This window comes from Ylistrum balloti, unplaced genomic scaffold (assembly GCF_031769215.1).
Source record: "Ylistrum balloti isolate Yb309-2 unplaced genomic scaffold, AGI_CSIRO_Ybal_v1 Utg369810, whole genome shotgun sequence".
In the NCBI taxonomy this organism is placed as follows: domain Eukaryota; kingdom Metazoa; phylum Mollusca; class Bivalvia; order Pectinida; family Pectinidae; genus Ylistrum; species Ylistrum balloti.
In genome coordinates, this window is record NW_026781983.1 from 432045 (window position 1) to 576223 (window position 144179).

General features: G+C 34.6%; 8 protein-coding genes and 1 non-coding gene across 10 annotated transcripts in view; 5 read left to right on the forward strand and 4 right to left on the reverse strand.

Moving 5' to 3' along the window:
• Nucleotides 1-12225: 12225 nt before the first annotated feature.
• Nucleotides 12226-18765, reverse strand: LOC132544821 (uncharacterized). Its single transcript, XM_060208467.1, has 4 exons — nucleotides 18694-18765; nucleotides 15327-16512; nucleotides 13637-13752; nucleotides 12226-12454 (listed from the first exon to the last, which is right to left on the reverse strand). Exons 1-4 carry the CDS (start codon nucleotides 18763-18765, stop codon nucleotides 12407-12409), a joined length of 1422 nt encoding a protein of 473 aa, XP_060064450.1. The 3' UTR covers nucleotides 12226-12406.
• On the forward strand, nucleotides 15940-39848 carry LOC132544822 (protein archease-like). Of its 2 annotated transcripts, none has more exons than XM_060208469.1 (8): nucleotides 15940-16017; nucleotides 22589-22613; nucleotides 22853-22863; nucleotides 24066-24179; nucleotides 26225-26307; nucleotides 26863-26915; nucleotides 34550-34586; nucleotides 39640-39848. In XM_060208469.1, exons 1-8 carry the CDS (start codon nucleotides 15993-15995, stop codon nucleotides 39721-39723), a joined length of 432 nt encoding a protein of 143 aa, XP_060064452.1. In that variant the 5' UTR covers nucleotides 15940-15992; the 3' UTR covers nucleotides 39724-39848. The 2 variants fall into 2 exon arrangements, with proteins under 2 accessions (XP_060064452.1, XP_060064451.1); XM_060208468.1 differs by lacking the exon at nucleotides 15940-16017 and adding an exon at nucleotides 18913-18982.
• An 8035-nt stretch (nucleotides 39849-47883) lies between these two features.
• Nucleotides 47884-51055, forward strand: LOC132544828 (uncharacterized). Its single transcript, XM_060208476.1, has 4 exons — nucleotides 47884-47910; nucleotides 49022-49150; nucleotides 49719-49845; nucleotides 50839-51055. The coding sequence occupies exons 2-4, from the start codon at nucleotides 49051-49053 to the stop codon at nucleotides 50984-50986; spliced, it is 375 nt and encodes a 124-aa protein (XP_060064459.1). The 5' UTR covers nucleotides 47884-47910; nucleotides 49022-49050; the 3' UTR covers nucleotides 50987-51055.
• A 3606-nt stretch (nucleotides 51056-54661) lies between these two features.
• On the reverse strand, nucleotides 54662-78128 carry LOC132544808 (endoplasmic reticulum-Golgi intermediate compartment protein 3-like). The gene is made up of 13 exons (XM_060208454.1): nucleotides 77973-78128; nucleotides 76603-76761; nucleotides 75460-75579; nucleotides 74490-74521; nucleotides 72592-72659; nucleotides 71075-71213; nucleotides 70477-70561; nucleotides 68366-68397; nucleotides 66597-66693; nucleotides 60447-60511; nucleotides 60029-60165; nucleotides 57204-57259; nucleotides 54662-56543 (listed from the first exon to the last, which is right to left on the reverse strand). Exons 1-13 carry the CDS (start codon nucleotides 78067-78069, stop codon nucleotides 56464-56466), a joined length of 1167 nt encoding a protein of 388 aa, XP_060064437.1. The 5' UTR covers nucleotides 78070-78128; the 3' UTR covers nucleotides 54662-56463.
• Trnap-cgg (transfer RNA proline (anticodon CGG)) lies at nucleotides 60581-60652 on the reverse strand. The gene has a single exon. It is a non-coding gene; the product is annotated as a tRNA-Pro (tRNA).
• A 7869-nt stretch (nucleotides 78129-85997) lies between the features above and the next one.
• On the forward strand, nucleotides 85998-89266 carry LOC132544841 (serine protease inhibitor Cvsi-1-like). The gene is made up of 4 exons (XM_060208491.1): nucleotides 85998-86103; nucleotides 87341-87466; nucleotides 87696-87802; nucleotides 89212-89266. The coding sequence occupies exons 1-3, from the start codon at nucleotides 85998-86000 to the stop codon at nucleotides 87794-87796; spliced, it is 333 nt and encodes a 110-aa protein (XP_060064474.1). The 3' UTR covers nucleotides 87797-87802; nucleotides 89212-89266.
• A 5330-nt stretch (nucleotides 89267-94596) lies between these two features.
• On the reverse strand, nucleotides 94597-114005 carry LOC132544819 (von Willebrand factor A domain-containing protein 5A-like). The gene is made up of 16 exons (XM_060208465.1): nucleotides 113849-114005; nucleotides 110798-111000; nucleotides 109724-109955; nucleotides 109032-109189; nucleotides 106725-106839; nucleotides 106199-106306; nucleotides 104964-105093; nucleotides 104517-104670; nucleotides 103023-103102; nucleotides 102424-102538; nucleotides 101743-101910; nucleotides 101194-101368; nucleotides 100439-100554; nucleotides 98789-99107; nucleotides 96719-96864; nucleotides 94597-96443 (listed from the first exon to the last, which is right to left on the reverse strand). The coding sequence occupies exons 1-16, from the start codon at nucleotides 113886-113888 to the stop codon at nucleotides 96261-96263; spliced, it is 2442 nt and encodes an 813-aa protein (XP_060064448.1). The 5' UTR covers nucleotides 113889-114005; the 3' UTR covers nucleotides 94597-96260.
• Nucleotides 114006-128136: 14131 nt separating this feature from the next.
• Nucleotides 128137-139031, forward strand: LOC132544820 (zinc finger protein 239-like). Its single transcript, XM_060208466.1, has 2 exons — nucleotides 128137-128245; nucleotides 135606-139031. Exon 2 carries the CDS (start codon nucleotides 135662-135664, stop codon nucleotides 136820-136822), a length of 1161 nt encoding a protein of 386 aa, XP_060064449.1. The 5' UTR covers nucleotides 128137-128245; nucleotides 135606-135661; the 3' UTR covers nucleotides 136823-139031.
• Nucleotides 139032-143005: 3974 nt separating this feature from the next.
• LOC132544855 (uncharacterized) overlaps nucleotides 143006-144179 on the forward strand; it is a 7090-nt gene continuing 5916 nt past the window's right edge. Inside the window, exon 1 of the mRNA XM_060208504.1 lies at nucleotides 143006-143884. Within this exon, the coding sequence (XP_060064487.1) occupies nucleotides 143006-143884 (879 nt within the window). The remainder of the gene's footprint in view (nucleotides 143885-144179) is intronic.

Here is a 144179-nt window from a genome sequence, read left to right on the forward strand (position 1 = left end):
TTGATATTCAGTGATATTGGTAACCAGCTACTAAGAGTGCGAGATCTGTCTCAAAATGATCCTGGTTGACAGTGTGATTAATCGCAGGACAAATTACATGGATGATTGCACAACATGGTAGGAAATGAGAAAACTAATGACATGTAATCTTAAACTGATGTATCTCTGACACAGCAAGCTATGTTTTCCTACTGATAATATACAAGAGAAGTACAGCAACATATTACACCTGGAAGGTGTTATACCTGGCATGTCATTCCCCTTGTATAATAGCAGGGAAAATACTTGTATAATTCCTCAAGACCTTAATCCATCAGGAAAAATAATCAGAGGTTCAGAGTTCAATGTTTTGTTGTGTTGATAACCTCCTGAAAAGTCAGAGTCTCTTTGATGTGAGGTCTCCTTCAGAAACTGGTGGCTATCTCATTGAACAACATATGGGAGGCAGGTAGCATGCTATCCAGAGCAAAAATAGTAAAGTTCCCTGCTAAATGTCACAATCATGACAGCCAATACCAGTCCAGGGTTCAAACAGCACTAGAGGACGGGGGATAGTAAAGATATGACATTTTTTATAAAGATTATGGATTGATTCATAGCTCATGTTAATCAAGTTTGATTGCTGACTGGTCATTTCATCTGAATTACTGTCTATGGGTCACCCAAGGTTTTCTTCCTATAATATCTGTACATTTAAAATATCTTTGGTTTCGAAATCAAACTTTTAAGACTAGTTCCTTATGCTTTTTGTCCTGAAAAGTGAAAGTTAAACTGCGGAGACTGAACAATACCGATACTATTCTGATCTTTATTTAATTACTGTAAGTATTGCAAATGTATACATAAACCTTTCATGTCTTTTTTCTCTATGAATCATCAACTGACCAATGGAAACAAAACTGTCTAACTGTTTACAGCCTAAAGGTGGAACTGTTCAGGGCAGGATACCTAGACTTAATGTGTGACTACAATTAGGGATTCATCACACAGGACAAGTGGGCTGAGATATGGGCTTCTGTGGACTTGCTTTTTTTTGATGCATGAAGTCTGCCTGCTGGGTACATAATCTGCTGCATGTGACCTGCATGCCAGGCACATGGAATGGATGATGCAGGAGAGCATTCAGACAGGTCTGTGTTGCCTCCAGACCACATATGAGTATTGCCATCCTACATTCCACCTGTGTGGTACCTGCATGGGAGCCCAGTTGATACTGAATGCATGTGCCCTGTCAGCCATCCTGTATAAAGGTCTACTCTCTTCAAAACCAGGCTGACAACTGATGAAATTCATCTAATTACATATGACAGAGGTCCTCACAGAACACCAGCAACTTTGTCACAGCCCACCCATTTAAGTCCACAGTCAAACTACTTTCTTCAAGTGGAAAAGTGAATTGCTGTGTCGCCTGACCTCCTGCTGGTGATCTAGTTGGAGCTCTGCGAGCAAACTCGCACAATTTACCCAAAACAAGTTTTGAGCACGTTCAACTTAGCCATGGCTATTTAAGACTTCCATGCACACCAGCAAGTGTGGATTAGTCTGGGAAGGATGGGGATTTCTGCAAGATATGACTAGATCTTGTCCCCACCAGTTAGCAAAAATTACTCCCTGCAAGCGCTCACACAAGGAATATCTCCCCTAGGTGTGACTGGGTCTCTACAGAGCAATCATATTACGCTATTGGAGATTGAACTGCAGTGCAGATGGTGTGTGGATCACGCACAAACATTGCTGGCACACTCTCTCACATTCTCTCTATCAGCCAATTATGCAATTCCCACAAAAAACTATTTAAGTTATTAAAACCTATGTATTGTTTCATTGTTTAGTAGCAATTACCTCTATTTAACAGTATTATATTTAGATAAAGCTATATCATGGTGATATCAGAGACTTCTCCCATTTTGCTTACCATATATAGATTTTTTTTACCCTTGTAAATTCAACTGATCTGTAATAAAAAAAATGTTCAACAATTAGAAATTTCTAAACCTACATCTGCTACAATCCATTCATGAAATTGTGTCATAAATGACTCACTCTCAGATTTCACTAAATGAAGTTGTCATGGTTACAATTCCCATCCATATACATACCTCTTATTCAAATAGAGACACATGTTATGCCAAACCGCCCACGATCAGCCTACAGCTTCCGCCGACCGCATCTCCCACGTGATTCTTCATGGACGGGGTTCAAAGCTTCATCAATATTGACGATTACGCTTGTTTATTATTATTATACACTGTTTTTGTTTATTCTTTCCCTTCGAAAGAGACAGCGTCGACCGACGTTCTTATCTTTATTATAAATTATTTCTTATGAATAATGTTACTTGGAAAATCGTATGAACTCATCTGTATTTTCGACGTCACAAAGTAAGGGAGGTAACTGCGTCAGCCTTAATCTTTAGTTTAAGCGTAGTGTAACCGTATTATCCGGGTAAATTATGAGCATGCAGTGAGAATAGATCATTGACCACATCTGCTGAATAGACGCTACCTCTATCAGTCTTTTTAAAGTATAAAACCTCACGGACTTCAGGAAACCTGTTCTGGGTAGAACCCAAGTTCCGGTTAAAAATAATTGACCTTGACCCACTTTCTATGCCTTGGACGAAGAGGCTACAAAATCATATTTAAGTGCATTTCTTTTGTACACTTTCAAGATCCTATGTATCCTATCAATATTCTATAGCTCAGGATACAGATATATTGGGCGTGTAGCACGATAGGATGAAGGACTACCAACTAATTACTTTTGCTCGCTTTCAAGTTCACAAGAGTCAAAAGTGTTAGAAATTGGAAATTGTTTCTTGGCATTACCGTATATCGCGTTTGGGGAATACCTGTCAAATTTACATGAGAAACTTACATAACGAAATGACAAAGCCTTCTATATACGCTGCAGAACTAGTGAGCGATTCAGGCCCGTAGGACCTCTTCCATGAATTAGTGCCATTAAACGTCCTGGTTCCAGTTTCATGAATCCTCCTTAACTTCAGGGAATATTGTATAAGTATCTACCATAGGAAAGCATTACAGAAGTTAAGGGGAAAATTCAATCAGCCATATAATGTGCAGAGAGCGAAAGTGACCGTAACACCTAGGATATCGAGGGCCAGGGTACAGAGAGAGAAAGTGACCGTAACACCTGGGGTATCGAGGGCCAGGGTACAGAGAGAGAAAGTAACCGTAACACCTAGGGTATCGAGGGCCAGGGTACAGAGAGCGAAAGTAACCGTAACACCTGGGAATCGAGGGCCAGGGTACAGAGAGAGAAAGTAACCGTAACACCTAGGGTATTGAGGGCCAGGGTACAGAGAGCGAAAGTAACCGTAACACCTGGGGTATCGAGGGTCAGGGTACAGAGAGAGAAAGTGACCGTAGTCCCTGGGTATCGAGGGCCAGGGTGCAGAGAGAGAAAGTGAAAGGTTTGAAAACATTTATGGATGTTTTTTGCGGGTTTTTTTTCGGAGCCAGTAGATGAATATATATTTTCGTGTTTCTATGGTTTTTGAACGATATCGGAAACTACTTGTCTCTTGATACATGCAAGCTCGTGCAGATTCAATGAACGATTCAAGCCCCAGCGTCTCAAGATTTTCAGATTTTCGGAGTGTGGTTCTTTAATTGAAATGACCGATACGTTTGGAATTTGTCTTTACGAAGATTTTAATCATCCAGACTAGTTCGACACCATGATATTTAACAGAATGTCGAGGAACATTTTGTTACTGCCGTATCGGCACGGGATTAGGTCTGACTGTTTTCACTGTCATCTTTCTACTCATAACAGTTGTTATAATAACAGTCAATTATTCACGACTTCTCAGACACAGCGACAGAGGTAAAATACTTCATAACACATACATTACGTAAACAATACAACGGTGTTTAGAAATTAGGTTACCGGTATCAAGGACGAGTCCAGGAATGGTGAAAAAGCTGTGTTATACATATTAATTAATTAATTAGTTTATCTTAAAAATATTTATTGATACAATCTAAACATAAGTACAAGTAGCCTCGTCTATAAATCACAATACTCTTCCGATACCTTTGATCTGAATGTCTCCTGTAGCACGAGGTTTGTAAAAGTAGGGCGTATGTGAGAGAAGGCGATAGAGAGAGGTTCTTTAGCTCTTTAAATTTACCTCCGTGTTTCCTACTGTTGAGAAGTCGGATTGAGGGAAATTTATGATTTTACTGAAACCAGGCATTCGTAGCAGTTGCTTTGATTGTGATATTTCTTGGAACAGTTTTATTAACCTCAATTTTTACATTTTATGATATTTTTTTCTTCATTTTTTATTACTTTCGAACCTAAGCAACGCCTTCTAAGAGAACACGCGTTTATAGGTAGTATTCTATGCTATGAATCATGAACAATTTCTTTTGTAGAGAATTAAAATTGCGTTATTGGCATGCTAGAATCTTGTCTCAGAACTATATCGTACGACAGCTTGGGGCGCGCATTAATACGAAAATACTTTGCGGAAACGTTTTCCTCACACGAGCACTGTATGAACAAGACTTCTTTCGGTGACGTCACGTCAGCAAGACACGTTTATATACGACTGTCGTATTTGGTTAATCGGTCCCAATCCTCTTCATTGACTACTAGAAGCATTCCAGGAGTACGGACCAGTTCTATAATCGGTCCCAGTCCTGTTCATTGACTATTAGAAACATTCACGGACTACGGATCAGTTCTATAATCGGTCTCAGTCCTGTTCAGTGACTACTAGAAACATTCCAGGAGTATGTACCAGTTCTATAACCGGTCCCAGCCTTGTTCATCGACTACTAGAAACATTTACGGACGTAGACGGATTATTTTCAGAACGAAACATTACGGTAGACCGACGTCTGTCCGCGATGTCTCGCTGTCCAGTTTTGCGTCTACTCTATAGACTTGCACACTTAACGTGGTGCAGGCGGTATTTGCGATCCACCAACGGAGACTGATCTGAAATGCTTTACCCAGATTGGTGCTGTTTTCAATGTCTTACCCAAGATTGTCCGCTATTAATATGATTGACAAGAGGTCATACATTGTTTAAGTACATGGATTAGTCACATCAAATATTGGTAATATAATGATGATATAATTGTAAGACATCATTACTATTTTATAGAATATACAGTAGTAGTAAAAAATTCATTACTTTAAAGCATACACGACAGGTTTTATATCATTAGGCTTATATTCGTATGTAGATTCTTTATTAGAAGTAGTGAGCATTCCCTTCAGTTTGTGTTAGTTTGGATATTTGTAGTAATATACTGAATAACTTTTCACATGGACATGATAACTTGTCACATGGACAATATAACTTGTCACATGGACATGATAACTTGTCACATGGACATGATAACTTGTCACATGGACGTTAGAACTTGACACATGGACATGATAACTTGTCACGTGGACATTAGAACTTGTCACATGGACATGATAATTTGTCACATGGACATGATAACTTGTCACATGGATATTATAACTTGTCACATGGACATTAGAACTTGTCACATGGACATAATAACTTGTCACATGGACATGATAACTTGTCACATGGACATGATAACTTGTCACATGGACGTTAGAACTTGACACATGGACATGATAACTTGTCACATGGACATTAGAACTTGTCACATGGACATGATAACTTGTCACATGGACATGATAACTTGTCACATGGACATTATAACTTGTCACATGGACATGATAACTTGTCACATGGACATTATAACTTGTCACATGACATTAGAACTTGTCACATGGAATTGTAACTTTTCACATGGACATTAGAACTTGTCACATGGACATGATAACTTGTCACGTGGACATTAGAACTTGTCACATGGACATTATAACTTGTCACATGACATTAGAGCTTGTCACATGGAATTGTAACTTTTCACATGGACATTAGAACTTGTCACATGGACATGATAACTTGTCACGTGGACATTAGAACTTGTCACATGGACATTATAACTTGTCACATGGACATTAGAACTTGTCACATGGACATTATAACTTGTCACATGGACATGATAACTTGTCATATGGACATTAGAGCTTGTCACATGGACATGATAACTTGTCACATGGACATGATAACTTGTCACATGGACATTATAACTTTTCACATGGACATTAGAACTTGTCACATGGACATAACTTGTCACGTGGACATTATAACTTTTCACATGGACATTAGAACTTGTCACATGGACATTAGAACTTGTCACATGGACATTATAACTTGTCACATGGACATGATAACTTGTCACATGGACATGATAACTTGTCATATGGACATTAGAACTTGTCACATGGACATTATAACTTGTCACATGGACATGATAACTTGTCACATGGACATTAGAACTTGTCACATGGACATTATAACTTGACTCGACGTGTTCTTTACATTTATAATGTTACCAAAATATAAATAAAACCTTCGGGATAGGTCCACATTCACAACAACTGGAGTTCAATAACCCAAGCTGCAGAGATCAAAAGGGGAAATAATAACCTCAATGATATCTGATTTTAGAAATTAAGCCCGAGAAATGAAAAGTAAAAATAAAAAATATAAAAAGGTCGAAATTCTGAAAGTAAAATTATCGCATCCGCTCTTTCTGTATAACATTTTAGGCAGACGGACGTCAGAAAAGCGATCAGTAGTCACGAAAAATACGGCTTGTTCAATTTTACTTCACAAACACAAGAAGATTGTTTACACAAACAACGGCAAAGACCTATTTTAAAGATAATAACATTTAATTTAATAATATCGCATCTACATTTGAATAAACATGCGGGTATACATTTATACATGTAAAGTACGGTTGTGTGTACGTTGATCTATCACCACTGAAATTGTTTCCAGACATTTGAGGGACCATCTACTCAGACGGAAGACGTCATATATCATGTTGGACATCCGTATATTTCCGGTGGAATTAAATTAAAAATCTTCGTTCATTTTCGAATTGACCATCTGTTGATGATTCAATTTACGTCCGTGAAAGTCACGTATCTTTCGGCGACAAGGGTTTCGTCAATCTCGGCGGCACACTTTTCCAGATTCACCGTCAATGGTCAAATGTCTAATAGGTGGAAATGTGGCCGCTTATGTTGAAGAACCAGATTCAGCAGGGGACGGAAGAGGTGGCAGCTTAGGGTTCGCTTTAGCTGGAATAGGACTTGGAGGTGGCGGTGGTGGACACGCATAGATTGGGTCATTGTCCCTGACCCAACAAGTGCCTCTCACGTCTCTAGTGCAGATGGGGAAGGTGAATAAGATCTTCAGTCCACGTGGAGGTGGAGCAAGTTTCAGTCGGTAATACTTCTTCCCATAAGGTACTTGTGGTGGTAAACCTTCCATTTCTTCTTCGGTCATGTAAGGATGGATTTTTGGTTTCCTACGACGTTTAAGACATTTCAGGAAGGCGAAACAGCCCATTATTGAAGTCTTTGAGAAATCGTGCGTGTGATTGTTGATGTTCAGGATATCAATTATGACGTCATGCGTAGATACATCATTCATTATGACGTCACAAGCTACCGTCTTTTAATCTCGTCTTGGCGTGGTTTGAGAAAGTTACAGAGTACAAATACAGATCTTTGCATTTTTTAATGGAATTTCTTTCAGAGTTTTAAAAGGTTAATTTTTAATAAGTTTCATCTCATTTCAGACCCAGTCAGCCAATAAAACTTGACATAGTTGATTACCAATGTTTGGTTGAAGGTATTAATTTCGTATGAGAGAATATGCTCAAGAAATAAAAAAAAAACTGAATTTTAAAATTTGTACAATAATTTCATACGATTTTCCTGTTACAAGAAAGCACCATCAAGAGCTCGTTTCTGAAGTTAAATCGTCACTGGAGTCTGGTCTATTTGCTCGTAGCAACTGAGTTGTTGCGGAATTTATAAAGGCGGTTTTGATATCGAAGTGACAAAGACATATGATATCAATTTTTTGTAAGTTTCACGGGGACTTAGCAAGGGTTCTCAGCCCAATAGCCATATCTATGCATTATGGTCACTAAAGATACATACATGTTGGCCGTGGGTTGGAAATTCGTGCCAAGTCCCTGTCGTAAATTCCGCTCTACAAATAATAGATGTATTCGGTTGAAACCGAAAGACAGAAATATGTGGAATGTTGTAAAACGAAATGTCAGTATAGACTGGCGATAATTTTCCTCACGTGCTCGACTGTAAATAATTTTCTGATTTACAATACTGTATTTACGTAGATTTTCCGAACAAAGTATGGTATGTTCAGAAAATAAAAATTTGTCAATCTATTATGTTTGTGATATAATCTGCTAATACCAGAGTCCCTCAAGGTTCGGTACCGAATCATTTATTTTCTGTATCAAAGATATATCTTATGTTACCTTGGAATTCTTTATAAACCATTTGTAGAGGAAACCCCCGTATTATGCTAGGATATACTATCGAAAGTAAGATATATATCGACCTTTAACAATAAGGGAAATGGGGGAAATGGCAGCTTAATTGTTACATTCAATTCTGAAAAAAAAATCATTGCTCAAACTTGGAATTTGACTATGTGGTAGATTTCAGTTTTAAGTTTGCATTGTGGAGTGAAATTGAACTGAAAATGAAGTACCCATGTCGAAAATATATACGATCATGTATCGAAACAGTGAAATGTTCTTCAAAAAGCTAAATACTTGTTAATAGAAATAGACGACCATCAGACCATCATATTCCTCAGTATTGATGTGCGGTGTGTGATGGTCTGGACGACACTAACAACCTAGATAAAATCAGGAGACTACCCTTTAATACAACAAGAGAGTCGTTGTATTTATTAAGCAATATTACAAGGATAATCCCATTGACGAAATTAGAGAAAATTATAATTTTTCTACAAATCTCACAAAACATTGCACAAAACTCTCCTATCTCTCAATTACCCAGTCTATTTCCAATACATTCTCAATATAATCACCATAATCAGGAGTCCGGCGTACTTGGTGTGCATACTTAACTTGGTTTGTACAGTACATATATAATCTCCAGAAATTAATGAACAAGCACCTACCAAATCCTTAACAGTATATAGTCAAGACTATGTTTACATTCAGTACCCCCGTATTTAGATAGAAATACATCCCTCTAATAGCAGAAGTTGTTAGAGATTAATAGATACAGGTATGTCAAATGCATTCCTCAGTTAGCATATTATGGGGTACCATTTTGTTATAAATGTATTAATTTGAACAATCAACACCATTAAATTTTGAGAAAAATGACTGTTCCCTGACAGAAATACCCAAAATGGAGATTCTCTGGCTGGTTTGTAATCCTGGAATCATCTAACATCCATTTCAGTAGTTTCAAGTGCAATCCTACATGAAACAGAGATGAATTATTATCAACTTGGGTTCCACACACGATTTAATGATATCAGTTATTCCAAACATTTAATCATAACAATAAACATATTTTATTGATATCAATAATTTGACTGATGTAAATTATTCCGACAATAAGTGAGATCAATAATTTATTTAATCAATAAAGGAAATAATTTGAATTAATGACATCAATGAGATTAGATATTCCAGATGGCTGCTTTCTGCCATTTTGGATTTGATATTTCAGGATAGTTGCTTTGTCTTTGTCTGAAGATCCCTGTATCGGGACTGTTTGAAACTTTATTGATAAGCTCATCAATACTGGTTTTAATTGTGCAAGCAACATCTTAAGATTCATCTGGTTTTCAAGATAAGGTATTTTTAGATTGATGCATACTCAAGATGGCAATACATTGTTAAGTGGTTACATAGAATTTTGAAGATAGATTGTTACTCTTTGTCTATGCATTACTTTTGCTGTGACCTGCATGCTACATCCTAATTCATTCAGTCACAGTATCAATATGAAATATAGCAGAAACACTTGGTCAAAACAAGTCTCTTGCATTGTAACAACTGAAAGAGACCAACCAACCTCATTTACTTAACCAATGATGCTTTAGAAATACTTTAATTGAAATCTGTCCAGACATTAAGGAGGAGTATCATTTTAAAGCAAATTTTCAGTTACCTTCCCTTTCAGGGCCCTGTCTCTTTCCCAAAGGGTTTATCAACTTAATTTATTTAAGAAATGATTGCAGCTCACTGTGATGTTTCAGACCAAATAAGGTATAAATCCCCTCAGACATTAAGGAAGAGTAGTATTTTAAAACAACTGTTTCTGGAAGGTGCACAATGGACAAAAGCATCATGTGAATACTGTAGTCTGTTATATATTTTTGTTATTTCACATTTCCTGATCCATGAAATAATATTATCTGCAATATAATAAAACTGAAATGAATGACTGTTCTCTCATCAGTAATGTCACTAATTAAATCTCTAATAATAACAGGACCCTGACAACTACAACTGATTGAATGGATCAGATGTATTGTACAATACATATATATACAATACATGATATTCATTACCTGGTAGGAATATATGTGTTACCATGAATAAAGCTTATTCGATAAATCAATAACTCGACATTATGGGCAATTTTCATGATAACATCTTATATACAGGTGATGAAATTTTAATTATTTAAAATTTTATTCTCTCATTTTGAAAACAAACCTTGAAAATTTTGATCTGAGAAAGTCACCATCTTGACCTTACAAAAAGTACACAGAATCATTGAAGATCAGTGTTGGGTGCCAACATCCCTTAATATCTCTCTAAGATCCCCCTCAGATACCCTTAATATCTCTCTAGGATCCCTCTATGATCTCCCTAAGATATCTCTAGGGTCCCTTTAAGATCCCGCTAAGACCTCTCTAGGATCCCTCTAAGATCCCCCTATGATCTCTCTAGGATCCCTCTATGATCCCCCTAAGACCTCTCTAGGATCCCTCTATGATCCCCCTAAGACCTCTCTAGGATCCCTCTAGGATCCCTCTAAGATCTCAATAGGGTCCCTCTAAGATCTCAATAGGGTCCCTCTAAGATCCCCCTAAGATCTCTCTAGGATCCCTCTAAGATCCCCCTATGATCTCTCTAGGGTCCCTCTATGATCCCCCTAAGATCTCTCTAGGATCCCTCTAAGATCCCCCTATGATCTCTCTAGGATCCCTCTAAGATCTCAATAGGGTCCCTCTAAGATCCCCCCTAAGATATCTCTAAGATCCTTAAGATCTCTCTAGGATCCCTCTAAGATCCCCCTATGATCCCTCTAAGATCCCCCTATGATCCCTCTAAGATCCCCCTAAGATCTCTCTAGGATCCCTCTAAGATCCTTAAGATCTCAATAGGATCCCTCTAAGATCCACCGAGGATCTCCCAGGGTCCCTCTTTGATCCTCTTCGGATCCCTTGTTTTAGATGTTTTACTTTGTAAGAACCTATGGAATGCTAATGACCTTAATATATGTTGCATGGTCCTCCAGCACACAGTATGACACACCATGTTATGCTTAGTCCTCCAGCATACAGTATGACACACCATGTTATGCTTAGTCCTCCAGCATACAGTATGACACACCATGTTATGCTTAGTCCTCCAGCATACAGTATGACACACCATGTTATGCTTAGTCCTCCAGCATACAGTATGAAAAACCATGTTATGCTTAGTCCTCCAGCATACAGTATGACACACCATGTTATGCTTAGTCCTCCAGCATACAGTATGACACACCATGTTATGCTTAGTCCTCCAGCATACAGTATGACACAGCATATTATGCTTAAGTATGAACAATATATTTACCTTTTCTTTTGTTATAGATATATGTAAGAAATCAAAACAGACTTACTTAAAGTTGCATCAGCATACAATTTCACAGAAAAAAAAGTTTGTACTATAAATAACATATTTTTATTTGATAAATAAATAACATTCAAATTATTAACACATATTCATTTCTATAGCTCTGTATCAGCTTCTAACATGTTGTGAATAATTTGTTATAAAACATCTGCATTATTATTCAAAGTAAGTTTACTAAGAGCTGTTGTCATTTTTCATATGTACATTCACATAAAACCATTTTGATATATGTATACTAGATCTTAAGGTAAACATACAGAATATATGAACCAATTAATTATACAAAAGTTGGTTAACTACATGTACATGAATGATCGAAGAATGCAGTGGTAATTCTGACATTACCTACAAATTAATTTTTACCCTAGTAACTACTTAAATAAATTTCAACATTTAATTCACACCTCTCAATCTATCATCCTTATGATCTACTTTCATACGTGCCCCCGCCCTACTCCCCAATATAACTACCTCACACTAAAATAGCCCTAGAACTAGTAGTATCTGTTTCATTTTTCACACCATGTAGTTAAATTATCCTGAGTAAGCAATCATGTACTGCACACAGGTGTCTTCATTTGGTCCTTCAACTTCAGGTACTGTAATGGAATAAAGACAGTTCAAAAGTTACTTATTCTTAGGCAAAAACATAGCAAGGTATAAATGCATCACAGGGAAAAGACAGTTGTAATATACCGCTTGGCTAGAGGAACTTCTCTTTTGCTTAATAGGTTGGGAATAAGATTTGTAAGCCAGAGGTTCCACGATCAAATCCTCGCAGAGGCATTGAAACAGCTAATGACCTCTGTAGCATTGATGGCTAGTTATCAATACTGGAGTAATACTTAGCATTACTATCACAAGTATTCCTGTAACCCATGAAAACTGAAGATCAGAAGGATCAATGCTGTTTTTTGTCCCTTTTACTTTATCATACTGGTGTCTCTTCTGATCAGCGTACCTACTAATATATCTGTTGAAATGTGGAGAGGCACCAAGGACCAGCTATTTCCTGGAGAAGGAGTTTTGTAAACCTGGTAAAATACTGGCTGCAGAATACCACTTTGCTAGAGAAAACTTCTCTTTAGCTTGATTAGTTCAGCATAAACATAGTAAGCCATAGGTCACAGTTTTGATTCCACATGGAGGTTATAAAATAACAAGCTCTGTTATACATAAACATGAAGAGAGATGCAAATGTATGGTCCTTGTGACTACCAAGAACTGTACAGTCTCCAGAGTATACTAAGCTAGGGTTGCAACACACCACAATGAGAGATTGCTTGTACAGTGGATGTCAGTGTACTGAACAAGAAATCTTATCTAAGTACATGTAATAAGGATATCAGTATTTTTTTGATGAATTTGCAAAAATTGTCAAAAGTGAAGAATATGAAACTATAATTCTAAGGGGTATAATATTAACCAGATCTGTTGAGAAGCTCTCAAGATATGACACTGATTCAAAGTGAGAAGGAGTGCGACAGGAAATGACAGGATGAATCGGTAACACTACACATGTATATACCCCCAAATAAAATAGAGGGGACAAAATAAATGTGACAGATGCTTGACAAGCTTCGTTCATCAAAGTAAAGGAATTCAAAAGAGCTACATTTAGTATCAAGTCAACTTTGGACAGTACCACTAAATTAAATTAAAGTAGTGTGGGATTAAAGAACAAGTCTTTCATTAGCATTATATGTTGTTATATTAGTTGGTATTTAATATGTAAAACAACATCTGAACAATAACAGTCAAAACAATCAATTTCCACATACATTTTTCCGACTATTAATGGCTTGCTGAACCCATAGTAACTCCATAGCAATATTTTTCCTCATTTCCATCAGAGATTGTGGATCATCTGTGATGGTCCCTGGAGAGGGAATATAACCTGAAACGCAAAAAAAAATATGTAAAATATTATCATATCACTCACAATTGTAAATTACAATTATCATTCTTTCTATCTATGTCTTACAGTACTATTCTGATTACACAGTGAACTCTTCAATAACTATAATCTACATTCTACCTGTGGCATGATGTCATGAGAAGCATGCACCACATGCAACATTGTACCTCTCCTGTGCCTACCACACCTGCAGATTTCATTACGAGTTTGTTGATAAGTATGACTTAAGAGTATTTAAGACTGGTTACAAGGTTTCTCCATGGCAACCTTTATGAAAATGATTTGTATTTACAGTGGGACCCACTCTTACTATTTTTTCGTTTTTGAATGTTGTAATGATTTCAGCGTCTAACTCATAAGCTTCATTTCATTGCCATCAGATGTAAAAGTTAACTGTTTATCTGTATATTTTACTGTTTAAACATTCTGATCAATTTTTTGGAGATGGCTCAATGTAAGATTTATAATCTTGTTGCCAGATCCATTTTCAGTTTTATAATTTGTGTATGTTGGAAATGAAAATTTGAAAATAAAATATTGTTTAAACCAATAAAAAAACTGACACCTTTTTTAATCTTTGACCTCAAAGGGAAGGAAATAAGGTATCAAAGCATAACATAAGTTTTAATTTGAAAAGAATATGTGACATAAAGTAGCCTTTTAAATAACTAATCTCATTGTATTGTCTGTAGATGCTTATGGTCATTATCGCCTTTGTACCGTATTTGTCTGGCAATAAGCCCAGGGGATCAAAATACTTTTCATAATTGAAAGATGAGGAAGGGCTTATTACACAACCTGAGGGTCAACCTTCAAACTGTTATGCAAAGACAGTATAAATAGGCTTATTACAGGACAATAAACATTTACGTTTGGACCTTGTTATCTCAGAACTCCTATAACTCAGAGACCTTGCTTAATCTGATGTATTTCATCGCTCTGGGCCAAACTTCTGATCAAACATTCAAACTTGTTTAAATCAAATACGCAGGTAACTCACTGACTTCGAGAAAATGAGGTTCGTCAATATCTACCTGTAATTCTACTGCAAGATATGTGAAAGATCTTACAGTATAAATCCAGCCATAAGGTCATGTCTGATAATTAGCCCACTCATATATACTTCTGAATTCTGCCCTCTGGTTTTGATAGAGAAATGTAATGAAGTTATGACATTTTCTTTTATCAATTATGGTTATCTTTGCTTCATAAATTCTCATATTAATTGAAACAAAGTGCCATAATGGTACAGTATCATGTCCTATGTCCAAACCTACCATTTATATTCTTGTTATTACACATGGTACATGTATAATTATTAAATATTATTATTTTTTTCTTTTAGATTTTTTAAGCACTGAAAAGTATATATACCTTTGTTTTAAATTTTTATTTAGTTTATTGCTGTTGCTGACAGCCAGGGTCATTTAAGGACAAATCAAATTTGGGTGGTAGAGAAAAGCTGAAGTTCTCACATGATTGCCTCATATAGGCCTCAAACACAGGACCGAACACCAGCTGTAAGATAAAATGATATTCATATAATTGCTTACCTGTTGTGGAAGAAAAACTGTCCCACACTGAAGTGACATTGGTTATAACAGACGATTCACGCATGTACCTTCCTGGTGTCATCAAGTCTGGTTCTTTATCTATCAAGTCTTCCTGTTCTTTGTTCGGCAGACTGACCTCTGACCTGTCAGATTTGATTACTGAATGATTAGATTTGATGTCTGACCAATCAGATTTTACTCCTGATCGACAAGATTTGACCTCTGACATATCGGATTTGATCCCTGACCGACCTGATCTAGAACTAACATTAGATCTATTGGATTTGATCTCTGACCTATCAGATTTGAGCTCTGATTGACCTGAACTGACATTGGATCTATAAGATTTGACCTCTGACCTATTAGATTTTGGCTCTGATTGATCAGAACTGTCATTTGACATATAAGACTTCTCATTAGATTGTGTAGTAATGACAGCTGACTTTTCATAATCAGTGTTTGATCTTTTTGTATTCACTGCTGATCTACTTCCATCCTTTCTTTCAGAATAGGTCCTTGAACTTTTAACCTGAGATCTTCCAGAGCTCGAATGACTTCCAGAATTCTTTTCTGAATGTTCAAAGCCACCTGATGAATCAGGAGACTTTAGAGGAAGACCACTTTTGTCATCATAGTTACTTGATGGATGAATATGCCTTAAGCTGAATGCATCACAAGATGGCTCGACAAGGTGAGGAAGCCTATCTGCATCAGAATGATCTGTAAAACTGTTCTCTCTGCTGAATGTGTACATATCGTCCTGGACTTGTACACTCTGATCTCCATCTTCTATATCTGTTTTTTGTGAAATAAGACTAGAACCTAATGATAATTTCAGATTATGATCTTCTATAAAACTTGTCTGTGTTTCTGCAGTACATTTTTCTTGACTGTTTGTTTCTTTTGATATAGAAAAATCAAAATTATTGTTTGGAACAAGTGGCACAATTTCCTCAAACTTTTGAGTTTTGTCCTTTTCCACTGGTGTCTCATTACTCAAAACTACTAAAGATCCATGACATTCTTTCTTTACTGGACGATCTTTCTGTGTCTTTGGCAAACAAAGACTGTTGAGAGGCCAGCAAACAAATATTTTCTCACTTCCTTCAATTTCAGAAAAAATATGTTCGTATTCCTCTCTCGCAATCTGAAGATTTCTCCTTGTCAAATATCCTCGCATTAATGACTGTAAAAACACAAAATATAAAGAAATCCTTTTAAAATTTGTAAATTATAAATATCTTTGTCAGACTAACATTCTTAATGAGACGAGAAGCTTTTCAGATTATCCAAGCAACAAGGAGTAGTGATGAGACCAACACTAGACTCATTTTAAATAGCCACCACTACTCTCCATCACCCCCAAAAAATAACTCCCTCTTTGATTCACTAGCACTATTCAAGTATTCTATGTATTTCGTGATTTTTCAAATAGACTTTGGTTCTCATCTTAATTAGCTAAACACAGCTTTAATATGTTTTATTTCATTTAGCAAAGACTTTGACACATTTTAACTATATCACTTGTTACCATGCGTATGCTGTACATCAGGAGATGCAGTATATCAATTGTGACTTTATGAAATACAGGCACTGGAGCACAGACAAATCTTGCTAAACTGACAGATTTTGATAAATAGTCAAATCTAACTATATGTAGGTAGGGCAAATATATATATATATAGATATATATTTTGCCATACCTGGTGGCAATAATTGTATGCACATTGAAAAAAAATAGTGTCCAGTTAGTGAAGGAAATATTTTTTTCCAAAGAATACACTAATTCAATGTGAGTTCAGGTTGAATTTTATTGTTGCATTTTTTGGGTACTTACATCCCTTTACAGCCAATTTCCAATGGTGCTTTTATTTCATTATTGAAACATCATGTAAATTTCTCACCTTAGTCTTACTAATCTCCTGTACAAATCATATTCTTTTTACATTTTTATTTTCTGCATGGAAATGTAATGCTGAATGCTAAGCACACTTATGGCCCAAATCAAGGAGATGCTTATCTGCAAACATTGCAAAGATACCATATTGAATTGTCACACTTCGTTACCTCTGTGGTTAAGCTGTTAGAAACCCAAAACAGGTATAGTTGCAGTGCGGAAAATGCACTTTTAGGATAATAGCCATTCTATATTTCGAGGGATGCTTTGAACGCCTTGGTACTTTTACAACATTCCAATTTTCTTTAGAGAATCTGAAAATTTTACTTCTGCATCGTTCGCTGCTATATTTTGTTACTGGATATGGATGTAAGTGGATCCTGAAACAAGGAACCCATAGGGCTTGTATTGCGCATCTGGTTAAGTTTGCTTAAATTTCAACTAAAGGAAAAGTGTTTAAATCACTTGTATCTATTTCCATTATCAGGCCCACCACTCCTCCCCAGGTGGCCAAGACACACCATTTGAACAAAATGATTCCCTTTCACTCAAGAAAGCTTCTGAAGGAAGAGAAGAATTTTAAAGAATGTGCTTTATTTTTCCTATTGGGTTCTGCCCTAATGAAACTGCCCAGGAGATCTGACACCCACCATTTATACAAATTTGATTTCCCCTTACCAAAGAATGCTTCAGACCAAATTTGGACAAAGTCCAATCATTCCTGCAGGAGGAGTAAGAGTTTAAAGAATTTTGTCTATTTTCCCGATTGGGCCCATCCCGCAGGCCCCTGGGGGGATAAATAATTATGTAACTGAAGTTGAGCAAATTGGTCAAAAACATTCATTTAATTGAGTTACTAATTAAATGGTCATCCACCTTTCATATACACAAGAAAGGTGGCCAGACTTAACATGTTTACATAAGCCCAATATACGAATAGTATATATATAGTAATGAAGAGCTCCCAGTGCTCCACCAACTGACGATAAAAAGAGTGCTAGACATCAACTGATGTGTTACATTTAGCATGTACATGTTTCTTTGACAATGTCAATAGTTTTCTGGTGTCAGTTAATTTTGATAGGTTTTGTAATGATAACTCACAGTTATCCAGTTTTACACTACAGAAATCAGGGTAAAACTTAAAAGGGTGCGTTGTTCCAGCGGCTGTTTATACCATTTTAACTGACTTTTGAAAATGTTCAGGTTGGGAGCTTCGACCACAGTACCGTATTTATGTTCTATGTATCCAACACTCGTCAACTAAATATCTCATGTGTAATTGTAGTATCTTAAAGTTCTTTTGCTGTTGCCTTTCGTGTTTGTAATTGTTGTGTAAAGAGCCTATTCTGTTCATTCAATATTTTGTATAACTTAATGACGATGCATGCTGTGGGGATTTTACTCTACAATAATGGATATATTTGCCAGTATATAATTTGACGTGTTCAGCAAACATATTCGTAATACCTGTAACTGTGTTACATAGTGGTCATCAATCTCTTCTCCACCGCTATGAAAGCCTTTGCCCGCCATCGCCATATTGAAACAAGTTGGGTATCCAAGACTTGATTGGTTGATTTTTCTATGATGAATTCAAGGGAGTTCCGAAAATCGGCGTTAAAAATGTTTGAATTGAATGTGAAAGCTTAAGCGTTTCTCGGTCAGGAATGTTTTGGAATCGGGACACTTCGGAACACAAAAAGCATGGCAGGTGCATGTCATTTCAACGAAGAAATTCCACCGATCAAATATGAATGTAAGTTGAATCCGCAATCAAACGGAAATGTTAACGACTATTGGAGATCCATATTCTGCTTTATAGTTTCAAGTAAACGATATTGATAAACAGTGTCTATTGTAAAAGAACACGTTCTTGATGTCTGTTGATGGTGAAATCGACATGGTGGAGCTCGAGGGGCGTAGGAAGATATATTAACACACACACAAACTTGTAGATCTAATATACATTAATATTAATATCCAACCTCCTCTGCTCCGGCCGGATGCAACGTAACATAATCGTCTCGTTGTCAGATCGAGATCATCATAGTTAGAATGTAAGAGAAAGGCAGTAATTATTCACAATCAATAGTGATACTGTAGATGGTGACTCTCCTGATGGAGCCCTAGTTACATCACGGGTTCAACAATGCAAAGTCCTCTTACTGGTCTCATGCCTTAATTATTTTAATGACTTTCCAGATACGTTCATTGCACCTAACTCACTGGCAATAGCTTTATCTACATACTCCAAATTGGCTACTGATATAATTGCTTTCTATATCTAAGTCTGTACCTACAGAGAAATCCTTGTAAGTATAACTATGCTCAACATAACGATGTGTTGGAATCATCTGCCATTTACCTGGGATGCCACTTCAGTCAAACCTCGAGTGGAACATCCACTTTGACATTATAATATCAAAAGGCAACAAAGCCATTGGTTTTCTTAAGAGAAAAATTGAGATTTCAAAACCGATTTCAAGGCAAAATTAAACTTACCAGTAACATGTGTAACCCAGTCTTGAGTATGGTACTTTTGTATGGGATCCCCACACACAGCAAAATACAAAAAATATTAAAATAGCTCAACAATATGATACATAAGCAATAACTAACACAGTACAAGCAATGTGTCGAATGATAGAAAATCTATATAAGCCACTCCTAGCTTAGTTTCTCTAAACACCTGTCTAATAGTCTACTATAAAATTGTCCAATGTCTCATAATTATTCAACAACTGATATCCTCTTTCCTAATGACAGCAGAACCTGAAAATCAAACAATCAAAATTTCAGACATAGATCTGAAACAAATGACACCTTCAAATGGTCTTTCTTTCCATGCACAGTTCCTGCAGTCGTTGTAGGCAGTGTTCTCAAACCTCTCCTGCACCTATGTACATAGTTTTATGTACAATCCTTCAACCTTCCCTTCGATTATTTTGTGTCTTCCACATATTCCAGGTAATTTTCTATGCCAAGAAAGCAAGGTGAACAAATTTATAAAGAAGAAGATGGATTCTGCCACTGTAAACTAAAATGAATGAAAATATTTTAGTGTATTATGTTTTTGTTAGTTATAGTCATAATGGTTATATATACATGATGTAGACATTGATTATTTAACTTCAAAATAAAACAGTAATTGACACAGAAAAGGTTTGATTCCATCCAACTTACACTTTTAATGTATAAAGTTTTACAATACTTGTTATCACTTACTCCCTTATGAAATACAATATGGATGGATCATTCTCAGTTTTCCTTTTTAGGTTCCACATGGTCTCTAACATTATTCACTTTCAGACTGATCGGGATATCAAAATGGCCAGCAAGTGAGGTGTCAATCTTGATTTTAACAGTTATAGCTTGTTACTGCAATATCTTAGTGAGAAGTACTGGATTTGATCATTCTCAAATTTCAAATGTAGGTTCCCTATGATTCCTATGCATTGTCAGTTTTGGGACTGATTGGAAAAGCAAAATTGCCTCTTGGCAACTATCTTGAACCTTGCCATTTGTTACAGGTTACTGCATTTTCTTTGTGTGAAGTACCCAATCAATCATTCTCAAATTTTTTTGTGAGTTCCCCGTAGTCTATAGCTGTGCATCAACATTGTCCTTTTAGGACTGAACAGAACAACAAAATGGCCAAAAGACAGTCATCTTGGATTTAGATTGTCACCGTTTGCTTTCATGATATCCTGAAAGTTATATATGGACCGTTCTGACATTTCACTTGTAGATACCCCTTGGTCTGTAGTTGTGTTTTGTGACTGATTGGCACAATCAAAATGGCCAGCAATTGATTTTGACACTTATAGTTCGCTTCAGCTATTTCTTGAGATGTACGGGATATTAAATTTCCCTTTGCCCCTTGTGCTTTGTCTCTTTTGGAACTAATTGAGAAAACAAGATGACTGACAGGTGGACATCTTGGATTTTGATAGTTAAGTTTTATTATTAAGTTTCTGAAGAGGTACCATTCAAATTATTCTTATCAGATTTCATTATTAGATTCCCATTGATCTCAAATATATAAGTGTATATTTATCATGGAACTAATTATGTTTAGAAAAAAGAGAGAAGAAGGGAAAACATCCATCTGGTATCTGATAAATAAATAAATTAAAAAAGTCAAGTGATCCAATTTTTTTTTCTCAATTCTGTAATCAAAGACAGGTATGAAATTCATGTGTATTATTTTGAGAATCTAAATATAAACTAAAATAAAAATAAAAATCAATAATTAACACAGAAAGGTCACACTTTTGCCCAACCATTCACTGCATCTTCAATTCTAAACAATATGAGGAGAACGAAAGAAAGAACATAAATATGACTTATATAAGAATATCCACTGAAAGCATGCTATTTACAGAAAACTGTATCAGGACAATGATTTAATATTATCATTGGTTGTATTATATAGTATATATACTTTGATTACACATTTATCCTTTGTTGTATCAGCAATGTCAATAACATTTAATACATAAATCATATAGCCTAAAGTTATATATTGATGCTATACAGTCAATTTGTCAAAACACTGTAGTGTGACTGTATCTCAAATTGAGGTCAAATGTTAAAGTGTTTTGTCTTAAATACTTACCTGTCTATTACTGTAGAATCATAAATTTTCGTAATGGATTTATTTCTTATTTGTAGGTATTCAAAAATCATCAATTTACATGTCAGCAAAACAATAAACAGATAAAGCTTGACATGGATTATAGTACTAGCAGTGTTTGTTAGCAAGATTTATCCACAAAATTAAGTGCCTATAAAAATAAATATATTTTGGAAAGCTACACAATTCTAGACCCACAAAAATATATGATTTTACAGAATAAGTCTGTTGCAGATTGTCTTTAAATTTCTTTGGGTATTGATGCGGAATAATGATAGAAACACATTGTATGCAGGGTTTGTCTTTTTTACCAGAACAGCTAGCTAGTATACACACAACAAAGTGTAATTAATGTATATTCCATATGTAAATTATGTCTGGTACAAAGGGGCAGCAGTGGCTGATTGGTTAACACATTTGACTGTCTTTATCACTAGCCCACAGGTTCAAGGTCTGTGTGGGGCAGTCACCAGGCACTTTCCTCCACCATCCAAATTTTGTATGTCCTTAAATGACCCTGGCTGTTGATAAGACAATAAACTTAACTTATACCTGTTACAGATGTATAAGGTGAAGTTGATTTGAGCAGATAAATTGAAAAAAAATCAGATCACTGTCCTGCTGCCTGTTATGTATAACCCAGGATATGTTCCACTGAAAATAAATTATGTCCTATTTGTATTTCATTTAAGTTTAATTCACAGTAAATTTCAATTTGCTTTGCAGATCTTGACCACACTGCAGATGTACAGTAAGTAAGATTACTTTATAATGATTTGAATAGAAACTCCGATGGAAACATGTTTCAATAGAACAAATAAGTTTAACTTTCTTTATTATGATCTCAATCAAATGAGAATACAGCATTGTCAGTATTTGTTCATGCTATTAAGTTACACTTTGTTGAGAACAAAATATTTAAAAGCTCTTTGACGGACATTAGTTTTGTCTATGCTTCTCTTATGAATAATTCTTGTTTTCTTGTTTCAGGTTACATGCATGTATCCTTTTGGAGATATAAATACAAGGATTGTTAACAATGGACAGCATAAGATGAGCCTCCCCCTGTTGTTCAATGAAGTAGTCACAAGCTACTTCATGGAGCCCCTGCCTCAAAATAACTCTTGCTGTTCCAGGGGAGATAAATCTATAAAAAATTACAGGTTAACTGATTTGACAAGTTTTTATATTACACAGGCTTACCAATATTGTATTAATGCCCCAGTGTTTAACATACTTGTATATAGAGGGAGAGGTAGTGACTGGGTTATGTCCATATTGTGCCCAGTCAGTGTCGAAAGATGATGATCTATAGTTCAATCATGAAGGGATTTTAATCAAATGTTGTGCAAAAGTTAACTTTAAGTGAGGTATTTCACCTTACTCAAAGTTGTGGTGAGGGTTCAAGGCCAGAGTCAAGTTCAGTTTAACTTTTCAGAGAAAATTATCAAAGCATTCATTGACATCACTTAAATTATTTTGCTTGCTGAAAGAAACTAAATCACATTTTTAGTCCACCATCATGAGATAGTGGGCTATTCAAATCACTCTGCGTCCGTAGTCCATCATCCGTCCATCCGTAAACAATTTTTGTTATCGCTATTTCTTGAGAAGTCTTGAATGGATCTTTCTCAAATTGCATATGTATGTTCCCCTAGGTCCCTTGTTGTGCCTTGATATTGGGACTGATTAGAAAAATGATATGGCCTACACGCAGCCATCTTGAATTTTACCTAGTAAAGATTGTTATTGCTATTTCTGAAGAAGTTCTGAATGGAAATCTCTCAAATTTCATATATATGATCCCTTTGGTCTCTCCTTGTGCTTATTTGCTTTCGGGACTGATCAAAAGAAACAAAATGGCTTCCAGATGGCCATTTTGGATTTGGCAGGTAAAGATTACCATTTATGTCTGCAAAGGAATGTTCAGATGTCTTATCAATAAGAGCAAAAACAGAGAAGAGAAAAGAAGGGAAATGATCCAACTTTCAAAGATCATATAAAGATCAAACAATGGTGGGTGCCAAGATCTCTCAGGGATCTCTTGTTTGTTATGATCAACTGTGCGATCTCGGGGTATGTGTGGGGCATAAGGAGCAGTCTTTGGCATTTGAAATTACTAGATCAAAGTTAGAAGTATTGACTAAAATGCTCTAAAACGCAATATACAACTGTAATGGAAAGTGAACTTAACTTCTCAAAGGGGGAGATAACATGAAGGAAGCTTTTGAGCAAGTTGCTACAGCGATGTTTGGGTACATGACTACAGATTATAACACAGTGGAAATGACTGATGAACAAGAAACAGAAGCAGAAGGTATGGACTCAATTATCATTAAATCTGAAATATACATATGTAACAGTCCTTAGTAATTTTTTTAAATTGAATACATAAGGTTTTTTTCCATATGATGATCAGGGATGGATGTTATATCAGCGATATCAATCTCTTAAATTTACACTTGTGACGAGTCCTGGAGAGTCTATAAGAATACCCCTTGTACACATGTATGCTCGTATGTGAAATATGGCGTCTTCGCTCTACAGGCAGTAATTCTCATCCAGATATCACAAATCTCCACACACATGGTCAAAACAACACTCCTTGTATATGTTCGACTTTCAACCTCAAAAACTAGTTCCCTGTTACTATAAATAGAAATTAACTAAAATTTTTGTGTCACTGCTCTGGTAGGATACATTTCCAAACTGATTTGTATGTCATTTTTTACACGTATATTCACAAAAATTGCCTTATGTACGAGTTCACGTTTTGACCTTTAGATGTTAGAAATCTAGGTCAACTTTACAATAGATAGAAATTGGCTGAAATGAGGATGCCATCGCTTTACAGACGGCAATTTGACCACCAGGTGACTTCAGTTGTAACATTAACAAAACAACAAATGTATTGTCATTCATAAAAACATTTACCAGCAGCATATCAAGTCACCTACCTACCCATCATTTTGGTAGTTGTTGGACCTTATCTACAACAGAGACATTCTTGTCATCTGATAGGTCACCATCACTGACCACATTACTGTTTATCCAGCATTTAAATACTTATATAAATGGTACACAATTTTACTTATTTATAGTAACCATGACCTACATTTGCACAGAAGAAGGTACAAATGCAAACTTTTAGAAAAGGTGATGTTAGTGAACGTGTGTAGGTTTCCATTTATACTGATCATGTCATACAATTTGGAGTTGTGAGCTTATTTGTATTATGTGTGATACGTTGTTTACGTCTATATTCGTTCCCGATTTCCTGACTGAGGAGTGGATGATATTTGTATTATGTGTGATACGTTGTTTACGTCTATATTCGTTCCCGATTTCCTGACTGAGGAGTGGATGATATTTGTATTATGTGTGATACGTTGTTTACGTCTATATTCATTCCCGATTTCCTGACTGAGGAGTGGATGATATTTGTATTATGTGTGATACGTTGTTTAAGTCTATATTCGTTCCCGATTTCCTGACTGAGGAGTGGATGATATTTGTATTATGTGTGATACGTTGTTTAAGTCTATATTCGTTCCCGATTTCCTGACTGAGGAGTGGATGATATTTGTATTATGTGTGATACGTTGTTTATGTCTATATTCGTTCCCGATTTCCTGACTGAGGAGTGGATGATATTTGTATTATGTGTGATACGTTGTTTACGTCTATATTCGTTCCCGATTTCCTGACTGAGGAGTGGATGATATTTGTATTATGTGTGATACGTTGTTTAAGTCTATATTCGTTCCCGTGGATGATATTTGTATTATGTCCTGACTGAGGAGTGGTGGATTTGTATTATGTTTGTATTATGTGTAATACGTTGTTTACGTCTATATTCGTTCCCGATTTCCTGACTGAGGAGTGGATGATATTTGTATTATGTGTAATACGTTGTTTACGTCTATATTCGTTCCCGATTTCCTGACTGAGGAGTGGATGATATTTGTATTATGTGTGATACGTTGTTTAAGTCTATATTCGTTCCCGATTTCCTGACTGAGGAGTGGATGATATTTGTATTATGTGTGATACGTTGTTTACGTCTATATTCGTTCCCGATTTCCTGACTGAGGAGTGGATGATATTTGTATTATGTGTGATACGTTGTTTACGTCTATATTCATTCCCGATTTCCTGACTGAGGAGTGGATGATATTTGTATTATGTGTGATACGTTGTTTACGTCTATATTCGTTCCCGATTTCCTGACTGAGGAGTGGATGATATTTGTATTATGTGTGATACGTTGTTTACGTCTATATTCGTTCCCGATTTCCTGACTGACGAGTGGATGTAGAGTGTCTGTTCACTTTATTTGTTTTCCATGTCTGTTTCTTATAGGTGAAGATATGCACCAGCTCCTGTTTCACTTTCTAGATGAATGGTTGTTCGTGTTTTGTGCTGAGCCATTTTTCATCCCAAGGGTATGTTCGCGAAGTCTAAATTGACCCTATAACAAGCAGATATCCATGATTAGTCTTTTGGAAGAAAAATAATTTGTGGATATAAATGGTGATTTCTGTAGGACATTCTTTATCTTCTGATAAGACTTGAACGACTTTCAAAATTTTATTGGTTTGATGTTTAGTATAGAAGGTTTTCAAAATATTCCTTAGGGAATTCAAAATCTCAGGGCTTGGATTCCTTTTCTCATAAAAGATAAATTTTCTTTGACAAGATTTGAATAAGTTCAAAATGCAGCTGATTTACATTAAACTGAAGACACATTGTTATTTAATTGCTCGATTGATAATCATTGAATACTGGAAAGGAAAACAATAACAGACTTAAATTAACGTTTATCATTATTTACATAAAAAATACTTATAATGTTAGCTTCGACTTGTGCTGTGGACTGATTACAAACTAATCATGCTTCTCCTTCTGGTGTCTGTTTTCTCTGTGTATCATTTTACTGTTGTAGAAAATCATTGTCACAGTTATCTGATCATTATAACTATTCATATTTTTTTTTTCAGAAAATTGTGATAACAGAATTTGACAGAGAAAACTTCAAAATAAAGTCAAAAGGGTATGTTTAAAAAGAAATTGTTTATAGGTGTTCAGTTCTGTACATTTCTGTTTGGATCATGTTTCTAATGTCAAAGGAAAACTTGAGATGAAGTGAAAGTTGTTTTGTGATGTTAAGGGAAAAGTGATATGATCTGTGATTTGCAAACAGACAGGTGAACATTACATGTTGATAATATAATGTTCTGTTTTCTCATTGGTTTATCATGACTTGCCCTGCAGGTAAGATGTAAGAATGTTGCCAGGAGCAACTAAAGTTGGGATCTATATATTTTCTCTCGTTTCTAAAGATCTTTCTTATCACAGATGTCTTTCTTGACACTTCCTAACATTTGACTTTTCGTAGCGCATTCTCCTCGGTGATGAAGTCTTCAGGTTCTGTCCCATGGTAGTTGCCACTTCCTTTTAATATTCAACATTTTGGAAGTGTCTGTAGCAACTGGTTACCCGTTATCATTGTAATGTCTCAGATTGGGTGTTTGACATTGTGTGTCAGTGGAGTAGCATTAAAAGTTGGTTTTAATTTCAGTTTTATTCGATCACAAGGAGACTTTCAAGAACATATTGAAGCCCCTCTAAAAACACAAGTATTCAAAACATATATCATGTATACACTGGAAGGCCATCCTTAACAAACTCAGCTGATCACGCAACATCAACCAGTCATAACAAGGGTTTGTTTAGGAGATAAATTCTGTATAGAAAGTAAGGTATCTGTAATAATTGTGATGGTGATTTAATAATTTCTAGTATTGATACACCAAATGGTCCCTATATAAGATATATATATGAATGTGGGCTGGCTGATACACTAAATGGGTCCTATATAATGTATATATGTATGTGGGCTGGCTAATACACTAAATGGTCCGTATATAATGTATATATATATGTGGGCTGGCTGATACACCAAATGGTCCCTATATAAGATATATATATGAATGTGGGCTGGCTGATACACTAAATGGTCCGTATATAATGTATATATGGCTGTGGGCTGGCTGATACACTAAATGGTCCGTATATAATGTATATATGAATGTGGGCTGGCTGATACACTAAATGGCCCCTATATAATGTATATATGGCTGTGGGCTGGCTGATACACTAAATGGGTCCTATATAATGTATATATGTATGTGGGCTGGCTGATACACCAAATGGTCCCTATATAAGATATATATATGGCTGTGGGCTGGCTGATACACTAAATGGTCTGTATATAATGTATATATGAATGTGGGCTGGCTGATACACTAAATGGTCCCTATATAATGTATATATGGCTGTGGGCTGGTATATATGGCGTATATAATGTATATATGAATGTGGGCTGGCTGATAAATGGTCCCTATATAACGTATATATGAATGTGGGCTGGCTATATATATAAGATATATATATGAATGTGGGCTGGCTGATACACTAAATGGTCCCTATATAACGTATATATGAATGTGGGCTGGCTGATACACCAAATGGTCCCTATATAAGATATATATATGAATGTGGGCTGGCTGATACACTAAATGGTCCCTATATAATGTATATATGAATGTGGGCTGGCTGATACACTAAATGGTCCCTATATAATGTATATATGGCTGTGGGCTGGCTGATACACTAAATGGTCCGTATATAATGTATATATGAATGTGGGCTGGCTGATACACTAAATGGTCCCTATATAACGTATATATGAATGTGGGCTGGCTGATACACTAAATGGTCCCTATATAATGTATATATGGCTGTGGGCTGGCTGATACACTAAATGGGTCCTATATAATGTATATATGTATGTGGGCTGGCTGATACACCAAATGGTCCCTATATAAGATATATATATGAATGTGGGCTGGCTGATACACTAAATGGTCCCTATATAATGCATATATGGCTGTGGGCTGGCTGATACACTAAATGGTCCCTATATAATGCATATATGGCTGTGGGCTGGCTGATACACTAAATGGGTCCTATATAATGTATATATGTATGTGGGCTGGCTGATACACCAAATGGTCCCTATATAAGATATATATATATGGCTGTGGGCTGGCTGATACACTAAATTGTCCCTATATAATGTATATATGGCTGTGGGCTGGCTGATACACTAAATGGTCCCTATATAATGCATATATGGCTGTGGGCTGGCTGATACACTAAATGGGTCCTATATAATGTATATATGTATGTGGGCTGGCTGATACACCAAATGGTCCCTATATAAGATATATATATGAATGTGGGCTGGCTGATACACTAAATGGTCCCTATATAATGTCTATATGGCTGTGGGCTGGCTGATACACTAAATGGTCCGTATATAATGTATATATGTATGTGGGCTGGCTGATACACTAAATGGGTCCTATATAATGTATATATGTATGTGGGCTGGCTGATACACTAAATGTGTTCTGTATAATGTATATATGGCTGTGGGCTGACTGATACACCAAATGGTCCCTATATAACGTATATATGAATGTGGGCTGTCTGATACACTAAATGGTTCCTATATAATGTATATATGGCTGTGGGCTGGCTGATACACTAAATGGTCCGTATATAATGTATATATGAATGTGGGCTGGCTGATACACTAAATGGTCCCTATATAACGTATATATAAATGTGGGCTGGCTGATACACTAAATGGTCCCTATATAATGTATATATGGCTGTGGGCTGGCTGATACACTAAATGGTCTGTATATAATGTATATATGTATGTGGGCTGGCTGATACACTAAATGTGTCCTGTATAATGTATATATGTATGTGGGCTGGCTGATACACTAAATGGTCCCTATATAATGTATATATGGCTGTGGGCTGGCTGATACACTAAATGGTCCGTATATAATGTATATATGGCTGTGGGCTGGCTGATACACTAAATGGTTCCTATATAATGTATATATGTATGTGGGCTGGCGGATACACTAAATGGTCCCTATATAATGTATATATGTCTGTGGGCTGGCTGACACACCAAATGGTCCCTATATAATGTATATGTGAATCTTGATATTACGATTGAAGGGACAAGGTTAACTCTTATTACTGTATATGGTCCAAACCAGGATAATCCTGAATTTTACAATATTATTTCTGAGACTATTGATGATTTTGAGAACAGCTCTGTTATTTTGTGTGGAGATTTTAATTTAGTTCTAGATCCTGAGGTTGATTATGATTGTAATTATAAAAACATTAATAATCCAAAAGCAAGGGAGAAAGTTTGTGAAATTGTTGAAAATTATGGTCTTATTGATATTTTTTCGAGAACAGCATGAGAATAGTAGAAGATATACCTGGAGAAGAAACAACCCTATTAAGCAGGCAAGGCTAGATTTTTTTCTTATTTCTGAGAACATGCTCTCTTCTATTAAAAACTCTTCAATTGATCCTGGGTATAAATCAGATCATTCTTTTCCAAAGATTCTAATAGAATTTAACAAGTTCAAGAGAGGGAAGGGGCTTTGGAAAATAAATAATTCTTTGTTCCAAGATATAGAATATCTCAACACTATAAACTCTCTTATTAATGATGTTAAAATGCAGTATTGTTTACCAGTTTATAACCTAAATAATCTCCATGAAATATCTGACACTGATTTACAATTTACTATAGATGACCAACTATTTTTTGAAGTTTTATTGATGGAAATTAGGGGAAAAACTATAGCATACTCAAGTCATGTTAAGAAACAACAGCATATTAGAGAAGATAATTTAAAACGCACTATAAAAGATTTGGAAGATAAAGATAATGTTGATTTAAATGAATTAGAAAATAAGAAGAAAGAGCTTGAGGTAATTAGGCAACATAAAGTTAAGGGAAATATTATTAGGTCACGGGCAAAATGGATAGAAGAAGGAGAAAAACCTACAAAATATTTTTTAGGATTAGAAAGTAGAAATTTTACCTCCAAAATTATCCCAAAAGTAGAGAAACCAAACGGTGAGATAATAACTGATCAGACTGAAATTTTGAATAGTGTTAAAGATTTTTATGAAAAATTGTATGATGATTCCGATGATACAGATGATGTTAATTTAAATATTTTTTTATCTCATTGTCAAGTTCCAAAGTTAGATCTTATTGATTCAGAAAAGTTGGAAGGTATTATAACATTGGAGGAAGCTGGAAAAATTTTATGTCATATGAAAAATAATAAAAGTCCAGGTTCAGATGGTTTTACGACAGAGTTTTTTAAATGCTTTTGGAAACAGCTTGGCACTTTTGTAGTAAGATCCTTAAATTTTGGTTACCATAATAATGAACTTTCGGTTACACAAAAACAGGGTATTATCACTTGCATTCCTAAAGGTAGTAAACCAAGACATTTTATTCAGAATTGGCGACCAATATCTCTTTTAAACATTGTGTATAAAATTGCAGCTGGAGTTATTGCTGGTAGGCTAAAAACAGTTTTAGGAAAACTTGTAAATAATGATCAAACTGGGTTTTTGGAAGGACGTTATATTGGGGAAAATACTAGAATCATATACGATATTATGAATTATACTGAACTTAATGATATTCCTGGGATGCTTCTTATGGTTGACTTTCAAAAAGCCTTTGACTCTGTTTCATGGAAATTTATAGATAAAACTCTTTCTTTTTTCGGTTTTGGAGACAGTATTAAAAAGTGGATAAAAACATTTCATTATAATGCCAATTCTGCTATAATTCAAGGTGGAAATCTCTCTTCTTTTTTCAAGGTAAAGCGCGGCTGCCGTCAAGGGGACCCTGTCTCCCCGTATATCTTTATCCTGTGTGCTGAAATATTAGCTATAAGGTTAAGAAATAATAATGACATAACTGGTGTAAATGTAAACAATTTTCCTATCCTTCTCTCTCAATATGCAGACGACACCTCATTAATACTTGATGGGTCAGAAAAATCTTTACAAAATTCAATCCTCGAATTAAATATTTTTGCTGATATCTCTGGATTAAAAATTAATGTACACAAAACTCAGGTAATATGGATAGGTAGTAAAAAATACAGTACTGACACTTTTTTTACCAGAACTAGGTTTACAATGGGGCAGGGATAAATTTACACTCTTGGGTTTGGATTTTAGTGTAAATTTACATGAAATAGCTAGATTGAATTATGACAAGAAATTGGTAAAACTTAAGTCTTTAATTAAATCATGGAATAGGAGAAAACTTACACCTATTGGTAAAATACATGTTATTAAATCACTACTAATATCACAGTTTAATCACCTCTTCATATCACTTCCTAATCCAAGCTGTGCTTTCCTTAAAAAGTTGAATAAAATTCTATACAATTTCTTATGGAATGGTAAAATAGACAAAGTAAAAAGAAATGTCATAACTAAAGATTACTTTGAGGGGGGTCTAAAAATGATTAATATTATTTCTTTTATAGATGCTTTAAAACTAGGATGGTTAAAAAGATTCTTCCTTAGTTCACAATCCAGAAAATGGCAAATCATACTTAAGAATATTATTAATATGGATTACATTATGAATTGTGGCAATGATTACTTACAGAAATGTCAGAAATCCTGCAAAAATACTTTTTGGTGTGATGTCCTGAAGGCTTGGGAAAGATTATTGAATTCTGACTCACTAAAGGGCAGACAACTCTCTATACTAAAATCCCCATTGTGGTATAATCCTAATATAACTATAGGTGGTAAGTCTATTTTTTACAATAACTGGTATTCCAAGGGTGTTAGAGTAATAAATGACATACTGGAAAATACTAGTCCAGTTACTTTCTATTCCTATCCTGATTTCTTAAGGACTTATGGTTTAACTACAAATTTCCTCCATTTTCAAGGCCTTGTAAACTCTGCTAAATTTTATATAACTAGCTGTACACCGATAGACCCAGATACACAACTTTTACACCCGTCCATTCCCATTAACATAGAACCATTTTTCAGTAACACAAAGGGAACAAAATATCAATATCAACTTTTGTCTAAAAATGATGAAATTCCAACAGGTAGAAAAAAATGGGCAAATGACTTTGATTTTGATATTGGGGATTGGGCAAACATTTTTTCACTACCTTTTAAAATAGTTAAGGACTCGAAACTCCAGTGGTTTCAGTATCGGATATTACATAAAATTCTGACAACTAATTCACTACTATTCAAGGCAAAGCTAGCTGTAAGCCCAATGTGTACTTTCTGTAAAATAGAGTCTGAAACAATATCTCACATTTTCTGGGAATGTCCTAAGGTTCAAGACTTATTTCAGACCCTAGAAGTAGTTTTAGATGCTCTTTTAATTCCTTTCACTATCAATAAACAATCTGTTATATTTGGCATTTGGCCGCATCAAAATGAATTCAGCAAAATAGATAATGAAGTAAATATTATCATAAAACATTACATTTATAAAACTAGGTGTCTTGACACCACATTAAACATAAATTCTCTCATCAACTCTATTAAAGACCATTATAATGTGAAAAAATATATAGCAACAAAAAAAGGTGGTGCTTTTCTCACCAATTTTAATAGAGGATGGCTAAAGTGGAAACAGATTCTATCTATATAATTTTTCATTTATACCTGTATTACAACTATAGTGCAAATATGTATACATCATTTAAACAATTGTCACATAGGCATGAGCAGCTGGCACGAACGAAACTTAAATATAGTAAATTTTATTATGACCACAATTCGTTTTCTGTTTCTTCCAAAGAAGGTCTATCTGTCTTATTGTCTGTTTGTCTGTCTTATTGTCTGTCCGTCTGTCTTATTGTCTGTCTGTCTTATTGTCTGTCTGTCTTAGTGTCTGTCTGTCTGTCTGTGTCTGTCTGTCTGTCTGTCTGTCTGTCTGTCTGTCTGTCTGTCTGTCTGTCTGTCTGTCTGTCTGTCTGTCTGTCTGTCTGTCTGTCTGTCTGTCTGTCTGTCTGTCTGTCTGTATGTCTGTCTGTCTGTCTGTCTGTCTGTCTGTCTGTCTGTCTGTCTGTATATATGTATGTATATATATATATATATATATATGTATATATATATATATATATATATATATATGTATATATATGTATATGTCTATATCTGTATCTGTCTGTCTGTCTATATATGTCTGTCTGTCTGTCTGTCTGTCTGTCTATATGTATTGCGTCTGTCTGCTTATGTATTGCCTGTCTGTCCATACTTCTTCTTTCTTTCGGCTTTTTTTTGAAGCACATCACATGAGTCTAACTTATTTTTTGTATGTACCGGTATGTAATGTTTCTGTCAGAGAGTATACATTTGGCATTTTTGAACAATAGAATGATCACGATTGTTTTCTGCGAGATGTCTCACTAGATATTTATATTGTATCTTTGTCATGTGCTTGTGTCTTGTGAAAAAACCTGAATAAAATTATAAATTAAAAAAAAAAAATGTATATGTGAATGGAAAACATTGTAATTCCTCGCTTTTAACCCAGATCAAGAATTCATTTTTATCAACACTTTGCACTTTTTATGGATCTGATGTTACACACCATGTTGATAATTTGAAGACAGCAAATCATATTCTGAAAAAAAATATTCTTAATCTGTGAATATTAATTTGATGTGTTCTGATATTTTGAAATATAGTTAATACATTTCTATTGCTTATTTTTAGGTTTGGTGAGGAATTTGTCATCGGAAAACACCCTCAGGTTGGTAATTTTTCATTCTGTTTATTGATTTTCTGAAATAGCACAAATCACTGTTGTCTGTGTTACTAACAGGCAACATCACCATTTTTAGGTCATCTGACCGAAGGGTCTGATGACCTATTACGATCGCCTTTTGTCTGGCGTCGTCCATCATACGTCGTCCGTCGTAAACATTTTCAACTTCTTCTCAAGTTCTACATGTCTCATTGAGCTGAAAATTATTGACGTGATCGTGACATGATCTTGACCAAAGTTTGTTAATTTAGGGTTGGTCCGAAATCCAAGATGGCCGCCATGGTCGCCATCTTGAAAACACATTTTCGACTTCTTCTCAAGTTCAAAATTTGAAATCTTGTATTTTATGTCAGATGACTGTTAAGGCCCATGGGCCTCTTGTCATTATTATCATCCTACAGCAATGTGGTTGTCATTTCTTCTTTGTTGTCATTGTTACAAACATACAAATTAATGCTATTATTTTTACAAACCTACAACATCATCGTTTCATTGTGCCAAACAACTTTATCATTGTCATTGTATAAGACAATAGATACTACTGGTCTGATCAATGTTTGAAGTTGTTATATGAACGATGTCAGAACTGTACTTCAGTAACTGCCCTGTCATGGACACACATACATGTACCCATATATCAATGTCATCGTTACTAACATCAAAATTGTTCTCATTCACCTTTGTTATTGTTGTAAACATACTCATTTGTCAGTGTCATCCTAACAAACATACTCATTCATCATTGTCATCCTAACAAACATACTCATTCATCATTGTCATCCTAACAAACATACTCATTTATCAGTGTCATCCTAACAAACATACTCATTTATCAGTGTCATCCTAACAAACATACTCATTTATCATTGTCATCGTAACAAACATACTCATTTATCATTGTCATCGTAACAAACATACTCATTTATCAGTGTCATCCTAACAAACATACTCATTTATTATTGTCATCCTAACAAACATACTCATTTATCAGTGTCGTCCTAACAAACATACTCATTTATCAGTGTCGTCCTAACAAACATACTCATTTATCATTGTCATCGTAACAAACATACTCATTTATCATTGTCATCGTAACAAACATACTCATTTATCATTGTCATCCTAACAAACATACTCATTTATCAGTGTCGTCCTAACAAACATACTCATTTATCAGTGTCATCCTAACAAACATACAGTCGTAAACGTTCATCAGTGTCATTGTTAAGAAGAGGTAAATCCAGAGTGATTAAAAGAAGATTAAAGATCTTTATCAGGAGTTGCACAGACCCAATAATTTCATGTGTCATAATTCTCTTACATATGATTGGTTATAGACATCATCATGTAAATATGTATGTTCTGAAGCATGCCATTATTCGAATAGATTAAAATGTGGCGTGCAGGTTTGGCAGTGTCTACCATCTCCATTGTCAAAGATTGTACAAAAGACACACAGATTTAGAGTTAGATACAGTAGAGATTTAGAGTTGAAGCTGGTTGGTTGCTGACAGAAAGAAAGAAAGAAGAATAATTGCTGCATTTATTGCATTATTCATTACTTGTTAAAGCCATTATGTTCTTAATGAAACGCTGCTGTTATTTGTATGGTCAACCACATATCAAATTCAAAATAAGGAGGAAGGCATGACTGGGTGCGATAAAGCATTACGTAATTGATGTAAGGCTGCTGATTGCTGTTAGTTTAGGATTCATAAAAAACACAATTGTTTTATGTATTTATTCCAATAAACGCCCCGTCTCTAATAAACGCCCCCCACCTGTTGTCTCAGTAAATTTCAACAACTCAGGAGTCAGCTTACAAAGCTTACCTTTTAATAAATTTTAAATTCCTGGTATCCATGAACATGAACAAATGAATTTTGGCACAAGAAAATTACACTGTTATGACGTGTACACAAGTAATATCAATTTAATCCACGGTTCATTTCAATATACTGCAGGCCTAACGGCCGGGACTGCCGTCGAACTACTGTCTTCACTTTCACTTTCACTTTCGCCAGTCTCGCTTTCACTCAGTTCTATTTGTGGATTAGAAGGTGCGTTCACATCACCCATTAAATTTTGCAAAACGTCATCTGCAGCTTGGACATCCTTTTCACTAAACCCCTGGAATTTCTCATCGTCAGAATCATGCTGGAAAATATGATCCTCACTACCGTCCAGCGAATTTCTGATACCGCATTTTTTAAACGATCTTCTGACTGTGTCCGGGCTAATGCTATCCCCTGCTGTCTTGACCGAAGACAACATTACAGCTTTAGATGGGGCTTTACGATTCCCTGCTTTGGTTTTCTCAATGGGGCCACTGAAACACCATTCGTCATACAACTCTCCAAGTTTTTGTTTGAAGGGTTTATTCCACGACACATCGGCTGGCTGTAGCTTACATGTACATCCTCCGGGTATAACACAGATGTCTGAATTATATTTATGACGAACCAGTTTTTTTTACATCTTCAGTAAGATGACCACGTAAAGCGTCCCATACTAATAACCGCCTAGCTGTATTATTCACACCCCAGAGTTTTTTTTAACCAATGGTATGTCATCTTTCGGAAGAGGACGAATGCCTGGCATGTGCACAAGGGGGGGGGGGGGCGATTTTAGTCCCATTGGCATATGCTTTTCCCCCTTTATTGCCAATGTCGATTTTCCTGGCATGTCAAACCACACCGGGGTTTCGTCCATGTTAGCGATATGGCCATCGAGGAATTCTGGTAGCCGACGCATTCTTAACACGAAATTAAAAAAAACTGTCAATAAGATCATCAATTAATGAAACTTCATGTTGTGCCACATGCGTAGATCGCCTGAACGAAATGTTATGTCTCTTTTTGAATTTAGAAAACCATCCATAGGAGGCTTTGAACGATTGACTACCATTTGCCTTATGCATACGCAGGGCCTCAAACCGCAATGCTTTCCCAGTCACTCGTATTCCAGCCTCCTGTCTGTCCTGTAGCCATCTCATCAGATTTTTGTCAATATCTTTATATCTGACATGCCTCCCACCTCCTTTACAGCATTTAGATGTTTTAGAAAGATTTAAAAATTTTTCTTTGTTTTGACACCAGTCCCGCACTTTTTTTCTGTCAACACGAAACACTTTCGCGGCGGCATGTTTACCCTTCTCCTCTGCGAAGGCGATTACTTTAAGCTTGAAAGCAGTGTCGTAATTTTGTTTTGTCCCAGACATTGTTATCAGGTATGTGGGATTTATTAAGAAACAGACTGGCTTATATACCGCTGTGTTTTTTATTGTGTTATGCAAACTAGGCCTACAAGCGATGATGAACATTGTATGTTTTTGACTGAAGCTGACACGATTGACATCGTGTCATTTCATACAAGAATTCAGGTTATCAGAATGCAATTGACAACAATGATTAAAGCTACAACGATGTTGGAATTACTGCAATTTTCAAATACATTCTTTGCTGAGTAATTCGTTAGTTTGTTAAACAATTTTTTTAAGTGTCCGCCATGGCATGTCACGACCAACAAATTATGAAATTTTGTGTTCTATTAATCGCCCCCTGTCTGAAAAATTTCACGCCCCCAGGGCGTTTATTGGAATAAATATGGTATGTCAAATCATGGGATTTGTTATTAAATTAAGAAAATTGATAGGGCAATTTATAAACAATTTCCTGTTGATATTTTGTAACTGGAAAAGTCGGAAGGCAACATGTGGCATTGAACGATATGACAACAAAATGGATGTAACAAGTTGGATCAAAGCCATTGCCCTTGAAATTTAACCTTGAGATTTAACATCAAGATTTTACTTAAATCCACACCTATTGGAATTAGCAAATTGAAAAATTTCACATGTATTGTTATTTTATCAGTATTCTTGGCATCAAGTGATTTTTTGAGAATGGCTCTTAAGATTTGGATAAGACGTGAATGACCTTGTTAAAAACAATAATTCTTTGTTTTTATTACATTTCAACACCAGTCATTGGATCATTTGTTAAATTAATGTCGTTCAGAAAGTTTTGATGAAAGCTTGATAATTATACAAAGATAACATTAAAACATACTTAAAAGCTGAGTGGTATCTACAAGGAAACGCTTTGCGGAGATATCGAAACAAATAAAAATTGATAAAAGACGGTAAATACAAGTCAGTATTATTTTGACTTTCACGGTTACTTTGAAGCTATAGCGGAAGTTTACAATTGCCTTTTACATCCTTGGATCAATAGGTCATCGGGTCATAAGACAAATTCTAGAACGATTGCCATGCTTGTTTACGATATGAATGGCTTTGTGCAACTTACAAGAAGAAATAATATTTGAAGGCGGCTACGAGATAAAACGTGACTAATCTGCATTTGCGGCATAACAAGGAAAGCGTTCAAGTGTAGTAGGTGTTTTTACTAGTTAACTGCTTGTGCTGCATGTTTTCAGTGATGCAATTTCACAGTAGAATTGAAAGGAGGGGGAGTTTGTAGTCATTCTAGGTCTTGGTTTGTAGTATAAACCTTGACGTGTACATGTTATAGACATAGAAACGTTGTCTAAAGGTTCTTTTTTTTCTGATTTCTGTGTGACAACGATCATAAATGGAGATATGTCTACAAATAGTGAATTTTAATTACTTTTCTAGCAATACCAAGGTACAATATTGTCTTGAGTATTTCTCAGATAACTTCATTATATCTGTTCTAACATATAAATTATTATAAGATATTTAAGATATATTTTTTAGTGAAAGTGGCTTATGTTGTGGTTTTAATGTTGTAATTCAAAACTGATATATGTTGGCATCATCACAATGTAAGTAATAGATTGATCAATAGTACAACTTTAAACCAAGACAAGAAGACCAAAAAGAAATCCTAACCCCTGGCATGAAAAAGATCTGCTGCCGAACAATCAAATTTATTGTGATTTGAAAGTACATGCATGACACAATACAACATCAGTATTAATTACGATGTGTGTAATAATTGAATTGACTTACAGAACAGAATACTCACATGAATTTTTTTGTTTCTATTTGCAGGGTACCGAAGTGAAAGCCATAACATATTCAAATATGCAAATTCATGATGATTTAAATGAAGTGTTTGTTATTATTGATATTTAATTTAAATACATTTTTTTACTGTATGTAATTTGTGAGTGCTTCATGAAGTATTAATGTCAAATCATTGATTTATAATTGTTGGTATTTTCCTTTTCCTAATAAAGCAATTTACTGGTATATTTCTACTATGAGTTTGATGTTGATGTTACAGTGGTAGATCTGTTTTCAGCATCTATAGTACATATACACTGTACAGGTATTTCTATATTTCTATCATTGCATAAGAAGAAGAAAAAAAATCCCTCCATAGAAAAATGCACCACTAGATATATAAATATCCGGTAGTTATTTTTAAATTTTTTGACGTTTTACTGTCGAAACTGCAAAAAAAATGTTGTTATCAACATTAAACACTGTATGAGACAAGAAAATGTGAATTGGGCTGCTGATTACATGCACTGCCATCTGCGGATTCATAAACACCCTCAAAATTGACCTTTTGCATGTCTTTGTTATCTGCAGTCATGAAATTTTTCATTAAAGAAGATAAATTTTGAGGTTTATATACAATACATTGACATTTTTAAGTCTGAAGGTCGAATTCAGTGCCCTTGAGATTTAACTTGAAAGATTGTAAAGACACACATGTAAAAAACACCTATCGATAATTTAATCTGATACAGGAAAGCCAAGCAATAGATTACACTGTGTAATACAGCTGTTTCATCCTTCAAGGATTGTCAGTGATGTGAAGAGCCCAAATTTGAAGCTTGGAGGCAACTGATGACAATCCAAAGTGATTTAAAGGAAAGTCAAAATCCAGATAGGGAAGTTCCTATGATTTAGCAAAGGTGGGTTTCAAAATGGCCCAACAAACAAATACAACAGCTTGTATATACTATGGGTAGCCTTTGTACTCGTACGTTTTCAAAAAGGCATTGAAGACCAAACATACGCAAGTATATAGCGCCCTTTTGTGCCAGAACCGAAAAAAATGTTTTTTTTTAAATGCTACAATATCATTTCTTGGGGTTTTTTTGAAAAGAAAACTAAACACGAATATGCTGATAATGACGTGTAAGATATCATATAAGCAAGAAATTACAGTTTTGAATACAGTGGGAACAGGAGGAGGAGGAACACAAATCAAATGTTCTTACAACTGCTGATCAATATTCTAACAAGAATGCTGAATGATAGATATAAGTTGATTAACACATTAAACCACCTAATTTGAAATCCAATAAGGCATCTTCTTCCTAAAATATGATAGGCAATGTCAGTGTTAGTCTACATCGTACTGTAGTTCAAATTGTCATGGTCGACCAAACCTAATGCCTTGAAGATGACGTTTGGTAGCGAAATCTACATTACTTGAGGTTTGTCTTAAACCTTTTAAATTTTGGATTCAACGGCTTACTGGTCTCCAAATGCATATAGTATCCTAAATAGTACATGATACTGGCTGCGTGGGCACATACCCCCATAGTAGGACAATAATAATAATGATAATCCTTTATGGGATTAATGGCGTCGGAGCTATTATGCTGGATCCAAACATTGTCTTTCATCGCTCTAATGCCCCGGGTGGATCTGACATCGTGCAATGTCTCGTGAGTGCCGGTAGATCCAGATCTTGTAGTCATTATCATCCTTTGCGTCTCGCTCTTGTGTTCTAATATATATCGGACTTCGGATTACAATGATATAGACTGTTACTTTTCTAACGATTGCCTCAATGTTATAGTTGGAGGTAAGTTATGTTTTGAAAAACAGCCACTGACGTTTTCTTTAGATGGACTTTTCCCCAGGAGGTCACTGTCATCAGCCAGTATCCATTTCTAATTGCTTGGGTGACGTCAGCGCGCATTATGAAAAAAACTTCCTTTATGAATCACACAGGTACACGAGCTATTATTAGAATTGACAACAGCACATTGTTACCATCTTGCAATCTTTTTTCTCTATAATGTTTAACATTTCGTCACACTATTTTGACCTTAGTGTATACAGGACTATAGTACCGCCGAAACAGCTGGTCGATTTCTTGCCATCTCGTCACTGCTACCATGCTTTCACTGGTCATTTCTTTGAAGAAGGTGACCATGTAATCAACGTAACCTCACACTCAAATCTTCCAATAGTTGTGCAGTAAGAACTCTATTCTATTGTTTTTACCAGTCCGCAGAAAATATTCAACAGTAAGATTCATTATTATTGGATACAATGTACTCCTCTGATTTTCCACATCCCTGATAGTTTCAGAAGTTCTATAAATAGGATTTCAATTCATTTTGATTCTCTTAAATCCTTACGATTGTTCTCAACAATTTCAAATACAGAACTACACCAGGTCTCTTCCTAATATTATATGTACGTATCATGGAAAATATACTAGCAAAATAAAAAGCCAATTATGTAAAAACGGACTTGCAAGCAGGTCCTTAGTAAATATATATCTATTACATTTCAATGATTGCTTTTACAAACATATTGATTTTTGTTGAATCATCCAATACCCTAAGGGTAAATATGTATGAGTATACAGAAAAGCAATTATATATCCGAGTTGATTTATGAATTTGAAATGAAGTGTAATTGATTTGAAGCAAACACCAAATATATGTGCATAATTACAACAGCTGGTGTTGGTATCTATGAAATAAGAGAACTCGGTTATTTCTATATGTGTCTGAGTACAAGTTATTTAATCAACGAGAAATAGACAAAGCTATAGAATCTTACTAATAGCAATAAACGTTTATACAATATATATACTGAAATACTTTTCTCAATTTATATTAATAGCGGTATATATTAATTCCTTTATGTTTTTTTTTTTAAACTTTGAAATACTTTTCCATACACACAGTTGACAGCATACCTTTAAGGGTAAAAAGGCCAAATGAAATTTAAGAAAATCCTAAATAAATCGAGAAATGTTCTGATAGGCCCGGGTCAAGCAAATAAGGGAGTGGATGACTATGAGCCTCTATTCACGCTAGACGACTTTCGATTTTCAGTATGTTTCCCATGCGACCGTAATGGCGCCTGTCACGGAAAAATCTAATTTTCATTGTATATCAGTTTATCAGTAATACTTTGCCCTAGAAGTTTTAACAAACATTTAACCATTATTTCCCAGCAGATATATCCCTGCATTTCCTAGAGTTACTCAATCCAACCTTTTAGATGCAAACAAGATTTATCCCCCGTCAGCTTGGTCCCAATGGGCACATAGTAACAGGTGATTTAAACATTATTCTTATACAAATTTAAAGCCATGCGAATTTTCCTGATGGGCCGGAAATATCGTAAAATCTCGTCATTTGACCGGAATATGAATTTCAATATACTTATGGATTCCGTTGAAAACTAAGCAAATGGAAGAAAATTCCTCGATCCAAATGTTGAATTCACACTTCATGATTTATAGAACATTTCTATTTTGCCGGCACGTAGGGTGTCCAATAAATTTTTTCTTGTCTCCAAAAATCATTGTAAAGCAAAGGGAAAATTAACGCTAATTGCGCGGTGGCCATTAGAACGCGAAAAATGTTCCCTGCGCGCAATATTTTCTGATAGACTTAAATTGTATAGACGAAGTGAAAGGAAAATTGATCGTGAAAATAACCCCCACGCGTATAGTTTACTCATTGAAATCGCTAAATAACCCACCACCGGCGAAAATTTCCACGGTACAAAAAGGATAAGGCTTGCTTGAAAACAAGGAAACATTGCATACACTTTATGCAATTTTCTAGATTACCCATTAATGATATGGATATGGACTCCCCTCGTTTATATTGGATACATATACGTCACAAGAATCCATAGAACAACGTTATATTATTGGCTCGTCAAGCTGTTTAATCAAACCGTCTTCAAAGCTACTAACCAGTATTCTAAGCACTACCCAATCTGGATTAAAGTTTTATAGTGATACTGTTTATTCAAGAAATGGTATGATTAATTTTGGATATAAAATAACTCCCAAAAGCTTTTGGCCAAACTTTAACAACTCCAAAGTATTTCTTCTCTAAGAACATTTGATTTTTTCCGCTCAATACATCACCTTTCCCCATTATCAATTGAAAGAACGCCTTGGTTCTCTGTAAGAGTTTTCTTTTCCAATAAAAGTGATAGACAGTACAAATATATGTTTGTGAACTATACTGAAATGTATTTCATGAAAATACTTCCAAATCAAAGGAGAATTATACGAAGGACGAAATGAAAATGACAAGAATGATTGAATGTCTAGTTGACAACAACTTTCATCGAATTTGAAGGTAACATCTTCCAACAGACTGTTGGCATATGGTAACTAATTGTTTCCTATGTTTTGTTTTCGTACGTATCTTATCAAAACAGGCCACAAAACGTTGCAAAATCCTTTAGTTTCACTTTAAGATATATTGTAATGTCTTGTTTTTAAATAACAGGAAAGGATCTGTTTCAGGAACAATGGAATTTTGCCCATGCACCAAATTAAAGAGCCAGACCCACTCCTCGACCGTTATTATTTTATATAAAAAAAATTATGATTTTCTATTTTTCTCGGGTATCAAAATTTCTGACTAACCCTGTAAATCCGCAATTTTAAAGTAAATCGCTTCCACTCTAACACAATAAATAGTTTTTAAAAAGAATTCGAAACGACTCGGTGCTATTTCATAAGTATACGGGAAGCCCTGCCCTCTGACGCATGCGCAAAGAACTGTAATTAAATCTGCCGTCTTCCAACATGGCGGGAAGCGGGGAAGAAAATTTGTTTGCAATTAATCGTAGTTTTTCTCGTAATCTGCACGTTTTTGTGATATCTAAGCATTAAAAGATGTGATAAATACATACGTTAGATAATTTCCATACAGGATATATAGAGTATTGATTTCATTTATCGGTAAAATCATTTTACAAGCGATGTCACATGGACGTACTACTCACTTCTTCCTCCATTTTTGTTTTGGTTCTGACCACGTCTGAACGTATCACGTGACTTTTCCTCATCAATATTCATATCCTGGTGTTGATAAATGAGACTAATTCCGGCACCGATATCTCCGGTACCCTTTCAGTTTCAAGTTCAAAACTTGATACAAGTCTTTATTCATACATTATTATTAGTATACAACAACATTTCCAGTCAATAAAATATAAAAAATATCTACAACAGAGTGGGTCTGGCTCTTTAAATAAAAACAATGATACAAACTGGGTCACACATTACATATTCGTTTTCATCACTTAATAACATTTTCTATATACCTTTAGCACATGTCATAGACGGAGAACTGATTTCCATACATCCGCTGTTTTTACGTTGTAATGAATCATCGCACGAGTTTGCATTCTACAAATCGCTTGACGTCATTTCCGGTTGCAATTCAGCCGAAGGATCCGTGTTACTGATGGTTATTCCACTATTTCCAGACTTATTTTTACCGGCTGGCAACTTGTCGGAAGGAATTCCAAGCTGGGTTCCGAAGCTCTTTGCTCAAAGCTTAACTGAAACCTACGAAAGAAAAGAAGTTAACAGTATCATGCTTTTAAAAAAAAACGTTTAAAAATAATTATTGTCTTATTCGATGGTCCAAATTGTTCAGGAGTTCATATGAAGGACGTCCGGTTCCATACTGGCCTAAATTTGACGAAATCGGATGACACTATATAAAAATCGATTCCAATATCACCGCAGAGTCCGATTTACTAGAAGACCGGATGAGGTTCTGGACTAACAGAATACTGCATATTTTGAAGACTAACACTGTCACCACTACGCTTGCGCCATCAAACGACATATCAAGCGGCTCTATGAAATGACAAAATTTTGTATCTGTTTGTATATGTGTTATATTGTCGTTATTTTATTTACCCTATTATTCAATTATGAAAATAAACGGCTCTATAAAGCTGTGATTTCAGCTTTGCTTGTTGAATTGTCTTATTTAAAATGTTTAGCTGTTAAGCTATTTTGGTGCTCATTTAGAACCCTGTTGTGCGAGTACTTTATTTCTTCAGAAAGTTGTTTTTTGAATATCTGCAGTATCAAAAATTTACAAAATTAGATTAATTGAAAAGCAAATGCATTCCCTCTCCATATTTTAATACTGTCTAGCGCATAGAAGGAGATATTTGCTTACAGCGGTTCATTAGTGTCAAATATGATACCTTGTTGTAATATCAACATTCCAATGATGTCACGTATACATGTGGGCTTAATTTGCACCGGCTGACATTTCAGCATATTAGTCTTATGTCATTTGTAATGATACTTGCTCTACCTTATGATGGCAAACCCAAATGCAATTTAAGTGTTGGGCAGTCGAATACATAGCAAAGGATCTCTTTCAAGAACAATGGAGTTTTGTCCACGCGCCAAATTAAATAAAAATGGATCGTATTTGTAGCACTTTGAGTGAGTACCCAGGGAATAAGATTTTTAAAAATTCCAAAGGTTAATAGGGCCTGTGCTACGACCCAGTTTTTCATATGAAAAAGTATTGAAACCACAGCGTATATTACCAAATTGATGAACTGGGTTCAGTTTGACAATATGGTGGTAAATCAAATATTGCAAAATGAAAAAAAAAATCATATAGTTTAAAATTTTTAAAACATTTATCAGCTAAAGAACTGAAGCATGTACTTCCATTTAGAGTGCACCAATAGCGACAGATTATTCTACACCATTCGCTTATCTCGATCTTTTCCTACAACGAAACTCAAATAGACAGCTGTATGATAAGCATGATGGTTCCAATTTCCCTTTTTTATAGCAGCAACCCTGCATCACCAACTTATGATGCTTACATATCACAGTTGATTAGATATTCAAGGGCCTGTTCACATATTCACGATATTTGAGTAAGAAGTCGTCGATAAACTCACAACACAAAGTTTCAGAAGATGCCGGTTGATGAAAATTAAGTTTCACGGTCGTCATTATGATCTCGTTGAGAAACATTAGATTTCATTGTGGGATATGAAGCTGGACATGTAAGATGCTCGTTTATTTGGCTTGTGTCTTTGTTGTTATATACATTGTTCTAAATTGCAAACGTGACATTACTTGAATTGACATAGATTTACATGGCGGGTGTCGTTGTTTAAGCATGAGACGCTATCTCTTCCGATACACCTATACTTATTATCTTTTTCAAAAGTCATCGTGTTAATATGTTGTTGTTTTGCCTTAGGCTTAATAAATTTGAGTGTTGGATTATTCTTTTTAAATATTTGATATGATTTATATCAAGCGATATCAGTTTCACCATGTCCAAAGTAGTACTAGCTTATTCTTTTGACGCAGTTTTGGCTTTTTCCCGCTTTTTCATTTTTTAATACTCTCTATGTTTATGTGCATATATGATTAATCAGCCTGGTCCTCTTGCGTAATCATTTAATTCTTTAAGATATCATTGGCAAACATTAGTAAAAATCATAGTAGCACAGCAAGAAGGAAATTCCAGTCGGAAATGTTAATAAGACAGCTGCATATATAGATCCTTGCTTATATCCGTGTCTCTCTTTCGTATAAAACTTCATTTCCCTATTTTTTCTACATGGAAAGCATACATGTGATGGTGACAGAAGTCATGTTTTACGTGTTCAATTGTAATCAAACATTCTTGTAATATTCCCTCTTACTTCAAACAGAACAAATAACTCCAAATCAACACCAAGACAAAGTAGCATTCCTATTCCTATGATATCTGTTTATGTCCTTTAAATAACATTGTATATAAGATAACTGAAACGAAATTATCATGTACCAAATTATGTGTTTATTTCGAATACACTTGTGTAGACAAATTCATCCCTCTATGCCTATTTAAACGAATGAAAATACCATTGCCAATTGTCCATGTACTGTTTCTCTGAAAATATGTCTTTGTTATCAAGAAAAGATTTTCTATTGCATTGCAATGAAAACATGTCATTTCTTGTGAAATCCATTTTGTTTCTGTGATAAATATACTGTCTCAAATGCGTGGATTACCCCTAATGGAACCCTACCAGGATATAAACGATTATTCATAAATAATATATGATATGCTCACCAACCCTCAAATGTCGTTAAGAGTTGATTTATAAAATTATTTTCATTATATGAAAGGTTCCCACTTGTTATCAACTTAAATCAATTAATGTAATTCCATGTATCCTGGTGATATATAAAAGGGGATAGGAGCAGAGCACGTCACTGCTATACACCTCTAGGCCTTCAGAACGCCCACATCACTGGTAAGTAGTCTATCAGTTTTGCTCTCATAGCAATTACAGTTTTGCTCTCATATAGTATAAATGATATTCATAAACGTTTTATCCAGCACTGTACCATGCTCTTAATTATTGCATTCATAAATAGAACAATCAATCATATGCACCTGTATTAATATAACGTTGTGTGCATCCACGTTATTGTTTGAAACTGTTCTTTCAAAGCCTACACCCTTAGCATCACTGATGAGACTTAGATGGATAAGACAGGTGTGTAACATCCTTACTTGACTCAAATCTGTCCGATTATAAATTTGCTATTCAATCTTGTCCACATACATTGTAATCCAAATTCGTTTAAACGAATTTATTATTTTCATCTGCACTTAAACACTATTTTTATAAGCATCTGGTAATTTGAAAAAAATACAACAACATCAAAACTGTTTGATACTCGTTAATTTGCCTGTTGGATCTGCTGTTGTATACATTATTCTCATTTGAAAAGGTGACATTACTTACTTTAACTGACAAAGGTTTGCATGGCGTGTGTTGTTCTTATTCCCCTAGTACGTGTTCAGGAGTCCTCGTGTAAATCTTTCTTCATTCATATTTTGCACAAGGCGATTTTTATTTGGGATTATGATTATGCTGAAATTTTGGTATTGTTTTGTTCTTTTCATACATTAATATAATGCAATTTTAGTTGAAAACGTTATGGATACGCTATGGTTAACGTAAGATCAATAACGTAAAATATGAACATTCGAAAAGCAGTAAAGTAACACAATACAAATATCTGCCATTGACATAGGTAATCCACGATAGGATATATGATGGATTCATTCAAGCAAAGATACAGTCTCTAAATAAGCTTGTTATCTGAAACTTCGATGTTTTTGTTTTAAATTTCAAATGTTATACAATAACTGAAGATGACAGCCTGGAAACACTATCTCTGGAAATGATATTAACCCAGACCTAGCTCACTGTAAACAACATAAAACTACATCCGACTGGATTTCATCTAAAACTTAATTTTCTGTTAAATAATGGTTATTGCCTTTTCAAATAGAGATTAATTTCCATAATACAGAATATTTATTATTGATTTAAATCTTTTATTCTAATTCAGATTCCAGCATTGATCAATCATTGTCGACCATGAAAGGTATTATCCTGTTTGTTACCGTCATCCTGTTGTCAGCCAGTCAGATTGCAGCCTACTGTTTCTATGGCGGGCAAGCTCAGCAACTACCTGGTGGTAAATTTGAGTGTATATCAATTAGAATTGCTTTGTTTAATTGGTTTCCTCTTTTGATACAATCTCTTATTTTCTATTTCATTGGAATATCTAATCGCTTCAAACCCGAGAAACAATGAATATCGGTCGATCGTATATCGTGATCTGTTTTGGTGATCTATGTCTCTGTACGATTTGAAGCATGAAGTGTTTGACGCTCATTAATTTGCCTTATGGTTCCACTGTTGTTTACATCATTTGAGATCATAACATTATTAACTTGAATTGACCATATTGACATGGTGGGTGTTGTAGATGAAACAAAAGATGTTTACACCTGGTCTTATCATTCTGTACAGTGAAACCTCACTGTGGATCATATTTATTTTCTTAGTTGGGATTATTATAATGATGATGGCATGTTCGAGTTGTTTATTGTCATTAGGAGAAATAAAAGTGGCAATAAATACGTTTCATGTTACGATTATATATAGAAGGGTGTCATCTTGTGACAGTTAATGTGTGACAAATTCATATCAATTTGAAGGATACGATTTCGAGTATTTTGACATGTATTGCTTTGTTCCAGACTCTCAAGCTGGTCAGTTTTGCGTCTTTGAGCCTACAGGCAAGACCTACGATGAAGGGGAAACATGGGACACAGGCAATTGTGAGGAATGTGAATGTTCACAATTCGGACAGTACGAATGCTGCGGGTGAGAGTTAGTCATATCATGTTCAAATAGAAGAAGCGAAAAGTATTGATCAGAAATGAAAAAAAAAGTATTCCAAAATATTGCATTAAACATTAGAGTATTAAGTATAAAATATTTATCAGAAGTGTAAAACGAGTTCTTTGTAGGACACTGTTAACCTGAAAAAATGTTGAAAAATGTAGTATTGAAAGACAATAAGTTCGTGCGAGATCGTTGACCTTCAAGTCCTCTGGTGCGAGATCTGTGGTTCGACACTCCATTTCCTTGTTTCTCATGAAGTTAAGAGAAGGACTAGTCTGTGTTGAAAGAGAATACATGCATTTGTAACGTGCAGCCTAGCTTTGCACACGGTGGGTAAGTCTCTGATTCCTTGCAGAGACACTAGCTAACAAATGCCGATATATACATATAGCGTGGAACAGCAAACTCTACCTGAATTAACAATAAAACTAACGAACGAACTAGTGTTCACATGGACTGCTGTCCCGACACAGACTGTTCTGACTAGCATGTGAGCGTGAGTGCAAGCTCGACACCCAGTGACTTCACCTAACCCTAGTTCCAACTACTGAACTAGTCGCCGAGCAATACCACTTAGTCGGTCCTGACTAAGCACTAGGTTGTCCTACCAACTAAGTCAACCCTTGCCCGTGTTCCTAGCTCGGGTTCTAACCTAACCCTATAGCTAGCTACCCACAGTCAAAAGTCCAAGCTTCGGTGAGAACTAAACAGCTCTCGCACCAGCTTGACAAGCAGTTTCGGAAAAGCCACTGTTTCAGACTTTCACCCACCACCTGTTACAAATAACTGTGTTACAACTTTGTAAGAAGTCTTTCGTTGTCTGTGTATCTCTGAAAGCTTCACCAACAGTCAGTATAACAGCGTTTTCAATCATTCAAAGTAATTTCAATTTACATTGTGTAGATGAAGAAGTGAACAACGTTTGACATCAGACGATGATAAAATTATGCGAACATAATTAATATTTCACAGATACGGAATGCATGCTGGAGTGATGAACGTCGGAGACGGATGTGATATTATGAAAGTTGACTGTTTCAATGGGGTCGTTATAGACATCGATGGATCAGGACGTTGCAAGTACGTCGGAAATGTGATCAATCTTCGTGGAACTCCTTGATCAAAAAATGATTTATTCTGTATTTCGTTTCAAATCAATCCTTTTATAAATCGTTTTTGCAATGAGTAATCTGTATTGCTTTATTTATTAACATATCTTAACCATGTCTATTATTCGTGTTTTGTCATGGGTACTGATCATCTTTACTTCAGAAAGTGACGATATAAGCCAATGTTGTTTTATTTAAAATCTGACATGACTACTGATCAACCACACTGACATATTATTAGGTGACTTTCATGTTATATCCATATATTTCATGGATTATAAGTTGAGTTCTGACAAAACATTAAACGACATTAAACTAAGCCATGGTGATGGAAGGTACTTCTTTACGTCTTACAGTTTACGAATTACAGTTTAAACCCTATGGACAGATTAAATGACATTGTAGTTGATGGTTCCATATCCTAATTTCAGTGCACTGAGCTAGGAATTATGCAGGTATCTTTCAACGAGTTTCACCTGGATTTCTCAAGCATTTCAAAGGTCGTACAGAAATGTATTAAATAGTTTGCACTGTTGACTTGGTAAATGTCATATTGACCTGAATTCATCACGCGGCGTCGGGGGAAGTTATTTGTTTCATGTCCAGTCTCTGGCCATTTACCAATTATGGACCGAGCAAGATAATATTAGTGGAGTCCACGGAACCAACACTAATACATTATGTCTCATTACAAGTTGAGATACAAGTACTAACTGTACCGGGAACTGTTACATATGTCCCCAAGACACACTTGCTGTTAAATTAGGATTGATGAGAAATGTGATAGATATTGAACAACATTTTAATTTCATCACATTAATTATCTTAGTAGGTGGAACCATCTTATTCTGCGAGAAAAGAAACATACTTTTTGTATTTGTATTTTTCGTGTCACACAACACCTAGAAAAAAATCGACCAATGAAAAGCTCTCCTTGACAGCCAGTTTGCTAAATCCGAGAATTGACCCTATCATTATATTCCTAAGGTCAGACTGTACATAGTGCTGCAAATTGGACACGTACATGGCGATTATCTTGTCCAATTAGAAAATGGATGTCACCATTGTATATCAGTTGTGAAATCACAGCAATGCATCGATGTTCAAGGACATTGAACGATACCTATAAAATTGGCTTTTGAACTTTTGACCATTCAGGTGCCGCAGTTGACCGGTCAAAACGTAAAAGCTCTTGCACACCGCCTCGCATACACGAAGAATAATTTAAAGTTCCTTTGAATTCTATTCATGATGTTTAGAGAAATTTGTCGGAAACCTAAACGGCGGAAGGAAGTGGAAGAAATAACAATTACTTGAATAATAATACTGATTTTAATGTTAACGTCCGTAATCACTGTTCCACAACTAACCTGAGTACATCTAGACGAAGGCAATATCTGACCACACAGGGACACAAGGTTTATTGGCCAAAATGTACAGAATAACAGAAACAGAAAATTATACTTTTTACTAACGAGCAGATAACTTGAGAACCGGGGCTAATAAAGAGGATACATAGCACTTGTTCAAATCACTCCTTCTTTGGAAATGACAGGATTTTGATAAAACTTACCTGGTGGTTAAAAGAAACTCGGTGTTGCGTGTAAATGAAGAGTCAGATAATCCTTGACCAGAATGGTGGGGTCAAGTAGGTGAAAAAGGGGGAAAAAACAGGAAAGTCTGTCTTCTGACGAAAGGCTCATTTTTACCTTTGTTTTTTTTGTTTTTGTTTTTCTATCATTATTGGATTGAGGGATTTTGTAACAGGTCTGATTCCCGTGAGGAAAATATCTAAAATCCTTCTCATTCTGATTGTATCAGGCAATCATCACCAGACAAACCAGGTGAGCGAAATCCACCCCTTGGACCTTTTGTTAAAATTACATGGTGATATGCATGGTACCCTATCTATTCTGGTATCAGCAATACGAGTAAGCATAATGTTAAAAACAAAAAAAACAACCACAATAATCCACATATTTTATTTGTCATTAGATATGCTTACACAAATGTCTGCAAGTAGTAACTGACTTCTTTCATGTTTACACATCTGTGATATTATTTGTGCAAACATAAAGATACAGTACATATAAACCACGTTCATGTATTCTGAAAAATACCACTTTGTTAACACAATTTTCATTTTAACAAGAGGCCCACATGACCTGTATTGATCACCTGGTAAAATTCATTCATCTTCATCGAAGAATGTTTCAGGCAAAATTTGGTCATAATCCAATCATTCCTACATGAGGAATAGGATTTTAAAGAATTTGCTCTGTTGTGGCCCGACCAAAAGGGGTGAGCCCCATGATTTATAACAGATTCTTCTTCTCCAAAAAATATTCAGATCATATTTGGGCAAAATCATATCACTCCTACAGCAGAAGTATGATTTTAAAGAATTTGCCTCATATCCCCATTGGGTGTCCTCGAGGGAGACCCACCATTTATACAAAATTGATTCCCCTCCACCTAAGAATATACAGACCTAACTGGGCAAAATTCAGTCGTTACTACAGGAGTAGTAGCATTTAAAGAATTTACTCATTTGCTCTTTTTGTTTCAACAGTGCATTTTCAAAATAAAATTAAGATACATTACATAATTGAGAAACAAATAAATGATATGGCCTTCCAGCCATCAAACTTTTAAAATCAAAAAAGAAAAAATATACTATAACAAACTCTGCTGAAAATTATATAAATAATAATTTGTATTAAACAGCAAGAATGCATTGAAAATTTGTGTCTCTTAAAATCATTGCCAAAGCAAAGATGTCAAGTGTTTACAATGATTTAGGTTTGATAAAATAATACATATTGAAAATTATACCAGGACCTTGTAATAACATAATACAAATATTAAAGCTTAAGCAAAAATTTTGAAAATCTGTTTCTTCTTGTAATAAAATCTGATGTGTTTAAGTCTGAGGCTCTAAGCTTCTTCAATAAATATGGATTTCAAAATTGTGATGAAGAATTAAAATGTACCTACCCACAACACAGTGATATTTAACAAAAAGGGAAGACATGCTTTAAAGTCTCTATGGTAATGGCTGACCTATAAGGAGTGTTAATTCGTTTTTGTTCCATATTTTTGACCATTATTGGGCTCCACACTTCTGGCCCTAGCACCTCCCCCACCCCTCCCACCCACTGGAGACCCAAGGCTGATACAAAATTGATTCCACTTCACTTATGAATGCTGCAGACCAATTTGGCCAAAACCATTAAAGTCCTTTTTGACAAGTAGCGATTTTCAGGAAAAAGTTGACAGACAACAGACAGTGCGGTATGTTGTAAGCTCACTATACTCTTCAGATCAGGTAAGCCAAAAAATAATATTTATCAATTAAAAATAACAAACAACATAACATTCAGTGACAATAAAGATATTATTTAATCATCTTACAAGTTAATGATTATAGGTATCCCAGAACAATATATTTCAGTTGAATGCTCAGCAGTAATAAAAGTCAAGAATTTGTTTTGAATATGTGTTTCAATCATTTATTTTCAAATTAAACTTAAGATGCATTATATCATTGAGCAACAAATAAATGGTGTGTCCTTTTCAACCAACAAACTTCAAATAATCATTTTAAAATTCTGACAAGAAAATAATACATTAAAACAAATTCAGCTGAAAATTATATAAATAATAATTTGTATTAAACAGCATGAAAGCATTGAAAATTTGTGTCTCTGAAAATCATTGCCAAAGTAAAGATGTCAAGTGTTTACAATGATTTAGGTTTGATAAAATAATACATATTGAAAATTATACCAGGACCTTGTAATAACATAATACAAATATTAAAGTTTAAGCAAAAATTGTGAAAATCTGTTTCTTCTTGTAATAAAATCTGATGTGTTTAAGTCTGAGGCTCTAAGCTTCTTCAATAAATATGGATTTCAAAATTGTGATGAAGAATCAAAATGCACCTACCCACAAAGCAAGTATATGCAATAAAAAAAAGTGCTTTAAAGCCTCTATAGTAACCTATCGAAAGTTTATTTTGTTTTTTAAAGGTTTTTGAGGTGAACGGCAACACTCATGTAATCATGTATTAGAAAATCAGCGCTCAATTATTATGTCATACCTTGTTTTTCTATTCCATCAGTCTCTTCAATTTTAATGAAATTTTAATGAAATTATTTACTTAAAGTACATAAACATATATGTTACACTGTGAAACCCAAGTCAAGTGCCGAGACTCTCAAGACCAATACTTTTGTTTGCTATGAAAGATTTCAAATTTCTTTTACAAAGCAATACCACAGGTCTCTGAATGCACCTAGGTGATAAATTTGCTCAATGTTTTTCTGTAAAATGTTTGCTTTACACCCTCAGTTTTCACTGCATGTGAAACATATAATATTTTTAGAAAAGGAATGACTATCACATGTCTTGTATCAGTCAGGGATATGATTAAGCACAAAACCATAAAATGAGTTATAGTGAATAACTTAACAGTAATGGAAACCATATTCAATACACTTTAAGTGTATGTTGATGACAAATTGTCAAAGAAATATAAATAATTTTTCAGACTAAAAAGTAAACATTTCAACATTTAAACAAAATTGCCTTTTACGACTCAAAACAAATTAACTGATTATTTCATATAGGACAATTGATTAGGTTACATTGTCCAATATTATCTAATCTTACCCATAAAATTTATAGCTACGGTAAAAACTCTATATAAACTCCTATCTGATATTACTGCAAATACAAAATTCACAGGCAACATTCACAGTATATCTATACATACTTTCTATTATATTAATATAAAAACAAACAAGTCATTCAAACCCATGTTCACGTTTTGAATAAACTACAGCCTTCCTCTTCAAATACACAAAACATGCTGCATCATACTTACAATATACAAAATTCATACAATGTTCATTATACAAATAACATCCAAAATAATAAAAAATGCAAATTGTCGCATTGAAGGTTATTATATGAAGTTGGTTTTACATAACAAGACAACAGAATGTTTATATGAATCCTACAAAACATACATCATAAGTTGTATGAAGTCAAAACTACCTGTCATGTGGATCTTAAGTACCATCTTGTGAATATCATAAAAATTCTATCATTGTATAAAAGCCAGCTGACAAAAAATAAAACCTTCTCGTTACTCCATTGGGTTGTTACTGCATTTGACAAACAGATTTCTTTTCTCAGATTATTAAGCATTGTGTGGAAAGATATTTTCTCCAATTCAAACAAAAAAGGGTATTTTCATATATAAGATAGTCTTACAATTAAGAGGATTCTTTCAATAATACATACTTTATCATGAATACTTTACTAAGTTGTGAAAATTAATCATGAATAGTTTATTCAGTTGAGAACAATTTACTTTACTGAGTTGTGAACAATTCCTATCAATTTTACTTTACACTCATTTTTTCACACCACATTTCCCCCTCAACATTTACAAAAACAAATCACAATAACTTCACTATCATGTGGCTTTTCCCAAATCAATTTTTTTCTGAATAGCTCTTGCTGAGTGGTACACCATTGAATCAATAAGACCAGCAACTGAAATAAAAAGGAAAAGAAATATTTTGAAATGTCACTTGGAAAATGTAAAACATTACACATAAATAGTACCTTGTAACCTTAATACCTCATATCTCAAGCAATTATTCAAAGAATATGATATCTATCCTGCAAAAACACTAAGTGTCTAACACAAAGCCCATGGTTCAAAAAGAGAGATTGTTTATTACAGGTGAATACTACAGCATCTGTTCACATATCTGACAATATATCCTTGTGTAACCTTAGCGACCACTGTTGTTTGTTTTTATTTATTAATACTTTATTTATCAAATCTTTTTTCCTTCATTTCTCTTCCTTCCAATAGGCAGAGCAAATAAATGCACAAATGAAATAAGAGAATTACTGAACAAGCAAAAAGGAAGATATACTCCATATTAGCTTCTACTTTTCTTGAGAGAGAGAGATAACAATTAAGTTACAGTGCCTTGTCGAAGAATACAATATTCTGGTAACACAAAACAGTCCATTTCTTAGCTTCCTAAGAAACACAAATGCTCCTCTTCTTGTTATTTGGTATGAATGTGGATGGGTTTGTTAGTACATAAATATGGTTTTTCATTTCTCACATAATAGATTATAAATACATCCTTTATCTCTGTTTAAGTGATGTCAAAGAGACGTTCTAAATAAACCTACCAGTAAACACGCCTCCAACAATGGCACAAACTCCGGTCAAAAAGTGCATGAATGATCTGAAACAGCATAAACATCATATTCAGTACATGAAGAAAGAAAAGTTTGACAAAGGGATATGTTAAAGAGCCAGACCCACTTCATAATAGATATTGTTTCATATCTTATTGACTGGAAATATTGGATACTAATAATAAGATATAAATAAAGACTTGCATTAAGTTTCGAACTTGAAATTGAAAGGGTACCGGAGATATCGGAATTAGTCTCATTTATCAACACCAGGATATGAATATTAATGAGGAAAAGTCATGTGATACATTCAGGAAGAGGTGAGTAGTACGTCCATGAGACATCGCTTTTAGACATTTTACTGATAAATGATATCAATACTCTACATATCCTGCATGGAAATCATCTAACGTATGTATTGATCACATCTTTCAATGCTTAGATATGACACAAAAACGTGCAGATTACGAGAAAAACTACAATTAATTGCAAAGAGGCCCTCAAATGGGGGCTATGATACAATAATGAACATATAGAACATCGCGAAATGGATCTAAAGAGAATATTCCATGATAAGAGTATTTGTGAATATGATTTTAGAGTGATACTACACAAGAAAGCCAAACAGAGAGCAACACAGAGTATGAACAGCTATCTTCCTTCTTTTCGCCTCAGAGTCCGTCAAAACACATTTCTTCCCCGCTTCCCTCGCACGCTTTCTGCCATGTTGGAAGACGGCAGATTTATTTACAGTTCTTTGCGCATGTGTCAGAGGGCAGGACTTCCCGCATAATTATGAATTAGTACTGAGTCATTTCAAATTCTTTTTAAAAAATATCTTTTATGCTAGATTGGTAGTGTTTTACTTTAAAATTGTGGTATTACAGGGTTAGTCAGAACTTTTGCTACCTGAGAAAAATAGAAAATCATGAATTTTTTTTAATATAAAATAATATCGGTCGAGGCATTGATCTGGCTCTTTAAGTGAAGAAGAATACACTGCTATTGTTTATATATACAAGGAAGAGTATGAAAGCTAAAGAGTTCCTTTGGGCTGATGGACAACCCTAGTAAACAAACTGTTGCCTGAAGCCAGAGGAAATGAAAACATTATATGTTGGATTCTGCATAGAGTGAAAACACTAAGTCAATATTGCTGAAAACAAAAAAATGCATCACATTTAACATATGTTTATCCAGTCAAAAGTTACATCCACACAAAACCAGAGTTCTGAGTCAAAAGCTTTCTTTATCTTAACAGCTAATGGGCCTTATACTTCTAAGTACCATGGTAATCCCTAGATACTTTCTGTTCTTACTCAAAGGCTGGTAATTACTAGAGACAAACAAACAACAGACTCCTACGAAGGTGAACATTTGGAAGGAACTCAATGATCTGTATTTTTCCTACCCCTCAGCCCCCTTATTGAGGTAGCTTGTGATATAAGTCCCCTCTTGGTTATGGATTCTGATCCTCATCACAGACAGATAATTCAAATCTTTCATAAACATCTGATGGTTTCTTAGGAGTAACTGATAATATTTCAGTGACCCTTTAGGGATCTGCTGCTGTGCTCCTATTCCTGTGACATCTTGGTTAGAGGCAGCTGGTTGATCGATGTATTATCTGATGTTATTGTGGCAATTTTATAAGGTGCCTGTTGCAGCGAGAGAACCACTGGTTGAGAACAGATTCAGGACCTCTAAGTTAAGTCCTGTTGTATATATGCTCTTCAGATATATAAACACAATGAGAAAACTAGACGTGTGTTTAGTGGTATGAATGCTCCCACTGGCAATCATGGTGAACTTTTTAGTTACTGGATTTGTTGAAGAGGTATGTTCATTAGTTAAAAAGATTTGAAAAAAAAATTCTAACAGAAGATACGGTAGCCTCTAATATTGGTCTTTTGTTTTTGTGAAAATTTTGTATTAGATTTTTTAAGATTTAATGGCCATAACTCCACAAAAATCAACCTGACCATAACCAAATAAAAGAATTATTACAGTGTTACATGTCAATATTGTCAATTCTATATTTGTATCCATAAAGAGGAGAAAACAATTACGACAAAATGACCGACAAATGCAACACTATGATGCCTCACTATTTCCTGGTCAGGCAATAAAAAGTTGATGAAAACACATATAAAAATACTCTGAACAATAAAGAGCTGAAGAAACCATGGCTTTTCTCATTGGTTTTCACAAGGATGGTTTGTGGTCTCGCCCATTTGACAATTGTTCAAGTCAAACAAGTACAGTATTCAAGCCAAATTGTGATTTATTTTTTTACCTGTAATACTCTTCCATTGCTATCACTCTCTTTGAGAAATTTGTGAACCTGTATGTTCTCCATACAAGTAAGGACATACTTTATAACTTAACGCTATATGGATGGTTGTGTGGCACAGTGGTAACACTTTTTTTTTCAACCTTGTCATCTGCGGTTTGAGTCCCAGAACTGAGATGGAGAGGTATAGTGTATACCTACAAGTCTACCCAACCGTGTTAGTTTCCTCTTGGTACTCTGGTTTCATCCCATTGTATGACCTCTCATATGCTTCATCTTGGGCCAACAAAAGTCATTCAAATAAAGTGATAATGTGTTTCACAATTGTTGTATAAAAAAGTTTAGTATTTACCGGTACCTATGTTTATAATGCACTGGACTGATGGGAGAAGGGGAACTGGAGTAAATATTGTAATCATTCATCCAAGTACTGACCATAATGGACCAGTTTAATTCTGGACAACACAAGAACTTCCTCTACCATGAACAGTCCTATACATGTGTACTTGTATATTTTACTTACCGATGTTTTTCTGTATATTTTACCATCATTGGAGATAATTCGTACATCACAAATACACCGGGAAGACCCGATTCGCCTGTGCTAGCTCCCACCACTTTGGAATGTTTTGTCACAGAATACTGGTTGGTATATAGTGTCTAAAAAAAGGCGAAATATTTAATAAAAGCAAGTTTTATTCAAGATGTGAAAGTTTTTGACTACATTTTATAATTCTAAAATAAACTGTGATGCGCTGCTGAGATACACATATAAAAAGTTGAAATTTTAGTGTCTGCCGATATCACATTATGAATATCCATTAAACTGTACTGACTTTAACACAAAATGCAAGATTCTGGCCTGTTGTATTCTGATATCTTTGTTGAAACACATACATTGTATATTCATCAGTGCAATATCAGTTAAGATATTTTCTTACCTTGCCAGTGGCTTTAACATAAGTAGTTGGAACTACTTTTACAAAGTATTGATACATCATTTGTTCTGAAAAACAGAAATAAAAATCAAATAAACAAATATTAAATAACAATAAAAAATAAAATGACAAAAATTGGGCTAAGCCGGGATTCGAACCCGGGACCTCGCGCACCCGAAGCGCGAATCATACCCCTAGACCACTTAGCCATGCCACAAAATGCACAAATAAATTTGATATAATGATGGAACACCATATCCTGTACCTTTATTGGAAATTCTTTCATCGTGCAACATTGTGGTCGTTTTTGGCATATACAATAATACGGTGACATTTCTGTGTCTTCAATTGATTCATTCATTCACGGTTCTTACGTGGCAATTATCAACCGGAAGTAATCGGTAGTGAAAAGTTACTTCCGGTCTTGACTTGCTGCCAGTGGTGGACTTATTTTCAGTTGTGCAGGTAATATGAAATGGACTGATACTAAACAATAGCATATAACATTGGCATGATACTCCCTGTTGTTTAATTAAATAAACACTCAAGTATGAACTAGGAAATCCAGCTGTGCATTCATTCTGATATCACGTTGCGATGGGGATGGCCATCAAGTTCAACCATGCTTCACGGCAAGGTCGTGAATTTTACACAGTAAATATCTTTATATAATGCTGACGAAATCAACCATGTTGGTGCAGCTGTATTTGTCATTTCATTTTAAGATAATGAAAATCATTCGTGAATATAACATTGTATTAAGAAAGTATCTGAACTCAAAAGCTTGAAATATTTTTAGTGTGGTCTCCTATTTTGACGGATCTCCTCGGCCGTACACAAATGCTTGTTCTATATAATGCATGTTGTAAAATTACATGTCGTCCATGCTGTATCTTATTTCAAAATTGGTTTAAGAAGAATGGCTCAGTCTTACGCATATCTTTGAAACTTGTCCGAGTTCATGTAACTATAGTATTGTACTTCCAAATCACTACCGGATATTGAAATATGTGCGATGTCAGAAAACTGCAAATTGTAGTACTTTGAGCAGAGGATATTAAGGACAGTGACATCTTGTTTCAATGGCCATTGTCAGTTAATATTCTAAATAGTAGAAATCACCTTACTGGCCTTGGTTAGTAGTAGTTTCCTTTTAGCTGTTTAGTAAAGCATTAGCAGACAGGGACACTATGGTACTTCAAATCCCATTAGGAGCAAAGGATTTTAATTACTCTTCCAATTAAAAAGGCATCAACTTTATGACTTGTCAACTTTTATCTTTTTGACTGTGACTTGCAACTCTTCATGAATCATTTGATGATCATTTACTGTAGGAGACCAGGGCTGCAACGATACACAATCCTTTCAGTTCGGTTTTGGTTTTTTCGGTTTAGTTATTATGACATGTGAACACCTTGAAAGATTTGTCTAACATAGGTATGGTATATAATGGTACATTTTTTTCATCTTTCATTTTACTTCTGAATCATTAGATACAAAAAAGCAAGCAATAGATGAATTGAATTTGTTTTATTATCAATCAACTCTGAATACTAAGCAGTAACAAACATGTTTTTTTATTTTTAATATAGTCATCTTATAATATCACTTAAATAAGTGTCAACAGTTGCAAAATGTCATTTGGGACTAGGATATTTAAGTATTTAAGAGTATTTAAGAACTAATATTCATAAATCATGACTAGAAAATTAAACCACTATAGCTCAATCAGTAATAGCCTGCTCTGGAATGGATATTATTAGTGATCACAACCTTCATACTGCAGATTATAACAATGAACAAGATTGAGTCAACATGAGTTTTTCACACATTCACAACCACTAGATAATCACAGCCTAATTTCTGCTGCCAAACTGACACCTGTCAGATAAGTAAACTGAATAAAATTTTATGTACCAATGTCTACTGCCTACTGCCTAAATTCCAATTCAAGATTCTGATTAAAGTACCAAATCATCAGCAATTTTGATATTCTTTTTCATGAATATCAACATATCCACCTGATCACTAGATAGGCAAGCCCTTTGGGCTGTCACTACATCACCTGCCGTACTAAAAACGCGCTCACTAGCCACACTAGATCCGCCCGACATGTGTATCCATGTCGCCATTTGCAAGCGCCAGCGGTAACACTATACACCGGATTTTGGAGTCATACTAAAAACTGAACCGAAACTGAAATGACACAATCGTACCGAAAACACTGAACAACAACAAAAAACCGAGGTTTTCAGTGAACCGCGGTGAATCGTTTCACCTCTATAGGAGACCATGTCACACATTTTGAAAAAGTTGTAGGTGTACCTTGACGTGAAAATGGACTATTTTAGGTAAAATGTAAAAATTAAGCGTCACAAGAAAAAGATATATATCATATAAAAATGATATAAATAATTATTGTTTATATTTGTTTAGAAATGCCGGTTGGAAACATAGGGTATGGCCAAAGTGGTCCATCTTGTTTTGACAAAATGAAGATTGGTTTTCTGATGGGCTTCAGTGTTGGAATGGCATCAGGAATCATATTTGGGGGATTCTCAGCTTTAAGGTAAGAAATTGTGTCAGATTACCAACAAACGTATCAAGAAATTAAAGTAATACTATTAAATAACTTGAAACTATGGATGGTACAGCACAGAAATATATCTTTATGGATGTTAAAGTTTAGCAATTAATGCAAGTTTATGCTGTGGATGGTAAATTTAGCAATGATGGAGGGTTAAGACTTTGGATGATAACTGTGTCAAAATTATATTTATAGTAAGCTCTAATTCAAGAAAAACAAGCTCGGATCTCCTGATATAAAGATGGTGTGGTAAATGCAATATAGGGTCCCTCCCATATGTTTTTTAGGTACTAAACAAGAGTTCCTTGGAACTGTATGTGTCGCCTGCATAAAGTGTCAGTCACCCAGAACTTGAACTGGATGTGCAACGTTCAACCATAAAGTTGTAATACCAAATTTCATTTATATAACTCAAAGAAAGTCCAGAAAACAATATTCCCAGAGAATTTCCTAAGTTCAAAAGGGGCATAACTCTGCCAAGAAGAGTCACAGACAGCCGGAAATCAAATTTAATCTGTACCCTTCCAACAAGAAGCCATATACCAAAATTCATTTCAATAACTCAAAGGATAAACCAAAAACGTCCGGAAAACAATATTCCCAGAGAATTTCCTAAGTTCAAAAGGGGCATAACTCTGCCAAGAAGAGTCACAGACAGCTGGAAATCGAACTTAATCTGTACCCTTCCAACAAGAAGCTGTCTACCAAATTTCATTTGGACAGACAAAGTATCCGCCAGCTCTGCAGACGACACAATAACAAAGAATGGTGTGATTTTTTATTATGCGATCAATCAAATTTGCAATGGGAGGAGTTTAAATGTGAGACTTTGATGTTTAATGGCAGGGGTAGTAAACCTAAAACGAATGACGAGTGGTATGGGCACATTGTCTTTTTTATTCATGAATGATACCTTTGTGTAAACTGAAATTGTAAAACACACACACACACACACACACACACACACACACCTCCACACACACACACACACACACACACACACACACACACACACACACACACACACATATGTATAGTCTGACTTTCATCTCTTGTAATAAGAGGAAATAAAGAATGTCTCACTTGTATGATAATTGAGTTAATATCTTCATGAACCTAGTTTATTCCACACATACATATATACATATTGACAAGTACATATCAATAAAAGGGGACATATCTACCTGGTATATTATGAAGATAAAAAAAAAAATCGTTATTCTCCAACTACCTACTGGTACTGTCCTCCTAAATTTCATAAGAAATGGTGGAGAGATTCATGAGATTAAGAGGTCAGTTACCGATACCTTCTACCTACATAAGGACAGGCATACGATTTATAAAGATTTACTTTGATACTCATATGGACACTGCAAGATTTGAGAGGAAAAAGGATGTTTTTTTTATCAATTATCAGAAACTAGAACTTGGCTTTCATGGCTTAGTTTGTGATCCAAGACATTTTTAACCTTATATGTTTTATGTTACAGATATGGCTTAAGAGGACGAGAGCTGGTTCAAACAGTCGGAAAGACAATGCTACAAGGGGGTGGGACGTTTGGAACATTTATGACTGTTGGCACGGCAATACGCTGCTAGCCAATCAACTATTAGGGCATTTAATGAAATTTTGTGATTCATTGTATAATTGAACTCTACTACAAGAGAAGTCGAGATGAATCCCCAGGACTTTAAATCCAATGTACAACAAATATATTAAATATATGTTCACACCAGGATCATGGCATCACAAGGGCTGTCACCTTGCTGAGAACTGAAGTGGCAGTATCAACAAAATTAAATGCTGATCTCTGGAGTGCAGAAATGTGTTACATTTGGATCACCTGAGAGCACACTGATACAAATGAAGCATTGAATGTCAATGTATATTTAGTGGTATTATTTAGATAAGTTTCAGTATCAATATTGGCACTGAAATTGGAAAACATTTGTTTCATTCTGTACCACAAGGTATGGATTTTCACAAGATGTGAAAAATATCATGGCGTTACTTTGTTTAATTCTTCTTAATCATTGTTAGTCCTACAATTCAATTTAAACTTCCTGTACTGCAAGGTATTGATTTTCACAAGACGTGGAAAAATTTATGATCCTTCTTTGACTAAGTCTTCTTTATCATTATTTGTCCTACAGTTCAATTAAAACCTCCTAATCTCACACATTTGGTTACAGTTGCCTTTCATTATATTTTCAGTTTCTTAGACTAATTATATAACGGGTTTCAGAATCATCGGACTCTTGTTTAACATGAGTTCCCATGTACGTGTATGTAATTACATATACATAGAAGTATTTTGTGTTACAAATTATATTCCACTGACAGCAAGTGGGAGCAACATTTGTGAATAAAAAAATCAAAGCAGTAGATATGGTTTGTTTTAAGTGTCTAAGTATTGAATAGCTGTCTAATTTACTTGAGAAAAGCTATAAATAACCCACCCATAGGTTCTTTGATAAGTCCACCTCCCCTTCCTTCAACACTCATATCATAGATATTGTTTAGTATTTATATTCATGACATTCTATGTATATCAATCATGTACATGTAGATTAACAGCAAATTCAATGTACGGGTAGTAGTAATCCAGTGAACTTGCTCAGATTCAATATTTTCTTTAAATTCTTAACTCTGAATTTATTCAAATTTCCTACATTTATATAAATAAGTGCATGTGCATTCATTGATCTTCTAAACAAAACTCATAATGTCCTAATATATAGCCAATACACTGATAAATGCCAAAACTGATAGACATTTACTGAAACTTTGATTATACAAACCTTGCTTGACCAGCTGGTTGGTGTTATTTAATTAAACAAACCTTGCTCGACCAGCTGGTTGGTGTTGTTCAGTGACTATAGATATTTAATTATACAAACCTTGCTCGACCAGCTGGTTGGTGTTGTCCAGTGACTATAGATATTTAATTATACAAACCTTGCTCGACCAGCTGGTTGGTGTTGTTCAGTGACTATAGATATTTAATTATACAAACCTTGCTCGACCAGCTGGTTGGTGTTGTCCAGTGACTATAGATATTTAATTATACAAACCTTGCTCGACCAGCTGGTTGGTGTTGTTCAGTGACTATAGATATTTAATTATACAAACCTTGCTCGACCAGCTGGTTGGTGTTGTCCAGTGACTATAGATATTTAATTATACAAACCTTGCTCGGCCAGCTGGTTGGTGTTGTCCTGCGACTACAGAGATTTAATTATACAAACCTTGCTTGACCAGCTGGTTGGTGTTGTCCAGTGACTATAGATATTTAATTATACAAACCTTGCTCGGCCAGCTGGTCGGTGTTGTCCAGTGGGTTAAAGATACTGGGTATGACCTTAACCAAAGTAAATGTGTGAATATATGTATTTTAATCATACAGTGTATCCAGTGCTATGGTACCCAAACATCCTGTGGGTGAAGAGTGTACAAAGTTTGTGAAGCCCTCTGACCTGGCTGGTGTTTACCAGTGGGTTGATTATACCTAGATTGTCTAAATCAAGAGAAAAGTGTGACTAATGGTGTCTATATATCTACTAACCTTGCTCTGCTACTTGGTTGGTGTTATCGAGTGGGTTGATGATACCTGGATAATCTTTACCAAATGAAAGGTGTTGGATTGAATGTGTGATGTTGAACTGAAATGAAAAAGTGTCTTGTTTTATAAAAGAATCTCTGACAAAATGAATACCTTATAACTGGAGAAGACCCACAGGTAAATATTCATATATAAGTCTGTCCCTATTCTTTAATCGCTCTACAAAATGGATGACATACAGGCAATAGATAAATGACCTAAAACAACTCCTTTATCAAATTTAAAATTAGATACAACAAAGCCAAACCAATAAACTACATTTTACTAAGATCAATATGACACAGACGTGAGAGTGATATTCTTTTCATCACCTTACTCCTAATTTATTTAAAAGAAAACAGGCTACCCGAGAGATCTGTAGGGCGGAACAACATACACCCATCCCATGCCAAAGTAATGTATGAAAATGGTAATAAAGAGGGAAAAGAGTGTTACCATTACATTTTAATTGAAAAAATCTAGTGGACAAGATGATCATGCTGAAAAGAGAAATGATTTTTTCAAATATTACTGAATCAAAATGCTGCCCTGGAGAACAGAATTTCTAGTTGTGGTTTTCAGACCACTAAGTTTAAAAGAAATTGGTTACAAACTGATGTTGAAAAAATACAGTTAATAGCTCTTCCCAAAGTTGTAAAATCTTAATGCCTTAGAGGAAAACAATTTCTCTTGATGGTTATACAACCTACCAACTCCCACAAGTTTCAGAGAACTTTGTTTTTAAGAACCATTTTTTCATAATTTTCCGTCCAAAAATTGCTGCCATCAAACTTGTCGCGAGTTATCATGATAATGAATGAACCGCCCTCTGATGTTTGTTGCTGATCCGTTGAAAACAATACTGAGCGAACATTTCCCATGAAGATTAAATTTGATCCGTTAAAAGCTACTAAGGATATCAAAGTACACTGTGTGATTGAATAAAGGGCTGTAAATTTTAGTCTGAAAATTGCAGCCATCAAACGTGTACAAGTTAATCTGGTAGTGAACTTACCTATAAAGTGTGAAGTTGATCTGTTGAAATCTACTTGCGAAATTGGGCAGGTACCTTCGGTAATTGAACAAGAGGCCATAACTCCATGAATTACAGTCCAAAAAATTATATGGATTTAACTAGTCTGAGCTATCATAGTAATTAAGTTTCCTGTGAAGGTAGAAGTTGATTTGTTGGAAACTACTTTCGATATCAAATGGAAACTAAGTAAATAAAAGGCCATAACTCCAAGCATAACGATCCCAAAATCACTGTGAAAATTACTTCATGAACCTCAATGAAGTTTGAAGTTGACCTGTTGAAAATTACTCATTTATCAAGCTCACACTTTGTGTGTCCACCCACCCACATGCAGGCAGCTCATATGATAACATAATATGTCTTTTGACAGGCATATAAAAATCTCAAATTTAGTAAAGCTTGAAAATCCTGACTTAGATAGTATGAAAGACGAAGGCATGACAGCGTTTATTGATGACATCACATCAGTATTATTACAAGTGTGTTACACTATTTTATGACAAAGGTATTGTATTATTTGGCTCAAAATGTTTACTTGATAAAAAAATGTTTTCATATAATGGTAGCTTCCTCAAAAGTTTACTTTAGGTTCTTATTTCATTAAGGCTCAAATTTCACAAATTTGATATTTTCACTAGGTATATCAATGCATTTGTTGGTTTGACTGAAGTCTGCCACAAGCTGGTAATGTACTTACTTTCTGTCCACCGAATGCTTGAAGGTCGTGAACTGAAAAATGTACAGACAAATAAGACTGAGATAAATAAGGTCGTGAACTTAAAATGTACAGACAACATAAATAAATAAGACAGAAGAATAAGGTCGTGAATTGAAAAATGTACGGACAAATAAGGCAGAGATAAATAAGGTTGTGAACTGAAAAATGTACGGACAAATAAGACAGAGATAAATAAGGTCGTGAACTGAAAAATGTACGGACAAATAAGACAGATAAATAAGGTCGTGAACTGAAAAAAGTACGGACAAGATAAATAAATAAGACAGAGATAAATAAGGTCGTGAACTGAAAAAAGTACAGACAAATAAGACCGAGATAAATAAGGTCGTGAACTGAAAAATGTACGGACAATTAAGACAGAGATAAATAAGGTCGTGAACTGAAAAATGTACGGACAAGATAAATAAATAAGACAGAGATAAATAAGGTCGTGAACTGAAAAAAGTACGGACAAGATAAATAAGACAGAGATAAATAAGGTCGTGAACTGAAAAAAGTACAGAAAAATAAGACCGAGATAAATAAGGTCGTGAACTGAAAAATGTACGGACAATTAAGACAGAGATAAATAAGGTCGTGAACTGAAAAATGTACGGACAAATAAGACAGATAAATAAGGTCGTGAACTGAAAAATGTACAGACAAATAAGACAGAGATGAATAAGGTCGTGAACTGAAAAATGTACAGACAAATAAGACGGATAAAAAAGGTTGTGAACTGAAAAAAGTATGGACAAATGAGACAGATAAATAAGGTCGTGAACTGAAAAAAGTACGGACAAGATAAATAAATAAGACAGAGATAAATAAGGTCGTGAACTGAAAAAAGTACAGACAAATAAGACAGATGAATAAGGTCATGAACTTAAAATGTACAGACAAGATAAATAAATAAGACAGAGATAAATAAGGTCGTGAACTGAAACATATACGGACAAATAAGACAGAGATAAATAAGGTCGTGAATTGAAAAATGTACAGACGAATAAGACAGAGATAAATAAGGTCGTGAACTGAAAAATGTACAGACAAATAAGACGGATAAAAAAGGTCGTGAACTGAAAAAAGTATGGACAAATAAGACAGATAAATAAGGTCGTGAACTGAAAAAAGTACGGACAAGATAAATAAATAAGACAGAGATAAATAAGGTCGTGAACTGAAAAAAGTACAGACAAATAAGACCGAGATGAATAAGGTCATGAACTTAAAATGTACAGACAAGATAAATAAATAAGACAGAGATAAATAAGGTCGTGAACTGAAAAATGTACGGACAAATAAGACAGAGATAAATAAGGTCGTGAACTGAAAAATGTACGAACAAGATAAATAAATAAGACAGAGATGAATAAGGTCGTGAACTGAAAAATGTACAGACGAATAAGACAGAGATAAATAAGGTCGTGAACTGAAAAATGTACGGACAAGATAAATAAATAAGACAGAGATGAATAGGGTCGTGAACTGAAAAATAATACGGACAACATAAATAAAGTATTAACTGTTGTATATGTAGTTCGCATATATCAGTTGAAGTGCATTCTGCATGTCATAGGTACTTGTATTTTTTATTGACCTGCAAGCAGGTCTGGTTATTTTTCCAATATAATTGTTCAGAAATGGATGTGTTTTGTTTTTAATACTCCAACATGGTGTCAAAAATATGGAGACATTAAAACTACAGTCATCTTGGAAGTACTGGAGGTAATGTGACAGAAAGGAGATGGAAACAATGGTTTCAGTTCTACCTATCAAGGTTGACAGGGTGTTTTGAGGTATCACCAAGGAAAAAGGACTTATAATATATAGTTATCACATCCATGTTATAATTGAACACTATTTTGACATTTCTTGTGTATTTACATCATAAATATACAGCTCAATAAATACACTTATACTTCTGTATCATTTCATCAACATGTGAACTTGTGGATTAAAAGTATCTGCAAAATCAATGAAAATAAATCCCTCATGAAAATTCATAATCTTGCAGTAAGTAGATTTGCACCAAACCAACACAGTGATTGGTATCTTGCAGATAGTAGATACCCACAAAAATAACTTACCATGAGCATGATGTTGCTGAAAACTTTTTCCTGGAGCAAAATGGAAATTACCAGCTACTTTATTGACCTCTAGATACCCATACACCTAAAATATTAAAGTTACATTATGTCACCAAGAAAATTAAACTCTTTCTCACATTTAAAAAAAATTAATTATTTTGCTATTCACTCACTTCTTTAATGTAATACATGATAAGGAAACTGTCTTTTGACACATACATCTATCTAGCAGATGACTGGTAAAAACTACATAGGTTTTTTTAAAGACAATTGTTTAAGAATATATTTATCAAATGTTAGGGACAGACACATTAAAATTATGATATGTTTCTTATGAAATAAGTAGCTTTGTAGCTTGATTTTCTTGTCCAGTGTTTAAAAGTATCTGTGTTTGTTGATTTTACATAATCTCTTTCCATATCTCCCATTCTGAATATGTTTATATATGCTATCATCATATGGCCTCTATGACTTTCCATATCTCCCATTCTGAATATGTTTATATATGCTATCATCATATGGCCTCTATGACTTTCCATATCTCCCATTCTGAATATGTTTATATATGCTACCATCATGATACTCTGACTTTCCCTACCTGACATCCTTCATTTTTCTGGGACTTCATCTTGTCTGACCAGCCCTCACGTTTACACTGAGCAATTCCTTCAGCATTATTGAATGCCCAGCCTTTTTTCCTGTAAGCCTCTCTCACATCCTCACAGTTATTGCAGCACCTAACAAATACAGGCATCATGAAGGAATAATACTTATTTTATCTCAATCCCAAATGTAACCCTAAATTTGTTAAAAATCATAACAACTTGAGCTTATATGTGAATAGGTCCAGCACTACATCTTAATGCTAGGCTGTGGTCCTAGTTTCAACAATGATAGAACACTAATCTTAAAATTTGTCCAAACATTGTGTGTTAAAGAAGGCCATGGCCCTTGACCGTCATCTGAAAATCGAGGGAGGGACGGATGAACAGAACAAAGCAAAACGTTAAGTCTGCTATTGGACCAAATCAAAAAAAAGATTTTGCCAGGACAATTTCAGGATCACTTCAAGCAAATCTGACATCATCACCACTCCCTAATGATGTTCCACACCAAATTTGGATGAAATCCATTCAAACATTAGGGCAGAATAGAATTTTAAAGCAAAACATTGTTTAACTTCTCCTTCAGAAGCCCTGTCTGTAGGAGTCAAATCAACTTTTTGAATTTACTAAATAATTCCCCATCCCTAATGATGTATGGGTGAAATCCACTGAAGAATTAAGAATATGTAGCCTTTTAAAGAACGTTATTGCTGATCTTCCTTGCTTGGCACTCCCACACCAAAGTCACTAAATGGTCAAATAATTTTTTTCTGATATTAAGAATGAATTCCCCACCCCTAATGATATTTCTGGCAAAAATTAAATGAAATCCATTCAAACATTCAAGAAAAGTAGTATTTTGATGCAAAATATTGTCTCACTTCTCATTGCGGGGTCCCAACCCCAGCTCCCTATGGGTTGAATCAACCTTCTGAATTTAAGAAATGATTTCAAAAGGCCACTTATGTTTCTGACTAAATGTGGTTGAAATCTGCCAGATGTTCAGCAAGGGTAGTGTTTTCAAGGAAAAGCTAAAGGCAGGCCAATTCATAACCACCCAACAGTATACTTGAAAGTACAGCTTTGGTTCTAGGCTTTGGGACCTTACAAAAAGGTCTTAACTAATTCAAAATTGTGGGAAAATGGTCAGTGCCCTACATGCCATCAAGAGTTGACTTCAGTAATGATTTCAAGTTTCTAACACATTTTCATGGGAAAAATGAAATACAACTTTTTAACTTTTGCTGATACCTTCTTTTTGAACTTAATGAATAACTTGTTTCCATTAATTTTGTCTGCATCACTATGTCATATCTTTAAAAACTCTTGACAGGTCTGTTCATATTTATCCTTTTGTATCAGAACTTCAAGTTCTGCATCTTAGGATGTTATGTCAGAAGTTACATTTGACACCTCCATCAAATTCATCAAATAATGCTACTTATATGCCAAACATTCATGTCTTACAGACAAGTTTAGCTTGGTGTTAATGTCAATGCATCCAACATACTTTCTTTCATCTGTTTCTGCTCCATAGCACGACTCACATCGACTTGGATCAAGTGACTGAGTAACCATCTGTAACAACGACAAAACAATAAACAGCTGAGAAAAAGGTATTTTGTGATAGCATTGTAAATGAAAATATTTCATAAACACTCATTAATCTAAATACAGTTGGAATACAATATTATTTCAATATCAAAACTTTATATTCCTCTTTCTAGATTTCTCAGAACACAATGAAATATAAAAGGGTGACATCAGTAATACCCAGCAATACTTTTTGTTGATGCTGTCAGGTAACTCCTTGTTACAATGTTCATTATTACCTTACTCTGGTGAGTAGAAAAAAGAGAAAACAGTATTGAAAAACCAACACACTATGCCTCAGACTGCGGCTAGGTTCCTGAATGGATACCAGAGGTTGTCTGTAGAGTTCCTTACAATGTGATCAACATAAAACGAAAATAAAGAATTCTCAACATCCAGTAACACTTGTTGTAGTTTTATTTATGGACTAATTTGTCAACATGTTTTGACCGCTAGGCGGCCATCATTAGGTCCTGACTCTGGTGAGTAGAGTAACTTGTCAGGTCACTATGGGCTAAGGTGTCTGTCAGTATGACATCATATTAGCTGGATGCTAATGGCTGTGTGCCTGTTATATTAAATTTCTAAGCTGTGTGCTTCACAGCTGTATTTTGTCCAAGACTGTGTGTCCATAGGGATGTATGTGTGTCAGACTGTGTGTTCTTCAGGCTGAGTGCCATGTTTCTATGAATAATGTCTGCATGTCCAAATAAGGTTTTTAATGAAGTTACCTGGGAGTTGATATAATCTCTTTATGTGACCCCGAAGACATTGTTGCCTCCATCAGGAATTGTGACCTTGAGTCACCCTGACAGTTTACTGGAATGACACTGACATGTTTGCTGGACAGGAAGTGATCGCATAATGCATACAGACTCTTTTGTGAAAGGAATCCCACATTTGATTTATTAGTTAAATACATTTGGAAAATCTAGGGTATAATATGAAAATTTTAAAATTGGGATGTCGGTATCTTCAGAGTATGAGAGATTGAGATGTTATGTTGTTGTTATATGTTGTGTTTTGCTTTTTTTTCTTAGATTGTAAATAAATGTATTTACATTTGTATTTGTTGGTTTGCTGGTTATCAATTTGGACAGACTAATTGATGACACACTTTAACAGATATGTGTGCATATTTGAGAAAAAAAATCATTCATTTAATGAACAATTTTTTTTTTAGAATCTTGTTTACTTCAATTTTTTATTTGGTTCTGGTTAACTTATTGTTTTAGAATTATGTCCCTTCAAAAATTTGCTGCTGAACTGGTATGAGATATTAAAGCAAAAAAATTGTTTTATCTGTATTGTGAGAAATGCAGATTAAAGCCTTTTGTAGTTACAGTCACTCTCACTTTTTCAGAGTTATTGCCCTTGAAAGTTTGTTAATTTTGTAAGTGCTTAATACAGATAATATACTGAAGTGTAGTTGTATTACCAGAAGATGAAGGCCAAATTTCCTATTTCTGACTGTCAAATTATCTTTTACTAAAATTTCATATACATGGACCCTTGGACTTGGAAAGTTTTAAAACACTTTCATTTTATGTTCAATGTTTCAGTGGTGGATGGAAATATCTGATTCAGTCTGAAAATTCAGGGATATGTCTTTTAAAATACCAAAAAATAATTAAATAATCTCCTTATACTTCCTCTGTATTGCAACATTCATGTCAGTTTGAGACATCTACATGTACTTTCAAGAATCATTAGAAATTGAATAATTAAATCTGTCAATTATACAATACATAATACTGATATACATATTCATATTAATAATGTTGTTGGTATGCATTTTGGTCTACATTGACTTACCTCCACTACATCTTTAGAAGAATCTCCTAAAGCTGGAAAAAAAATGAAATAATTTAATATAAAATATATTTTTCAACTAATTATGTATCAACCACATTTTTTCAGACTAGCTTTCATACTGATATTTCTGTACAAATGTAAATATAGTTTTTATAAATCTGCGATTGTGGAAAATTCAAATCAAATTACAAAAAGCTTATAGAGAAATTTCAAATGTGCTCAAACTGAATTTTTATGAAATTTACAATTTTACTGATACTTTCCTCAATACAAAAAGTTTGAAACTAAAAGTAATGTTTTCAATCAATTCACTGTAAGCCATACAGCTAAATGAAGTCTTGAGATGAACTACAGACTTCTTAATCAGTTCTCAATTTTCTTGTATCTATTTTCATGATTTTACTCTGCCCTCCTAAACTGCAAAACAGAGCCCCAATATTGCTTTGAGTTGCAAGGAATATCAACAAGACCATTTTAAGAGTTCATGTGCTAAGAACATATCTTATACAGCAACCACAGTTAAAATGGATCTGAAATGCAGATTACAATCTGGGGTTTTCTTTCAATACAGAATTTTAAAATCTTCATTGGTTTTATGTCATATACAGACAAACATTGTTATCTAAAAACTCCTCTAACTTGAAAACCTTTTTTAATTCAAGTCTAACTTTACAAAAAACATGAGAATTCACTTAAATTGAATACTTGGTTATCTCAAAGATTTCTCATGGTCCCATCAAGGTCCAGATAATGAGGTTTGACTTTACTTGGACAGATAAAAACAATACTACCATGTACATTACAATAACTTGCTGATAAAAGAAATGACTGTAATTTATGTTTAAGAAGTGCTTTGTTAATGACACACAGATGGCGAGATATTGATAAAAAGATTTTCATGTCTCAGCTTATTTGTATTCTTATTTGTAAGACTATGAATTTTAGTTTAATTGACAAAATCAACTCCTACTTTCTTTTTCTGGCTGGTCATCTTTAATATTGCCAAATTCATCGAGACGTTGTTTGAAAAGATGATGGTCTACATCTAGTTGCTGTTCCCCAGACACATCCATGGCATCTATACTGAGATCTGTAAAATCAAATTTTTGTAAATATTAATATATCCAACAGAAATTTCATCTTAAGTACAACTGCAAATAGAGACCAAAATTACAGCATTTGACTGTCCTTAATAACCGGAATAAATTTTCATTACCAGGTCTGATAAGTTATTTCAGATTATGCTTTTTTGTGTTCTGAACTTTGTGCCTACCTCCAGATCTTTAGCAGGAACAATTTTTCACTCACACTATATTTATAAAATATATCCTACAGTACTTATCAAGACTATTGTTATTTAGATACTCAGCAAATAATTATCAATTATCTTGGGAGCTAAATCCAAGAGCTTATTGGTAAACTCTACAGAAGAATTTATTCTATATTGATGAGAAACTTCAACAGAAAAAGTAATTACTTTATAGATTTTATGAAAACAAATAATCTTACCCTAATCTGAACACTTAATGACAGTGTCATTTTCTCATTGTTTTTTGAGAGTTTGTAAAACATGCAATAACTTCCTCTATAAATAAATTTAGAATTATATCATACATTTTTGTCATACAAGAATAAGATAAATGTAAGTATTATGTAATATATATATTTGCTTACATCAAAAGCAGTTTATTTATATCTATACACATAGTTAACATCATCACAAGTGAACTTGATATATATGTAACTTACAAATTTATTAAAATATCATGTACAATTATGTATGTACTATTTTTTTAGTACTATTATCTGTGCATTGGATTGCTTCCCTTTGTTATATAGCTTTGCTCTGTACATAGACCAAATTAAAGTTTCTATTCACACAACAACAAATGACAATCTCTCTATAGCAGGGAGTAAGTAAAAGTAAACTTATATGTGACACATGCTCTGCCTTGTTAATACATTACTTCAGTAATTTCAGTGAACATCTATCAAACAGTAAAAAAGTAACATCTGAATGAAATGCTGTTGAGGGCAATCCTGCCATTTGTAATGTTTGTCAGACATCTTAACAAAATGCTACCGATAAGAAACTTTCCAGAACAAAACTTACATGCACATGGTATTTTTGCAAAAGTTGCATTGATATTGATGTTGAGTTTCTGGCCTCTAGTGGTGTCAACAAATAATTCTGGTTGAATGTCCTTTGTCAGATAATAGTTGAACTCTGACAGGAACAGGACAAACATCAGCAGTCCACTAAGAATTGTAACTGAAAAAACAAACAAAACAAATCACTCATAATATATAAGAATATCACCAGGATTCTACAGACGGGTCTTCTGAAAATTTATGTTTGCATATATGACTTAAAACAGAACAAAAGTGAATTTAACAACAAACTTTCCTTTGAAAAGCATTCAAGTGATTTAATAAATAATTTGATGAATAATCTGTCTCTCAAGCCATGTGCATTCATGATCAGCAAAGTCTAGTTAGTTCATCTGCAAGCCATATTTCTATAAAACTAGGTCCAATGTCTACCTATAAATTTGTTGAGGTCGTTTCAAAGACATATACATTGTACATATTTTGTTTTCAAAAACCAGTTCAGATTATATCTTTTGATACAATGATTCAGCTTATACATGTGTGTTACTAACTAGCTACATGTAATGTACTCTGGTTACATTCTTGAACTTAAAAGCACCGACTGGAATCTCAACACGATCTCATAACAGAGGATTTTTCTCCTCTGAACTTCATCAGAAGTGTTTAATCTGCAGGTACTGTTAAACATAAACAGGGTTTTCCATAATTTTGTTAGCAGTAGGCTGTGTAGTGAAAGAAGGAGGCTGGCCTGCCGTGTACGTGTAGTCCTGTACGGAACATTATTACAGAACTGGATTGGTGTAGGCGGCCAAATGATCAAAGTAGCCGATCAAATTGGCTCTTATGCAAAACCCTGATAAAACGCTTTTACTAACTCACCACACAAAATGACATATTCACAGTGAATGACTCTGACATACTACTGTATTTCCAGTAAAGATGGCATCGTTATCAACTGCAAGATTAAAATTTAGTATGCTTTATCGACTTGTGTAAAAACTAAGTACTTTGTTTATGATTGCAATTTTCATCTGCAAATTGACAGAAATGCACAATGCAGCTTCTTCTATCCCAGCCTGTAAATTCTATTTTTATTTTGTTATATTTGAGAAGGCCATGTATCAATATTAGTACTAATGCAAAACCGCAGTTGGAAAATCAAGAAAAATAACCGTCAACATTCATACAAATTTAATAACAAATTGTAAAGTATAACGAAAGATAAGAATGTGTATTATAATTTACAAGTAAAAGAACGTGTTACAATAAACCGTAGGATATGTTTGCTATTCCATATAACCATCAAGCCTTGATCTAGATGGTCCACTATTTCATTTTCAGTATCTTATAACCACCAAACGACCATCTTACTTGTAGCTCCGCCAAATGTTTTCACTCGGAAGTCTTCAAGCGTCTTGGGGTATGCGTCGAATTGACGCAGTCTCTCTAAAATCGAAGCTTTCTCCATTGTTAATTTATGCCATACAAGAAATTAAATAAGATTTTAACGAATCAAGCTTCCAAACGTGTCGTCTCTTTTAAACAGGAAGTAGATATTTGTTTGTGGTTTCACAGTATAGAAGAGTTCCACCTAAGGGGAAGAAGATTGTACATAAAATGCTGTAACTGGAAGGAATGGAAATCAGGAAATTTTCTCTAAAAGAGTTGTTTTTGTACACTGATATTTAAATCATAGGTTGATGATAAAGGAATGAAATGCATTTATTTTTGACTTGTGAATGTGTTTTTTTTTCAAATATGCCACAAACCCTATTTTTGAAAACATTTGGCAAAAAATATATACCGTGTAGATTTGCTCCGTGATGTTTTGTTTGCTGGCGATCTAAAAGTATTGATGATACCCTGAGGTGAAATCACCTTTAACACTTGACAAATATTTAAGCAGAACAATGTCAAATATTCTCTCGATACCTATAACGTGACACTACCCAAAATGCAATGCTACCTAAAATGGAACGCCACCTACTGAGAACACTTTTAATATATTTCATATAGAAAATAGACCATACAAGTGGTCTGCTACACTCTAGTCCATGGGAAAAATTTTTTCACTGTCTATGCGGGATCATAGTAAGGAAATGGATGATACAGTCATGTAATCAGTAGATGGAGAAAGATATGCTCATTGCGCATCGAGAACTCCTGCGAGTAAGTGATTCTGGGGCATAGTTGGTAACGTAAAGCAGATGTCAACTTACGGGTGGACAAAATGGTGCCGAACCGGATCTAATGTAAAACAGGGTCCGACGATCGATATCTCGTTGGTGGTGCAGGCGTAATTAAAAACGATTCGCTAAGTAGTGGTGGACACGTTGCGAGAGGAACTGAATTCGGTCACGATCTGCGGGCCGTGGCAGAAACAGCTCTCCTCAACTTGACGCGATGGCTATTACCTTGTTACAATGCCAACATATGATGGCAAGTCGGAACAGGCTCCATTACTTTCTCCAGGTGATTGACACATTTGGGAAAATCAAGAGAGAACTGATAGCTTTATCGAATGTCACCGTGACAAGGTATTAAAATTCTGTAGCTCTCTTGCCTTCTGTCAAGACTCACTTTAAATTACTTTGCTAGAAAATGGAGCAGAGGTTTGGTGAAAGGGATTTACCCGATATGCAATGATAAAAACCGCATTGACCATCCAGATATTGATACTCGAGTCAAAGCACATGGCATCCGAAGTCAAGAGTGTATTATTTAATTGCTAATGACAAACTTGTTTGAAGGCATTCATGACTGAGGCGGCACATGTAAGGTCAGTTGCTAAGGTTGGTCGTTTCGAAGATCAGGTAGGTAAACTAGTGAATGAAGTGACAGGTATACAATTCGGAAATCCAGAGGACCTCCCGGATAGTTAAAAAAGGAAAACGTCTTCGGTCACTCAGGAGAGTATTGAAATGGGAACCTTCTACTAGAGTACTAGCTTGATGCCTGTACAATGTTTTGAGTTTCGGGTAATTACCTAGAACGGTTTAAGGGAACTTGTCTGAAAACTTTGAACTATGTGATTTTGCCTAAATGTTTTTATGGTAACAGAAAAAATATTTAAATGGAGAATTTAAGCATAGCAAAAATACTAATAGTTTAATAAATGTAAAAGTTTTGAGAAAAAATATCTTGAACTGTTTCATAGCACTGGTCAAGAAAAACTGAAATTTGTGATGAGGAATATCTGTTTTCATGGTAACAGAAAAAATAACTGGCCCACTAACCTAATACATGCAAAACATTTATTGGAGTTGAGGGGAATGGTTTCTCTACATTTGTATAGATGTGATGGACTCTCAAACTAGGTTGCTGACAAAATGTGAAACATGACGTATGCTTTATCAAATAGTAATAGTAGCAGTAGTCCTCATTTGTGATGTAATAAATTTTAATCTATTCAGAGGACATTTTGAATGTTGTAATAATTGATTTATGATATGATAAGTTTATCATTTGCTATATGATCCATTCTGGTAAGTTTGGCCAATCTGAATTAAGCCCCAGAGCTATCCTTACGTGACGTGTCAGCCATGTAACCTGGCTCTCTCAGTATCGTGTGTTCATGGTGCCGAATTCTCGAATTTGTACCAGCATTCAAGGTTCATCTGACGAAGCTGAGTAACAAAAGGTTGCAAACGGGATCAAATGCCAAACAATTGGAAAATTACGGACTGCATTGAGTCAGAGTTGCAGATACTTTCCTAGAACAAGCTTTGGCGTCAGGTCAACTGTATAAGGCGACTGGCCCACGAATTGCACCAGAGGTGTTGTGGCTGTAGTCGATAATTACGTATTATACCCGAGTGATGCTCTGCTTGATCAAGTAACATGTATTGGCGGTTGATGATGTACCTGTTAAAAAGAGACAGTTAAAGTGAAATCCTTTTATTGGCTTAGGGAATTCCTTTTGAGCACGAACTTTGCAAACTTCCGTTTCTGTTTCTGTGCATTTCTGTTCCTATCGACTGTGTATAGTTTGGTTTGGATCATAACAAATATACATATCCTGTTGAGATGTCATTAAATATTTCCCTTAAAATTAGCACCAGTCTTAAGATGTGGATGGTACCAAACTCATAGTCAAGTTTGTGATACACAAGTTTTACATCATAAATATGTCTTTTTTGAATATACATCATACAGGATTTTCAAAATAAAAATATAAAAACAAGAAATTGTAAATAGAAGATTTAGAACATAAAACACTAATTTTACAATATACATCACGAGATATTGCAAATAAAACACAAGATTTTGAACGTAATATCAAGATGTTAGAATATCGAAATGTTTTACATGGGGAGACAACTCTTTGCAATACATTCAATGCTGGACGGGAAACATGATGTACTTGTATGACACGGCGTGGGAAGATAATCCATAGCATTTCTACTTTTGGCGGAGGTCAACTAAGAGGTCAACGGTGAGGTAAACTTCCTTTACAAGCGATTTAGATCCAACTGAAATAGAAAATATAAGATTTCAGATAAGATCCACACTTGAATTACACCTTTCAATAGAGATTTAGAAATAGCAATTAAAATTGGATGAAAAATAGAACGGGCGCGTAAACCTCAAAATAACATTTTATATCGATGGCTTCCAACAAACGTCAAGTATATATGTATGAGGAACAGCTGATTAATTTATTGATTTAACGTGTTATATTTACCCATAGTAAACCAACTAGCTCGTGATTGAAAATCCTTTGGAAAATATTAAAAGTATAGTACAGTCTAATCTTATACCAATGTGAATGTTGTATTTTAATGAACAAATTAATTGATTGCAGTGTATATTTCCAGAGCCATATTGGTTAATATTCTTATCACGATGAGACACTCCTGCAGACAGTAAGATAGTACAAACACAACAGAAGATCAATGTTAGATACCCTATAATCACTTACCTTACATGTGGTTCGCATGCCTTGGTTATGTCAGTAACACGTGCAAGTTAATACTTGGGAACTTCGGGAGATAGGGTTAGGGTTATATAGTATAGTAAAAATGAATGAAGTATAATCATGTAGATGTTTTGTCCTAAGACTCGTCCATGATGTTGAGGCCCATATCATTTACACCAAAGAAAATTAGAGCAGGTTGAATGGAACGTCAAAATAGAGAGACAGAGATATTTTGTAACACTATGTATTTTAAAATTGTCTGAACGATTTACGAAGGTAATTTATTGAAATGAAATAAGAAAAAATATGAAACATTCACGAAAGAGAACAGCTGTAGGATTTGTTATTGTTTTTTATTTGTCTATGTATTTTTAGGATAACTCGTGACTAACTATCACGATAAGGGACTCGTCGATGTCTTATTATTACACTTGAAATGTCAGGGCAGATAAATACAAAACAGCAAGAAAACTGACAGCCTTCACCATATGACTTTAATCTTTACTTTGCGAAATATTTCATAGAGTTTTGAAGAACTCGAACCAGATTCGTTCAAAAGCAGACGAGCAATCAGAGACTCCTTCAAGAGAAAAACGTGTTTATCTTCAGATAAAATATGACACCAATGGCTAATACTATACAATCTTCACATTTCTTTGCTTACGAACCACTTCGGAACCAAAAAGGCAACATATTCAACTTCATTCTCCTCAAAATGACTCGAAAGCATTGTAATCAATGTAAAGCAAATACAGTAGAGCTAAATATTGAATCTTATAAGACAAACATTTATACTTTGCTAGCCCCTGTTCTTGATCACATAATAATGACTATCTGATGACTGGCACATGGTCTGATTTGAATTTTAGAATTACATCTAATTGAAAAGCGATTAAGTTTGACAAGGGACTGAAGACGAAAGAAGGAAGTAGTCAAGACGACTGTATTTACTATTTGATCCAATTCAACTATATCTTTTTACATTGGGATGTTTCCGTAATGTCAGTTATAGCAACTCTCGTATTTAATTTCTAGTTATGATTACAGAATCACTATAAAATCAGTTAAGATTTCTATCAAGTGATAAAAAAGCAGCGTCAGTGAATCTTTAATTGTGAATGGTGATATCAGGAATGCTGAAATTATTGATTTTCTATAAATATTGCGTTCCAAAGTGTCCTAACATGGATATACTGTTTCCAGTATGAGAGCAGAATGAACAATCTAAAACCCCATTCTATTTCTACAGATCATTAAATTTTGTAGGATTCTTTTGGTGAGTACAGACCACCAATTCAAAACTATTGATAGGTAATACTTAGAGAGTGTTCTCACAAGAAAAGCACGAGTCCAGGACTGAAATATCCCAAAAATCACTGATAGATACTTTTGAATGCCTACCAATTAGTATTTTAACATATTGATCCTTATTCCGGCACAAATCTAAAGCACGTTTCTTCGAAATTCTGATCAGCTTCAGCAATTCACCCTTCAGACTATATATTGCGTTCATCCATTTTCAACTATCAAAAAACTGTTGCAATATATTTTCGAACGAGAATAGTACAATACATTACCAACCAAGAATTGTTACTTATGTGTATACGTGGGAATCGATTGACAAAAATATTTCCTTCTTTCCATGACCTTTGTATTTCACTTTTCCTCCCCGAAACTCGATAATTGAATGTATGTAAAGTACAAAAATAACTCTTTAATATTACATCTTTGTGTAGGCGGACAAATCAGTAGTATCTTTATTCACAAGTAAAAATAGAAATATTTTTACAGTACTTCCTGTATTGTACTTCGTGGTAAGACCACAAATGAAACATCTTCATTAATTAATCAATTTATTTATTTATCTGTTCATTTTTTAAAACTATTTACAATATCAAATACATAAACTTGAATATGACAGGATATATTTAGCAAGTGCATCCTTTGACACTCTGATGTATTCTATATAACATATTTATACATATCATATACTGAACATACTTTTGCAATATATAACTGCGTAGATAGGATTTCCGTGTGCCATATGTGTGCAGACATAGGAGTCTCCTTACATGTCCAGTCTGTTATACTGTATTTGTATTTTTAAAAATAATGACTAATTTCTGTTATGTTGATTCATTATATGTTTTACATATTGCTTATAACTTGTAACATGTTAGACCATAGTCGCTGAATATTATAACCATGTTTTTAGTGTATTGATTGCATTGTCTCATTGTTTTGAATAGCACTACATTAGTGTATATCTCAAAGATAAGATTGAACCGGTACAACTAGTCACGATCTTGGCCACGTTTTGATAGAGACAATCATTGAGGTCAGGTTAGAGATAGCAAATATAGCTTCAATAAAAGAGAAATCGTTTTGTAGTGTCATTAATCAACGAAAGACGATTCAAAATGAAGGCTGTATTGTTTTTCCTAAGCTTGGCAGTTGTGACTGGTAAGCTGCTCCGTTTTCCTTTATGATTTTCTCATTGATCTACTTCATTTATGTAATACAGTATATTTTTATTGCGCCGTAAATACTAAACAACTGTTTCCTTTATAAATCAAATATTCATCTACTTATTTTTACATTTTATTTATTAAAAATTTACTATTGTGGAATTTTGATTTCATGAATTAACCATAATATACTTTGTGGCTATGTTAAAAAAAACTTTAAAAAGATCTTTATATGTCAGTTTTATGGCTCAAATACATGATATTGTCTTGAATATGATTATTATATAACCTTAAAAGACATTCTTAGAAATAGTCTTCACTTTGAGAACATGGGCTATACGTGATAGAAACTGGAATGATTAGTATAGGAGATTTTGATTATAAGCACTCCATATATTGTTATGGCAAGCATTCAAAAGCAGTTAAATATTACGATACATCTTACGCCGTCTTGAGGGTCAAGTAATCAATACTATAGCCGCCTTGTGATACTGTTAACTCAAGAATTGAATTAACAGCATGTGGACTTTCAAGAACCACACAGATCTTTGACATCCTCTTCCAAATTATACTTCTCCTATAAGAACATTTTATTTTTCCCACTCTGCACACTATCATACACCTTGCTAAACTAAAAGAAAACCTTTGTTCTCTTGTTACTGGCTTACGTTTTTAAGGGAGACGAAAGATGGTATAATCATATTATTGTGAACTGAAGCATATTTCTTGAAACAAAGTCCAAATCAGAGAATAGATTAGGGAGGACGAGTTTGGTGGCAAGACTATTGGCGTATATGTTGCAACTACATGTGCTCCTCTGTTGGCGGACTTCATACGATTCTGAAATTATCGAAGCAGGTCACAAAGACCATACATATCCTATAATGTCACTTAAGGATATATGATGACGTCTTGTATTTCAGTAACAAGAGCATATCCACTGTATACACGCATCAGAATTAAAAATCAGCTACAGTCTCTTCTGCAACAGCGGCTTAAATTTTTATATCGATCCTTGCTTACAACGGAACCAACATGGACATCTTTTCCCCATGCTGTATAGTTTCAATTTCCTTATTATAAATTTTCCATTTATGGATAGCAACCTCCCTGCATCCCAGACCAATGGGGTTTACATATTCTTACCATAACAAACAAGTATACAAACACATCAGCCAAACTGTCAATAAATTACAGAATGGTATTAAAACAATTAGACAGGAACGCTAGAATCTAGTATATAGATTGGAATAAATAAATAAATGAAAAGGAAGCATTACCATCAGTTATCACTAATGAAAGAAACTTATGATGATGTCAATATTAAGTCAAAATGTCCCCTTATATGGAGGCAGGCATAGATTCAAATTGTCTTTACTTTTTCACCATCCTGTGCCTGGTCTTTCAATGTGACAAAAAGACCCAATCTTGAGAAAATATTCGTAGATTGCAGAAATGAAGAGAGACTTCCGTTATTGGTTATAAATATTTGAATGAACATGAAAACATATTTGTTCAAATATGCGTGCCTTCAAGAAATGTTTGAGGTAAAGAATCGTTTAGAGTAGAAAGACAGTTTAGGATGAGCTGTCATTGAAAGATGAAATAAGGACAATGGATGACCACAATTACATGCAGGTCTATCAACGGGTTGGAAATAGATATATCTTAATTCCAGCAGAATTTCCTAGTTGACATATGATTGTTTTAACCTTTATTTTAAGATAATATTAAACAAATATCAGTGCACTGGTGATATGCATCAGTAATTGGTTGTGACAAATACTATTTTGTAGCAGTTCTGGTGTCATTGTGGGGAAAAAACAAGATGGATTATGCCATTCAGATACGATTTAAAAAAGGAAATGGAGCTATATTGATGACTATTTGGTGTATATACTTATAATGTCGCAGTTGATTCGATATTCAAGGGCCTGTTCCCATCATTCCGATTTCCGTATGTATAAACCCTTTAACTGGCAGCAAAATGAAAGCAAATGATTTAAAAATATGCTGTTTGATGAAAATAATGGTGAAGTAATGTCTTATGGAAGTCATAGTGATCTCACTGAGAGATATCGTAATTCTTTAAGCAATATGAAGCTGGATGTGTTAGGTGCTCGTTATTTTGTCTGTTGGTTCTATTGTTGTATACATTGTTTTCATTTGAAAACGTGACACTTCGTACTCAAAGAAATGACAAAGAATGACAACGATTAACAAGGTCGATGTCGTCGATGAATCATGAGACGCTTAATATGTCTTATTATCCTTGACCTTTACAGGAGTTTCCGTGAACATCTTCCTTTATTTCTTATTTCGCTCTAGTTTTTTTTACCTCGCCTCTAGAGGAGAGGAGGAGCTTTTGTTATTAACCCAGCGTCAGCATCAGTATTGGTTTAGAAATGTTAAGTTTTTGGTGTATGTGTTGAAATGCAACTGTAAACACCTTTATAAGTGTTCTAGAGTATTGATATTTGCTTGATAGTTTCTGTGGGTGTAGTGTATTATTTCTGCGAGTCCTTTGGGAGACATCCTTTGTCTAATCTAAGCTAATCAAACCCGAATTTTTTATGCTAATGTTGAAAGACATTATTTCCCTGTTCACTTTACTGGGATATAGATTCCAGTTGATGAAACCGTCGACTAGTTCAAAGCTATGTTATGTGAAGTGAGATTTCGTAAAGATGCCGGTACTCTTTTTGAATCGGAACATGAATTTATGATTCTGGTTTCATCTTGGTATTTACTTGTGATTTTTGCTCAATGGTGTATTTTATAGACATACATACATTGTATACAACATGACGTGATATCCTTGTGATCAACATTATACCACAAAACATGACATTGTGGTCAATGGTGAATCATACAACACAACGTCAGAACATCGTGATCAATATTGTACCATATCACATGACATCAGTACATTACGATCAACATTATATCACATAGCATGACATCTGGACTTTGTGGTCAACATTGTTACCATACAACGTGATGTTAGATCCTTGTGATCAACAGTATACCACAAAACATGATATCACGACATCGTGTCGTACAATGTGACGTTAGATCCTTTTGATTGTGATATAGATTATACCATACAACACCTCAGATTATCTTAACGATTATATTACCATAGAAACACGACATCAATCCATTTTGCATTACAGCACACAAAATTTTGCTTTCATGTTACAAAAAGCTAAACCCTCATCCTTTTGTCATATTAAGGTCATATATCCGCTATAGCCCGTTATATGAATGGTACAATAAATACCAGAACAATACGTACACAATATATCGTTGCAAATGTACGATTAATTTTCTTACTCTTTGTCACTATACAGTGCTGGTGATTTCGGAATCGTGCTCAACAAATAATGTTTCTGGATGCGTTTCAACAACTTGCGATTCCGTGAGCCATAAGGCATGCGTACATGGCATTTGCACCTGTGAAGTAAACACAAGCCACAGTATGTAGTATTTTGAAGTATGGAATCCTTTTCTATAGACCATCGCTAGCTCAGAATTTAAATATGAATACTTAGAGATTAATGTACCGAACTTAACTTCCGTATAGATTTTATTTCTAAACGTTCGTTTTTTGACCGAATCACAACAATTTCAAAATGTAAAAAAAGAATATTATTGGCTAATCTCTCTTTGGGATGAGTGAATTTGATAGACAGATTTATGTTTTAGGTTGTACAAGTAGAGATGACTGCGCGAACATTCAAAGCTGGACTTGTTCACAATTCCGACGACACTGCGTTAATGGTGTATGCCACTGTGGAAATATTTAATTTCTGGTAGGTATATTTCTCATAAACACACCTTCAGTATGAGTTGTATGCCTTCAGTATGATTTGTATACCTTCAGTATGAGTTGTATGCCTTCAGTATGAGCTGTTTGCCTTCAGTATAAGTTGTTTGCCTTCAATATGAGTTTTATGCCTCCTTATGAGTTGTACTCTTCAGTATGAGTTGTATGCCTTCAGTATGAGTTGTACGCTTCAGTATGAGTTGTTTGCCTTCAGTATGAGTTGTACGCTTCAATATGAGTTGTTTGCCTTCAGTATGAGTTGTACGCTTCAGTATGAGTTGTTTTCCTTCAGTATGAGTTGTTTGCCTTCAGTATGAGTGTATGCCTTAGGTATGACTTGTATGCCTTCAGTATGACTTGTATGCCTTCAGTATGAGTTGTTTGCCTTCAGTATGAGTTGTTTGCCTTCAGCATGAGTTGATTGCCTTCAGTATGAGTTGTTTGCCTTCAGTATGAGTTGTATGCCTTAAGTATGACTTGTATGCCTTCAGTATGAGTTGTATGCCTTCAGTATGAGTTGTTTGCCTTCAGTTTAATCTATATGCCTTTGGTATGATTTTCGTGTTTACATTATTCTACAGCTGATATGGTAAATATGATAAATTATGAATGTTTGTTTGAACTAGGGATTTCAGTAGCTTCGGAATATAAAATGCCCATTAATCCAAATCTAATTTCGATCCCACATATCACCTTTTAATTTATATGAATAGTTTAGTAAAAGCACGGTTCAGAATATACATATGTATTTGAAAATTCGTGTTAGAGTTATCAGATATGAAATTAATTACGACACTACAGTGACTGGGCTGGTTCAATGACCCATTGTAACGATAAGGTGTATTGTAGTCGGTATACAGCTTCCAGATTTCCATTATGTAGGTCCCAAACATCACCGATGAGTAATAGGAAAATAGCTCTAAAATGCTGGTAAGATCATTTTACTTATACGAGTGCCGCATAGCTGGTAATTTTCATGTGGCGAAATGCTTGTCACTACATTTTAAAACGATTGAATAATTTTTTAATGAATTAAACTTTAGTGATTTGAATGTAATAGGACATCTACTACACATGTGTTTTATTATTTCACGGACAAAATGTTTGAGATCATGTTATATAACGTACCACAAAATAGCGATAGTATCATCCTCGCAAAATGGCCGTCGATACAGTTGTGAGAGGTGTTTTTAACACGTAGTTCTTCACAAATACATACTTTAACAACAACTCCATTTGCACGTCGATTGGGTATTCCAGCTTACACTTTACATGAACGGAATAAATATATCACAAATTAAGGTTTTTTAATGTAAAATTACACTATTATGAAATGATTATCTTTTCAATAATATATAGTTAAAAAATATCAAAATGACTCTTGTTTATTTGCAGTTCTGACAGCGTTAAGACGGCGGCAGTTAAGTAAATATGGATGTATACCAATAATAAAGAGTGTCGCAAATAAATGTTCTTTATTTTTCTCCTTCGTCTTCTTCTTGGAAATGATATAAGATACATGATCATGTATCTCCCTTTCCCCTTAAATGTTTACTTCAATTCATTAACCAAGGTTTCGAGATATGCAGTTTATGAAGATTAAAGGGTAGTTTTACGGTTGTCATAGTGATCTCATAGGAATATATCTATTTCTTTGTGCGATAAGATGCATGTTGGGGATTCCGTTGTTTAGTTTAGTTGCATTCTATCAGACATAGATTTACATCTACGACAGATGTCGTCGATGAAGTTGAAGATGCTAACTTCATTGCAACATCTGGTCTGACTCTCCATGTACTCTTTCAGTAATCTCAATGTAAATCTTTCATTTGTTTATATTTATATACTTTCGCCGTTTTCATGTTTCAATTAAGACACTGTTAACATGTTTTCAAATAGAATAAATCCCAACGATTGCTTTAATATGTTAATTTCTTCAATGAACCAATTCTTATTTTAAAATGGCCCCTAGTTGATAATTGAAGGCTTTTGTAGCCTCTTTGCGTACAATATCTTCCCCGTGGAAGCCTGTGGTAATTCTAGATACGTTCTAAATATGGCAACACCAAGGCTTAAAACTATGCAGATACAACACTCGTGCTAATGAACATCGCGGAAGAATTGCAAAAGTAATATTTAAAGTCTCATTCGGATGAATCAGTCTTATCTTCTTCATCGAAGCAATCCTGTCAGTCCAACGTCATTTTCTCAATAGGAGAGATAGGGTAATCACAATGAAACCAATAGATATGTACCTCATCAAATTTCAGTTCACGTGAGGACGTCAGTGAGATAACCGATTCGATAATGAACTTACCCCAGAGTAAACTTCCATGTCTTTTTTGGGAGAATCTATAAAGGGAACAACCTCTTCAGTACTGAATCTACCAATACAGTATATAACGTACAAACTGTATCTTAGGGAAACAAGTATGTCTCTATCAATAAAAGGAAAACTTAGATATACTTCATACAGAAAATGTATTATCTTCTTTACTAATTCACTGTTACATGTTCCTCTTTCAACGTTGACAACGAAAAATTGTAATAAGTGTAATGACGAGGTCAGTACCTGCACATGAACTGACGGAGGGAGGTGGTCCTCGTGCAAATGATGTGAACTACCAAACAGTTTATGAACAATTCGCTTTCCTTCGTCAGTCAAGTAACGCACTACTACATTAATGTAAACCCGTTTGAATTATCCCTTCACTTGAGTACACTTTCAATGTAAAGTCAATTTGTAGCATTGTTGTCGTTATCGTACATGTGTGCACAGCTACTCTTTAACTTTATTCCCCACAAATGACGTCACTTCGAACATGCAATTTGGTCCCACCTCAAGTGAGTCACACGAACTAATCTGACGTACCTTTTTGACAGGAAGATACACATTAATGAAAAAAAATAGGTTCACATCACGGCACTTGTTTCAAGAATACAAACTAAAGATGGTACAAATCACAATACGATCATGCCTAGAAGGCTCAGCACTCGATAATATCTCGGCAATAACTGGTTTTTGAACTGTCAAATTGTAACTTGTGTAGCTTTAAAAACATTCCTCGTAATAAAGGAATCGACAAGTATATTTTATTTCACATAAATTCTGTACTATAGATATCTACATGGAAAATTACCGAGTATTGCATACTTGTTGACGGTAATGTTTAATCAGATCATAATATTTCTGTCTACACTGTCTGCTGTGGCAATGGCATACACAACAACCGTTTTACGTTTGAACACGTGGACAGAAGAAAAGCAATGATAACAAGAGACCCAGAGGGCCTGTATCGCTCACCTGGATCTTTATGACCAACAGTACTATATCTATGCATAGGTTTCACAGTAGATCTAGATGCTATAAGCAATATGACTATTTTTTCACACGCTATGTGGGCACCATTAAGGGAACCTTTTGGCCAAATATTATGATCATATTCCTTTAGGTTAACCAGAAGTTGTTCAAAGGTTTAACACATTTGACTGTTGTGACCTTGAATAGGGGTCAAGGTCATTTCTGTTCTCAAATATTACCGTGCATCATTGAGAACTTATTTTAGAATAATATCAATATCCTAGATGTTTTGGATAATCAGAAAATGTCATTTAAAGGTTTGACCCCTGTGACCTTGACTATGGGTCAAGGTCACTTCTTTTTGCAAACTTTCTTGGACTTCATAAAAGGAACATACTGGCCAAATATAATAATTCTAGGTATTTCGATATTTCAGAAGAAATTGTTTAAACGTTTTAACACATTTGACCCTTGTGACATCGAAGATTGGTCAAGGTAATTTCTTTTAGCAAATTTTGTAGGACACCATAAGAGGAAGATAGTAGCCTAATATAATGATTTTAGGCCTTTCGGTATTTGGGGAAAGTCGTTTAAAGTTTTTAACACATTTGACCTCTGTGACCTTGAATATGGGTCCGCAAACTTTGTTGGGCATCATCAAAGGAACCTACAAGCCATATATAATGATTCTAGGCCTCCTGTTATTTGGAAGAAATCGCTAAAAGTTTTTAAGACCTCTGTGACTTTGAATATGAGTCAAGGTCTACGCCTTTCGGTATTTCAGAAGAAGTTGTTTAAATGAAAAGTTGACGGACGCAGGGCGGACAGACGACGGACGAACGACGGACGGACGACAGACGCCGCGCTATGGCATAAGCTCACTTGGCTTTTTGGGCCAGGTGAGCTAAAAACGATGCTACTTTGTTTTATGAACGCGGCTTAATTCATCGTAAAATGAAGTGAATGGATTTTATCATTTTATCATGGCAAAAGCGAAGCGAAAACGTAAAAACATGAATATAAACAAAGGTGTAACTGGAAATTAATTGGTTCTCATATTTGGCGCCGGCTATTCTGAAGCAGTTTGATTGCATTACCCATCCATCGCATTTACCTCCTAATCAAGAGGAACAAGTTAGAAGAAATACCAGATGCGTGTGATTTTATTGACAAATGAAGGACGAAAAGTCTTCGAATACATAATAACTTATCATAAAATTGATTTAATGTACAACAAATTGAATATGTAAAATATGTAACCATCTCGTAATATGACCACAGGCTAACATAGTATACAACATTTAGGATATATTGTTTATGGATAGCAGATCAAGGTACAAGGAAAAATGAGTATTTTTAATAAAACACATTGAAGTAAAATAACGAATACAGAAGCACTTTCAAATATTTTGCAAAAGCGGCTGATTAGCAAACATCATATCAGGTTTGTAGACCTTCGTTCCTACACAAATTCAGCGATCAATCGACAGGATTCAAAGATAATTTTGTAGATAACAATTATATAAATATCATTACTAGATATTGTGGTTAAATAAGTACATCAATCACAGAAATATCTCCCTCACTTTAATCATTTCTATTTTAGTATACCATGATATGGCAATTCAACCAATCAGGTGCCTGAAACTCATTGCTATGATAACAAAACTATTACGTTTATAGTCGTTATCACAGATATATACAAACTTCATTGAATTTGCATAATGTTAAAATTTTGAAGCCTTAGTGTATTTGCTATAGACGCAACCTTGGACGAAGATAAAGAATATACATACAGAACTACACCATAACTTATGAAAAATTTCATCAGAATTGGAAGATACGTCTCTTTAGTGCCGGAAACTATCGTTCATTTTCGTAACGTATGACTTCTGGAATGTACATTTGTTTAATCTTTCGTCAAAAACAATATGTGTACCAAATATAAAATTTCAATCAGAACGCATGTTATTGAATAAAAAATGAAGCGTGAGTGCAATCTCAATTTAGTACTTGGTCACATGACCTCTTTATCTGGTTGTTATGACAACAAAAATAGAAGAGTTGAGTTTGATGTCTTTTGATAAGTCTAAATATCAATTTCATCGAATTTTGATAATATTCACATTTCAACCCGTCACTGCGTGGTTGCTATTGGTGCCATATTTCGTTAACTTTATTGCCGTCATACCAAGAGACCTACCAGTCGAAGTTGTATGGAGTTTTCAACAAGTTTGCCCACTGTGATATGGTTCAAGGCCAATTATTTAGGCAAACCATGATCATTTAAGGCAACGTCTAGCTAAACATCATAATTCGAGGCCAGTTGGCTGATTATATGTCGTTTGAAGGTTTCTACAAATTTCACCCCGGTGACCTTGTATAGGGATAAAGGTAACTTCTTTCCGTGATAATTTGGTCGTCATCCAGGGAACATTACAGCAAAACATTATGATTCTTTGCTTGTCTAAGAAAGAATAGTTTGAAGTCAAAAGTTAACGCTGGATGGACGCACGGATGTGTGACACTACACCATGGTTTTAACTCACTTGACCCTTCCGTCCAGGTTAGCTTATAATGAGAAAGAGAATATGTTTGTATAACTGACTGATATCTGTAAAGAGCAATATCCTGCCCCTTGCTTGGGCATGATTTTGGGTCAAACTACAGCGAAGATGGAAACAGAATAAAGGTAACGGATTAAAATAAAACATGTTAAGATTAAAACGAAAAGAATATATTTCACTAAAACAATAATATATCAAAATGGATTTAAAAACACACCAATAAATGAAGATCATGACGAAGAAAAATCGAAAAAAATTCGATTCACCACGATTTACATGGTAGGTGTCGTCGATGAAGCAGAAAATGCTTACTTTTTCCGTGTAAATCTTTCTTTTGTTTGTGTTTTATTGTATTTTAGTTTGGATTATGGTTATGTTGGTATGTTGGTATGTTGGTATGTTGTTATGTTGTTATGTTGGTATGTTGTTATGTTGGTATGTTGTTATATTGGTATGTTGGTATATTGGTATATTGGTATGTTGGTATATTGGTATGTTGGTATGTTGGTATATTGGTATGTTGGTATGTTGGTTGGTATGTTGGTATGTTGGTATGTTGGTATGTTGTTATGTTGTTATGTTGGTATGTTGTTATGTTGGTATGTTGGTATGTTGGTATGTTGGTTATGTTGGTATGTTGTTATGTTGGTATGTTGGTATGTTGTTATGTTGGTATGTTGGTATGTTGGTATGTTGTTATGTTGGTATGTTGGTATGTTGGTATGTTGGTATGTTGTTATGTTGTTATGTTGGTATGTTGGTATGTTGTTATGTTGTTATGTTGGTATGTTGGTATGTTGGTATGTATGTTGGTATGTTGAATGGTATATTCTTGCTGTTATATTGCAGAATATGATATTGTTTAATATTCAACATAATAATGAAAATAACAATTACCTGTTTTGAAACCGGTTGTTAATTTACCATAAGGTTTGAAAATGTTACAATTATAAGACGAAAAATACACATATGTTCATAAGCGTCTTACGTAACGAATTTATCATTTTCAACATGCAATGTGTAATTTTATATATATACATTATTGTCGCACTCCATTTACTGAATGCAATATCAATTCTGTATATTCATATGGGTTTATTTTATTACGTAATAATGAGAATAACAACGAAACCAAGATATATCCCTTAATTCGTATAGACAAAGATGTAATATTTCTGCTTCCTCATGACAGTGTGTGTTTCTCAGCAAGCTGAGCAAAGGGCCAATATGTGTTTGATTGTTGCTCACAACAAGCAAATAGTCCAACATGCTTATCCCAAAAACACGCTTATGTCATTGGGTAATATAAAAAAAACTCCCCAAATCGATAGTTCAGTGTTTCCAACAATTGACCAATTCTAATAATTTCTGCTATGTTATTATCACTAATAAGATCTTAGTGCACAAATGATTATGGTATATACATGTTGATTCATTGCCGTTTTGGGCATTATACATCATTGCTTATGCGCTAAACATTGTTCTTTCTACTGATCAACGTGATAAAGAAGTTATCCAAATAACACATTTAGATATCATAGATATACTTAACAACCTGAAGAACTTGTTCTACTACTCACTTACGTGATACACAGGTGATTTTCACAGGACAATTAATAACTATTTACACAAGATGATGCCTGTAACACAATTCCTCAATATTGATATTGGGATTTCTAAAAGTCTTCAATATATATACATTAATTCTAGTTTCATCATGATATTGATTAAATCAAAAGGTTGATGTGAAAATGGAGACATATTTACTCGTATAGTCTCCAGATAACGTGAATACATAACTCGATTACTCGATTTAGGAAATGGTATTCAAAGAATCGAATGAACATTTTTTCTGCAATGATAGTGTAACATACCCTTTCATGCGCACACACCGACACGCACGCACGTACAGAAACACATATCTGACATGTGTACTTCAGTGTGTTCGTGCATGCTGGAGCTGAATAAATCAGCATCAATCTGTTTATTTCAATCTGTTCATCATACACCAACGTGTACGGATAATCCACGCACAGCGATGTTTTCGTGTGAAAAACATTCATTACCTTTGAAAATAGTACTTTAGACATCGATAGTTTTAAGATGATTGCATTATAAATATATGAAATTTGAAGTTTTAGAATAAAAAAAAACTATTGGAGAATAAAAAAATTCCGCAGTTGATGATTTTTTGTTGACAAAATGAATTCCATATGATTAATATCATATCTGAGAGATTGAATCATTATACTACATGAATGAATTATAACAGTTATTGATAAAACGATACAATTGATAAATATACCAGGAAAGGATTTTTGTGAACTGGAACTGATTTTTACAAAATTTACTATGGCATGTATAGAAATGGCAACCTTTCATAGACTCTGTCAATAATCATTAAATAAGAATCGCTAAAATATAGCCCAAATATCTGTCATCTTTCGCTCCTACGTGCAAACAAAACGACCGTTGCGGATTTTATTTTAAAGACAGTGAACTTTAAATCATTGAACGTCTTAGCTTTCGAATCGTGTATTTGGTCAATGGAGTATTTTTTCATGGCTAACCTTCAATTAAAAGTTTTTCATTTGGTGTTGTGCAAATGTAAACACATTATTGACGTCATCGTCGGTTAAGCCCTGACATTTTAGCCACTGGAGAGCCTTACTCTCGATCAACACCCATTCGTCTTTATTGAGCGATTCATTCAGATGCAGCCAGGCCAGTGCTAAACAGGTCGCCCATACGTTGTAGTTCTGAAATATATTAGTTTAATTTCAATTTTTAATTAAAATTCAATATGGTTTTGGAAATGTTATTTGCGCGTAGTATTTCTTTCTTGGAATTTTGTAGTTTTTCTTGAGTAATAAAATTGAATTTTAACTAGAATTAGATATAGAATCGACTCCCGTATAATTGCATGCAATATCTCTTTCCCGTGAACATCTGTGGCAATTTTTATTTATATTGTTATCAGATTTCAGAGAATACGATTTGTTAACAATAAATGCAGGCTGATTGTAACTTTTACCTGAATTGGTGCGATTTGCTGGAGATTCGCGCATGTTGTCTTCAGGAAGGATGCTAGTTCCTCATTAAGTGTCCATGACCCATCAAACCCCTGTAAAAGGATTAGTTTTGTCTTCTGTGGAACAGAGGTCGGCGGGAGAGGTTTTGCTGAAAAAAAATAAAACAATATATATACGAACTTGATTCTTTATACATACATACATACATACATACATACATACATACATACATACATACATACATACATATACATACATACATACATACATACATACATACATACATACATACATACATACATACATACATACATACATATACAAATACATACATACATACATGCATACATACATACATGCATGGATGCATGCATGCATGTATACATACATACATACATACATACATACATACATACATACATACATACATACATACATACATACATACATAAACAAATACATACATACATATACAAATACATACATACATACATACATACATACATACATACATACATACATACATACATACATACATACATGCATGCATGGATGCATGCATGCATGTATACATACATACATACATACATACATACATACATACATACATACATACATACATACATACATACATACATACATACATACATATACAAATACATACATACATACATACATACATACATATACAAATACATACATACATACATAAACAAATACATACATACATACATACATACATAAATACATACATACATACATACATACATACATACATACATACATACATACATACATACATACATACATACATACATACATACATACATGCATGCATGCATGCATGCATGCATACATACATACATACATACATACATACATACATACATACATATACAAATACATACATACATACATACATACATACATACATACATACATACATACATACATACATACATAATAAACAAATACATACATACATATACAAATACATACATACATACATACATACATACATACAAATACATACATACATACATACATACATACATACATACATACATACATACATACATACATACATACATACATACAAATACAAAAATACATACATACATACATACATACATACATACATACATACATACATATACAAATACATACATACATACATACATACATACATACATACATACATACATACATACATACATACATACATACATGCATGCATGGATGCATGCATGCATGTATACATACATACATACGTACATACATACATACATACATACATACATACATACATACATACATACATACATACATACATACATACATACATACATACATACATACATACATACATATCATACATACATACATACATAAATACATACATACATACATACATACATACATACATACATAATTCATACATAATACATACATACATACATACATACATACATACATACATACATACATACATACATACATACATCCATATACAAATACATACATACATACATACATACATACATACATACATACATACATACATACATACATACATACATACATACATACATACATACATGCATGCATGCATACATGCATACATATACAAATACATACTTACATACATACATACATACATACATACATACATACATACATACATACATACATACATACATATACAAATACATACATACATACATACATACATACATACATACATACATACATATACAAATACATACATACATACATACATACATACATACATACATACATACATACATACATACATACATACATACATACATAACGAGAAATTGCATAGTAACAAATTCATGAGGATAAGTAGACTAAATCTACGATATTGCCTCAAATCACTGCTAACAGATACCATAACAAAAATAAGTATTACAGTACAAATAAAAACAAAAGAAAATGTCACCTAGACAATGTTACACAATAGGAGAAAAAACATGTGTAATTTTGCAAACGATATTATTTGGACATTTCAATTTTGTTATTAAAATGAAGGCAGAAATCATGTTTACCTCCAAACATATTTGCTGCTTGTTCAGGTCCTCCTCCAAATCCAAATGTTGTGGGCGCTGGAAACGGATTCACTGACTGACCCCCAAATGTGTTACCTTCACCTAAACCACCCATTTGTGAATGTCGGTCCGATGCTGCCCCGAAAGTTCCCATAACTTTCTTTGCACAGAACATACCTCCTGGTCTTGCGCTGAACATGTTCATACCAATTCCTAATAACTGGGTATTATTCATACTTCCACAAAATGTTTGAAGATTGCTTGTCCCACCTCTAGCACCAAACATTCCGACGGCGACTGGGTTTTTTTTAACATAACTCTGCAAAAGAGAGGTATTTATTTGACATGTCTCTTATATGTATGTCTGGTGTCTTCGGGTGAATAACTGATTTATCACTTCCATTCCTATTTATGTGGGTATTCGAGTAAATCGTTCCTTTATTCATATTTTACATTTGATCGATATTGAGTTTAAAATATTTGATTGCAATCATGATTTATGACAAAACCGATTATTACAAATTTGGTTACCAAACGAAAATTATGATGAAATTATCAGGCCAACATACACGTCATACAAGTAGCAGTGCAGTGAAACCGATGTCCGTTGGTATTTGAAGCGATGTGCATAATAACATCTCAAGCGGAGACCCAAAAAGTTTAACAAGAGATCAGAGAAAAATTTTGGCGCCCACCATTGTACGTTCATTATATGCTCTTTGAATGTTTGATCTTTTGCCTTCTTTTCTCTTCTCTGTTTTTGCTCTTAATGATAATAGTTTCGAAAATTCTTTTGCATAAATAGTGGTAATAATCTTTACCTGCCAAATACAAACTGGCCGCCTGGAAGCCATTTTGTTTGTTTTTATTTTTTTGGTCAGTCAAAAAATCAAACGAGCACAAGGAGAGACCAAAGGGAACATACGTATGAAATTTGAGAGATAGTCAATCAGTACTTCTTAAGAAATAACAATCTTTACTTGGCAAAATCCAAGATGGATGAGTCTCAAACTCAAACAGGCATAACAAGGGACCAAAAGGAATCTAAGAAAGATTTATAAGTAGTTCACAGGAAATAGTGGTAACAAACTTTCAAAGTAAAAATCCAGCATGGCCGCTTGTGAGCTATTTTGTTTCTCTGATCAGTCCCTAGATTACATGGGCACAACTAGGGACCAAAGGGAACCTTCTTATGCAATTTGAGAAAGATCCATCACGTAATTCTCAAAAAATAGCGATAACAGCATTTGTTTACGGACGGACGGATGATGGTGGGCTAACAAATGCTATACTATATAAAATCTTTGTTTCAATTTCAAGCCAAAATTGGCATCAGTCCAAATGAATTTTTTTCTGTCAGTGACGTCGTTTAACCTAACAGGTGCACAATACAAATCCAACTGATTCTTTCTTATATGACGTGATAGTCCTTTGTTAAAGATGCAATATTGCATAACTGATCCTTTATATTGGTGTGATATTCTGTAAATGATACAAAATGATAGACATTTCAAGCGATTCCTATTTTTCTATCAATTAAACAGTTTTAGTGCAATTCAATTGATCGTTTTACTCTAATGTGTCATATCTATATTTGTATTAAACGGTGCTATTCCCTTGTGTGTATTTTGTACTATCTTCGGTACTTACATGTGAGGGTTGAAGAACCTTGCTGAGCTTGTCGACCCCGACGAAGGATGTGTACTTGGACATGACATTTGTTGCTATGCTTGCGAGTATGATCTTCTTTTTGTTGTTAGCGTTTGCTGAATGAGTCCATGTCAAGAACAATTCCAAATGACGTAATTAAATAAATTTCTTTTATTTTGGTTTGTAAACTGATCACACGATCAAAATTGATGTACATGACACACTATCTAAAGATGCATCGCAGGCTATTGATGTAATGTAATGGAGGTTAAATTTGTTCTTATTATGCTAAACAAGTTTCGAGTGGAGAAATAAAAAAAACTGGAAGCATGTTTCATTTGATTTAATTATATTGCGATTACCCTATGATTTTATCATGAGAAATAGATTTACATTCTCGACACGGGCGATATTTATCTATATTTGTTGAAGGCTGAAGTAAATAAAATTATTATGAACATCACAGCCTTATTACTATATGGATAGAGAGCCAATCAAGAGTCAATAGTGTGCGTTTTACAAACGTCTATTATGTCAAAAGGAATAACATTATTCATTTAACTCTGTATTTGCGTTCATTGGAAATGTACATCTATGAGTTAGCAACACAATATAACTATTAAATTGATAACTATGCAAAATTGTACAACACAATGTAGATTAATTGCATGTGTTAATCAATAACATTTTAAATACACTCTTCACTTAGACTGACACAAACCAATTGCTCAAGATTTGAATGAATGTTCATATACCTGGTGCCGATTCCTCATCCTCAAGTTCCTGTATGAGAGCTTTGGCTGCAAGCCTGTGAACCGGAAGCGATGTATCCACATTTTGCTCCTGGTGTTGTCCCCGGAAAGCTAGTTTGTGCTCAAATGTGTGGTTTTCGATGTTGCCTCGTAAAACAATATTCCCGTATGTCCAGTCCTATTACAAATGCACAACATTATCATTTGTTGACGCAATTCCAAATATAAGGGTGCCAAATGAAAAAGAGGAACAGCAAATTATATGATCCCATCTAAGACAACGACCTCAAAGTTAAAAAAAAACAACAAATAATAATACGAATTATTCAACTATAAGTAGAATTTGTTTATTTTGTGATATTAGATGGTCCTTCATATCAATATCACAGAAAAATAAATAATCGATAATTTTGAATAATAATAACAAAGAATAGTTTCAAGAACATATTTGGTATAATAGCACATCACAGAAAGAATATAGAAGCAATGTCGCAAACATGGTCTATTTGACATAACGAAATAAAAGTGATCTTCCGTCTTCGGTTAACACACCATAGACTCGGATCCTTTTAACACAGCGTACATAATCAGCTCCTCTCCGCTAAATATCGACTGACAATCATGTGGGACAATCGTTCCAATAACGTCCGGCGGAAGCTCTAGTTCCATTTGCACGTTGGTAACGGCTGCCTGCATGGCACTCTTTAGAAGTGACACTACCTGTGGACGAAAGTTAGAAGTTATAATGCATTTGTAAAATTCCTCGAGCAGAATTTAAAATAGCGGAATTAATTATTGTTTTGTAAAATATTCTTTTTTGGTTTCAACGATGTCCTCTTAAATAGAGTAATATTTGTGTTTGTAAACCGTTTACATATATACGGCGGTAAAGATATTCCTAGTCAGTAATTCTGAAGTAAAATCACAAATTTTGTGGAGGTTTATGCCAAACACGATATCTCTTGTCATATTGCTTGTTTGTTGCATTAGCATTTTCATATTTTCACGATTTCTTAACAGCGAAACAGCGAACACCATCCCCGCGAAAAGAACCTTCTATATGTTTGTATTTCAACAGCATGCTAATTTGTCGTCCTATAATTGCATATATGCGTGTTTTTTTTTTTTTTTTTTTTTGTTGTTTTCATTTTGCAAACATAGATACTTGTTAATATGTATTACGAATCCAATCTCAATAACAGTGGAAAAACATACTCATTGCTCATGTACAACCTTTGTTTGCAATCTGTCAGTTCCCTTAACAAACTCAGCACGTCCTTTCCCGGCTCTTGCTAGTCCTTTCACCAGGGCTGTAGATGCACCATCACCGATTCCAACAGAGAACATCCTGAAATATATTGGAAAGGAATTCAAACAATTAATAGATAAACACAAGTCTCAAACAACCCCTGTTTCTGAACTTTTTTCCATGTTTCTTTTCTAAGACTGATGTGTATTCTATTGAACTATTGGCTTTATTTATGTTCAATTTACTCCATTATCAGTCAAACTGACCAAATCAAGAAAGACCAGCTTGATAATCTGATCTTCTAAATAACCTCATAACATGCCAACATTTTGTATCCTGAATGGTTTCACGTCAAACGTCCTCCATACAATGACCAGTTGGTAAGTTTGACACGGTATACATAAAATATCAATTTAGAAACAACCTGATCACATGTGGACAAACGTTATATTTTAAAATGTTATTAAGCATTTCAGAGTCTCCCCACCCTCAATTTTCAGTCTTTCAATGTCTTATAGTTTTATAGCCGCTTTACAAAAAACAAAAAACAAAAAAGCAAAAAAAACAAAAAAACAATGTCAACCTTGTGGTGTGGTTGTTTTTACGGACAATCTCCAGAACGTCAGAAATATTCCAAACTTGTCCATCCGTCAGAAGGATCACCTAAAAAAAATTAAAAATCATGAAAATACCAACATGTCAATATATAATTGTTGACCAATGTCTAAACTGGTTAAACAGCCACAACAAACACACGTTGCATTAGGTTACTCGCCATGCTGTATTACACCGGAATTACACATATGTATGGTTACATGATCATACGGATTGCAGATGAAACGAAACTAACTAATACCACAAACTATATCATATACAATAATATCAACAATAATCGTAATCCAAACTCAACTTCCATACAACTAGGACAAAATATGAACAAAAGAAAGATTTACACGGAGACTCCTGAAAAAGTACAAGGATGATATAACCAGGTGATTCAAAAGAGTGAGTGTCTTCTCGGCGGCACCCGCCACGTAAACTTGGTCAATCAAAGTAAGCAATGTCATGTTCTCTAATGCAAGCAAGGTATACAACTGTTATGTTTATAGTTACTGGTCAGGTAGAGGCGGATTAAATTATAACATTCCGGATATTATAAACCCGTGTATCATTTTGTTGTATTAGTATGTACCCGTTCCGTCTTTTACGGCGGCCGGGTTGAATTTTGGTTAGCAGTAGAGATTTTCCGGAAGAGAGAAAATAAAAAAATAAAACCCGTGTTGAAGAAATCTATTTTTGTAATCCATATGGACCACAGCCAAGCGAGCCGGTAACACAACAACAGAATCAGCAGGCAAACTAAAAAGCAAATACATTGAGTTTCACACAAATAAATAGAATATTTCCTAATGAGATCATTGCGACCATAACACTTCCACATAATTTTCATCAAAATGGTCCTACACGTACCTATGTATATATGTTAAACTACTTAAAATTCAATACAAATGTCAGTATCCTCAGTTATGTTAGAAGCAATATATATTTCATCTTGACAAAACAACGGAAAACAAAGTTCAACGCCAGATTATGATGTTAATGGTAAAGAATTTCTGATTTAGATGTGTTATTTGTCACTATTTTCAAGGATATAATAACAACAGGGTGATCAATTCCATCCTGTAAAATCGTTACTTGTGGTGGTGGATTCGATTTAATTGAATTCACGATTTTATTGAATGAATTGAAATATCCACGAAACAATAAACAGATATGAAGTTAACTATAATACTTTTGGAAATTTCAGCTCAATGAAATTATATGATTTTTTTTAGTAATTTACGCAAATTCAAAACTTTCTTATTTCAAGACCTTTTACCATATATGAAAACCTTCACATTACGTAATTTAAGACTTGATTGTCTTAATGTTGATTTGTTCCCAAACGATCCTACTGTGACTAAGTTTATTCACAGTTGAGATTACCGGTTGAATGTGACACGAGAAAGAGTAGACATGGAAATTGACATCCCCATAGCATATTAGTTTGTTCTTTTAGTTGTATAGTTGTAAGTACCTGTCGGGGGTAGCCGGGAAGGCCGGGTTTCGAATACATATCCTGAAGTGGTTTCAAAATTTCTGTACCACCCATATCTGCCTTCATCTTCTGTACATAATCTAAGGCGTAGTTCATGTTTTCCTCGTTATATTCCACACTGCTGGCTAAATTCCTGTGGACATTAAGTTTCAATAATAGGCTACCTTAGTTAAATCAGACAACAAACACTATTGTATACCCCCTATCAAATGTTAGTAAGTACAAACGTGATTGGTTTCTTATAAAAAAAACTTCTAAATGGTGTTTCAATCACAATTATTGTCATCGAGGGCTCATTTCTTATTTCAAAGCATTTCATTTGTAAATTGCAATATTCCTAAATTAATCAGATTACAAACATAAATGGCGTTTAAGGAAACTGATCAACAAAATATTTCCATATTTTCGGTAATGCGAAATACTTACTTGTCAAATAAGATGCTAAAGTTGTTTCCAAAGCTATAAACATTAAAGAAACATCCAACAGGTAGACTTTTGATCATCAGGAGAAGGGTATCCCGAGCATTGCCAATATTATCATGCCATTCCATACTGCCTGAAATTTTATGTATCAAAAAGGTATGCCTCTTGTTCTTAGCATTAGTGCTGCTTCAGAATGGAATTCAAACTTGAAAAGATTTTGTGTCACTTTTTTAAAAAAATAAATCATCCTAAAATGGAAAAGTTAGACAAATTATTTTCAATGTGTCTATATTGTTCTATACTATTCTATAGAATGCTTTCCTCCGAGATGTATTTTGACAAATATAGACATTCTTATGATTAGACCGAATGTACCAGTAATCTACACATCCTTTTATTTTAACTGTCTTGTGAATGATTGCACAAAAGACATACTACAGAACAGCACCTTCATCTACAATAAATTCTTATATATATGATATAACTTCAAAAGAACGCCAAGTACATGTTTATATTCTGAATGAATATAAACGAGGCATGCATGCACAGAAAGGTTGACCAGTTCCAAATCATGAAACCTTTACGTATTGCTTTCTGGCTTCAACCAATAGCTTTCATTAGAATTTTTAATGAAAAATGATAAAAACAAATAATAGTTATGACATACATGTACTTGCCGATTTCTCACAATAACAAAAAATAAGATAGAAGGACATCTAAACTGAAATAATTGATTTTGTGTGAATTTTAACGAGACAGTATTTTTGTTGTATTTCTCGAAAGGGAAGTCAATTCCTAACAATCTCTTGACTTAATTATTACTACCAATAACTCAAATGTGCTATAATGCTTAATAAATTCCATATCAGTTTAAAGAGCTTAGATGTCAATATGCAATGTAACTGCCTATCACGCTACATAATTGTTAAAGTCCACGTTGCTTATTTACGATCTTAACAAACCCCTGACATTTATCTGTTGCATTTTCTACTTGAATCGGCCTGTTACATTTTCTAGATTATTCAACCCAATACATATGCGATCTTATTTAACCAGTTACATTTCGAGCTCACACGACATACTGTATTTTCGTTTTTAACCGACCTTGTACATGTGCGAGCTTCCTTTCGTTATTTAATTTAACTATCTAACCCCCCAAATATGCTTTTCTTTCACCTAGTTACTTTTTCGAGCCTTACGTTCTCGGATTAACTTGACTCGGTGTTTTTTTTACATACCTGAGCGGTCAACTATGAAGATAAGTTCTGCGTGCGTTGTTGTAAACTTTGGATCAATCTCTGGATAAAAACTGAGCATCAACACGTCCAAGCTGAGCATTCCTTTGCCTAAAAAAGGAAAAAGATTAAAACAAATAAAACGATCATGTTGAGATAAAATTATACTTTATTCTGTTACGTGTGTTGACATTTTCATGTACGAACGGACGTTTTTAAAGTGCATTTCTCATTCTAACCTCTGATTGAAATGCGAGGACACTTGCGTCTGTTTATTGTTTTCTGTTGTAAATATAATGGAGTGACAATTCATCATATTTTTCCCGTTACATTTCTATAATGATCCTCATATACATTATCAAATCTCTGTCTGAACATGCAAGTACTTTTAATCAAACTCCTATTGAAGTTTCGCATCCATACAATAAATATGACCTATTGTTAAATCTAGGGAGAGGGACTATACATGATTTACCTGTTTGCCAAATATCCTTTGATTTTGTTCAATAACGCTTGCCCAGGTGCTTACCTTGATCTTTGACCCCTCGTTCTACTATCGCTTGCGGTTGGTGCATATCCTTGTACGTGATCAAGACAGAAACATCATGATCAACTTTGGTTCCTTGACCGAACTTGACACTTGCCTGACGATAGAAAGATTGTACAAAAGATACTCAGTTGAACAATACCTTTAACTACAACTTTAGAGTTAGATACAGTAGAACTAAACAATGAATTAAACTGCATCATACAGCTGTTTCGTCCTTCAAGGACTCGACAGTGATGCTACATCATACAGCTGTTTCGTCCTTCTAGGACTCATCAGTGATGCTACATCATACAGCTGTTTCGTCCTTCTAGGAGTCGTCAGTGATGTTACATCATACAGCTGTTTCGTCCTTCAATGACTCATCAGTGATGCTACATCATACAGCTGTTTCGTCCTTCTAGGACTCGTCAGTGATGCTACATCATACAGCTGTTTCGTCCTTCTAGGACTCGTCAGTGATGCTACATCATACAGCTGTTTCGTCCTTCTAGGACTCGTCAGTGATGCTACATCATACAGCTGTTTCGTCCTTCTAGGACTCGTCAGTGATGCTACATCATGCAGCTGTTTCGTCCTTCTAGGAGTCGTCAGTGATGTTACATCATGCAGCTGTTTCGTCCTTCAAGGACTCATCAGTGATGCTACATCATACAGCTGTTTCGTCCTTCTAGGACTCATCAGTGATGCTACATCATAACACTGTTTCGTCCTTCAATGACTCATCAGTGATGTTACATCATACAGCTGTTTCGTCCTTCAATGACTCGTCAGTGATGCTACATCATACAGCTGTTTCGTCCTTCTAGGACTCGTCAGTGATGCTACATCTTACAGCTGTTTCGTCCTTCTAGGACTCGTCAGTGATGCTGCATCATACAGCTGTTTCGTCCTTCTAGGACTCGTCAGTGATGCTACATCATACAGCTGTTTCTAGGACTCGTCAGTGATGCTTCTACAGCTGGACTCGTCAGTGATGCTACATCATACAGCTGTTTCGTCCTTCTAGGACTCGTCAGTGATGCTACATTATACAGCTGTTTCGTCCTTCTAGGAGGCAAATGAGGAAAATCCGAAGTAATCGAAAGAAAAAATCAAGATCAAGACGGGGAGGTGCACGTGCCCCACAAGTCAAGAAATCTTGTAATTTTCATATATCTAACATTGAAATGTGATCAGTACCTCATCGCCGGTTTTCGCTCTGTTCAAATACGGAGTAATCAAGCAAAAAGTAAAATATCCGAGATTTTGAATATTTACTTATATTTTCGTAATACAAGTAATCAGAAGTTAGTAAATATGTCTTCTGATTGGTCAATATGTGTTGAACCATAAAAATAATTATTTTCAAAAAAATACATGACACAGAGTATTAAAGAATATCGTAAAGGAATGTTCATTTCATATGAAGTTTCATACTTGATACTTCAGGGGTTACGATCACTGTCGCTCTCTGCACCCATGGAAGATGTCATTGCAAAATTGAAGGAACAAACGAAGTAATTTTTAATGGATTCCAGGAGAAAAAACCCCTGACCAATAACAGGCTGATATGCTCCTTTGGAAGGCTACAAAGGAGCGGCACACAACTTCAAAACCATTACAATATACCGTTTGATGTACATCAAATAATCAAACTAGTCATGTTTACAAAGTGTGTCACATGGAACCGTCAATTTTGCGATGACATGTTTCAGGGGCGCAGAGAGCGAAAGTGAGTGTAACCCCTGAGTATCGAGGATGATGAGATGTATTACACGTGTCAAAGAAATTTTCATTTATCAAGCCCAAGAAATAAAAACAATTAACAAAAACTAAAGTCATGACTTTTCTTAAACCTCACATAAAAAAAAACCTAATGTAAGATTCTGTTGATGACATGAGTTTAAAACCTATGCAAACATTCATGAAAAAACAATTTGTATACCTGGTATAAAATCTAAAATGACTTTATTTTAATAGCGTATCTCTCTTCTTTGTTGAAGTCATCAGGTATTTGACGCCATGAATTTGTGACGTCACAATTTATACAATGTGTGCCATTAAACTGATGATATGGCAGTTTTGTGATAAATTAGAAATACGATCCAGGGAGGAAACTCTCCATATAATGTCATTTGGTTAATAAGGAAGACCTGTTATAGCGCCCTTCACTTCACTTTTATATTACCGATTGTTCAAAACGATTTTCGTTTAAACAATTCTGGGGTACAAAAATTCCCCTATCACGTGAACTAATTAGCATTCAAATGAATGACGTAATAAGTAAATTTACACAAGACGACATACTTTCCACACGTGTTGGTCATTGCTGGGGGAAAGTTGTAATTGGTCTTTCTCCGAAACGATGCTCAAGATAGTGTGCTGGCTCTGAACGGTGATGTCTAAATTCATTTCGTAACTTCCGGGGTTGACGCAGACGACATCTGTACTTGTGTTCACCGGTCCTAAAAAAATCATAATTTCAAGAATTCTCTTTGCAATAACATCAAATATATAAGTCAGTTTTAAAAGACAATGATCAGATGTGATGTTTTGCCTTTTTTCTGGCGCAGAACGTATGGTGTGACCACGTCTGGTGTGACTGTATTCCTAGCTTATCTTTTGTTACAATTATCTTCTAAGTCCCACACTTCGTATTTCAAAAGATGTTTTCCAATATAATAAAAAAAATATTCTATGACAATATTTTATGAATGTGCCTTGGTTATAAGTTCATATGATTTGTGTTGTTGAAATGCAGTACATGGCAGTTCAGTATGGGAAGATATAGATTAAAACAAGTCATTTCTATTTTTTGTTCCAGATTACTGATTATCATTAAACATTAAAGTGAATGAGAGACAAATAAAAACACTTGTCTGCTTGCATATGATTAACTAATATATATGCTTAGTACATCGTCCTGGTACCTTAAACACGCCTTTGATACTGAATGTGATGTACGTATATGTTCCGAAGGCATCAGTGACTGACGTTACCTGTATCGCTTTCGACTCCATACCGTGGATTCAGCACGGTCGGAAGTGTGAACCTAAGAGCTCCACTTGGGTCATGCGGGAGTTCAGACACATAACATATCTTCAATAAAGCTCTTTCCTTAGGTGGCAGGTTACCGACACGACACACGAACACATCGTTCGTATCATCGTGCTCCTCCAGCAATAAAGCTGTGTGTCCACTTTCAACAGCCTGTTGGTAGGTATCGCGAGCCTGAAAGAAAAGTATTTCATGTACTGTAAAATTCGTATCTTTTTACGGGGCTCAATTTTCATGGTTTTTCGAGAAAAAAATGTTGTGTTTATGGACAATTAATTTTGTGGAAAATATATAGATATATAATGAATCAATTTCAACTAACTCGTGGATATATGAATGCGTGGAATTGATGGTTCCAACGAAAATAAAATACTACAATAATTCAACAGTATTATAACCATTTTAGGTCATCAACATCGCTTAGAGAAGAGGTTCATGGGCTTCGACGGCAACTTCATTACAATGTATATATATTACGAATCAAATAAAAACCGTCGAAGAAGGAACAAACATTTTTGTTTTTCAATACGTTGCCAATGGCAACGAAAGAAAGAACAACATTTTCTGAATAGTTGAGTTAGAACCCATGAAACTGGAGAAGTTGTTTGAAATGAGTTTTCAAGAAAATAATACCTAACAATCGACATTTCAGAATACTTTTTGTGGTCAAATAAGTAAAATGACCTAGTTATGTTAGAAATGAAAGTTAAACCATAGGCGGTTCGACTAATTTCCAATTAATAAATAATATCGTCTTTACATGAGTACATTAGGGGCACTCTATATATACAGTATATAAATAATAAATCATAAATTAACGATAAATAATATATGATAATAAGATTATATATGCGGTACCAATACGTATTATACATATCATACTACAATGCACTTACTTAAGAAAAGGTCTGTGTAAAATATACATCTATATATAATTGTGACGTCATTTATGACTCGTTCGATGTTGATGAACATGGATACAAAGGGAAATAACTGCAATACCATATAATCGATACCTCTGATTTTTCTTGACATTCTGCAACGATCACTCGTCCATCGATTTCTGCTTGAAATCGGTACACAGCGTTGCTGGTATCCAGAGGAAACGTGAAGTTTGCTTCCACGGGTTCATCACTCTCGTTTAAATATAGTAGATTGGAATCCACATGTACAAGAGAAGCACCGATCAACGCAACATTTTGGACTTCCTTTAAGGGAACTGAAATAAAATTTGATATCCAGTCATATATTTGTAATAAAGACGGATATTTAATTTGTAGGAGCATGCAAGTTTAAACCAGAGCCGTGTTTTAATTTCATCATGAATAAATCATTTTATATAGATCATATTCCTATCTGTGGATTCCTAACAGGAAAGTATGAAAATTCGTAAAGCCATATAGTTAAAAGTCACGATATATAAAGTTGAAATGTAAACGCAATATATAATTGCGTACACTTCAATCGTCGTCGGGGGTCCGTTGTGAAACGAGATGAAGGGGGTGCCATTTTAAAACATTACCTAATTAACTTGTCCATTCAAATATCTTGTTGGTTATTTCATGCACTATCAACACGTTTGTTTTGAATTGTAAAAGTGTGTCCACACGTTGATTATACCTAATTTACTTTAATGATGTCAAATTGACCTGTCCATTTGATGTTAACGGTTACGTACGCCTTAAAATATATTTGTCCTGAACGATCAAATATGACAGTAAAACGTGAAAGATAACCATTGATTGACCGAAACGCTACAATAATAATGATGATGATAATAAAGTAGTATAGTACATATTTTACATCTCATTTTACATGCAAATTATACGATAGTTAAAGAAGTGCGGGAGTGATTTGGTCTATCCTTAACGACAAGTCGCCTAACTCTCATAACCATCCAGATAGCCCGGCAATTACATCAAAGGACCAGTAAAATACATTAATTATACTTACTTTCACCGGAAGTTGTTAGAACTAATATAACTACGGATAGTGACAATGCGTAAGAAAAGGTTGAGTGAAACCAGCGCTGTTGTTAATCTATACAGTATACTCTGGGGCAAGACTTTGTTACCATTATCAATGTAATATACATAATTAGGTATTATATATGGAATATTAAAAAAAAAACTGTTATTTAGACGATACAATATAAGAAGAGAGTATGTACACAATTGTCGCGAGTTCGGAAAAAAATCAGAAATTGCCAACCGGTCAATGCGGTGCTACAAACGACAGATATATAAACATTTCAGAACACAACTTCCACTAACAGACAATAATGACCGCCCGTTGAATGACTATTACGTAGTAGAGTCTCTAACTGTGGTGGGGCCGCGGGAACATTTTATCGTATGTATAACACCAAACATATATGAAACGCGTTAAATATCGATATAACTATAAAATCGTTTTATCAAATTTCTGCTATAATGCGATAAAAAGTATTCATATTTCAGTATATTTCTTAAGTCTGGTTGACTTATATCATACAATAATATTTTGCGTTTATTTGTTTCTATTTTCTAATTTCATTCATTCGAATCTGTATAAAACTCTAGATTCTAATTTTTAAAATTAAAAGAATACGATAGATTATAGACAGGCCATAAACTTAATTAGTCTTTATTTATAGAAGAGGTGATTTCCGTTAGTTCTATTTTGTTCTGTAGTACAAATAAAAATACACATTCTGTTACTATATTTAGGAGAGGGTTTTTCCTATATTCAGCTATTCTCGATAAATGGAATAATTCAACCACCAATGCTACCATCCCTTAAAATTGCCCAAGTGTTCACTTTTTGCGAGAATAATAAACTGTAATGTTCATCATCACACAGTCTTAAAGTCTAAGACACTTCAATCAGGTACGAACTGGGGATATTGTATGTTAGTATTCATAAAAATAATTGGGGCTACACCTCAAATCAGATCCAGTGATTTTGTTAACTCGTTATTTCATCGACTTTTACTACCTTCAGATGATCTCTAGTTCTCATTCTATTAAGTACGTAAGGCCAGGTTGGGTATCGCATCGTATGTAGCACGATCCCACTGTTTTTAGTTTTTATTTATCTAGTGATAAAATTTAGAATTTGAAATAACGACCGCAATCTACATTTCCAATCAATCATAAAATTTAATTAAATATGAATTCTTCGTAGACAATTTTTAGCTCAACTTACGCAAATATGCTGCTGAATACATATCATTAATAAAAAGCAAAAACAAACAAAAAACAAAACAGCATTATCCTGATTCTTTTTAAGCTTTGATGGACAAACTCCCTGTTGGGGAGCGCCCCTCGGCCCTGCACTCCTATGCCTGGTTTAGACTAAGTCAAAATACCCATCACTCTCCGCCATACAGGAGAATTCAGTTCTTTGCATATAGAAATACAAGATAAACAATTTTTTGTTCAATTTCAAAAAAAAAAAAAAAACCTTCGATATGGTAATTAGATATTGCATAAAATGAGATTTCCTCGACACTTAATTATAAGGTATTTTTAATTGTATTTTCTACAAAATATAAATACACTATTCATTTATTTATTTCAAAATTGTTACGATATGAATATTTAACTTGTAATTGTGAAATGTATTTATAAAGAAATTCTGCATAACACATTGAAATTCTTGTTACTTATATAAATATGATTTATGTCATAACATTATATTGCATCACAAAATCATTGTTTTAAATGATAATTTCTCTCTAGCAACATTTGAGAATTGAAGATCTGCACGTTTGAATTCGTGTGACCGAGTTTATTTCCAAAACATTTACACATTTAAAATCTAAGTTTCCTCAATGAAAAGGTAAATAACTCAGTATTGACATGTTAGTCAAACATTTTTCTTAAAGATTCAAAACAATTAGGATTTAATAAACTTTCAAATATTATTCCTATCAAAACAGACATATTGACTTCTTTCTTTTTTTAGAAATTATTTTGCGAAAACATTTACTCACAAAAGAGTTTGTTATCTGTACAATTTTTTCATTGAAGCACTTTATTGAGAATGAGTGTTATTATTTGTGTACGCGCTAAACAAGTACTTACCTGTAGCTCCAGTTTTCAGACATGACAGTCCCCACTTCATCTTAAACGACGAAATAGAACTATCCTATAAAGCGAAATGATATTGTTTGTGAAGATGGAGTATTTGTAGTTCAGAAAAAACATATACAGATCCAAGAGCGTTACTCCACAGCATTGTTTGACAAAATCAACCTTTCAGCTACAACGCAAATGTTTACATTTATATACGCTTACACGCATCACATGACTCTAATATCTAAATATAGCCGCTTTGACGTTTAACCTCAGCAACAGGAAAGACAACTCTTACTAGATCTGAAGTGCAAACCAAAATAACGTACAATGACAGTGCAGAGTATCGGCGATGTTCTCAAAGAAATGTTTAAACATAGATAGTGTGGGGTTCTTTTTTATATAGTTTTACATATATACTGTAATTTGTAAATGATATGTCGTTTTTTGTTTGTTCTTGTTTTTAATTTTAGTATTTTTTAGACTTTCTTTTGTTCAGGTGAATATTATCTAATTATAGGCGTATATTGTTTAATACTCTGTATGATTTAGACGTAGATTTTAGAATAGAAATTATCTTATGTGGAGACAGTGATGTTTACTCATATGAAACTAATTGTACTTTTGTCAAATCTATTCAAAATTTTGTAAAACAAACAAAGAGTTTTAATAAAACCTGATTCGGAACTGTTTGCAGTCGGCACTGAATTGATATCAAATCTATATAATCTCTTTTTCTCGTCTGTTCTTTCTATCTTCTCAGCTTTGTCTCCTTTTGAGAAAATGATCCATTAGTAAACTTACGCACGTCTATGAATGACCTAATTTCATGTTTATAGTATAGATATGTATCACGTGCAGTATATTAATTATTTGTAATTTATTTAAGAACAGTTGATAGGTTGTTAGAATTTGTCTCCGGTCCATTTGTCTGTTACTGATAATAAAATATATTTAAATCAACACATGATAAACGATAGAAGTTTTCAGTGACAAGTTTATATATGTAACAACTTAATACAGACAGAAAATATTCGGCTACAGAACTAACTTTGATATGATGTAACGATTAGATGTTGTCTTATAAAAACAGAGCGACAATATTACATGTAAATATTACAGGACATCTTAGATTTCAGATCATATTCAAAACATTCCCGAGCGTATCGTACCATGGTCGTTTTAGTTATTCATCTAGAGTGTCAGTCAGTATGATAAGGAACAAGAATGCGAGACCCCTTATAAATGGCGACTCTCTCCGTTGACCGTCATACATGTAGTAACTTTAAAATTAGATATTTCGTTGAAAGTTTCCATCACCTTGGATATAGTTGAATCGTTCATGTTTTTCATTTTTTATTTTGTTTTGTTTACATTGTATTGATATCTTAATATTAAATTATATATAGTCTACTTATTGGCAATTAATTGACAACAAAGCTTAGGACATTGCTTACTGTGGATATTTTACACACAACAGCGAACGCACACATCACCACTGATGCCACATAAACTGACTGAGAATGACAAGATCGAATAGTCATTTGCATAAAATTGACAAATAGAATACCAAATGACAATAAGTACAAACCTAATATAAACAATATCAAATGATTAGGCCAAAAACTCTAAGTAACGACGAACCCCGTTACACATGTATGACCGTCAAAATATTTTAGAGAGAAAATGGAAACTGACGCGAAACAAAAATGGAACTATGATCGTTGAACCACTTACCAGAAAACGCCAGACAGTGATCAGTGAGCTTATCAAACTCCGGCATGCCAAAACAAAATCACCCTTTCTGGACCCGAGATGGAAATATGTTCATAAAAATGTCAGAAAATGGAAGTGAAATTCAAATTCACTAAATAACCTTTCTGCACATGTCACTGACTATATCTACCGGCCAATCAAACAAAAGTAGTCGTATGTAATATAGAGATCTCGTGCCACACAGCAAAATCACATTTATTTATCTATTTCTTTCTTAATTGTTTTGAAAATAAAAAAACTCATAAAATGTTTTGTCATTATTTCCACACTGACGGTCTGGAGTCAAGTTACAATACAACTATCAGATTGAAATGGATTTAAGTGGGTATATATACTATGGCGACAGTGTATACATACAATATGAACCTACTTATCTTATCATTTATTGTATGATAACCACTCAAAGTCCTTACGTCTAATTAACTCCGTGTGATAACCCCTTTATATCAAGGCCTTATGTCTGTTCATACCGTATGATAACCCCTTTATACCAAGACCTTATGTCTGTTCATACCGTATGATAACCCTTTTATACCAAGACCTTATGTCTATTCACCCCGATATTACATTCGAAGAAACTTCATACGATGCTATCACAGGAGGTTTAAATATTGACTTATTGAAAATGTTAGTAAAGATTTAGGAAATACTTTATCTTATTACAATGAGGAAAAATGTGATTACTAAACCAACTAGTCAAACTGCTACTTCCTCCACACTTGTAGGTCCTATGATACTCTTGCAATGTTATCCAGATTGAGCGAAATGTTACCGACCATGATGCTGCATTTATCATCACAAACATTACTGTAAAAATGAATATTCATATAAAAGAAAGGTGTGACTGTATGATCGAGTTAATGTTGAGGAACTATAGGTAATGCTAAATAGTATTCCACGGCTAAAATATTTATAAACATGTCTAATGTTAACCAATTGTGCATCTTTGTGCTGATAAATTCAATGGTGCTGTGATTAAAGTATTCCCACCATAGAAATATGAGTTAGAGATACAGACAAACAGTGGATGAATGTAATGCTCAGACGTAATATGAAAAAAGAGGCAGCCTTAAAACGATAATGTTTAATTGTAACACTGAACGCAATAGGAATTACTAAAAGCATATGATAAATAAAGTAAGTAATATGATTAAAAGAGCTAAAGAAATATTTTACGATAACAAAGACACAGTAATTGATAAAAGCTATAACAATCCTAAGATTTATTGGAAAGTCTTGTGAAATGTTCTTAAAGGTGGAACAAATACAGAAATATCCCCTCTGTTAGATCGTATTACTAATGAAATTATATAGGACAATAACAAAACAATTAATTTCTGAACAATTAGTTTAGTTCTGTGTGTACTTTGATGTAAATGATCTAGATAAAAAATTATATATTTTTTTTTCTAAAGTCGCACTGATTCAGTTGTATCTAAAATGACTATTGTTTCCAATAAAATTGCAGATGCAATAAATGTATTAAATATAAAAAGGCGTCAGGCCATGACGGTATTAGTCACAAAATGAAATTTCCTATGTCATTTATATTGAATCATTCTTTGTCGTTATGTATATAACCTAATCCTTGGAAAATTGCTCCTGTTTTGCCTATTTTTAAAACCCTAGCATAACCTCTAATTACAGACCGATATCGCTTCTTAGCTGTTTAGTTAAATCATATGAACGTGTGGTCTATGAGTCTATATACAATTTCTTAATTGTAAATGACCTTATTTACAAATACCAGGCACGATTCCTACCTGGGACTCTACTACCCATCAGCTTATATCGAGATGTATCACTCACCAATTTTTTCTACAGAAAATTATGAATATTCTATTCTTATATTTTGCAACTACCCTAATGCATTTGACCGAGTACAGCACAAAGACCTTATCCATAAGCTGAATAGGTATCCTATGTCAGAACCACTTCTCCGGTGGATACGTATTATTTTTCTAACAGGAAGCAAACAGTTTTCAATAAGGATTCACTATCCACTTTACAAACTATAAATGTAGGTTCTTCCAGATATATATATACAATATTTCCTGTAATCCCACTTCCCTATCTAGACTCTTTGCTGATACTTCCCTCTCTTACGCATCCTATGGCTTAAACGTAATCAAAAATGAATCTAATTCAGACTTAAGGAAGTTTGGTCGAAAAACCGATTGACCGTCATTAAATCTTAATAAAACTGAGGTTCTAGTCATGACAAATCGTTTACTACCGTTTAATCCAATCCTTACTTTCAATAACACTCCTAATTACTAACCATCATATACAATTAAGTGTTATTCTTTCTAACGACTGAAAGTCGAATGCTCATGTAGAATATATTGCAAGCAAAGTAACCAAATACATAGCGACCCTTCGAAAACTAAAACTTATCTTAAAAAGGAACAATCTGGCAAAATTGTATCTTACCTACATTAGAACTTTAGACCTCGAATATGCATGCGAAGTATGTGATAATGTGACAACTGTGGTACAACTAATTCTTCAAAACTTGAAAACATTCAGCAAGAAGTTGCAAGTATAGTCATAGGACAGTCCATATTTACAAAACAGAATTCTTATACAGGAAGCAAACAGTTAAATCATCAAGGATTCACTATCTTCTTTTAAAGGTACAACTGCTTGTGTTCCAGAAGGCCCTATCTCGACCCTTATTCTTCCTCATATATATATATATATATCCTTCGAAAACTAAAACATCTTAAAAAGGAACAATCTGGCAAAATTGTATCTTACCTACATTAGATCTTTGCTCAAATATGCATGCGAAGTATGGGACAACTGCGGGACAACTAATTCCCAAATACTTGAAAACATTCAGCAAAAAGTTGCAAGAATAGTCATAGGGCAGTACATATTTACAAAACAGAATTCATATATCGTGAAACTGGTTGATTAGCACTCTCAAATAGACGAGAAGCTCGCATGCTTTCCTTTATTTTATATTCAGTGATATTGCACTTGGGATTCACACAGGCTTATAACCTGATGTTATCGGTAATTTAGTACCACACAACTTAAGAAATACCCATCTTTTAAGAGAACAATATTTTCGTCTTCAACTATTACAGAACTCTTTTTTCCTTCTACTATATATCTTTGAAACGATTTGGACAACAGCATCAGAAATTCTCCTTCTATACGTTGCTTCAAAGTTAATGTAAAAAACAATCTATGGAAGGAACAACTTAACTATGAGTTTGTCTCCTTTGGACCTAGAAGACTAATTATCCTACACTGTCGTCACCGAAACCGCGTAGTTCACTTAATTATACCTCTCTAGAGCAAATCTTATATACACGCTTATCTACTAACAACTCTTCTCACAGAATTATCATGGTACAAAGGTGATATTAATGTTGATATTCTTTGGAAGGGTGACGCAAATATTTCATGCTATGACAATATGAAAATTGTCAAAGCTGCACAGCACGTCACCGGAGCATCGGGTAGATTTCGTTAATTCTTATGATTGATTTGATTTGATTATTATTTTATTGCAGAAAGTTCGTACAAAAGGATTGGACACAAGTTTTACCAACTTATAAAGCCCTCTCCATTACATAGTTTACACACCAATACTTAAACAACAAGCAATGTAACAATATTTATATAATAATAATTTTTGATTGAAACAAAAGGGAAGGACTGACGAGAAGGAAGAATGGTACGTCAGGCGGGAAGAAGGGAATATATAGTACAAAGGAGGAAAGGTGGGGAATGCAGATAACTAGCCAAATCGCTCAGATGCGTCAATAAATTTTTGAACAGCTCTAGCTAAAACCGAGTTTTCAGCTGAACTTAGCCTTACGTCTCCGTTATTCTCATGACCCCCCACCCACACCCTCTCCCCTTTGCCCACACTCTTTCTACTTTCCTACTAGTATCTCTTTTAAAGGCTTCCTTAATAATCTTAATATTTTAATCATATATCAATTGAATGTATTTTGAATGTTTAAGGTTGAGTCTCTGGTCCTTTGCTATTCAGACGGCACATATGTAACGATATATTCAAAAGGAATGTGTTGAACTTGGAGCAAGCTACCTTTGGCACAGGATGTGCTGAACTTTTGCAACGTATGCATGTTTGATGTAGTAATCAGTTTTAATACGTGCCGTATGTGTCGGAGACTAACAAGTCCAATATAGACGTGTTTTTCTCGATGTCTGACGATATTTGAAAAGAAAAATTGAAGTTGGTAAAACTTGCTGACTCATCCTTTGTCATTGTATGCCAATGAAATATATTTTATATGTTAAAGATGTTTAAACTAAACGAAACATATATGTCTGATTAGCGCATACATACCGGTACTCTCTAAGCGACGCATTCTTGCATGACGTCAATGGCAAGGTATAATACTATACAAAATCTGACACACTGCTTTTGAAATATGAATGTTTCCTTGACAGCAATTGTTTTCAATGTAAATGTATATTGGAAGAAGGGATTAATAAGTTGTGAAAACTTTTGGCTCATACCTTGTCTTACGGTAGACAATAAAATATATTCAAATCGCTTGCTTTATATTCAGTAGAGTGTACACAGTATGACTAAGATCCGCAATAAATCTCCGTACTTTAGTAAAAACAGTTTTTTTTACAGCGCTTAGAGCTGCATTTTATTTTCCGGTCTTGACTGATGAACAAGACTACGATTAAGCTACATCTGCCAAACAGTAATTGACTGCAGGTAATAGGCCTACTTATTTTCCAGATATGCAGCATACCACCAAATTATCTTATGGTAATATATTGTAGCTGGCTCCAGATTTACAGATGGGTGAACAAGTTAAGATGATTATACTAATGTTTATCAATATGAACAGTTTAATGCATCCCGATTCATCACATGTATGTACGTTAATTGATGAACTGGTTTGTTAATTCAATACGTTGTACAAGTAAGGAACATCCAGCTTCGAAGATTTTTTTGCTTTTATATTTACTTTGGGAAAGGAATTAATATCAGCTCTAAGCTTATGTTCCCATCCGTTACATATTACATTTTGAATAGAATTGGAGGTGTAGAAAATGTTCATTATAGCAGAACAATAAGATATCTTGGATTGAGTTGTTGAAAGAATGTGACTGCAAAACTACTAATAACATTTATAATATTGATATTTTTTGTTTGTTTGTTTTTTTTATATATAAAATTTCCAAATATATGTAATAAATTATAATAATGAAATGTGCTTTGATTTAGAACTACATCCTCGCTGCAAGGTCCAGTGACATTCTAAGTTTTGTCTTATTCTAGGGAGGTTGAGGGTTCCACTCGCAGATAAGTTAGACTGAAAGAGTGGCCTCCCCCTCGCATGGGACCAGGTAAGTGATCAAGTGTTAAACAAGCGATCCTTGTCGTGATCATAATAAATGCAAGATCAGATATGAATTATGGACATTTCCTGGGTGAAACTTGTGTACTTAAAATCAGATAGGGATAATCATGGTTTGTAATTTCAAATTGTATAAAAGCCTTAATTTGCACAAAAAAAAAACAAAAACAAAAAACAAAAAAACAAAAAATCGAAAATTTCAAAGCTAAGTGAAGCGTGCTAGTTTTCACCCCTGAAAAGAAATGTTGATTGAAAAACATATTTTTATCTAAATTCAATCATTAAAAGTGTCAGATTTTAAAAACAATGAGATTTATTTGGAAAATTTGAGATGTATAGGAATTTTTGCTCTCGAGATATTAATTTCAGGGCCCGGGCTGTGTACAGCATATACAAATTCATCCCACATAAATGTTATGCCTAAAGACAAATTTGGACAAAGACAAACTTAAAATGGTCAAATGAGATATAGCTATAGCTATTTTCACTTTGTCACACAGACATCTACATTTAGAAAAAAACCCCCAAAAAATCAGACTAATGCTAATGCAACATAGACCTCTATCCAGTGAGATGATTCAAATTTGAGTAAATCACACCAAGAGGTCCATGTGACCTGAATCACTTACTCAAAGCTTTGCAAGAGTTAACCAGTAATTAGCGAAAAATTAAAATGTTTTCCACTGAAAAATTAAGAACTTTTAAAGAAAAAATTGGCACTCAAAATACCTGTCTAACCTAATCTGTATTGAAAAGATAAAGAATGTTCTCAATTTATTTCTTTTCCAATTTTAACATTTTCGCTGAGATACTCAAGATACTATATATTTTTATTCAAATGCTCGGTATACATGTGTATATAAACTGGTTTTTAAGACACCACTCAAAATGAAAAAAAATATACACCAAATTTGTATATATACATGCTTGCTTCTTATAAACAACTATTAATTTCAAAACAGGCATTTATCTAATAATCATGAAGTCGTCTATTGCACATTCGGAAAATAATTATCAAAGTGTTGGTTTAAGGTTTACTGTCGACAGAGCCTACTTACTGCTTTGGTGTACTGGGATATTATGTTAGCTATACGTGATACTGTGAAATTATTCTTTTTGTGTGGCTTAATTTTATTGCTTAAAGACAAAAATTTGAAGACACTTGATTTCATTGATAATCAATTAATCTAAACAAAACTAATTAAAACAGTTTGTGGAATATAAAAGAGTTGATAAAGGATAACCCCGAAATCAACCCATTCCCAGTACAAAGTGATGAAGTTAACGATGTGTTGTTGTGATTTAATGTACTTTAAACATGTTTAAGTTGTGAAAAGTTAAGATGAAAGTTGTATTTGCTTGAGCTTGAAGACAACGATAGCAGTAAACCTATATGGTAAAGAGATGTGTTTTTTAAAGTGAACAGGGATGCTGCCAGATCTTCTGACAAAATAACACATTGTATTATATATTATATAAATCTGTTTGATACATATGTCTATGTCTCTTCATGTCTATTGTTTTATTTCCTGGTAAAATGCATACAGAAATGGTTTGTTCTCTCAAACCTGGAAACAACTTGTACAAGATTACTTATTGCATTCATGTAATGAATCAAATTATTATTACATTTCAGATTTGGGACCTCTGATTTTGAGTCCTGTTGCTTCAGTGGTTGAAAACTATGAACTCTCAAAATGTTGATGAAAAGATCCGGGTCTTCTAATCGATTAGATGCATGCCATATGCGTGGAAATAACAATCACATTTCTTGATATATCAACTTATTATATCAACATAAGAGGTAACCTCATGAAGCAAAGATGTTGTTATTATTTGTATAACATAATTACCAAATGAGGAAGCATGTGACCCTTAGCCTAACGTCAAATTTCAAAAGTACTTCATCAGAGTTTATTTGATTGGATACTACTGTACACACAGGAAAAGCATAACATTAATGCTAGAGAAACAGCACGCAAGGATGATTCAGGAAGGAATGACATCACAGAATCGACCGAATATCCTTATCAATGTGATGTTTGTGGAAGGAGTTTTGCGCAAAATGACCTTTTTGACAGTCATTATCAAACTCATTACGGTTCGTCTATCGAATGTAAGATCTACAAGGAATCCTTTGATGAGCAATCCAAATTACAGCAACACAGAAAAATACATGACGAAAAATTAAATGAAAAAATGAAAAATAAAGAATGTGAGTTTTGTGGAAAAGTTTTTACAAAAGTATCGGCATTGAAGTGTCATGTACAACTTCATACGGATGTAAGGAACAATGTCTGCGACACCTGCTGTAAAGGTTTCGCACGAAAAAGGCAGCTGGACAGACATTTGCAAACTCGCTCAGAAGAAAAGCCTCACAAGTGTACCATTTGTAGGAAGTCGTATATTTGGTAATCAGAATTGCAGATTCAACTTAGGAGTCACACTGGAGAAAAACCTTTTGTGTGTGATGTATGTAACAAAGGGTTTATTGACAAGTCAACGTTAAATACTCATATCAAAACACACGGTGAAAAAACCAACATATGTTCATTTTGTGAAAAACCGTTTACAACTGAAGGTAATTTAGATTGCCATATGAAAATACATACAAAGCTCGTCATAAATGCAATCTTTGTGGTAAAACATGCAAAATATTCAGTAGTCTTGGAGAATATCTCCGCGTGTATACAGGTAAGAAACCATATAAATGTGAAATTTGTGGGAAAGGCTTTCGTCTGGCAGGGTTCTTGAGTATGCACATGCAAAGCCACAATAACAACGAAGACACGAAACCACGTGTGTGAGAGTTTTGTGGTAAAACATTCGAGTGGAATTCTAAATTAAAAAGACATCTCGTTACACACACTATCGGAAATTGTTCAGACGATAAACAACACAAGTGCAAATATTGTGATAAAATGTTTGTTTCAGAAGTTAAACTTATCATACACTCAGCATTACATATTAGAAAGAAATCATACCCATGTGAAACATGTTGTGAAGTGTTTACCGATCCTTCGAGTTATAAGAGACATCATAAATCTCAAATTCATCTGGAAAATGAGAGAGTCGCGAAAGTAGGACTGCAAAATTATGTGCAATTCAAAAATAATAAAAAGTGATGTGCTTGTAGTTCATTCAAGATAAAAGTTGCCTTTTTAGTGTGGTTGAAGGGCAACTGCGTTAGTATGTTTTTAAAGACAATTTGATAAATACGGGTAATATACAGTATTTTGTATATGACAAGCGACTTCTTTCCTGACCAATGACAACTCTTTTGCTTTATATATACATATGTATAGCACGGACAAGCAAATTGTCAAATTTTTTAGGCAACCTGACCCTTTATCATTAAACAAATATTACATAAAGTACATCACATACATTAAACCAATACAAACTTACAAAGTTAAATCGAGAGTGGTGGTGTAAATTTAGGTGTCTCTTCCCTTCAGCCGAAAGTCCTTTATGACGGACAAAACCACCCTAAGTTGTTGTATGGAAGAAGGTGACTAAAATATCAAAAATGTTTGTGTCAATCCCGGTATGTCTTACACTGTAGACACTGAGCGTTTATGTATCAGGTCCGGATCAAGGATTGCGGTTTAGAGGGCGCAAATTTTTGTTGACTGAAAAATAGCCTTTATTGTATTTTGTTCAACTCCTCCCTTTATTTTCAAGATTTTCTTTGCTATTATTTCATTTTTTCATGTTACACTTTTTAGCACACCACCATTAGATGGTGGATTATTCAGATCGCTCTGTGTCCGTGGTCCGTCCTTCCGTAAACAATTTTTGTTATCGCTATTTCTTGAGAAGTCCTGCATGGATCTTTCTTAAATTTCATATGTAGGGACCCCTTGGCCCCTAGTTGTGCTCGTTTGATTTTGGGACTGATCAGACGAAGTGGCCGACAGACGGACATCTTAGATTTTGACTTCGAAAGTTTGTTATCACTATTTCTTGAGAACTACTGTATACATCTTTCTCAAATTTCATGTCTAGGGTTCTTCAAGTCCTTAGTTGTGTCTATTTGTGTGTGTGTGTGTGTGTGTGTGTGTGTGTGTGGGTTTAATAAATAATCACGGATTGCATTATAAATAGGGTGGTGGACCAAACATACGAAAAGGCATTCATACTGGTCAACTTTCCGAGGTGTGATCTGGGGTGAAGTTCCAACATTTTTAGTTAACCTGGCCTGAAAGGTTTGGTGAGCGGTGGTGTGGATTCAGTTATCTCTTCGTCAAGCGTCAACTTTTCCATTTAAACGACTTTTCTTGAATAATCAACAAACCAAATACCATGGTATTAGGCTGGTTGGTTGCTGGGTTGAAATCAGATAAACTTTACGAAAAGAAATGACCTTTACCCTTATTCAAGGTCACAGGGGTCAAATTTGTTAAGACCTTTAAACAGCTTTTTCTGACTAACCAAACGCATTCTCGATATTCCAGGGGTTACATCACTTTCGCTTTCTGCATCCTGAAACATGTCATGACAAAATTGCAGACGCAAACGAAGTAATTTCATTGGTTACAGGGGAAACAAACGACCAATTACAGGCTGATGCACTTGTTTTGAAGGTTACAAAACACTTCAAATCCATTACAATATACAATTATGCAACCTCGAGATTCGTTTGATGTACATCGAAGGATCAAACTAGTTTTGTTTACAAAGAGTCGTTCATGGAACCTTCAATTCCGACAAGTTCCAGGGATGTAGAGAGCGAAACAGATATTCTGTCGATCCAAGATAACGGCCATGCGACCCGTTTGAGCAGAAATGGGTGAAAGAGCCTCTCGCCAAAAATACTCGATCTTAGAGGTAAGTATGTTTAAGTCACCCTCGAAAGCCCCTTGGATAGGAAAGAAATCTATTACTGCTGAAATCATTTAAATTAATGCAGATATCACGTAAGTAAATCTGGTCGATCTGTTTACCAACCACCACACGAATATATAATACATACAATATACATGTACATTCGATCTACCTCTCTGCCAACCACGTGCTGACGGGGTGCTTGTATCTCGTGGGACCTGGTAGTACTAAAGTAGGAAAGACAGAATTTCAATATTAATTTGGTCCCAGATTTCAGATTTGATTTTGAAAGTGATTTTGTACTATGACCGTGACTATTTTGAAATTTAGAAACAACATTGCAAGCATATGTACTCATCAGGAAATACCTACAAACCCCATGCCTTTGAGATTATTAAAGAGGTATTGCGCGTAATCACTTGATTCAACCCTTAATATGACCAACGATAAAATAAAAAATATATATATTTCGATGAATTCTGATAGGTAAACCCAATTAGCTGTATCCAAATACCAATTATCAGAAAAAAAATCAGGGATATGTGTTATTTGCTATTTTTTACAGATCGCGTCAAAGTTGCTACTTGAAGCAATATACTCTAAAACATGGGGATTTCTCGGCTTCAGATACAATTTTGACACACAGCTCACTCGTGTACCAACTTCTAGGCAAACTGATCCTAATCCATTGTGATCAGATGTAACTTAAATCCCATCCTCGAAAATAAGTACAATCGTGCTGTTATTCCGAAAAATTGAGAAAAAAAATGAACCAAATGTTTAATACTTCTGCTCGTAATATACGAATTAAACATCAATAATTTCTACATCAGTTTCTGTAGCACAGGCGGTAAGGCATAACTCCGAGATGAGTGTCCGGCTTATCATTTGCAGCCAGAAGATATTTTTCATTTGTCTTTACATTGTCCAGTTTTATCAGATTAAATTTTCTTCTTGGTAGAATGACTAGAAAACTTATCTTTTGCGCAGCCTGGAAATGTTAATTCACTAAATTATGACCATCTTCTTGTCTTGAGTTTTAGTGAAAAATGGAAATATGTAAATACACTTTTTGTAAATTTCGTCCTGAGTATGGCAAGATATTGTATCTCAGTGAAGGGAACGTTCCGATATTACTTTTTTTCAAATTAACACTTCGAAAAGTCATACAGTATGCTTTTATTTAAGTCAAAATAGCATTTGACTTTTCATGAAAAACGTTGTAAGTGATAATAATTTTTTTTTGCAGAAGATGAAATGGTAAAAGTTGAGATATGATTTACCCGTTAATGAATGTGTTAGTTTTTTCATCTGTCAGGACCTGTGATACAAATGCCTAACGGAACTGTGATTATTTTTTTTATTCTATGGATGCCTTTTTTAGTCTTGTTTGCACTGTGATGAACCTCCCTCCAGAGCCCAAACCCCTGAGGCTCTACTGCTAGGATCTCAAATTATAACATTGAGAATAAAAAATACGTTACTCCAACGTTAATCAATTTTGTATGGGGGTCATATATTTGATCTCAACTACCGTGACATCATGATAACTTTTTTTTTTTTTTTTTTTTACACATTTTGAATAAACTAATTCTAGAGGCAAGTTTGCTTTAATTTAATCATTCATATCCATACGCATTGCAACAATTACTGGCAAAAATCCGACCTATTATCTCAGGTGATAATTATTACAGTCTATGAGTTACAAAATATAGCTAGGGACATTGATTCCTGCTTGATATTGCTTGAGACATGGTTGAATGTCGTCTCCATGTTCAATGTGTATTACACGGTCACGGAGTAATCCGACCATTTAATTTATCTTTTGCTTTGAATTTTCTTGTACATTTTTCAACTTCAAACATAATATTGCCATTAATTCACCAATTTCGGGACGTACATGTTCTATGTTTAGACACGGTGACTCCGAATACATATTTACCGTCGTCATTGGTCGTGTATTTCTTAAGATCGACCAAAGCCGTGAACTGAAATAGGACTTCCATCACGGTACAGCGCCACACGTCTCCAGTGTCAAAATTGAAAATGAAAGTTTATTTTCAATAAAATACAGATTTTGTCTTTTACAAACTATTATCAGTTTGCTTTTTAATTGCCTCAGCTGAAATAAACACAGGAAAGAATGGTATTTTCAAACAAGGTATATAGATATACACGTGTATAGCAATTTCGTCCGGTTGCGGTATCCTGACTTTAGCTGTATCCCTTTATCTGTCACAGTAGTCTCCCATCAACTTCCGGTCAATTTCCCTTTGTGGTTTCGGAGCTTACATTTGTGTCGTCTGTCTCTTCAGTGTTGTTATGCTCATGAACAGTGCCTGCCAGTTGCCAAGAAGACATAATGTGAAGTTAATACTCTGCTTAGATACTCATGTTAAGTACATATCTAAAGATGACAGGTGAACTATTTATTCAGGTAGGTACTCTTTATTGATCGTTGTGCATTCAACGTAGATGAGAAGACTTTTTTGATATTCCACCAAAGTATCATAGCACATATTCCGCATATATTTGCCGCCGACTTTCATTTGTAATTCATTTTGTTTGTAATGGAATCATTAGTACACACATGTATACAAGTGGTGTAATTTTGTCCCAGAGAAGGGATTGTTTATGCAAGATTTTTTTTTTCTCCTTTAGAATAAATTTTAGAAACGGACAATATTGTTATAGGTACTGAGGAAGAGCATGCAATGATAAATGCTTTCAAATCAAACTTACAGCATGTAAAGTTCTTATTGTGTACAAAACCCTTATTCCTAATGAACTTCATTGAAGAAAAGTTGTCATTTTAACAAGTTACCCCATATACATCTCTGTAAATCCTGTTAAATTCATGATTAGTTACACGTATCTGTTCTTATTACGTTACACTAAATTACTATTATTAATGTCTCAGTTAATTTTTAATAATTCAAAAAATAAAATGTGATTTAATGTAAAGTTTTATTATTTTTTATTGTGATGATTGCATCTCAGGTACATGCTGTATATGTATATATATATATGTATATAATGGAATATACTTTTTAATTTGCTTACTTATAAAAACTGTATATTATATGATGGTTGTGATACATTATTGGAGAAACAATTGAATAACATATTTATACAGTTGTAAACATTGACACGATACTTATGACTTAGATTATAGATATTTCATAATGGAATAAAACAATCACTTTTTGTACATCTATGTTAACAATATAATAGTACATGGTAGTATGTGGTGGAATTAGGTAGTATGAGATAGTATATGATGGCATGTGGTAGCATGGGGTAGTATGTGATAGTGTGGTGTAGTATGTGGTAGTGTGGGGTAGTATGTGGTGGCATAGGGTAGTATGTGGTAGTGTAGGGTAGTATGTGGTAGTGTGTGGTAGTATGTGGTAGTGTGGTGTAGTATGTGGTAGTGTAGGCTAGTATTTGGTAGTGTGGGGTAGTATGTGGTAGTGTGGGGTAGTATATGGTAGTGTGGGGTAGTATGTGGTAGTGTGGGGTATTATGTGGTATTGTAGGCTAGTATTTAGTAGTGTGGTGTAGTATGTGGTAGTGTGGGGTAGTATGTTGTAGTGTAGGGTAGTTTGTGGTAGTGTAGAGTAGTAAGTGGAGTAGAATTTGGTAGTGTGGTATAGGATGTGGTATTGTGGGGTAGTATGTGGTAGTGTGGTATAGGACGTGGTAGTGTGGTGTAGTATATGGTGGTGTGGGGTAGTATGTGGTAGTGTGGGGTAGTATGTGGTAGTGTGGAGAAGAATTTGGTAGTGTGGTATAGTATGTGGTAGTGTGGTGTAGTATGTGGTAGCGTAGGGTAGTATGTGATGGTGTGGGGTAGTATGTGATGGTGTGGGGTAGTATGTTGTAGTATGTGGTAATGTGGTGTAGTATGTGGTAGTGTGGGATAGAATGTGGTAGTGTGGGGTAATGTGGTGCAGTATGTGGTAGTGTGGGGTAGTATGTGGTAGTGTGGTGTAGAATGTGGTAGTGTGGTGTAGTATGTGGTAGCGTAGCGTAGTGTACTGTAGTATGTGGTGGCGTGGGGTAGTATGTGGTAGTGATGGGTAGTATATGGTAGTGTGAGGTAGTATGTGGTAGTGTGAGGTAGTATTTGGTAGTGTGGTGTAGTATGTGGTAGTGTGGGGTAGTATGTGGTAGTGTGGGGTAATGTGGTGCAGTATGTGGTAGTGTGGGGTAGTATGTGGTAGTGTGGTGTAGAATGTGGTAGTGTGGTGTAGTATGTGGTAGCGTGTAGTGTACTGTAGTATGTGGTGGCGTGGGGTAGTATGTGGTAGTGATGGGTAGTATATGGTAGTGTGAGGTAGTATGTGGTAGTGTGAGGTAGTATGTGGTAGTGTGGTGTAGTATATGGTGGTGTGGTGTAGTATGTGGTAGCGTAGCGTAGTGTAGGGTAGTATGTGGTGATGTGGGGTAGTATGTTGTAGTATGTGGTAATGTGGTGTAGTATGTTGTAGTGTAGGGTAGTATGTGGTAGTGCGGGGTAGTATGTGGTAGTGTGGTGTAGTATGTGGTAGCGTGGTGTAGTATGTGGTAGCGTGGTGTAGTATGTGGTAGTGTTGTGTAGTATGTGGTAGTGTGGGGTAGTATGTGATAGTGTGGTGTAGTATGTGGTAGTGTGGTGTAGTATGTGTTAGTGTGAGGTAGTATGTGTTAGTGTGGGGTAGTATGTGGTAGTGTGGTGTAGTATGTGGTAGTGTTGTGTAGTATGTGGTAGTGTGGTGTAGTATGTGGTAGTGTGGTGTAGTATATGGTAGTATGAGGTAGTATGTGTTAGTGTGGGGTAGTATGTGGTAGTGTGGTGTAGTATGTGGTAGTGTGGTGTAGTATATGGTAGTATGAGGTAGTATGTGTTAGTGTGGGGTAGTATGTGGTAGTGTGGTGTAGTATGTGGTAGTATAGGTTAGTATGTGGTAGTGTGGTGTAGTATGTGATAGTGTGGTGTAGTATGTGGTAGTGTGGTGTAGTTTGTGGTAGTGGGGTGTAGTATGTGGTAGTGTGGTGTAGTATGTGGAAGTGGGGTGTAGTATGTGGTAGAATAGGTTAGTATGTGGTAGTGTGGTGTAGTATGTGATAGTGTGGTGTAGTTTGTGGTAGTGGGGTGTAGTATGTGGTAGTGTGGTGTAGTATGTGGAAGTGGGGTGTAGTATGTAGTAGTATGTGGTAGTGTGGTGTAGTATGTGGTAATGTGGTGGAGTATGTGGTAGTATGGTGTAGTATGTGGTAGTGTGGTGTAGTATGTGATAGTGTAGGGTAGTATGTGGTAGTGTGGTGTAGTATGTGATAGTGTGGTGTAGTGTGGTAGTGTGGTGTAGTATGTGGTAATGTGGTGTAGTATGTGGTAGTGTGGTGTAGTATGTGTTAGTGTGATGTAGTATGTGGTAGTGTGAGGTAGTATGTGGTAGTGTGGTGTAGTATGTGGAAGTGGGGTGTAGTATGTGGTAGTGTGGTGTAGTATGTGTTAATGTGGTGTAGTATATGGTAGTGTGAGGTAGTATGTGTTAGTGTGGGGTAGTATGTGGTAGTGTGGTGTAGTAGTATGTGGTAGTGTGGTGTAGTATATGGTAGTGTATGAGTAGTATGTGTTAGTGTGGTGTAGTATGTGGTAGTGTGGTGTAGTATGTGGTAGTGTGGTGTAGTATGTGGTAGTGTGGGGTAGTATGTGTTAGTGTGGGGTAGTATGTGGTAGTGTGGGGTAGTATGTGGTAGTGTGGTGTAGTATGTGGTAGTGTGGTGTAGTATGTGTTAGTGTGGGGTAGTATGTGTTAGTGTGGTGTAGTATGTGGTAGTGTGGTGTAGTAGTAGTGTGTGGTAGTGTGTTTGTGTGGGGTAGTATGTGGTAGTGTGGTGTAGTATGTGGAAGTGGGGTGTGTATGTGTTAGTGTGTGGGGTAGTATGTGATAGTGTGGGGTAGTATGTGGTAGTGTGGTGTAGTATGTGGTAGTGTGGTGTAGTATGTGGTAGTGTGGTGTAGTATGTGTTAGTGTGGGGTAGTATGTGTTAGTGTCGGGTAGTATGTGTTAGTTTGGGGTAGTATGTGTTAGTGTGGGGTAGTATGTGGTAGTGTGGTGTAGTATGTGGTAGTATAGGTTAGTATGTGGTAGTGTGGTGTAGTATGTGATAGTGTGGTGTAGTATGTGGTAGTGTGGTGTAGTTTGTGGTAGTGGGGTGTAGTATGTGGTAGTGTGGTGTAGTATGTGGAAGTGGGGTGTAGTATGTGGTAGAATAGGTTAGTATGTGGTAGTGTGGTGTAGTATGTGATAGTGTGGTGTAGTTTGTGGTAGTGGGGTGTAGTATGTGGTAGAATAGGTTAGTATGTGGTAGTGTGGTGTAGTATGTGGTAGTATAGGTTAGTATGTGGTAGTGTGGTGTAGTATGTGGTAGTGTGGTGTAGTTTGTGGTAGTGGGGTGTAGTATGTGGTAGTGTGGTGTAGTATGTGGAAGTGGGGTGTAGTATGTGGTAGTATAGGTTAGTATGTGGTAGTGTGGTGTAGTATGTGATGTGGTGTAGTTTGTGGTAGTGGGGTGTAGTATGTGGTAGTGTGGTGTAGTATGTGGAAGTGGGGTGTAGTATGTAGTAGTATGTGGTAGTGTGGTGTAGTATGTGGTAATGTGGTGGAGTATGTGGTAGTATGGTGTAGTATGTGGTAGTGTGGTGTAGTATGTGATAGTGTAGGGTAGTATGTGGTAGTGTGGTGTAGTATGTGATAGTGTGGTGTAGTAGTGTGGTAGTGTGGTGTAGTATGTGGTAATGTGGTGTAGTATGTGGTAGTGTGGTGTAGTATGTGTTAGTGTGATGTAGTATGTGGTAGTGTGAGGTAGTATGCACCAAAGTGTGCATTTCTGACAATTCTTTAGACCAATATCGCGGTTTATATTTCTTTTGGAACGTGTTGGTAGTGTGGTGTAGTATGTGGAAGTGGGGTGTAGTATGTGGTAGTGTGGTGTAGTATGTGTTAATGTGGTGTAGTATATGGTAGTGTGAGGTAGTATGTGTTAGTGTGGGGTAGTATGTGGTAGTGTGGTGTAGTATGTGGTAGTGTGGTGTAGTATGTGGTAGTGTGGTGTAGTATGTGGTAGTGTGGTGTAGTATGTGGTAGTGTGGGGTAGTATGTGGTAGTGTGGTGTAGTATGTGGTAGTGTGGTGTAGTATGTGGTAGTGTGGTGTAGATTGTGGTAGTGTAGGGTAGTATGTGGTAGTGTGGTGTAGTATGTGGTAGTGTGGTGATTGATAGTTTACTAAAATGAAGCCCTATAGAAATTTTGAATAAAAAGAAATGACATTTTTCTATAATCCAGGTGATTACTGTCACTATTTAGAGTTGAGCATTAGAGGCTATTTGTTCTAGGAATTGATTTAATTTGATTGATGTGTCTACTTTAAATGCCAATGATGTATGTTTTCATGTGTTCTATTTTTTGATGAACATGGAATACCAGGTGAGCGATGCTGGAACATTGAACCTCTTGTTCTCTTTTTCAATTAGTTAATGGTGAACATTGAAAATTGACAGTAACCATGTTATGTCTATGAACAAGTACAAAAAATATTTGTAGATCTTCTTTTGCAAAATATAGTATTGTGTCCTTCAATTGGACACCTGTGATTAAATAACTGTGTGTGGATATTGTACCTGTAAGGGCTTGCATCAAATGCATAAATAATATTTCTTTTATAGTGTTGTCTATTTCAGAATAATTACATGTATACCAAAGGCCCTGAAATGTCTCATGATAGTATTGTAGTCAGCATAATTAGTGTATGTCAGAATATTCAAACTTGTTTTTCTAGTTATTAATATATCAATACAGATTTATTTCAATCAATTATATTATCTTGAATTCTTGAATTTAGATACTATTGCAACAAAAGCAATTTGAAGAAACTTCTCAAGTAGTAATAGATGTAAACTTTCGCTTCATATTATGGAAACAAGCTTAAGTAAATCACATGTTCAAACAAAGCAAATGCTACAACTATAATCCAACATCATTTCAGATCAATTTTGTATTTACATCAAAAAATTTAAAGATTATGATATACCAACATACCAACTCTTATAAGATTAAACATGTAAAACATGTAAACATTATGAAATTTTAGAAAAACTGCATGTTTGATAAAGATTTAATACATTTTAATATGTTTTATTTAAACTGAAAATTTAACAAGAGACATGCTATCTCCAAAGCATGCACAAAACAAACAAACAAATGTATTGAATTTAACAAATTTCACCTTAACATGGGTGTATGTGTTTCACTGTGATTGGATTGTAATGCTAATTACTGAGATGTACATATGCTGCCAATCACAATTTTGTTTGACTAGAGAGAAGGCAATTGAGGACAATCAAAAGTAGTTGAAATGAATGCCCTAAACACTTTACTAAAGATGTAAATTTGCTGTGAAAATGTTTTATCTTTTCTTCTTCCATTCAACACACTTTTATTCCTGTGAGGGACTATCAACTTTTAAAATGGGATTTCCACAACCAGTAAATGTTCAGCTTGTATTAATTGATTGCAAACTATTGCAAGTTCTTTTGCCACAACCATTGTGTTGTTTGACACGGTAGAGTAAGTCCTGTTTGTGGATTTGCTCTGTGATTTGTTTACTGATAACATTTTATTTAATCTTTCCACACATTTCTCTAACATTGTCACTTACCTCCCTTTTCTGCTTTCAAACTTTACGTCACAACAGCAGATACAGTGATAGAGAAGTTTCAATATTATTTAGACATTGATACCAAAGACTGATATGTGGGACCAGCATTCATGGACAAAATTGTCTGTACATATTATTAACAAAGTTCATTTAAGGTGTTTTTTTATGAAGACTGCTAAGTCTATTTAATTGTGTGGCTAGTGCACCTCCCCGTCTAGATTTTGATTTATTTTATCTTTTTCTATCATTTTGGATTTTCCTCAGTCGCTTCCTGGGTTTCAAAACCAATAGCATCTCTGACAAGTCCTAGAATGACGAAATAGCTGAAACAGCTGTACGATGTAGCATCACCGACGAGTCCTAGAATGACGAAACAGCTGTATGATGTAGTATCACTGACGAGTTCTAGAAGGACAAAACAGCTGTATGATGTAGTATCACTGATGAGTCCTAGAATGGCAAAACAGCTGTATGATTTAGTATCACTGACGAGGCCTAGAAGGTCGAAATAGCTGTATGATGTTGCATCACTGACAAGGCCTAGAATGACGATACAGCTGTATGATGTAGCATCACTGATGAGTTCTAGAAGGACGAAACAGCTGTATGATGTATCATCACTGGAGAAGGCCTAGAATGACGAAACAGCTGTATGATGTAGCAATACTGACGAGTCCGAGAATGACATAATAGTTATATGGTGTAACATCACTGACGAGTTCTAAGAGGATGAAACAGCTGTATGATGTATCATCAGTAATGAGTCCTAGAAGGACAAAACAGCTGTATGATGTATCATCAGTGATGAGTCCTAGAAGGACGAAACAGCTGTATGACAAAGTATAATTCCCTTTTTGCCACTACTGTATCTGATTCTAAATTTTGTATTCAAAAGGTGTTGTTCACTTGTGTGTATTTTGTACAAACGAATTGGAATTGGCAAAGATTTTGTTTAAGTTGAAATGTAGAGCGTTTATTTAACTTATACAGCGTTTATTTAACTTATACAGCAATGTAGAATGTAGAACCAAGCAATGATATCACAGATAAATGACTGTTTTACCTTTATTTGGCTCTATGTATTTTTCAGTGAGTACAGTGTCTAGCAAACAAGGATACCACTGGCATTATATCGTCCGACCTGTGATGGATCCTGTTGATCAGGACGAAATGGAGGACATGTATATACGTACTGTTGACGAAGAGGATGAGATTTCAACTGAGCAGGAGTGGGATAATTCTTCAGACACATTCCCTACTCACGAAGGCGACGAGTCCGTCATAAATCTCCCGGTTGGTGGTGACGATGGCCCATCTTCAACTCTGATAGAAACAGTTGGCCACTTCGGTTGTAGTTTCTGTGGCAAGAAATTCCACCTAATGGAAGACCTACAAATACATTTACATATCCATAACGATCAGACACTTTACAACTGCGAGACTTGCGGTAAAGACTTTACTCATCCGCAGAGCTTATTGAAACACATCAGAGGGCACACGGGAGAAAAACCATATAATTGTTTTGTCTGTGGTAAAGGATTCGGTCTGTCTGGTGATTATCAAAGACACATAAGAATACACACGGGTGAAAAACCGTTCAAATGTGATGTGTGTGGGAAGGCTTTCTGTCAGAAAGGCGATTTACAGAGACACACGCGTATTCATACGGGTGACAAACCATACCAATGTAATGTATGTGGAAATGAATTTGCTCAAGTAGGACATTTGCATGTGCACTATCGTAAACACACAGGTGAAAGACCATATATGTGTGATATCTGTCAAAAAGTATTTTTTGTAAGGGAACACCTGCAAAATCATATAAGAACGCATACAGGAGAAAAGCCATACAAGTGTGGAGTATGTGGGAAAGGTTTCGCCGTTAATGGTACACTACAGATACATCTTAGGACTCATACAGGGGAACGGCCCTATAAGTGCGATACCTGTGGGAAAGGATTTAGTGCTGGTGGGAGCTTACAGGCACATCTACGGGTACACCGAGGAGAAAAGCCATATGAATGTGACGTCTGCCAGAAAACATTTACACAAATTGGAAACCTGCAGCGACATCGCCGAGTTCACACAGGAGAAAAACCATTCAAATGTCACATTTGTGGTAAAGGACTTAGTGAAAATAAAAGTCTGCAGGCTCATCTCAGGATGCATGCAAGACTACAACTGAAAGAACAAACAGCCGTTCCCGAGATTTGTGATAGTTATATTCAAGGTTATCCTGGAAAAGGGGGGAAAAGACCGCAACAAACCAGTAAAGGACACACTGACGTAAGGGAAAGTGTAACATGAAAACCCAAATGATTTTTCTTTAACTTTTTTGTTGCCATGTTGTATAGTCTGATTTTTAGTCTCTTGCATTTTCTAAAATAATTCAAAATATCAATACTCGATACTCCAGGGGTTACGATAGCTTTCGCTCCTTGCACCCATAAAACATCTGATGGCAAAATTGGAGGCACAAACGAAGTAATTTCATTAGTTCAAAGAGAAACATCTGGCCGATCACAGACTGATACGTTTCTTTTGAAGATTACAAAGGAGCGACACCCACCTTCGAAACCATTACAATATACCGTTAGGCGACATCGAAATTCGTTTAATATACATCAAAGGATCAAACTGGTCTTGTTCACGAAGTGTTGCACGTAGAGCCTTCAGTTCGTCATGACAAATTCCATAAACCGAGAACCGAGAGTGATTGTAACCCCAGGAGTATCAGTTGTCACAATAAAAATGTAAAGGAAAACATTCTTTCAAATCGTCCATAGTAACAACACGCACATTATCATGCAATCCCGGATGTATTAACCAGGAGAAAATATGTAAAGTTACCAGGATTATGATATAAATTTCAACTATATGTAAATGCTGATCGTGCCATCCTTGGAGAATACGGTAGTTCAAAATTATAGCTTTTATGTTGGTTGGTCAGTTTTATGTCCCAAGAACAACAGTAACATTATGCACGTACACAACTTTTTCCACCTATCTGTACACTGTAGTTAAATTGAAGCAATTACAACCGAGACGACATTGAGTACCATACTCTGGGTAGATGTTGGATTTTGGCAGCACTTTTTCCGCCAAACAGTATGTAAGGGTTAAACTACATGTAAACATTCCAATTCCTTTGTCATCCTCCATCCAGCTCAGAATGTATGATCAGTATAACTGTCCATTGGTGTAGAGATATCAATATTGACTAAATGCTTTATAAATATTAGAATAATGATAGAGACATGATGCTGCCATTCATGTTACATCCCAACCATTCTACTTTTTTAATCCACGAAGTGATGTTTCAGCATCAGATGATAACTGAATTTGTGACCAATGTATTCTAATGAAAAATTCTCGTATTAAGTATATTTTTATGAATGTTTTCTTCTTTTCTCGTCCCTTAATGGTAATGGTCCTAGATTTTAGAACACTGCAACCAATATCACAATTTCGACTTCAGCCTTTTATATGACCATATCAACACTTGTTATTTTTTTGTGTTTTCACCAGTGGCCAAAAATGTATATACCATTTTTTTGTGAATAGATCCAAGTCCCATTCCTATGTTGAAATATAGTGATTAGAATTCTCACATGCTACACTTTTGATACATGTTTTACCCTACAACTACTATTACCCACAACTAGAATAATCGCCTTCTTTAGAATATTTGAATAATAAACAAAAGGTCTTAAATTTCTAATCTGTTGGGATAGCTCTGATCGTAAGTTTCACAGGAAACAGAAATAAGCTAGTAGAAAAATGAAGCAGGCTATTTGTTTAACGTAAGAGCCAGTAGCCAGTCTAATACATAAAAACACTAATATTGTGATTTGATAATTAGTTTTGCCATATTCAATTAGTGGTTTAATTTTTTTTTAAATTGACACCTTTTAAGTTCGCTTGATTGTGGAAATGTTAGTATACAAATGAAGTAGGCATGTGCTGAAGATACACACGTTTTCTGTGCCCGAGACCAATCTACAATAATTTCAATTAGGTTAAAAATAAATTTCCATAATATAATCGATATCTGTAGAATTTTGGTAACAATTACATGTACAAGTTTAAAACCTGCATAGCTTTGTTTATACATATATATATATAGTTTGTGAACATTGTGTCAATGTAACATCAAGGCATGTACATACATGTGTACATGATGTCTATTACAAGAAACACAGGTCGAAAACATCCCTCTCAATAGACATGAAGCAAACTACAGATCAGCCAGTCGAAAAAGAACTGATATTATTTTAATTTCTGTTTTGTTTTAGAATCAATATTGATTCTAATGCCATGTCATTCATGTTTGATAGGATGTCAGATTGGTTTTTAATCATGACAAAGAAGTATGCTTTCCAGATCTTTAAATATCCATGCATATATTGTATATGTATGCGTCCACCCTGTGGGACATCAGTTATTGATTTTTTTTAAAGTTGTAAAAAAATTCATTGTTATGTTATGATTAAATGAATAAAACTTATCGTGGTGATGCTTTTGTTTTGAATATTTTTTTCATTAATTCTCACTAGTTCTTTTAACCAATCTAGTTGCTAGATGATGAATTATGAACAAAGTAGACTTACACGGAAATCGCTGAAAAAGTATGAAGAATAAAGCCAGTTGTGCCGGGAACCGCTTAAATCATCGATGACATCCCCCATTTAAATGTTGGTCAATCCAAGAAAGTAATGTCACGTTCCCAAATGAAAACAAGGTATACAACTTAAACCAACAGTCAGACTAACGATCATAAAACTTGCACAACTTCATATCACAAAGTAAATCTAATTTTCCCAATCAGATCACTATGATGACCATAAATATGCATCGACCCACATTTCTCGAAACGATGTGATTTTAATGCTGATTTTCAGGAGGTCATCACTAAGTTATGAGATGTAGATCAACCAGGTCTGTAGGAATACGCAGTGGCAGTGATTTAGGTAAGGGAATGCTAGAAGCGGATGCTGGAGTCGAGTCCTCAACAAGTCGTTACATGAGCAGATTCAGTTTAAAAAGTTGCGCTGCGTTCAGCCCAACAGACTGAAAATTGGTCATTGCGGGGATATTTGGCCAAACTATTCGACTTGTTTGCATTGTTATTACGATGCAGTATTACAGGTGAGCTAGGTGCAAGTATTGAACCAGAAGAGCTTTATACGATTTTCGAATATGGTGTGACTCGGGGAACTGGGCTTAACTACAAGGCTAATCCTACCATAACTTAACCTGTTGTTTTTAGGTGTATTGACTAGACAATCCCGCATGTATTCAGTAGTTCTTTGGTGAACATAGTTAAGTATAGAGGATAATTTGTCCCTTAATGTCACATAAATAGCATGTTTGTGATCTTTTCAATGATGTAACCGTTGTACCTGTAAGCTGGAAAGATACTCTGTGATTAAAAAAAGAACAAAAGTGTCGACATTTCAACATTTTCTTAATTCAATCTCGAATTCTACGAAACGTTAGTAAGGTTTAAGGATACCCGTTAAAAACACCATGAAAATGACCAGATGTTCCAGAAGGGTAAGCGTTCTTTGTCGGCCACTGTCCGAGCGGGCTAGCCGTCAAACAAAACAATATTGTTGATAAAAGATAACGACTAAGATAATCTACATTCAGCACGGTTTTGAAATTTTACGCATGAAGAAAAAATCCAAAGTATCAATTTACATCAGTGCAAGTATAAAACACGAAATCTTAACTCACCATTTATTAAGTAGCAAACGATAAAGATACACTTATGAACACAATGGACTGTTTAGGGTCAGAGGTCCTTAGTCTGCTGTCAGATACACCTTAGATTTACTTTAGTTAGCAGTAAATCGTTTTGACCAAACGCAATTCTATAAAACATTGGAAATGGGAACAGTTGACCCCAGTTTTTAAGAACATTTTAGTTAAAATAAAAGAATGAAAAAAGTCATCCTGATCAGTAGGAGATGAACTTACAATTTAATAACTACCACAGGGAATTGTTTCATGATCCAGAAAAATAGAACACATCTTGTCTAAACTATATTGAGCAAAAAAGAAAATAACGTTTTCAATAAACATAGACTTGCATATGGCTGTTATTCAGGCGAGTATTTAGAAGCATGCACATAAAAAATATTCCACTTAAATGGTTCATTAAAATAGTTTGTATAAGACATTTACAGCGTATGTACTTTTAAACAAAATCATTTTCTTCTGTAACGAAACTTCTAACTGACAACCAAACCTACAATATCGCTCCATGTGCGTTTGTCTGACTTGATCCTGTTGTGCATCGTTCCTAATCTCACGGTATTCTAAACATTTAACGTCGATTAACTCTAGCAAGGACTTAATATTAGCACACCTATTTCTAATGTTACATGTTAGTTGTTGCTAATAAAATGCACTTCAAAGTTACGTTCTAGCGTGCGTTTGGGTGGATGTGTGTTAATTTGCAACTTCAACCTCTTTCATCATATTGTATTGTGTCACATCATTATATATATACAGTGCAGTGTAGTTTGAGGAGTTTCTAGGTTCTGTTTCAACATTTTCAAATATGGATCAAAATGAAGAAATATCACGTGATTCTAGCATTTTTCTCACAATTTAAGCATGTCGTAATATGACCAATACATGATTGATCTGACGACATCAGGTGGGAAACATGAAGACGTATAACATAAAACACTCATATCAGTTTTGGTCGGTCAAGACCGAAAGACGATTTACAGGATCGAGCAGAATCGGGCGGTTATATGTAGAATAGGTTTCCCTATTCATAATGTGTAACATATGATGATATCAATGCAATAGAAATTCATAAAAATCATTGAAACGGCACTGTTCTACCCCGATTGTGCCCGATTCTGTCCGATTCTGTCCGATCCTGTCCGATCCTGTCCGTTTCTGCCCGACCCTTCCCGATTCTGTAAATCATCTGACCCCTTGTAACCATAGTCAAGCAAACGTTTGTAATGAACGTAAATGTACCCGGTGTAGCTATGGTACTTGCGTAAACAGTACTGCAGCTGGTTTTGGCAAATGTCGGTTCAGGTATTGATTGGTCATAGGTAAGATGAAATTATTGCTTCTCCTATGATAAATTATCCACTTAATGAGAAGACGCGTTGGAGTTACAATGCATAATCGCAAATCCAACGATATTCCCTATTTCTTTAGTGCATATAACCATATATGCATGTACATGTAATATCGTATATGTATGATAACAGCCCAAGATATTGATATATATACATGTAAATATCGAAGTCCGTTGTTTGATGAATGTTCATATGTTAACAGTTGTAAGTAAATAAATTGAAGTTTGTATACACGTACTTACAATGAATGCAGGACATTAACGAACTGAAACCGGAAAAAAAGTAGATAAATTCCACTTATATTTACACTTACCAAATGTTGATTGAACTACATGTACACAAATACGCCCATAAAAAAACAGATTTCAGAACTTGACGAAGAGTTGAAAACAGGTGCATCGGCAGGAATCATAACTGTGTGAAGAGACTCCTACAAATAAATACTTACTATGTTTTCGATACTCGTTTACATTGACAGAGTAAGGTAACAAATTGTCAAGATGAATTTCAATAATATCCTGTGAATATGCAAATTCCCTAGGTCCTGTCAACATGTACTATACAGAATATTTGATATAGTATATAGAATGTACCATACATATACATATAACATGCCTGCTGATAAATCACCAAGTCACTGTTTTGAAGAATTACAAATAAACACATTTTCCTGTAATGGCCCCATCCTCCACTTTTGAACCAGAGATAATGAATGTAGATGTTATCCCTAAGGGCTTATTGAAGGATAAATGTTATACATGATATGAAATAGTGTTACGTAAAACTTAGTTTGATTAATCATAACCTGTCTCCCTTGTTGAATACCTAATTAGGTGAGTGTTTCTTGTTCATTTTTAGCCACAGCCATTTCACTATTTATTCATATTTGACCATCTGCTTATTACACTCATGGAAGATGCCCATGAATTAGTGGTCATGTCACTGGCCTGTTGTTCATGTCTTACAGCCATTTCATAAATATCATAAGACACACGAGTAATAACACTATTGTGATGTCATAAATATGTCATGTCTTGATGATGTCACATGATTGTCTCGGTAGTGAAAATGTACCATCCATGTTAAGATAAGTCTGTCCTATAGGGAAATTGATTTGAGAGTTGTCACCTATTTTCAGAGTTTTTTTATGATAAATAGAATCTTAAACTTATGTTAATGATTTGCAATCTCTTGGCATATAATTTGATATTTCATTTGCATAATGAAGACTGGTGACATCATATTATTCAACTTATTTAATTAATTCCATAATTAAATTGACACAAGTATAAATTAGATCCTCTACATGTACGATAATTGTTTTTCAATATTTCAATGAAAATTTTCTTTTATAGATGTCAGACTGAAATGAAGACATATGGGTTGTGGGTCATCCTCTTCAAACACTGCTGTAGTAGCTACATCTAACAGCAACTTGAAGGTCAACGACCAAATTACAACAAAAACTCAGTCAGAGAACATCAAAGACCAGGAAAGAAATCAGATAGATCGATGTTCTGTTGATAAAGAAAACTTCTCCACAGATCAAAGTTCAAAATTAAAAAATCAGGATATAATTCACACAAATCAAACATCAGACATGTTTTCAGTCAACTGTCCAAATCAAGGAGAGAATGAAAAAGAGGTTATCAATGAAAATGAGAATCAAGATAAAAACAAAAAGACAGATACCACTGAAGATGAGAAGGAGGCAGAGAAAACTATGGAAGAAGACGTAGATTCAGCAGGAAACAAAGAAAAAGTGAAAAAAGTACCACTGACTGAAGAAGAAATACAAGAAAAAATCCAAAAGACTTTTGCTGATGCAAAACACACATGGGGTCCTTTGCAGGACAAAAATCTCCTCATTGATGCAGAAACAGGGAAATGTAATGCAACATTCAGAAGAATAGCCAACAACACATTTTTATATCATTTTAGATTGAAAGGTTGTCCTTTACATGTCCAGACAGAGTTTAAAAGTGATTACTACCGCCTCATGGTGGCAGAGGATGCTGTAACAAAATTCTGTGACATGCTGGTCTATATTCTAAAGCAAGGATACGAGGAAGAAGATGGTGAGATGGATGCAGTGATGTATAAACCATTGGTTAATACATTCGGGGTATTAACTAATTTTACAGACAATCAGATACAGAGGGCGGACATTGTGGCAAATCATCCAGAATTTCTCAACGTAATTGCCGAGAATTTAAAGGCATGGACAGAGCCCCATGTGTGTGGTGAAAAGATTAGTGTAAGTACAGGGGTCAATTCATAACATCAGTGATGCTATTGATATGATTTTTCATTATGTTGAGACACATATCGGTGTATCATTACATAGAACTATATGTAGCCAGATAGTTTGATTGGTTGGCTCAGTTGAAGTGGTTGTGTCCTTGGTCAAGACCCTAATTATTCTGGATAGCATGTGATGGGCCTCTTATGTGTTGTTCTATGAGATAACCACCAGCTAGTGGAATAAAACTCTGCTTCAAAATGACCCTTGCTATTCACTGGGAGAAAAACCCAGCAAACACACAAATCAA

Excerpts from the sequence above, each read along its gene's own strand:
- LOC132544821 (XM_060208467.1), bottom strand. The coding sequence starts at position 18,765 with ATGGCGATGGCGGGCAAAGGCTTTCATAGCGGTGGAGAAGAGATTGAT. Across the intron at positions 13,753-15,326 it reads CAGTTTTTCTTCCACAACAG|GTTATATTCCCTCTCCAGGG; the intron begins GTAAGCAATTAT and ends TTTGCGTTTCAG. Across the intron at positions 12,455-13,636 it reads CCATTAATAGTCGGAAAAAT|TACCTGAAGTTGAAGGACCA; the intron begins GTATGTGGAAAT and ends ATTCCATTACAG.
- LOC132544822 (XM_060208468.1), top strand. The coding sequence starts at position 18,931 with ATGGCAGGTGCATGTCATTTCAACGAAGAAATTCCACCGATCAAATAT. Across the intron at positions 18,983-22,588 it reads TCCACCGATCAAATATGAAT|ATCTTGACCACACTGCAGAT; the intron begins GTAAGTTGAATC and ends TTTGCTTTGCAG. Across the intron at positions 24,180-26,224 it reads ACAAGAAACAGAAGCAGAAG|GTGAAGATATGCACCAGCTC; the intron begins GTATGGACTCAA and ends TGTTTCTTATAG.
- LOC132544828 (XM_060208476.1), top strand. The coding sequence starts at position 49,051 with ATGAAAGGTATTATCCTGTTTGTTACCGTCATCCTGTTGTCAGCCAGT. Across the intron at positions 49,151-49,718 it reads AGCTCAGCAACTACCTGGTG|ACTCTCAAGCTGGTCAGTTT; the intron begins GTAAATTTGAGT and ends GCTTTGTTCCAG. Across the intron at positions 49,846-50,838 it reads GGACAGTACGAATGCTGCGG|ATACGGAATGCATGCTGGAG; the intron begins GTGAGAGTTAGT and ends AATATTTCACAG.
- LOC132544808 (XM_060208454.1), bottom strand. The coding sequence starts at position 78,069 with ATGGAGAAAGCTTCGATTTTAGAGAGACTGCGTCAATTCGACGCATAC. Across the intron at positions 66,694-68,365 it reads AAGCATTCGGTGGACAGAAA|TTCAACATCACACATTCAAT; the intron begins GTAAGTACATTA and ends TTTTCATTTCAG. Across the intron at positions 60,166-60,446 it reads ATGTTAAAGCCACTGGCAAG|ACACTATATACCAACCAGTA; the intron begins GTAAGAAAATAT and ends GCCTTTTTTTAG.
- LOC132544841 (XM_060208491.1), top strand. The coding sequence starts at position 85,998 with ATGCTGTTTGATGAAAATAATGGTGAAGTAATGTCTTATGGAAGTCAT. Across the intron at positions 86,104-87,340 it reads TATGAAGCTGGATGTGTTAG|TGCTGGTGATTTCGGAATCG; the intron begins GTGCTCGTTATT and ends GTCACTATACAG. Across the intron at positions 87,467-87,695 it reads TGAAGTAAACACAAGCCACA|GTTGTACAAGTAGAGATGAC; the intron begins GTATGTAGTATT and ends TTTATGTTTTAG.
- LOC132544819 (XM_060208465.1), bottom strand. The coding sequence starts at position 113,888 with ATGAAGTGGGGACTGTCATGTCTGAAAACTGGAGCTACAG. Across the intron at positions 109,956-110,797 it reads AATGTCAAGAAAAATCAGAG|GCTCGCGATACCTACCAACA; the intron begins GTATCGATTATA and ends CTTTTCTTTCAG. Across the intron at positions 102,539-103,022 it reads AAAAACAACCACACCACAAG|GATGTTCTCTGTTGGAATCG; the intron begins GTTGACATTGTT and ends AATATATTTCAG.
- LOC132544820 (XM_060208466.1), top strand. The coding sequence starts at position 135,662 with ATGGATCCTGTTGATCAGGACGAAATGGAGGACATGTATATACGTACT.